Raw genomic sequence first — 104,729 nt, forward strand, 5'->3', positions numbered from 1 at the left:
TTGCTCCATCCGTGAGGATGCCCTTGATTCTTACCATGTTCCAGAGGGTATCTCGATGGTAACAAAAGCATATACAATCCAATGACTGCCTACAATCTATCCGGCTGTTTGGCGCTTCTCTTCTCCTTGTTATTATTGCTCAACAAGTATTTGTTCGCATTCTTTCCCTATTTGATATATTAAAACCACAACCGTTTGCCAGAAAAAAATTATAGTTAATGATTAATGAGCTGAAAGAATAACAAATTTATCTTCATTTGACCGATTCCAGTCTTGACGCAGTATCAGTGTTTCTCCATTAGGGTTATCTGATCAAGACGTGGGCGTTTTTGTGTTACTCATAAAGGCTGTGATTTGTGCAGTATGGATGTATGGATACAATGGCTACCAGTGTTCTGCTTATCACTAATCGGCATTTGAATTGAATTCATACAAATATAATAGTGATTTGGACGTTGGCTGCTGAAAACTTAACTTTGTAATCTATAATAACAACAAAAATCAAGGGATACATGCATCCTTTCATTAATTTAATACTTAAACGTTATTTCCGATGAGGCAAAAGAAATCTGGAGATCAACACTTATAAGGATGTGGAACACTTGCAGACGTATGGCAGGCCTGATCAATTATGGTATAGCGTACAACTGAGAGTAAACTTAGTACGTAACCTAAGTAAATTGTTATGAAATTAATTTTTGCATAACCCACAATATATCTGATGAATTGCTTGTCAGTATTCTGTAAAGATGAACCATAGATATTACGAGATATAGTCCGTAAACGGGAACGTCACTGATTTCACAAATGGCCAATGGCATTCTTAGAACCACATGACTGTTCTTAACATTTACGTTGTATACGTAACTCAAGTAGCCCGTAACTCTGTCTGATTATGTCTGAGTGGAGCTTATACTTAAGAGAGGAAAATTGAATCAATAATTTAGTGGTGAGTACAGCAATGGTTTAGATGCGGTCTGTATGCTGACAGATCTAGGATATGGTGTGCATGTGTAGGAATGAAACCATTATCTCATGTTTCAATGCCGGGTCACTGTGCATGGTTTGTTTTCCTCTTCTAAGAAGGCTCTTTTCTTATTTGACGGATTTGCTACTCAGTTTTCCGGCTGAAGAATTCAGCCATTGCTACTAGGTGCGTGCGTTGTTGGTTCTGCTTTGTTCTTAACATACATACCTTTATTATTCTGGTGAAAATCGATAATGGGTTCATGATGCATGGGTGGTGATTTCTCCAACCGCTGGAAATGTTCGAACAATTTTCACCACCAGAATACAGGTTAAGACTTCCAAAGAATACAAGGTAATGTTTTCTAGTTCGAGGAACAGAAGTTGATTTCACAAAACGTTTTTTTTTACTTAAGTCAATACAACTTAAAACCTCGATATAATACATATTTTCATACGTTTCTGTTAACATAATACCTACTTTGTGTGTTCACAATTTTGACGCAAACGATCTAAAAATAAGCTATTAATCACAAAAATCACCACAATTTTGTCTTGATGTTCTGAAAACGGCTTTTGAGTAACAGATTGTCAAACATTTATTATGTTTGTCCATGTGCAAAAAATACTGAAAGCCTATTACTGAGGTTTGATAAATATTTCTGATAAACAATTAAACTGTCACTATTTACTATTCAGGCTTGTGAAGAGATCATTGGAAACACATTGTCAAAGGTTTGTTAGAGTGCCCGATGCAATTTCGTCGCTAACAGGCTATACCACATGGTTGCTACTGTGAGTCAATGGGAGATTGCAAGCAGCCAATTCCTGAAGTGTTGTTTTTGTCATCCAATAATGGATGGAAAGAAATGAAATTCCAAGGAGTTGTTCTTGTTGAACCTTAAGAGCTACCAAGGCATTTGCAGACTGTCAAAGACACACCATCGAGGTTCGATAAGTGTCAATCGGTAACAACAGATTGCAGGGGACATGTGGTTATCATGATCTGATAAATCTTCGTGAGTAACTCATTCGCTATGGTTTGCCATTGTGCTATGATAAGGAAAGCCTCCAGCAATTGATTGCCAGATATTTGTCATTACGGCCCAGTAGGGAATCTTGAGGCAAACGCTGCCAAATGTTGATTTTTATGAGCTGAGTTGTGATGTTGTCAATTTCAATGGAAGGCCTTGAGCTGATTAGCACTGTCGTGTATGGAATGTGATGATTGTGTCTTAGCCGTCTCTGGGGAATAAACAGCATGCAAGCAGGAACACCGTCTTTAAATGACATCACCCACCCTTCTCTAGCACGGTTCTCTCTCACTTTCTCATTTAATTTTCGATTTTGTTAATTAAATCTCCACTACGGCTCGGTGGAATCTAAGCCACTTCGTGTTGTTGACATCCAGGCATGGTCCCTATCCACAAATAGCTTCACAGGGTTAGGGCTCAATTAGTCCGAGACCATTTATGTCAAGGCTTGGCCGGCGGATCCGACTGAGAGATAGTTAATCACGAGTCGGCACATCGACCCGATTCTTCATCGTAAGAGCGAGGCTGTCCATGTTTCTTACTTCTCACCGGAACTAGCCCCACTTCACCGCCTTCTCTAACACATTCATTGAAATGTCACTATGCTTTTAAGCCGTTCGCCTTCTATCTCCGACACGATTCACCCAGATTGTCTTCAGCATGTTGGAGGAAGTAACATGGCAAGGTCAAAATTTAGAATAATGGATGAGATCACCATTGAATTAAGCACAATTCATTCCAAATACCCTTTTCAGGATTTTTTGTTTACATTTTTTTATGACGAATATAATGCAAAAAAAAACAACAACAACAACATCACGGCACATCTGTGGACTTTCACTGTATAAATGTTATACATGTATTTTCACATCAAACATAGATATAGATGATGAAATACATGTATTTTCATGTTGAACGTAGAAATAAGGCGATCACCCATATAAATATTGTGTGTGGCTTTCTACAGTAACTTTGAAGTTGATTTAGTCTCATTAAAGCTCAAAGATGAAAAGAATTATCAAGTACCCCATGGAATATAAATTATTCTTTCTGCTGTATATTAATGACAAGTCTAGACCAAAAATGAAATTTAGAATCCTTTAAAGGCAAAGGAAACACTAGAATGAAGTACATGTCAGATGAAAGACTATTAAATATTGTCCGGGAAAATAGACTGATTTACTTTTTTAGAATATTTTTCCATCTGGTAAAATGCATTAAAAACTTTGAACTCTACTGTGGCCCTTTCTGATCATAAAGAGATCAGTAATGTCACTTCAGCTTTTTGCCACTTAACACACACAGACTGTTGTATTTCATCCTTCAAAATGCATCTTCATTTAGAGCTATGAATGCGTTCAACAAATGGATCTTGAAATGAACTACCAAAATCTTGCTGTAACGTCAATGATACCCCTCTGGGTCCAAACAGACCACCATGGAATCCCGTGTTTTAAATGCATTTTAGTCAGGTAGCAAAAAATCTAAACAAATAAATCAAACAATTTTCCTGGACAGTGCTTAATGGCCTTTCATCTGATAAATACTTTGTCTGAGTGTTTTCTTTACCTTTGTGCCGTCAATAAATACTGCTTCCAGATTATTGGGTTTATAAACAGATGGACGCGAAACTGTCTGCGAAATCAGGCATCAGGCATTGCAGAACAACCTTGTACTATAGCCGAAGTGTTTGATTCTTCGATTAATTTTTATTTTTTGTTTTGTTTACAACATGCTATGTGTGTTATCTTTCATTTTCAAAAAACAAGGACCTTCTGAACATCAAATTACCAAATTCACGTGAGTATATAAAAAGAAACAAAACATTTTTAATAAAACCATTGTGTTGAATCTCATTGTTCAGAATAGTCATGAAATGAATTAGCGCTATTATATATTAACGCTGTTCCTGTTCCCGTGGGCGATTCCAAATGCAGCAGCGTACATGCATCTGCAGAGGATTACAGATCGTTACGTCATTCATTCTCTACTATGGCTCACTTATCAGGCTACCCAGCCCCAAAAAAGACTCCTACTTCGACTTTTGTGAAGCTGGTTGAAAGAATCGATGAAGCGCCAGCACATTGTCATTTCTAAATAGGTGATTAATAATAATAATAATAATTAATAGTAACTTTCAGACGGGCGTCATCAAATTCCTTTCAAACACTCCAGTATTCATTTCTTTATGCGCACGTCACTGTTTCTGATAAATTTCAACAAGGGATTTAAGAACGAACAAAGAAACAAATATTCGCCCATGGTGCAGACGAATGTTTGAAATAGATAAAGCCGACTAAATCATTTTAACACTTAAAAATATGCTCTTTGGCTAATCAGACGTCCACTGTTACAGGTAGAGTCTCTCCATCATAAAGTTTGGGGTTGCAAAAAATGCAACAATTTTTCTGGGTTGAGAGAGGGGACGAGTTCTTGAGTAAAATGACTTGACCAATGCATTTTAACTTTATTCTTGCGATGTATTGCTGTTCATTGCCTACACAAATCTACACACATACCACATGTAGATTCACACAGTCAGTATATTATAGTCTATGGTAAATTTGTTCCTACCATTTATTTATTGTACATGCATGTCTTGGATATGTTGATGCATGGTGCTATTGCTATCGCTTCTCATCGTGTAATGGCTTTGTGGTTTGTTGGCATAGCTTTGTAACATTTGTTCGATCGCTTAATCGTGCGATTGCCCACTGACAAAAATTCTCACGTGGCCGAAGCCCTTTATTATTCACTTTTTTGTTCATTGTTTCCGAATACCGGAGACTGAATACTGTAATGCAAGCTACTCAGTAGCGTAGTTATGTGATAGCTTTTCTGTAACTCAGTTCATCGCGTCAATTTTAGCATGGAATGGTATAGGCTGCCTTGGTGAACGCTCCGTTTGCCTTTTCCATTGGTATTCAATAAGATATTAATAAAGATTCATGGAAGTTATTATTTCGTCAATAAATCAATGTACAGAAAACGTGAACGGGACTTTGTTTACCAACTCTATTTAAGGTATGTGCGCATATCGTCCAGGTCTGCTCAGTGGAAATGTACTGCACATTCCCCTCTTCATTTAGGCAATACATCATGCGAATTAATAGCTATGTGAATTCTTTTTGGACCAAAATTTTAATTCTGAATCACATGAAACGCAAACTTTGATCACGCCTTTCTAATCTTTTTGCCACTCCCCCTTATTTTCTGCAGCGATTTGTCTAAATAACTGAGAGCCAATATATGTGGGAGAACGTTGAAAGTTGATGAGCTAGACATGTGAACAGTAGGTCCCAGAAAACGTCGATAACAGAAGAATGTAGAACTTACGGAAATTCAGCACCTGGACTTTATTATCTAAGCTGCCAATTAGGGAATTGCAGATGGGTCGATATAGGCAGTTAATTCACACCATTTCGGCGTTAAATATTCCCTTGCCAGTGTATTTCATTTGTAACACAATACGTATAAAATACTCTGCACAGGGGCAAATTGCATGGGGCCGTATATATATGGTGTAGAAATGCGACATGGCCGGATTGTCTTAACCAGGAAGTTCTTCATGTGCTCTTAACAGCATTTACATGTCTAAACTTGAGGACGTGTGTTAAACTTTGTTCATTATACCAGAACATCAATATATATATATATATATATATATATATATATATATATATATATATATATATATATATATATATATATATATATATATATATATATGTTGGAAAGTCCTTCCGTATCCAATAAGGGAACATTAAACAGAGCAAAGCACCTGGTGTGCATATCCTTCAGTGCACTTATGTCATTTGCCCAACCGCATTTAGTTCATTATTCATTAATGTGGATCAAGACTAGTGCTTGTTGGGTTGTACAATTTATATAAAACCGTACGGAGTACAATATACACTATAGAAGTCTGTCTGTTTATGTGCATATATACTATAAACTGTGTGCATATGAAGCTGTTGCGGCGAAAGGAATTTTACACTGAACTAAAAAGGTTTCTTTGCTATGTCTCTGTAGAGAATTCACCCATAAATTTCCATCTTCTCTTATGAATTGCTAAGCGTAAAAATGTAAGTTGTCGCCACTGTTCACATTTATATACCTATTAACAGCACAATCGTATGCTAGCCCATTATACTCCACGGCACAAATTCTTCCGAAATACCGCTAGCTGTCGAGTTTAAAGGTCCTGCTTCGGAAAGAAGAGTTCTAACAAAATAGACAGGAAATATGATCCATCGCTTTCCACAGGGTAACTTGTATTTATATCGGGAAAAAATTGCCATACACGTGGACACAAATATAACATTAGCTATCACTCCACAATTACGCTGTTGTCTGTTCGCCTTGGTGATACTTGAATGTTCAGTCTAGACACAAAAGTCTCCTGATATAATTTTTATCACTTAGCCCTTGGTCGACAATTTTGAAAACCCAATGCTTTATGGAACAATGTGATAATTCTATGCAGTGGTAGTTCATAATTTTCAAACACTATCTGTAATTACATATGTTGTTGATCGGATGTAATCTCGGATATAAGAAACGCCCGATCAATGATCCCACTGGTAAAAAACAATTCCTGAAGGAATATAATCCACATTCCAAAATGCCATCTTAATTTAGAACGCTGCTCTGTACAACCCAAGTGTGTTGTCTGTTTGTGCAATGCGCAATGTACATTTACAGATATCACGTATCAGATTGGATTGTTTTCTCAAAAACTACACGTGGAGATATTCTCAAATCCCGTGGCTGACAGGTGAGCAGGGTTCCTGGTCAAAAACTAGAATTGATGATCCTGCTAAATCGACTTGTAGAACGCCATGCATTAAAATACACACATATAGCTTCTAGAATACAACAGAATAGTAGATCAAGTTTTGTTAAATCCAATGCATTCTTTTGTACTGTCGTTTCAAATTTCACTCACTCACTTAAATCTGGAATTAATAAACACAGTTTTGGTTGAAACGAGCCTATACAAAATGACTACATATAATCGGTATGTTCATCACCGAATCTTCACAAATCTTTCCCGTCCGTGCTACAAGCAATTGGTAAAACATGTCAAGCTTCTGGCAACAGCACATCTACGTGCACATAAAGAATGAAAACATTATTGATTGATTGACTGAGGCATCTTGATTTCCTGTCCATTTAAACCAGCAGAAAAAAAATGCTATATTGTTTCACTCACATGTCTGAATGTAAACATTAGCCCTTCTCTACCTGACGTCCCTTGTCTGGGACAACAACGTTCTTGAGTTATTGTCCGGACAACGTTATAACCAACTTGAAAACAAGATGGCCACTTCTGCATTGTAGTTTGTGCGCACACGCATCACTGAATACTAACACAGCAGTTTCGAGCTCGACCTCTTTTACCGCCATACAAAATCCTGCTGTAACATTGGCGTTTCACAAAAAGATTTTTAGAGTAAACAAACTCTTAGGGTGTCACTAATTTGCATCCGAAACATGGTGAAACAGGTGATCAGTAAATTAATGCCAACAAACGTTGCGTAACAATCTGACAAGTCATGATACAGGAGGGCTTTTTATCTCTAGAGACAGAAGAGTTCGGTTTCAAAACTCCCCTATTTGTCCTTTCACTGACGTCTTACAACTTTCCAAATTTGAAGGTAATCGGTCAAAGAGTTCTCGAGTTATTGTTCTGGCGTAGATGGCGATGGAGTGACGGGCTATGTAAATTCCCACTTCACGTCACCCTCCACTTCCCGTTGTGGACAAAAAGTCCATCAACATAGCCAGCATACAGATTTCAAGCATCAGGCCTATAACCCAACATGTATTTTTTGACTTTGTGTGTTGACCATTCCCCTACCATTCTCTTCCTGAGTAAATAAATCTTACAGAATATTTGTTTTAATTGTCGATTGCTTTAAAAAGCTGTAAGAGTAAAGTATAAACGGCAGTAAAAAACCAATATACTCATTTATAAATTTATTTGTCAAATACAGAGAATACATGTTTCTAAACTAACCATACTTTGATGACATGCCTGTATTATATACACCTATGGGTCTCCATTAAATTATAGGTTTTAAACCTGGAAAGTGTGCTCTAGGAAATTGTGTTCAGTAAATACTTATATAATTTGACTGAACATGCCATATATACGCAGTCAATAGTTTCAGCCATTAATGAAAACACTTTTCATTACCAGTACATACATGACAGTCGCAAGACTGAATTGCGACATGTGTCTTTAAGTCTTCCTGACACAACGGGTGTTCGCTCAGTCTCAGCCTCGGACCTTTCTACATACGGGACTCTAGCTCGATTTTCTATTATGTTTACAAATCTCGGGGACGTTAAAGCAATACAGCTCTGGACAGCGTATATCATGGTCTTACATGAAGTTTATGATAAAAAAACTTATTGCAGAGATGTGTCGACATAGATTGCAGCCGATATGAAGGATCGTCAGTGAACGATGCATCCACTTCGAATAGACATTGTGTTATGCACACTGCCAAAAACCAGGAAATGTGACATCACACAAATCATGTGACAGACTTGTCATAAAGTATACAACTGATGCAATGAATGGCGCTGTACATCACAATCTGCTAACACACCATTAAACAGAGAAAACATGTGCGTTACGTGAGGGAAAGATTGACAGTGATGGCTGCTTTTACTCGTGCTTCTGCCACGCATGACAAGACCGCCGGCGTGTGAGTGAAATATTCATCAGCACGCCGTTAAATACCAGTCAATTAAATCAAGTCAATCGACAGCTAGAAATCATGTCCAGCCATCCCACTTCCATCAACATCAGAAAACAAAACAACGGCAAAATCAATTTTACTTTATATGCATAATAGCCTAACCACATTAAGGTTAAAAAAAAACGAGTAACGGTTAATATATTTACGTTTCGACATTTCGTCGGAACGTAAACATATTAACCGTTACTCGTTTTTTTTTAAAACATTGAATATTAATTAAGTACAATGGAGGTAAAATTACAAAATACGTCAAGCAGGCAGTCGGTGACATATTTATTAAATGACAGCATTACGCTTATTTGAAATATTGCTTAAGCCAGTTATGCCTGACAACATGTTTGTGTTATTTACTTTCAGAGGAATATGCGTCTACAACCCTCGTGCGGTTTGATCCAACAACATTTGGGACCATAGTTTGCGCTTCTATCACTACTCCAAGGAGGTAATTCCTCATTTATCTGTTTGTAGATAGCCAGAAGGTCTGCATTTTACCTTGTTACCTTTTACCTTAGAGACGTGGGGTTTATCATGTAATGATCGTGGACAGGAATTTTTTAGATCCACCCACTATGCACTTCTCTCAGAGCCTTCGTCGCAATAAGCCGTCGATGGTGTCTCTTGTGTGGTCCTGTTTGGTTTTCGGTGGCGACAATACACAGTTTTGCTTCCGCCGGTATGGCATGCACAGGTTGGAGAGTACTCCGTTTTCGACCACCACTAAAACTAGCTGCCGTTAAACAATAAATAAATAATAAATAAATCGGTAAAAGTAAGTACAGTTCTTACATATTCTATTAGAAGCATGCAGCATCTAATATTAAATTATGAAGAATGGGAAAAGAATAATTAAGTAACGGTTCTTAGGTTACATCAGCACGGTTTACTCCTCACTTTGTTTCTCTTTCTATTCCATGCACAAACTGCTGCGCAGTAAAGCAGAAACAGAATTTTATATCATGCATTATCGGTCAGTCGATATGGTTTATTTATTATACATTTGCATTGTTTGACAGATGCTAAAAGAAAAAAAAAAGGTTTCTGCGAAGACTCTAGAAAACATTCCTCTGAATGTGTAGGCCTGTATACTATACGCATTACACTTGGTCTCTTACTTCTATAACTGTCTTTAGCCTTTTATTATATGTCGGTCGTTTTATGGATATTCTTTCCTGATGATGGATTCTGAATGTGATTATTTTCAAACTCCATCTGTGGACAGGCAGCTTAAGACTGGGGCATTTTGTACGCCATACCAGAATTGGAATTCTGCTTTGACAGCCGCATACATGCGTTTAACAAATCACTTCTTCTTCGTGGCGATCGATACTTACCCGCTACAGTTTAAGGTTGATGTCCAAGAAAAATTATGTTATGTGTGTGAATATGAGGTGTATATGGACGATGTGCATACATGACCTTTACAACGCAAAATATGCGAGCCCCTTTCCTCGGTGCGAATTCATTTATACTGACTTGGTACAGCAAAATCGTAAGGTGTAGTCCATAAAGCTTAAGTCCTTGCAACAAATCGTACCACATGTGCAACTTACCCAACTAGATCACGTATGACTTGGTGTCTGAATACTGAGTTCAAGTTGTGTGAATCTAAAGTCATTTTAAATGTGGATAGAATAAGTAGCAGGTCATGTTCAAACAGAAATCTCTTTGCGCACCTTAGCAACAACAAAAATGACTTCAGAAACAAAGAAAAAAGAGTTCAGTTTGCATACCAAACATGTTAACATTGTAATATTGTTAAAAAGATTAACACGTTAAGAATTCACACAGCTTGTGAGAGAAGTAAATATGACAAGAGTAAGGAAACAACTACATATAATACGCATTTTTATGTGCTTAAATATTTTGTTTGTACATTTCAGATTTTCAGTCATGCGCATTTACCCTCATGCGTATTCTGGATAGAGTGAAGAAAACGGTCAAACACTCAACCTGAAACGTAAATAGAATAAACAGAAAGATTTAGACATGTTTCAATAAAAAGGGAAATGGCTACAGCTATATGCATGTGGGTACGTAATTGAAGTTAGGTAATCACAAAGTCTTTATTGACGTTACCAAGTCATTGGAAAATGAGGTACATCAGATCCACAACATTTCTGCAATATGTCGTGTGCACCCTGATGTGCTTTCTAAAGCAGACAAGACACAAAAACTGCGATGTCAGATTTCATAAATTTTTGAAGGGAGACGCCACAGGCAAAATGAAGCCAGATTAGGATCACGGCAACACTATAGCGATGATCTGAGCAGAGGACACAATCTAACTAATAAAAACAGGAACAGAATCCTAAATAATGAACACCGGAATGTTGCAAAAGATGCAGAGTCTCAATGTATCAGCCGACCATTGTTGGCGTTCATTTATGTGTCTACATGTATATCAACAATTCCCGGAAAAAGCTGTGGATGGATTTGGTTGAAATTTAAGTCTTTAGGCTATAAGCCCAACCGGCATTTCAGATGTCTCGGGAGTTCACGTAGATTTAGGCGAGACAGGATGGGGAATCTCGCAAACTACAGCGGATTAAAGACGTGATTTTACCGTTGGTGTCATTTGATGGCATTCGAGATCACGCGCCTTTCTACGTGATCGAGACAAGGCTCGTGTATAGCTGGCCGCCATCAGCGCAGTGATTTCCCCCCAAATTTGGGGATAATTGTTGATAGAGGAATATTTTCGGATTCCTTGAGTCTAAATCAGTGTTAATGGTATAAAACCAAGCAGTTACCTGCATCTGAATAAATCAAAAACATTCAAAATAAAATTGAGCTAATGAATATTAACTTAATCAACATGGCGGCGCCAACGAAATACGGCATGAGAAGAGAGTTCGAAGAAGTAATCGCGTATTCCAAGGCAAGTGGTAGCGTTTCTGTACAGTTAGAGGCAAAGCAGATCACCACTCTTCATGCAGAATGTGAAAAAAGAGATGTCATTGCAGTTCAGTCGACTAGGTATTGTAAAAGTCTTGTATATCAGGTTATGCCTTGGGTCATCCAGCGACGAGAACACTGTGAAGAACTCAAGATAACTGTTGTTGTATCCCCTGTGAATTCTGTTGTGCAGAATCAAGTGGAAAGTGTGTAAATATATTTAAATTGCCATGGTGCAGCTTGAGCACGGACGGAGCTGATGATAATACCCAGGATGCCTGTAAATAGGCTTCGATTTCGACATCGCTGTTGTAAAAAGTATGGCGCCCAAGTAATCTCAACGGAGGCAGTAGGTACATCTCTATTTTAGAATGATTTTACGGCTCCGCTGAGTCGACGAACAAATATATATATATATATATATATATATATATATATATATATAATCAATCTAGCATCTATTGCAAAATCGGTCCGTTTACCTACGTTAGTTTGCGAGAGCCTCCACTTTAATAGTCTGGCTATAGGCCTATCTGCGTGAATTCGCGAAACCCCTGATACTCCTGTTTTGGTGGTGATCTGGATCAAGACCCGGGTCATTGATTTTTTAATATCTATTCATCGCCAATACGAGATAGTACAGTTCTACATGCTCCACGACCACAAAGCTATTTCATCCTAAAGTCGCTCTTAGTCTTAACTTCAAAAAAATTTTCTATGTTAAACTATGACACACCTTGGGACTTTTTACATTAATGATTTTAAATTCTATAGACTTTGATGACAAAGCTAAAAGTTGCTGTTGCTGACAGACAAAGAGGCAAGTAATCACCAGCAAAAGTAACACAGGGGTTTAGATGAAATTTTGTGGACATGTTGGCATTGGGCTAAGGACCAATTATATTTTGGTACTGATCCGGATCAGGATACTGGAATATTTTAATCGATTCGTCGTTGTTATGAGAAAGCGGGCTGTCCCTTTGTACTCATCGCGAGGATTTGTAAATTTTGCTGGAGCGGAGATTGGACGTGTGAAATTGCAGTATAAAGCGTCAAACGAAGAAGCTAGAGTAATTTGGTGTTATATAGCAGCTCAGTTCCACAATGGTGGTCAAAAGTAGAACATGAAACCCACTATGCTCCGGTACTGTTTAATCCTGTTTCATTTTATTTAGAGAAAACAATGGAGTTAACCAGCAAGCAGAAGGTACTGTCTTTTTATGGGAGGTACATGAGTAACAGAACATTGTCACTTTCCAACCTAGGTGTAGAAATCGAAAGCTCACCTGAGTGACTCCCAGGAGTAAATAACCCTGCAGGTTTCCAAAGGATTTGATAAAGCGTTTGGTCTGGTGTCCAGTATATAGTAGACATTAAAACTGTGTGATTTAGTGGGAGAAACTGCAAAAGCAGGGGACAACCTTTGAGTTACAGGGTGTAGTAAGTACCGGTACTATAATTTCACATCCACAAGAGCTTTATGATCTCATGCATGAGATGATGCTTATGACTGGTGTTTAGTCAGATGTTTAAGACTGTCCTCAGTGTCAACCAGAGTTCGGGGATCTTGGGTCTCCAAAAGCCCATAAAGTGATGCACAGGGCTGAAAACCCATTTCCGAGTTTGCAATGCAAAATTGCATTGAATACTGCATATGGAGTCTCTGAGAGCCAGTGATGCACGAAAAGGTTCCTGTGGTAAATGAGGAGAAAAACGGTATGCCTGTCCACTATGTGTCAAATAAAGGTTTATTTTCGCTGAAGATTCATGAAGTCTAGCACAAAACTAGAAATCCTTAATAACCTGTTTTCAGTGTAAAGCACACTTCAAAGACGTGGAATCTCTCAAGACTCATGTACACAAACCTGAGAGACTTCAGAGGCCTGTTCACTTTGTTCGGGACAGTTTAGACGGGAGAGAGAGTTGTTTGTCCACCAGGTTTTGGATAAAAAACCCCTTTACCTGTCCACATTGTGAGAAAGGGTTAATAGATCTCCACATTATTCCAGGTAATTTTGCATTGCAATAATGGAAAATGGAGGCTCCATGAAACTTGAATTTTAAGAAAGATAAACCACACATATTGGTCATTATAAAATACATTTGATTATACATGACGTAAAATGTTTGAAAGGGGACGAACAAGCTTGTGATCTACAATCCTTGAAGGACGGGCCGCGTGAATCAAGTGTATTACATGTGTGACAGCTCTGCGAGGATGCTTTTGTAAAGGGAACTAACTCCCTCGGTATTAATTTAGAGGGGGGTAACTCTTGTTAGACAGGAAGTCGGCAGGGGGCAAGAGCAGGTTTTGTGTTGTGAAAGGACCACTGTTAATTGTGTTTTCAATGCCGATTTGAACCTGCACGGCCTAAAGCTAGCTTCGTCGTTATCCAGTGTCCATATTTCATTCAGTTGGCAACCGTCCTAAAAAAATGAACTATATAACATCACCTGTTTAATTTCAAGCGGACAGTGTGATAATATTACTTAATATCAGCGCCTAGAAAAAAAGTAGCGGCGACAGTTAGCGGGCCATTCAAGAACGGCCCGCTAACACTGATGCAGCAAAGCAGGCCGCCTTGCTGGTGTATCAATTTATCCGCCTAAGCACTAATTCCACAACCTCACCGCCATCTGACAATTCTCCGTCAACTAAAGTTTGTCAGATTTTGACAGCATTGGAAGTCCAACTGGAGGCACAGGCAAATAAGTTCACAGACATGGACAAGAAGACGGCCGAGTTACAGTTACAGAATCAGGAAACTGTGCCTGCGGCAAATGTTCGAGCTGCTCAAACACTGCCAGCCCTGTCAACCCTGCCAAATTTGCGGTAAATCTAACCATACTGCCAAGCCCTCTTGCCTGTATACACGCGGCCCTCGTGACCAATGTTCCTCTCAACAGCCAACGAAGGTAACCGCAATTGCTTGCGCTTCAGCCAGCCTGATCACCAAGCCCGCAATTGTCCTGCGCCCGCTCCTTAAAACTGACTGCTTTTGGCCATTATGCTGCGTTTGTCGGAAATGGAAGTAATTTAGCCCCAGTTTCAAATGATACTGATAACAATGTTATCAACAGTGAAAACGTCTTACTGAAAAATTTCATACATCTTAGCATTGGTAAGAATACTGTTCATGCTTTTGTTGATAGTGGGGCGGACTTAGGCGTGGTCAGTACAAAAGTGTTGAATTCATGTGAACCACTCAGTGACAAGAATGTCATAAACCGGATCATCTCACATTTTTATAGCAAATTCTCAGAAAACGTCAAATGTGGGTATGATACATCTTCAATCTACAGTGTGGAACACGGCTGTACATATCAAGTTTTGTTTAGTAGATGGGCTAAGCCCTGATTACATATTTGGTTTTGTTTTTATGATAGCGTACAATGTTTTGATTGATTATGGTAAAGGTAAACTTTGCCTTTATCCACGTCGCTACAGTTCTGCGTCAGCTGACTTTGTTGTACCTACTAAATCAGAATGAGTTGTTGTTGCTAGAATCAGAGGCCCTGCATTATCATGTAGTGGGTACAACAGACCTTCAGCACTCACTCAGTGAAGGTTTGTTACCAGGGAAAGCTGCGTGTCCTGTAAATACCGATACTGTTAAACATACATCTATCTGAGGAGCCTGTCAAAATCAGAAAAGGTACTGTGTTAGGCAGATTTGTGTGTTCGTAACCAAATGATGTTTCTTGCTTTGAAAATGACTCTTATAAAAAAGGAAACATCAGTGCTGCTGTGAATCTAGTGAAACTTGAGAACTTGTAAATGAGGATGTTAGGAAACCAAATGTTGATAATTCTGTTAACGCTGTTTCACATGTTCCCAAGTCAGCATGGGTGTAGAAAATTCACCTGAATCTCTCTGTGGTTTACCCTCTGAGTTACTAGATTTCACAATTAGTGATATCAGTCCTGAGCAATAGGAGAATATCAAAAGCTTAGGTGATGAGTACAGAGATGTGTTTAGGACAGATTCTGAGTTAGGAAGGCGTGATATTATCCAGCATAAAGTTGAAATTTCTTCAGATACAAAGCCTATTCGTTTGAATGCTTATGGGATACCATCACAGCAAAAGAAAGTTATTCTAGAAAACAGGATCAATGAGCTTGAATTACATGGTGTGATTGAAAACTCTGTGAGCCCGTGGGCTGCGCCCTATTTACGTGAGAGAAAAAAAAGAAAGACAACAATTCTTTTTGCCTCGTTGTGGACCATTGTCGCTTAAATCAAGCTGGAATCCATGCATCCTTTACCTACGACAGAAGAGTCTTTTCAAGGGCTTGGCGCTCAGAAACCGCATTATTTTAGCTGTTTGGACTTACAAAGTGGTTTTCACCAGTTAGTTATTGATGAACAGTCTCGCCTATTAACTGCATTCCGTACCCGCCTCGGACTACATGAATACAAAAAACTGTCGATGAGCATGAAAAATAGTCCAGCCACCTTTCAGCGTGTGATGGAAGCTGTTATGAGAGGTTTAACATGGACTAATCTTTTGGTTTATATGGACGATTTGATCGTTTTTGGCCGGAACTTTGAAGATCAAATATTACACCTTGAGGAAGTGTTCGGTAGGCTCCCCTCAGCAAAACTGAAACTGAAACCACAGAAGTGCTTTTTCTTTGAACGGAAAATTCACTACTTAGGACATATTCTGACGGTATACTTCCACATACCGCGTAAGTGTTTCCAGTTAGAGACTGTCCTGTACCCACGTGTATTAAAGACGTGTGTGTGGCTTGGCCTCTCCGTGTATTACAGACGATTTATTGCTGATTACTCAAAGAATACCCACCCTCTGAACGGGTTCTTACAGAAAGGCACTCTATTTATTTGGATGCCGGAGCACCAGGCCGCCTTCGACCATCTTAAGGCACGCCTTACGTATGCTCCCATCACGGCATACCCTTATCAAAATTTGCCCTTCCGGTTATATACTGACACTAGTGGATTTGCTCTTGGGGCCGTTTTAACCCAGGTGCAAAATGGTACTGAACGTGTAACTGGCTACGGTGGAAGCTCGTTGAACGTCGCGGAACAAAACTATGGAATTACAGAAAAAGAGTGTCTGACACTTGTCTTTCGTGTTAAACATTTGGATTATCTGTTGCGCTGTTGCAAGTTTACGGCCACTGTTGATCACCAGACCATTGTTGAATACAGTGGTTTCTCTCTATAAAAGAACCTTCCGGTCGTTTAGCGCGTTGGGTTGTCTTCTTCGAAGGGCCACAACCTTGTTTTTTTCTTGGGCGATACCGTGCACTTGTACACAGCTTTGAACTGGTCCCTACTACATTGTGGAGGTGCTTTTTGACTGTTAAAGATTACAATATCAAAACTATGAAGCTGTATGCTATATAGAACTCTATTTCAAGCGTTCATATACATTTGTAGTATTGCACGGTAGCCGCACGAATGTGGCTCAACTGATCTAACGATGCACTGATGTGCCCAGTAGACAGAGCCAGAATGACTTTTGGTATCATACAAGATGTCCAACAGATCTGTGAGCATCGGCAGCAGGACATTAGGTTTTTTAACGATGTTATTTTGTCCTCATGTGCATAAAATTAGTTTCTGTGAAGACACAACACATAAAGGGATGCTTCAAAACAAACACACACGGTCCCCATTCCGGTATGTACGACAAAATCAAACGATTTCGGCGCACAAGTTGCCTCCACTTCAGTAGGTTGGTCGTCATTTTTGGCTGCCGTACTCGTCGTCATGTAACCCGAGATTCTGGTTGGAAACGTCATAATCTGTCAAGCTACAGGCCGATTCAGTACTCGGTCAATTGCCGACTGCACATGCGCGAAGTGCAGGTCGCGCAATGCATCATGGGTAGCGGTGGGGGGTAATCAGTTGGTGAAGGACTGTATTATGACATCTCCAAAACTGTCTTACCGTGAACTGCAGAAAAAACAGCCAAAGATTTAAGGGAGGAGTGTCGTGAAGGGAACATCGACGACAGTGGCAGGAAAGTCTATAGTTTGTCTCGACTAGTCGATTATTTTTGACGTATGGTACAATGTGGAGGATAATTTTACTGTCCTTGGACAATCTGTGAGCCGTGAACTGCTCGACTGTTACCGAAGCCTTCGCAAGTTTCAAAGGATTTTAAACGGATGGACGAAAGATATTCGCAAGGTTCCCGAATTCGACCTGTCTAGACTAAAGAGCTACCTCATTGAGTCGAACAATATAAGCTATGACAGCGACCCACTGACCGCAGATACGAGTCAGACTCGGGATTGTTCCACTTCTCCCCATTTACAAAAAGAGCAGCGCAGATTAGGCCTCCATCCCCACTCTCTTCCAATAAGCCTATTAAATTGCTTTCTTCGAGAAAGAGGAAATTTCGGGATTCTGTAATACGCGATGGGTACCTTTCCTCGGACATTACAACATCCAGGAAAACAACGCTTCCTCATGTATTTCTAGCCAAGTGCCATTTGCAAACATTCGCAATCACCCCAGTTAGAAGTGTTTGTAGTCTCGCGAGAGCGAGATTTGAACGCTATTTGATTAACTGAATCGGCCTATAAGCCTAAAACCACGGGGTTTCACGATGTCATTAACATGAAATTGATAATTGCGTGAAATTTAGTCCGAACATGGCTGAAGTATACCGAAGCGAAGACGTTTCGTCAAAACACCAAGGATTTACTCTACTGACCCGTTGACCGGATCATAAAACTGAAAACATTGTTAAATCTGATGTCAGCTTCACTCGTATAGCTATATTGCACGGGAATATTTTGTATCTGTAAGTCTCGGGATATTTTGTGAATTGAAATTACGAGAGTCAGTTGTTATTGCATATATGTGGATCCACAGTTAAATTGAGTGAACTAATATTTTGAAAAACTGTTTGGAGAGCAAAGTTGTTTTCGTCATAGGAAGTATGTCTCAACCTAAGTGTTTAGCTCAACCTTGTCAATAATATCACGATTTTCCCCCATTGTGTTTGCTTTTGTCCTTTATTAAGACATTTCTGCTATCTTCAAGTGTTTACTTGAAACTCCAGTACCCCAGTATAATGTGATGCAGCATTCATTCATTATTATTCATCGCGATCTCCTTCATCGTGAATAGGCTTGTGTCTTGGTTTAGTACGCCCTGTATCTGGATGTTTCAAAAGATAAAATTGTTTTCTTAGATAAATTTCACAGGATTTCAGGGATTGAGAGATTAGAGCAGCAAACCCGGGTGAATCCGTCCCAAGTCTACAGATTCGTATCATATCTTAGTAGTGTATTTTCTCGACTTGAGTGGCGATCAGCGTAAGACAGCGTTCCTCTCAGTGTTAAGGCAACTTACTCCATTCAACAAGCTGTATTTTAATTTTCCAAAGATACTTTTGCTATGACCACAGAGGTACATATGGACGGAGGAACAACTCAGTCTCTTTACAATCTTAAATGCATCATACCGACATAGCACGACTTTTTAACAGGGGATTAACATAACTTCACATATACTGCTATGCTATAACCAACGAATTAATGGAAATAAAAGGAGAGATGGGAAATTAACATTTTTATCATTTTAACTTTTAAAAAATTGGATTAGTCCAATTAATATATATAGGTCTATATAAAGTACAAATATTTTTTGTACTTCACAATAGCGCATTTACGAACTACATTCAGGTAGGCCACTTATGCTGCAGTCCCGCAATTTCATACTGCACTGAGTTGACATGAATGCCTTGATATTTCAAACATATATATAGTTGTGTCGGGGGCACCTCGCTGACGACCAATCGGTGTGTAACTGTAATTAAAGACTAAAAGTACTTGCCCACCAATATCACGTAACTGAATCCACCTTTTACAGGCCGTTTTGTTTACTTGTTTGATTGTTACTTAACGCAATATGCGAGGTTTTCGCTTAAAACGATGGCAGTTATGTTTATGTTTGTACAAATCTGTAGTGGTATGGGCAAACCAACACCATTTTGCAAGTTACTGACGAACTTTCCCACATCTGGCCATAGGCCCTCGAACCATTTCTTTTGCATCACTAGTGGAACGTTCAGATGAACTATCCGCTATGGTCGAAATGGTGTATGAAGCACATGGTTCCCGTTGGAAATGTATTTAAATGTGTATTATTTGTTACCAACAGATAACTTAAATATTAATGACCAAGGTTACGAAAGTATTAGTGAAGTCGTTTAGTTTTTTCATGAAGTATGCAAGAGACCGCTAAAGGTGAGAGTAACCGGCTTTCCCCTTCACAATTTCCTCGTGTACGCCTGCATGTATGGTGCACAACTCCTATATCAGAACTGAGAGGTTCGAACAAGGACGTCAACGGGACTGGTTGGCCCGGTGTCAGCAATAACCTGACTAAGTGCAATGCCGTGTCTGGTGTCTTCGGCATAATACTTCAGTGGGAGCAGCTTTTTAGCGGCATGGATTCGCCCTGCATGCCACAAGAAGGCATAGCTAGTATATATACACATAGCTGGTCTATAATGACTCCCCGTCGTCAAATGACTGAAATATTGTTAAGTACGACGTAAAACTCAAGCATACGTAGGCCTATAGGCCCCTACATATATGTAACCGGCCGTTCGCTATAAGCCATGATCCGAGCCACTGCGCGTGCATCTTACGTATACGGCCTACATAGGCCTACATACATGTAGATGCATACCTTACTGATGGATAATAAATGGTCCTCAATGAATGTTAGACTGCGCGAGCGGTCACATGAGAGTCATACGCCGCTAATTATTGTAACCAATTAAGGCCCCACAAACAGTAGGAGCGGGTGAATGTACAAAAACTCCCAGTCAAAGACCGGCCGGCTGTGAACCACGTACCTTAGTGTGTGTACGTGTGAATTGAAAGGTGCGAGCACCTCAACCTAGACCATCTATTATATGGCCGCATTCCTCCCCTGATTTTTGTGAATGGTAATTTGTCGGCCTATATGTGGAATTAGAAAAAAATCCCCTGGTGAGAAGAATTTACATAGGAAAAAAAATAATAAAATGCCTTAACTTTTACATTCTGCTATATTCCAACTGCAGTTTCAAACTTTATGTTATTTTCAAGGAATATGACAACTTCATGTTATTTTCAAGGAATATGACTTATTCCTTGAAAATAACGTGAAGTTTGGAACTGCAGTTGGAATATAACAGAATGTAGAAAGTTAAGAAGGCGTTTTATCAGATAATTCAAAACATAGGGGCCTACATTCAGGTAAAATTTCTCCAGGTCTTCTGTACATTGAGTGTAACTGCTCAAAGCGCCATCTACAGGCCATCCGACTCAAGAGAAATATGGCGACACCAAATTGCAGTTTTGGTTGTTAATCGTGGGAAGACGGAGGTCTTTGTCAGACCCTAGAATTGTCAGTAAGGGTAATTGTCTAAGTAACAGTTTTAGGCTTTCTTTGTTCCATTGATTTTGAAGTGAATATAAGCTCGGATATGCTTGTCCCGGGTGCTATGGGTCGGGAGAAAGTTGTTGATGTTGTTGTTGGACGGCGTAAAATTTAGGCCACACTTATGAATGTTGAATGTTTTTGTTTTATCGTTTGGGATAAAGATGGGGAATTGTAAAGTTTAGGTTGCACACGTGGTAGAGAATATGACGAATAATCTGCTTAGCATTTAAACAATGCTCAACCCTGAAGGGGTTAAACCACAAAGAAAAGTGCAGCCAAAACTTTACAACTCCCTGGTAGATAAACAGAGCAGCCTGTATGAGACCACCGCAGAGTGATTATGGAAAAATGTCATCAGATATATGCATTATTGTGAAGATCACTCCACCCCATTTCTGTGGGCCGCGCGGAAAAGTTCATCTGTGACATGCCCAAGGCATATATGGTTTACACTAGGGACTCCACTTTCCTCCATTCATAAAACTGCACCAGCATATCAGCCAACAATAAGTCCAGTTGTCTCTCGAGTTCATGCAAATATTGGCCAGACAAGTGGAAACTCTTGCAATGAAGCTAACATAGATGACTTGGATGAAAGACGTTATTTTACAGTAGTTGCTGTATTGAATAAACATCGACAGCGCCATTGGCACCTAACATAAAATCACATCTTTTAGCTGCTGTAGTTTGTGAGAGCTTTTACCTGTCCCCCCGATATCTGCGTGAGCTCGTGAGACCCCTGAAATGCCAATTGGGCTTATCCGTGAGAGTGACATTAAAACAACAGTCAAATCAAAAAGTAAGGGGCCTCTGTGGGTCAGTTGGTTAGAATGCTAGCGCAGCGTAATGACCCAGGAGCCTCTTACCAATGTGGTCACTGTAAGTCCAGCTCATGCTGACTTCCTATCTGACCATATGTGGGAAGGTCTGCCAGCAACCTACGGATGGTCATGGGTTTCCCCCAGGCTGTTCCCGGTTTCCTCCCACCATAATGCTGGTTGCCATCGTATAAATGAAATATTCTTGATAAAAACACCAATCAAATAAATAAATAAATCAATCAAAAAGTCAAATTTCAGGCTTCATTTATTTATTTATTTGATTGGTATTTTATGCCACTCAAGAAAATTTCACATATACGATGGTGGCCGGGATTAAGATGGGAGGAAACCGGGCATGGTTCGAGGGAAACCCAAGACCATCTGCAGGTTGCTGCAAGACCTTAATTCCCACGCACGGCCGGAGAGGAAGCTAGCATGAGCTGGACTTGAACTCACAGCGACTGCCTTGGTCAGAGGCACCTCAAACTTCATGTAATAGGCCTACATAAGTTCACTGTACTTTAAAAGAGGTAATGAGCTGACATATACTTTTAAACAAGACCTTGGCTTAGTGGTTAAGCTGCTTGCCTTTCAGTTACTAGGATATGTGAAGTATGGGTTCAAGTCTGACCTTGGACAGGGGATTTGTGAATCCCCAGTATTGCTGAGATCCTAGTGACAATAAAATAAAAATTCATCAATGCTTGTGTGGATTTTGGTTGAAGGCCACTTGTCTTCCTTAATTATGGTGTGCATGTGTGTAAGTCACATGTGGGAAATTTCATCAGTAAGTCACCAAAGGTTGGTCTTCACCTTTGGCACTTGTTGTACTCCACCAATAAAAATGACCTACGTTGTATCAGTTAAAATTGTTGAGTATCGCATCAATCAAGTAAATAAATATGTTCTATGTATGCTTTTTTTTAAATCTCAGATACCCAGCTAAGAAGATGGAGGCTAAGAAAGATGTGGGTCTTCTGGCATCAAATCAAAAGTTCATGCAAGCTCTGATATCCAGCTTGCAGCGGGTTTGTGTCGAGAGTCTGGATTTCAACATTTCTGTGCTGATAACAGGCAACATCATTGTTAACATTGATGGCAGTCACATTGATGTATTGGAAATCCGTGAAACTGTCCATAAACCTGAAACAAATAATCCACAGCACCGTCAGAATGGTGCAAGGTGGGAGGGGACGACTGCTCTCAAGCCGAGCCATTCTGATGTAATGTGTACCTACCCTCCGGACTACAATGTAAGACCACGCATAGATGCTGAAGTTCAAACAGTTATTTCTCATCATGAACTGGGTTTTCATGGGGAGACAAAACCATGCATATTTCTAAATGACCAGTCTACAGAGGAAGGTCCACCACACCCAACAGGTTATGTCATCCCACATGCTTATCCACAAAGTGCGACAGAAACTGAGAGGATGACACAGCTAACTGGCCTCCAGAAGTTGACAGGGGCTAACAGGAGAAAAAGGATAAAAAATCATCCTGTCAGGATTATTAAAGGTATATTATTAAATAAATAGTGGTGTTTTATAACTGAATTTCGTTTCAAACAACAGACTCAGTGAAACTGCTGCCTTGAAAGCAGCAGTGTGTGAATTGACTAAAGACAGCCACAATCACAGTCAGATATTGCTAATGGGGATAGATCACTGTGTGATTTTCATGCAGTTGAACACCCAGAAAGCTGACTGCCATTGAGTGTGGCTTTACACGAGTCTTGACATTTTTTTTTCAAGGTTGTTGGACTGCACCTCCATTACTTTATAAACACACTTATCTTTTTGCAGTTGTGCTTTCAAATGAGGAGTATTTTAGTGCATTGCACAATATTGTTTTTCTTTTGAAGTTAATATATCTTCATTCACTTTAAGATCTCTGGACCTTGATCTTAAGGCAGCATTTTGTGATTGCAGAGACAAACGTGTACTCAGAAGACACAAGCAAGGTTAAGGATGAACCAACATCCCTAGAAGCAGAGGAACTGTCAGAAGTTGAGCAAGGGGTGAGTGATGAAGAAGTGGAGCAGGAGGTGAGTGAGGAAGAAGAGGTGGATGATGTAGAAGATGAGTCTGAAGAGAAGTCTGACAAAGATGACCCAGATTTCAATCCCGAGGATGAGGTACCTCACATCAAAGACAAAGTACCAAAGAGAGGAAGAAATCCCAGGAGGCATGCAAAGTCCAGGTTTTCAGGAACTCAGAGTCCAGACATAGTTAAACACAAGGGAAAAACGAGTAATGTTAAGTCCAAGGCTAAAATTGCAAAAATAGAGGAACAAAAACTGAAGAAGTCACCCAAGAAATACTCTTGTACAGATTGCAGTCAAGTATTTACAGCCATTAAAAAACTTAGAGCTCATCAGAAAGACACTCATAATAATGGAGGTCTCAAATGCCCAGATTGTGACAAAGTATACAGTTGTGACATGACACTGCGCCGCCATCGAAGCTCTATCCATTTAGGTGAGAAACATCCCTGCGAAATATGCGGACGTACGTTTACTAGTCCAAATACGTTGTATCATCACAAACGTGGAGAGCACAGTGACAAGAAACCCTTCAACTGTGATCAGTGTCAGAGGCCATTCAAGTTTTATCACAGCTATAAGCTGCACATGTTACAGCACAAAGGGTTGAGACCTCACAAGTGTTCCCAGTGTGACAAAACTTACCTGACTGCTAACCACTTAAAGCAACATGTTCAGGTTGTTCATGCTAACACGCGGAACTATTCATGTTCTACCTGTGGTAAAAAGTTTGGTTATCTAAATAGTCTTAAGGTGCATGAGAAGTTGCACACATCAGACAGACCATACAAGTGTTCAGAATGTAACAAAGGCTTCATCAACCTGGGAGCACTAAAGTCTCATGCAGGGCGACATGTCGTTGGCAGACATTTCAAATGTGACGAATGTGGCAAGTTTTACAAGACAGAATTCTTATTAAACATTCACAAACGTCGCCACACTGCAGCAGTGTCACGTTTTATGTGTGACATTTGTGGGTTAACCTTTATGTTTAAGAGTAACCTAGAAATGCATGCCGCTGTCCATTCTGATGTTAAAAAGTTTCAGTGTTCGGAGTGTGGGAAGGCGTTTAAGACGTATCCCACACTGTATTCCCACCAGCAGTGTCACAATCCCGTGGACAGATTCAAGTGCTCTGTTTGTGATAAAATGTTTAAGACAAAGGGCAGGTGCTATGCTCATGAGAAGAGGCATACAGAACAGAAAAAGTATCAGTGTAACTATTGTCACAAGCTCTTCTCCTCTAAAGGTGACATGTCCAAACACAAGCGCACAGTTCACTCAGATGCCAAACGATTCTCTTGTCCAATGTGCGGGAAACCCAGTGCTAGATCAGATAATTTGCGTGTTCACCTAATCAGGGTCCATCGTAAAGATCCACAGGCAGCAAATGCATTGATTTCACACATGATCCAGAGTTCTGGTGCATCTGGTAGTGCTGCTGGAGAACTGTTTCCTCAGAATCAGGGGAACACAGAGTTTTCACAGGTACATCCTTTCTCTGTCACTGAGAGTGCTGTTCCCCCTGAACAGACTCGTGTAGCATGTGCTGACCCAGGCAGCATGGCCACCATGGTCCCCCTTCACTGTAACATGGACCCTAGTGTAACACCTCAGCTGCCTCCGCAACATGCCCCACACATGCAGACAGGGGCCTATCAGCCATATAGCATGAGTATGCAGTCAACTTCTATGACCGGTTACTGGTATCAAGATTCATAATTTTTGAAAATTATGCCACAAAATTTATGAAAAATCTTGCATCGGCTGTGTTATAATTATTATTTTTTTTTGTAAGCGTGCTTTTTTTCTGATGTCATACATGTACAAAATATGTAGGTTGTTTTGTATGGCAAAGGTGCTAAAATATATACTTTTACTCTTTATTATATTCATATTTATAATTTCCATTATATATTAAAATAGCTATAGTGCAAGTAGCATGATATGGACTTAAGTTTTATGTGTTGTCTTTTCATTGGTTAAATTCTGGCATGCTTTGTGTCAGTTTGAGATGTGAGATGCTTTGGCTATGACTTCGTTTGTGTCATGATTTTGTGAACATTTACATATTCATATTATATGTAACATTGAGCTAAACAAGGAGATAATGTGATGTGTTAAAGCCAAATTATTTATAACCAAAACACCAGTAGTTTACAGCTTTTGTTTACATTTATATATACACTGTAATTGCTTCTGTTTGTATCATTTTCTTTTTAAGACTGATTTTTTTTTATGATTCTCATTGTCATTACATTGTTTGTTGAAAAAATCCTGTTGACATGAGAATGAATCATGTGCATGTACGCAGAATGCATTAACCTTAACTGCTTAATGACGTCTATCTGTGTTGTTGGTCAAAAATGCTAGCTCACTGTGACTATACGGCTTTTGACCTGTGAGGTGGAGTGTTCAAATCCAGCTGTTGGAAATTTGGATGTGGTTTTAAGTCAGAGAGTTTGTGAGGTAGACAGGTACCCAGCTAAGGGCAGTGGTTTACTTCGGACGCTCTTGTGTCTCCACCCACGATAGCATTATACAAGTAGAGAATTTTTGAGTATGGCATTTCAACACCAATCAAATAAATAAATAAATCAATCTAGGTTGTAATGAAAATGCCTTATATGTTGTTTTTTTTTATCAGTTACATACATGAATATATACTCTAGTGGAGTCGACATATATGCCTGCCTTCTAAACAAACCTCAGAACCTGCAGATTGTGATGGGCTAAGGGCTGTGGGTGGGTGATGGCTGAACGGTGCTTACTTTTCTTTGGATACAGGTGTTGGTTCACTCCCAGCCTCCTGACTGGGAATTTCCAAGGGTAGCCTGCCTCCTCTAGTTTTCAGGTCCTGTGAGGCATCTGGCCATAACAGACTTGTCTTGTAATGCTCTTATTAGGCATATTGCCTTAACTAGGCTTGTGTTACCAATTGCGTACAGCAATTTCCCTAGATTTCTGTCACCTAGCCTAACAATCACGCTACAACAGCTCAGAAATGTTTCACATAACTGCAAATCTAGTTATAGACTAACTATTTGGTGTTTAAGCCAGATTATCTGTTAACAAGGCTGCAGACAATCCATAAACAACAGTGTAGAATGTCCTGCACACACACATGCATATACCTGTCATAATAGTACAAGAAGCAACAAAACGTGTAACTTCAGGGCAAATTTTATTGCATGGAATCAGTTTTAAAAGCCCTTTATAAACAATTTTTGATAAAAATCTGATTTAATATACTTTCGAAATAAGTCATCATAAGGTTGTAGACAATGCTGTTCAATAATCTGATATACAATCATAGGCCAACCATTGCGATGATGTGATGCTGCTTATAATGGTTGGACTGACTGACAGGAGGGTAGCATCTGACTGTACAAGTTTATCTTGCTTAAGCAATGTATCCTCACAAATATGAAGTACAAAACCATATGTAACAAGTGCATGTATTCAAAATTTAGGAATATGCATGTACCTCAAGTATTAGAAGAGTGTCTTGAGGAAACATGCAGAAAACAAATGTGGCTTGAGGTACAGGATTTTGCGAGTAAGGTAACAGTTTGTGGGAATGCCGTTGTGTTGCTCTGGATTTCTTTGTTTGAAACCAGTGTACTCACCTGTTTCGAACCGATGCCAGGAATATAAATCAACCGCTTTCGTTTTGTATGTTTATAAGATATTCCGTGCATGTTTAAACTTGCATGTGCTTAAACAATGTCCCTACCAGTTTGAGCCATCAGAATAATTTTACATACATGTCTATCTACATGTACATGTAAGTCAACAAAGATCAAACATAACAAAGCATAAATGAAATCCATAGATGTAGAGCTAAAACCACATTAAAAGTATAAGCAGATGTACATCATTACATGTTTACATAGATCTTCATAGTTCTTCCTTGAAACCAATGATAAAAGCAGCAATAGCTAAAGTCAAGTGTCATTCACTGTGTATGTACATGTGCATTCTGCCTATGCCTGAAGGACTTACAAATCACACATCAGTTCAGGAAGCTATCCTCATAACTCACCTCCATGTAGTTGTTGCCATATTGAATGAGCAGTATTATATATGGGAAATAATGGTCAATGAAGTGGAATTAATATTACTTGAACTTGAACACAAAGGAGTAAAAATATACACATATATGTATGACATGTATGCACCTGAAAAAACACAGTGCCTACTTGTTCAGTATGTTTAAAGAGGCAATAATGGACATATATGGCAAACAATGCATATTTACTAATGAAATCATATTTTCTATTTTCCCACAATTTTGTTTACGCCCTAATATTTTCTATTTTCCCACAATTTTGTTTACGCCCTAATAACAATATGCTTCTGTATGTACCTGTACTATTTACAGTGTTAAGTGATTCTAGAGTTTGAAAAAGGTGGTCGCTTTATAAATTTTCAGACAATCTATATTAAGCTCACTCCTTTTGTCATTAATTTCCAATAAAATTGAGCATGAACATATGCTTCAGAAGCAGTTTCATGGACAGAATCTGTACATGTGGAAAAGCCGCATTACACCATGTCCTGGATTGGCTATTAAACTTAAGCTTGCACAAGTTTAGATAACAGGCATGGTAAGTTTCTTCAAAATCCATGGTCAAGTGGTTTGGGAGGAGTTGCATGGGTGAAAGCGACAAAGAGATCGGTGGAGAGCCAGGGCAACTTTGTTGCCAGGGGTTGGTGCAAGTATTGTTATAAATACATATATTCTTAATGCGAAACAAAATGATTCTCTTTCTTACTTTAGAGTATGGTACTAAGACGCTGACCATGCTCTTAATAGTATACCATGTAGTGCATAAGGCAAACTGTGGAGGTATAAACAGCTTCATGAATGACCACACATGGATTAAGATTTTGGCATTAATTTAAGCTGATTAAAGTTAACTGAGCACTCATATCAGGTAGGTGGAAGGATTACGTTGTCCTAAGTCAGATTTGTTCTAAGGTCCTTGTTCATTCTCTGAGATTACTTCAATTTTCTGCAAAAATGATCTATGAGCAACACAACACTGATCCACGTTACAATATGTTTACGTGTAGCTAACGGGTATATTTGAGACACCATATCCTAATTAAATTAACAGGAGAGAATGTTAGCAAAGTGTTCACAAAATTTGGATTATACATTACATATGACAAGACTGAAGGTACTGCACTATACTTGCAACTCAAGGGTTTCTTTCTGGGGGGCATACTTCATTTGTAAAATCCAGCTCAAGGCCTGCAAAAGGCCAGGGAAGGGGGACTGAATATGATTTCTCCCCCGCCCTGAGCACTTCTAAAAATGTACATGCCATTACAATGAATAAATAGGTGTCATGTACAAATGCATCAAGTAGATAATAAGCATATTGATAAAAATCTGAAATAAAAAATGTCATAATGATGAGAAAGCCACAAGCCGATTAAAAACCCTGCTCTGAACAAAAACTTCTTCTTACCAAAGACGAGAGCTGTTCTATTCCTTACCATCAGAATACAATAAACACCTGACTATTACAAGAAAGCAGCCAACCCATGTACGAGAGACTCGCGTGTGATCACACCTTGCATATAGCCTGACTAAATTGACATGACGAAACGAAAAGTTAAAGGGATAAAAATATAGGTGAGATATTGCATGTCAGCCTGAATACTTTTGCAGATAATATGTACGATGTCTTTCAAGCACGAATGATGATGTGTAGATGTTCATATGGTGGTCACGGCGTACTTGTAAATCATGGAAAAAAGTAGGTGAAGTTTTCGGCAATTTCGTACCACAGTAATCAAAATTTACGTGTAATTCTGTCCTAAAAGTTAGAAAAACAAGCAAAAATGACAAATATGCAGTTATGCAATAAAATGAAGCCTTTGATCATCAAGAACATCATGTCCAACAACAACAACAACATCCCTCTCCTCACATAAAACTGCTTGCCACATGTAAAAATCCAAATGACATACCGTAAAAGCTTTAAATTCTTAGTGGCTAATTAAATGAAATTGAATGATTTAAGGAAAGGAATCAGGGCTAGAACCATCTATAAGTATTATCTTCACAGCCTCAATGTAACATTTTTGCATCAAATACATGATGTAAATTATCCGTTCGAAGTCTCCTTAGTTGTTCAGCAGTTAGACACCCACAAATCACAGTTGATAATGGGAGTATTATGGACAAAACATACATTGAACTGAGGTACTTATAACAGGCCTTCTGCATCAACAACATCTCCATTGCTATGCTTCTTGGTAACATGCCTGAAAAGAATATGGTATGGCCTTGGTAAGTACTTAGATGCCAACTAAACAACCTCCCCTGATTTTCACAAGGGCCATTTCTATCACATCTTTGGAAATCTATGTCTGGAGATCTACTCGGCAGAATTCGCCTGTGTCTAAATTCTTGGCCATCACTTGGGACGGGTCAGCATTGGGCACAATGTGGCGTACAAAGACGTATCCAATGCAGCAGTCCTACAAAAACAAAACACAGTCTGTCAGAACTCCACAAAGAATTTCTCTACATGCCACACTGTCTGATCTTCTTTCATTATGTTTCACTTGAACAGAATGATTTAATGTATAAGCAATTTTCACCACAGTAGTTTTTGAAAATATAATTTACACAAAATCTCTACAAAAGTTAACACTAGTTACCAGACAAAAATTTTAGGACTCAAAAAGTAATATGGTATAAAATGACCTAAAATGTCATCCATGACAAAACTGCTCAATTTGTATGATTCTGAGTGTTCTTATTGATATTAGAAAGATGTTTTGAAGTTTGAGGCAGAATGACATTGAATTGGAAAAATGTTTCACCACCAACAGTTTATTTACCACTAAAAATGCACTTTAAGGGGTGGAATATTAGGTAATTTGAAGTGGGTACATGCATAGAAGTAGGAGAGAAGAAAATCAGTCACTTTGTAACACATGGCTATTTACCAGTGTGTGACCCCTGAGTATATCTAACCTCCACTTAACAGACTGCCACAGGTGTGACTTTGTAACACTTGGCTATTTACCATGTCTGGCTGGAGTGTGTGCCCCCTGAGTATGTCTCACCTCCACATAACGGACTGCCACTGGTGTGACTTTGTAACACTTGGCTATTTACCATGTCTGGCTGGAGTGTGTGCCCCCTGAGTATGTCTCACCTCTGCATAACGGACTGCCACTGGTGTGACTTTGTAACACTTGGCTACTTACCATGTCTGGCTGGAGTGTGTGCCCCATGAGTATGTGTCACCTCCAGATAACAGACTGCCACAGGTGTGACTTTGTAACACTTGGCTATTTACCACGTCTGGCTGGAGTGTGTGCCCCCTGAGTATATCTCACCTCCAGATAACGGACTGCCACAGGTGTGACTTTGTAACACTTGGCTATTTACCATGTCTGGCTGGAGTGTGTGCCCCATGAGTATGTGTCACCTCTGCATAACGGACTGCCACAGGTGTGACTTTGTAACACTTGGCTATTTACCATGTCTGGCTGGAGTGTGTGCCCCGTGAGTATGTGTCACCTCCAGATAACAGACTGCCACAGGTGTGACTTTGTAACACTTGGCTATTTACCATGTCTGGCTGGAGTGTGTGCCCCCTGAGTATGTCTCACCTCCAGATAACGGACTGCCACAGGTGTGACTTTGTAACACTTGGCTATTTACCATGTCTGGCTGGAGTGTGTGCCCCGTGAGTATGTCTTACCTCTAGATACCGTACTGCGGCTGGTGTGACTTTGTAACAGCCATTCAGGTGAATCTCCTCCAAGTTGTAGCAACTGTTAGCCAGGGCAAAGATGCTCTTGTCTGTGACATTCCTCACACCAGATAGGATTATGCTCTCCAAGGAACAGCAGCGTGCAAGTTCACATATGCCAGCGTCACTCAGCTGAAATTGAGTACAGACAAGAGTTATACCCGTGTGAGACCACAGGTGTATACATTTATACCTCCATGTTGAGTCAAAACATGCATACAAGTACTAAATCATGCAGCTGCAACTACAACTACCTGTGACCCTGCACAATGAATATATAATGTACATACATATAAAACTGCTTTGTATGTGTGCATGGTGTACATTTTACAATTAATATGTTGAATATTAAAACATGATTTTCCAGTTTGAGCTATTTTTTACTTGAATGGTGTCTTATGCTGTACCCAAGAATATTTCACTTATACAACGTCGGTCAGCATTACTGTGGGAGGAAACCGCGCTCGAAAAAAAAAACCATGACCAGGTTACTGTACACCTTCCCAGGTATGGCCCTGAACTCAAAGACCACACTGGTGAGAGACTCTTTGGTCACTGTGTCTCGATGTCATGCCAACCACTCAGCCACGGAGACCCCTTTGTCAGTTTGAGATGGGTGACATAGAAATATACATTGCAACATCACTTTTTCAGAGTTTGCGAATTACAAATGCTGTTTTATTATATGCTATGAAACATAAGTTTAAATTTCACAGAATATTGATTTCTGCTGTGCTTTACACACCAGAACGTCCGTATACAGCAGACGATGATACATGCAACAGAATACAAGGGGGGACAACTCAGGTCTCAACCAAAATTGTATTAGTCACTAGGTGTAACCTGATAAACTGCTGATCTCCATGGTCTTATCCAATGAGAATAATAGAAATTTAAATGAAGTATGGCAATTACATTTGTACAACCTTAATTCAACACATACTTATTTTGTTATTTGATACGTATTAACACTGTGCTCAAGGAGTTTTCACATGTGACTGCTTGTCAGGATTATGGGTTGAGGAAACGGAAGTAAACCACCAAATAAACCAGCTGCCTGACAAACCTCCTAACTGGCCACAGCTAAACCAATGAAAGCTGAATATGAACATTGGTGAGGGGCCTGACAGCTGCAGTGCACCAGTGCTTTAACCATCTGAGCCGGTAAGAGTCCACATTGACTCAGAAGGTTGCGTACCATCCATATATCATACTATGTTTTGATACACCCTAGATCAGAAAACAAAGATGGCCACTGAGCATGAGTATATTCCTGTAAAACTTTAGTCTGCATACAAATCTGCTTAATGTACATCCAACTTAAGTACATAGTCTCATTATATACTGGTATTCTTTATATCTGTCACAACTATATCTCGGAAGAGCATATCTATCTTTGCAGTAATGTCTCAAAATCTAAGGGGGCAAAATGAATACCTTTATTACATGCAATATAAAAGAAGCAGTAGTTACTACAACACAATCCATACCTCGCGACATCCCTTCAGGCCAACATGGGTAAGACTTGTTGAATTTTCAGCTAACAGAAACAAGAGATCATCTTCCACACACAGCAGCCCTGACAGATCCAGGAGGGCGAGATTACAGCAGTTCAGGGCCACTTGCCTCAGGACATCAACATTCATCTGCACAGATAAACAACTCACACAATTCCACCGCACTAACTTACAGGCAATTCAAGGCAAAGACATTTATAACCATTGGTTTGGTAAAACAGCCTTGAAAAGATATATAGATGCTTTGATTTAGAACAATTTATTATTTATGTTCTATAAATGCATAGAACATGCATGTAAATATAAACCTGCCTAAATGGCCCAATTATCACCTTCTAAAAATCATAGAAAGAGACAGGAAGTTATGTTCTTTACCATCTTTACCGAATATTGAATATAATATAAGCTGGAAAGTATTCAACGTAAATGATCCAAATTTGACCTCAAAAGTTTTGGAGGCAGGTAAATATCATAAAATATGACTTCTGGTGAAGAATCTTCCTTTTTTTCAGTGAGGTATCATCAAACCTTTCAAACTAACCTCCAGACACATTTAAAAGATTAACAGCACTCAAAATCATACATGATTTTGAATGTTGAATCATACATGATTTTGAATGTTGAATCATACATGATTTTGAATGTTGAATCATACATGATTTTGCCGAATGTTAATCTAACAACATCAAGCAAAATGTGCAGTTTCATTTCTAGTCATGGGATACACTTTAGGCCATTTATCGTAGTAGCTTTATTTAAATCTCTTCCCAGGAAAGATGTTGTGTTTTCCCCACTGTTCTATTCAACTTCAACTGTTGGCATATGAACAGTAGTTTATACCACAAAGACCTCCACCAACCTTTCTACAGCTGAGAAGCAGTTTGCGGAGCTGTGGTGTCCTGGAGGTGTCCTGAAACAAAGGCAGTAGACTCTCCCCAGTGATATTCTCCAGGAGACTCAGTGAGAGCACCTCCAGTTTACCACAGCACTGACTCACAGCCTGCAGACCCTCGTCACTAATGTGCTGACGGACACTGCCACTGATGTCCAGCTCACGCAGCTGGCCACCCACCTTCTCCAGAATCTACAACACAATACAGGACTTATTACGTGACCATAGAGTAAGGCAAACACACATAAAGAAAACCAGGTACAAATTCTACAGACAGTTGCAGAGTTTAAACCAAAATTACAAAACTTAATTCTGCTATACAGTCTACCAGAGTGCAAAAAAACAACACACACACAAAATATCAATATACAAGATTTATAATGGAAAGATGCCAGGCAGGTGCTCAGATTGAAGAACTGTTTTTTCTGCTACTTTCACTGTTTTGCATATTTAGAAGTATGTGAATCATCCGACCGGAAACACAATCCAGGTATAAACGTCATACAGGGTGTTATTAGGCACAAACTTTGTCCACCTTTTCAAGGGTGCTTTCTTGGTGAGCGCAACATATGAGGAGAGCCTGAAAAGTTCTCAGCCAGAGGTAGGTAAAGAAGATTCATTAGACTGTATGAGCTTAATCTTAACGACCTGCAACTTCCTTTATGTATGATAAAGAGGTGCTCAATTCGTAGCCTATATAACTTTTCTGCCTCGCCTTGTAGTACTTCATCTTAATCACAGCATCCATGTCTTGTCTAATCTAGTAAACCATCATTTTGTGACAGTTAAAATAACTCACTGATAAACATAACCTCGAAAGTATATGACTAGTGAGAAGTATGCCACTTTACTCTACAGCTTAACACAACGATGTAATCACTCCGGGCAGAATGCCTGATGTCTCTGTTTGTTCTAAAAGTTGACGCTAAAAATGTGCAAAATTGTGAAATTTGTATGGCCCATCTTGGTGCAAAATTAAGACTAGACTAGACTTCCAGAAACATTCTGTCAGTGCATTTGCTGGCAAACTCATCCACGCAACTGAACACACAATACAAGTCAGAAAAACAAGTAAAGACATCTGAGAATTTCTCTCTATCAACACCAATTTATGAAATTTAAACTTCTACACAGAAACTTTCCAAAGTCATAACATTAACATTTTCTGTAAGTATATGCTTGAGTAAATGGGTCAAAAATTTTAAACAGGCTAACAATGCTGCTGAAAGATGGCTTCAGAAATGACCCCCTTTTCTGTATTGCTACACTTTTGATAATGCCTAAATGCCATCTGAAACTCAAAAACGTGATTGACACGGTTCATTTATGACACTAACCTTGGTCAGTGTGTCATCGCTGAGCGCAGACACGCCGGACAAGCGGATGGACATGAGGTGCTTCAGCCTGGTGACACACTCCACAAACAGGTCAGAATCTTCCAGCAGTATGCCACAGAGGGACAGCTCTGTCAGAGTAGTGGGCAGTGTCCAGAGGGCCTCAGAGTCAGGCCGGGCACTAAGCTTATTACAGTAGGACAGGTCCAGACTCTTCAGCTGAGTACAGCCTTGAGACAGCTGGAAACATAATAGACAGGGTTTATTTATTTCTCTGAGTGGTGTTTTACACAGTAGTACAGAATTCTTTGCTTATATGACAACAGTTTGGTTTATGGGTGGAATAAACAGAAATGACAGGAGTAAACCATTCCCCGTTTGCTAGGTTCTGGACAAATCTCCTGACTCAAAGCCGCAGCCAAGCCAGTGAGGGCTAGATGTGAACACATCAACTGCCTAAAGCCAATGCTTAAACTGTCTGAACAAGCGGGGCCTTTCAAGCAGAAATGACTGTTTTAATATGTTGATTCAGACAGGCATTAGATAAATGTAGGTTTAAACAGGTACACTGCGTAAGTTATTTGCAGTTACTTATAAGACTTGTACAAGGCCATGTTCAAGAAAATTTAACTCATATGACATTAGTTAGGCCACAGCTGAAGTAATCTCACTAAAGCGGTCACTTCAGATACTGCCTTTCAACTTTTCAATCCCAACTCATCCACTGCTCCTCCTATCAAATTCATACTTCTGTAGTTTGGGAATGAAGTCTGCTCATACGATGACTCGGCAGAGGTTCTAATGTCTCAATTCTCCAACACAAGATGACTGGGATTCTGGGAATAGGTTTTACTTCTGATAACGACAAATCAGTATAGAGAGTGGTTACTTAATCTGATTTTGGCGATATTGAGGCAGTCTAAAACACTCAGCCATTGAGCCACTCAGCAAGATCTATTAGTGCCAAATGTGCAAAAGTAAAAAACTAACATAGGTTTATTTTGTTCAGTTACTTAAAGTCACTGAACAAAATTATAATCACATTTACAACACTTTGAAGTATTGATCTCTGAACTGTTTAGTGGAATGATGTGTGCCAACCACAGATGATTAGGTACACGTATACTTGTATACATTTGATACTGAGGGGGCTTCTCATACACCTCACATGTTTGACATTAATTTAGATGAAAAAGTAGGTTTCATCTGTTTTTCCCTCGTGCGGAAGAAGATAAGCACTGTACTGCAAATGGATTTGGTGTCATTAGCATGGCACTCCAGTGAGGCAGCACTGTAAGTATGTTGGTACTGGGACCAACCATTGGGGAGATATTGTTGAATGTGAGGTTAAACCTGAAACAGATAGACAAGTAGGTTTCATCTGCTTTTCCCTTGTCTATCTGTTTCAGGTTTAACCTCACCCTCATCTTTGTCTCCCCATAGTAGTTCTAGTACCAACATATTTATTGTCCTGCATCACTGCAATATCATGTTATTAGCACCAAACCTATTCAAAGTACAGTGCTTAACTTATACCAAGTATGTAGATTACCGCTTTCTAACCACTCAATCATTGGATTGTGGTTCATTATTTTCTTTGACCCACCGAAGAATAAGCTGGAACATACATACAAACATACATGTACATGTGAAATACCAGACATATTGTAGACTGCACTTACGCTTATAAGTCCTTGACCAGATATTCTGTTGCAACCATGGGCATTTAACCTGCAGTACAAATAAAACAGATATTTATGAGGCTATGAAGTGGGACATGTGGGATGTGAAATATTCTTGTAAGTCTGTAACAATGTTTCCAAAGACAAAAAATTGCCGTTTCTTTCTGCATCAATCTGCATACTATCTTTGTTTCTGCCTTAAGTGATCATGAAAAAGTGCCTGATACACTTGTAGCTTTCTTAAGGAGTGTCCAGATGAATGGATATGAACGAATTATATCATTGCTTCAAACAGTTGCTGCCGTGCCTGAACATTTTTGAACTCTTTGCTTTGCAGCTTCTCAATTCAGATATCACATGTTTGTGATAAATTGTTATCTGCTCTCTGCCAAAACCTTCATTTCTGATACTTTTCCCGGAAATTCAATATCACTCACTTTTTTAAGTTGGGACAGCGCCTCCCCAGCTCTTCCAAACTCACATCGCTCATTGTCAGAAGGCCTACATCCAGTTCTTCCTAGAGTAATATACAGAGTTCTCATTATAGGATATACAGCCTACTTGTAGTTCATAATGATGAATACTGCATCCCAAATATCATCTGTCTGACGATAGGGCTGAAAGCCTCTAAGCAATGTCCTTCAAGATATAGCAGGCCTGCATTTCTCTCCATAAATCAAGATTAGATTCTACATTACACAGCAAGAGACATTGCTGAAAACTTGAGAACTTACAGAAATGACAAAATAAGAAATACAAAGTATTATCATAATGGTTTCCAGTGGCTAGAGAGAGTGTTTTGCTGTGATCAACATGTAACTGATCAATGTATTTTGCTATGAGAGATCAGCAATGATCTCATTTTAGAGGAAATATTCAACAGCATTTCTGTTGCATCATCTAGATGAAAAATACAATGTTATCTATAACTTACTAAACTTTGTCCAAGATGCTGAGCTATGGATGGGAAGATTGTGTCATCTAGCCGCGGAATGCCTTTAAGCTCAAGCACTCTGACCAAAGGGTTAGCACTGACGACTTTAACAATACCTACAAAAAAAAATCCATTATAACTTCAAGACACCATGTCCAAATGTACACAAAGCATGTTGGGATTTTTATTTAACCAAACATAAGTAAATATAGGATATTCATACATATTTAATATACATATAATGATAATTTCAAGCACAGGATTTGACTGAGAAAGAACAATAGCTTGAGAAAAAAAAGGACTAGCCTGAGAGAGTTCCTTCACTGGGTAAAGAAGCACCATTCATGCACCTTAATTCTGAAACGGATTGCTGCTTCTATCTCTCTTAATTGATCAGTTCATTGATAAAAAGTTGAATCCTTGGCAACATACTCAATGACGTGGTACTTGAAATTACCTTCCCCAGAGACTGATGTACAGCCCTTTCAGACTGAGCTTCTCCAGACATAGGGAGCAAATATTTACAAGTCCTTTAGAAGTGATATGGGACAGATGTTTCAGCTCAAGCGTTTTCAGTTCCTTTTGTCCCTCTGTAACCGCAAGGATGCCCTCGTCTGCAAGAACAAACAGTAAAATCAAAACGTGTTACATACATTGAGCAGAAGCGATTAATGAACGCAAATAATTTTGATAACTGAAAGCAGAACTACTTCAATAAAACTATAATTATCTTTCCATACATTACAGAATGTAGACTATGAGAAAACTTTCTGTGTGCTTTCTGTTGGAACGAGGTGCTGAGAATAGCTGTGTCAATCCAGCCACTGTTACAGCAGCCTTACATCTTTGTGACTCATATGAACCCTGGGGGGCATCACCTTTGTTCTTTTTTATATTTATTCTTGCAAGAACAGCACTTGACTTCTGAGTAATTGTTGACCAGCTGAACAGTCTCTGAGGACGTTTGTTTTCACTCAATGTCTGAACTCAAGTTTGCTCAACTGCAACACTTCTCACCAGTATCACTAACCAACATTGAAAAAAATTCAGGCTTAAGATCAGATATTGATCAAAATCTATATTGCAGATTTATATCATTGTTGACCTGTAACATTGCTCACTCATATCACTGCTCACCTGCAACTGGTATTATTATGACTTACCTGTAACATTATCACACCTTATTATCTGGAGTGTGTGAAGCTGGCAATTACAGGCTGCTAGCTGCTTCAGGACCAGGTCTGTATTCTGTTCACACCTATACAGCAACACATGGCGCAAACTAGACACAAACAAATTGTATGTAATGTGACACAAATAGTGCTCTGACAACTGTCTGTGCTTTATCAACCGTTCTATTAGTAATTCTTTGTATACTGTAGGTAGATATCGCTGTACTTGAGGGATTCTGTGGAGATTGTTCTGAATGCATCCCAAACAGATGTCTCGCAGGAGTTTCACCATGGCAACTGATGTGAAAAATGTTACACACCAGATTGCTCAACATCTGAAACCAAAAAGTTAGACCAGTAACTTACATGTATCATAAGTCAGTAAAATCACAAAATGTATTTTTTTATCTGCTTGGGGTTTTATGCCATGGTAGAGGAAAGGTAATCAGATTTATCAGTGAAAAAAGAGATCGATGCGGGACATCACCGCACATTGGCATGGCCCCCTAGCCTGAATTTCCTGAATAGAACTTGCAAAAGATATATTTATATTTGTGATAAGCCCGACAGCATGCTGCAGTTCTAGTCAGAAGTCACTCCTTTTAAAATGATTAAGAGTTTCAGTGTGTAACCTACACAATGGCAGGTACAACTGAAAGCGTGAACAGAGAAGGGGTGCTGAAGTCAAAATATTGTTCAAAATGAATTACCAGGTAAATAAGTAACTATGGATGAGGAAAGAATGACTATTCGTGAAACAAGAAGATAAGGTGGGTAACTTAGCGTTAGCAACGTTGTTTGGAAACTCTTAACTTCTTTAAATCGAGCTACTTCTGAATAGAACTGTAGCATGTCATCAAGCTTCTCGAGTTCTAGTCAGAAAATTCGGGTTGCATTCGACTCCTGAATTTTAAACCGCAGTGACGCCTGGATTCGAGTCTGCGACTTTAGTGGGCAGTAGCTGATCGGCAGGGGCGAGAACAAAGCTTTAGCCGAATGTTTAGCTGATCATAAGTTGCAAGAGCAGACGAAGTTCAATTCCCACTTTCAGTTCACAACAACAACAACGTAGCATTCTCAAAAGAAAATGAATCAGTAACAGCTGCCTTAAAGCATTAATGTCCGACAGTGGGAGTACCATGTTTAAATATAGATACACTGTAATTAACCATTTCAATACTCACTGAATAAGTCATGGGGTTTAGTCATGGCGTTCAGATTTCACAATTTTGTTTACTGTTACCTACCATCGACTACAACAACAACGGAGACGAAGGGGAGTAATTCTGTGTTGTTATTTAATTAATGGGATTGTCTCCCTTCCTCTTCCCGTGCATGATACGATGTCAGGTGAACTATAGACACAAGTAGAGCTCTCCTTTAACTAAAACAACCACAGTGACGAGTAAGGTCATATTTACTTATATATTTATTTGATTGTTGTTTAACGCCGTGGTCAATAAATACTCTTCACACGACTTTCACGACAAGACTTGTCAGTGCCATGACATACACTTTCACATTAGGGCCGGCTGGCGTGATCGTGTAACGTAGGGGTACAGAACATACTGCACTACTTTCACGTCCACGAATAGTGGGTATTTCGAAAGCATAATTAAGGATTTTATAACAACATTTTCAACGCTAGAGCTTCCTTGACCTGGCGGTTAGCGTGATAGGTCGTGGATCTTTGCTGGGCTATGCCCGGTTTCCTCCCATCATAATGATGGCCCTATAAGTGAAATATTCTTGAGTACGTCGTAAAACACCAATTGCTTAAATAAATAAATAAATAAAGTTTTCCACCTCAGTGAGTTTTACAGAGGGCACATTTTGGGGGTAATTTCATGCATCGAAATGTTCAATAGAGCTGATTAAAATGATAACAAGTGACTAATATCAAGTATGGCATGAATTAGTGCGTCAAGACGTCGCGACATTCTATTCACAAGGCTGTTTATGGTGTCATTAGACAAAGTGTCCCACTCATCAGTCAGAATCCATGCGTCGAAACAGACATTCGTATACCATGCAGTCGTCAATAAAAATGGACGTTCCGGGTCAATATTCGCAAGGATAATTCCAAAAACTACGTTTTGACACCAACCACAAAAGAACTAAGAAAGTACATAAAGTACGAAATTAGGACGGAATCGTGCAAAGAGAAGCAGTCAAAAGATTTCAATGATGAAAGTTCTAGGCGAATGAATGCAATCTATGTTCAAATCGTGGAGCATGTTAGTATATAAGTTGTCGATAATGAAAATATGAATCTCAATTGCGCTTCGACCGCAACTTTTCATATGTCCAACGTGGCGATTTAATTCAACACAGCGTGAATATACAGCACCCTGAGATAAAAACTCCTGTAGAGTTTAAAGATTGTTCCTGGTGATGACCTTTCAGAATATGGCATACCAGGCTTGCTCAAAAGGGTTCATATCTGGGAGCAAGAAGACCGTGGTAACTGCTCCACATCCTCTGCCTCAAGAAATTCTCTCGCTGCAAGGGCCCAGTGTGGCCTAGCGCTTTTGTGTTGGGGCCAACATTACACTGTTTCCAGAAACCCTACTTGCGTGTGGAACGACGTTGACGTTTTCATCCGGAACCACCGCTGAAGTTCTCCACCATAATGTATACCAGCCCATATCATCACTGAGTCGGCACTACTTTGATTCCCTTCCTCAATACATTCATGGAGGATCTAGACAAATAACCGTGAAACCTTTGCACTTTATGAAACTTTGACGTCTTTCTACATGTCAAGGGTATAGCCACTCTCAGCCTTAAAGATAGCATGTCACCAGTGTCCAAGCTGTAGCCTTTTGTACTCTGAGCCTAGTAAAGACGAGCAAGTCTGTGTTGAACGGTTAGGCCAGGACATTTGATCATTTATTTTGCTCGGTAACTATGTTGAAACAATCTCCGATTCACTGTTTGGCGGGAAACGCTGAGTCCGTACTATTGATTCCACAAATGATAAAGACCGTTCATTGATATTTTCATGTTCCTGTGGAACCAAATGAAGCCGTCGGAGATCGTCGGGTCCTCACATGACCCTCCTCTCGATGACCTTGGAGGAGCAACCGCACTCTGCGATCTTCCAACGGAACGAGCAACAGGGGGCTTGTCTGTACCCTTATCATCGGAGTACAAGCACACCTCGGTGTACACTGGAAAAAGCGTTGGACATGGGAAAGGGGCAAAACAGTAGAAAAAGGCCAACAGAAAGCCATATTACGTAACTAAAAAATATGCAGGAAAATCGTCATCCCTATAGTTTAGGTACTGGGCACCTAGACTTTGTAATCTTTCATCCGCTCTGATATGATTACTGGGTTACTCGAAGAGAAATATGTTTTATGATTGGGTGTGAAGAAATTTTATTCCAATTTTATGCAACAGCGTACGTATACCACAAACATTACAGTGAGCTTCACATCTCAACTGATCAGTGTTGTGACATATTCTATGCCTATACATATACCGGAAACATTCAGAGGGGTTTCAACGACTCGATTAGACAGAGAGCATTTTCGCCCATATTAGATATACATATTCCTTTCCAGTTGTTAGGAAGGTCTACTAGCAACTTGCGGATGGTCGTGTATTACCCCCCGGCTCTACCCGGTCTCCTACCACCATAATGCTAAATGTTAGAATATTTCCCCCATATATACTGAGCTCTGATGGAAGCCTGGTGATAATAGGAAAAGACAGCTCAAACCTGGAGTAAGAATAGCCCGATAGATTGCTGAAAATTCTCAGGTGAGTTTTAAGGAATATACATCTTCTGGGTGGGGTATGCTTGACTTGTTTTAAAATATTTTTCAAGTAATGTTTGACTGGTGGCCATAAAAGTTTATTCCATTTAAAGTCTCTAGCCTTCCCAAATCGCACACGGATTCGACCTCTTGTAGACGGGTAAAGTGCTGTCTCGCTAGCTCCAACTCCCTACCAGTAATTAACTATTAATTAAGGTCATGTGTTAATAATATATCTTTCGCTGGACTAGCTAGGGCTTATCACTGCATTTTTTTACCTAATTCCGCTTAAGCCATGGTGCTTGAGGGCGTGTAAATTGTTACTATTTATGCATTTACATGAACAGTTAGAATAAAACACTGACTCAGGTAAACTGACAAGAGGCCGTATGTCACCGTGTATGTGTGATCATTTGCCAGCTATCATACTGTCGTCGCTGCTTTGGTTTTACTCTCTATGCTGTACGTCTTTAATTACATTGTATTCCTGTAAAAACTAGGATTCTGCTCGTGGACTAAGTATTCCCGAGGCCTGGCCCGTTTGCATTGTTTTAATGTGATTGTATCTTAAATGTGATGACAATAAGGCATTCTGAGTAATTCAAGACCAGTGACGTCTAATAAATTGAAATTAATATCACTGCATTTTGTTTTTACCCAATATTGCTTAAGCCATGGTGCTGGGCGGCGTGTAAATTGCTACTATTTATGCATTTACATTAACAGTTAGAATAATAGCCTGACTCAGGTAAAGTAACAAGAGGCCGTATTTCACCACTTACTTGTAACCATTTGCTAGCTATCATACTGTCGTCGCAGCTTTGGTTTTACTCTCTATAGTGTGCGCCTTTAATTGTATTATATTTTGTTCAGACAACGAAGATTAAAAGTGCTTAACTCCGAGAGTAAAATGGTCCACGTCATCTAAGTGAAAAATTCGTTCGGGGGGAACACACAAATGAAATAGCTTTAGAGTTGCTGTGCTTGCTGAATTTTATGTGGTGAAGATATGTATGGACTCATTATCACTTTGGTCCGATATTCTTTTGGTGTTTAAACAATTTAAGCAAAGCTATATACACGAAAGTTGGTTTACCGACGAATTGGTGAAGTCCTTTACGTAGAAGCTTTACCCCGATTGTCATATATCACCAACTGGGGCCGAGGTGGCCCAGGTGGTTAGCCAGGGTATAGTTAGAAACAGTACACAATGTTGGTCTTCACAGATTTCGCGAAGGCATTTTGCGTTCAGAGAAGCCTAACTGTTCCAACGGTAAAAATGTATTGAGAAATGACGCCAATGTAACTACGGTATTTCAACCAAAGTTTAGTCTCTCGAAATGCACTTTCAGAAAACTACAAAGGCCTTAATGAGGACAGATTTTCTTAGAAATTAATTAAACTTAATAAAACGAACTAAGGTGACAATACAAGGTGGGTGAATCAGAATCAAGCAAAATGTGTTCTTTGAAGAAGAAAAAATTGAAGTGAAATACAGTAATAACACTAACTGGTTATACATACACTTCCTTTTTTTGGTTATGGTGGTTATTTTGCAATTTCAGTTGTTCAAAGATACTTCACTGAAGTTAAATATAATGTGACTCTCTCGACATTATGATTAAATATGTTACTTTTTAAATTAATTTTTACTGCAAGATATCTTTAAAAAATGTCAGGAAGAATTAAGAAAGTGAAACACCAATCAAATAAATAAATAAATACTCCACATGCTATAGTCATGTTATATATTGTAACTGTCGGTCTGTGGACTAGCTGTGATAATTGTTCGAACTGCTTCCAATATGTTTTCTTACGCCATAGGGAGCTGTCAGTTACAGGTTGGATCCATGGAACTCTCAAGCTGCTTTAATGTTTTCTTTTTCCAAAATTTTTTTCAAGCTTTCGAAAAAGCAATTTCGGATCCAGCTGTTGAATGTATAAAAAGTACTAAAACTTATAAACTGCAAAAAACTGAGTAAATAATGATTATAGATTAGACACTTGACAAAAAAGCTACGTCACGCCATATCACGTGAAAAGATTAAGCCGGAAGTTCGTTTTAACAAGCTGAAAACAAATCTGAGTTTCAAAGTCAAAGTCCTAAGATAGTTTTGCAATATTCAGATGTTTAGGTTTTCATTATAAGTTCAGTGGTGTTACAACTCCAGGATTGAAGCCATAAGATGATATATATCCGTGTCACTTGGAAAAATAATTTTACTCCTAACAATGTATACCACTAGAAACTCAGTACCTTTCAGCAGAAAACTGGTACGTGTGAGTACAGAGTGCGAGAGATGTGTACTTATGATTATAATGTGAAAGGGACAGAATTTCGATTGCTTTCTCGGTCAGTGTTTGCCCACTGTGCTTTCTGGGGTAACTCTATTCCGCGGGTGTTGTTCGCGCAGCACGCTGGCAGTTGTACGCCTCTCACCGCACCAAGCGCACGGCCGACGGGGCCCAGTTATAAATAGACATCCCGGCCTTCTTTTGCCTCTTTAAGCCGTGACACTTCTTCAGTGGAGCCGTGCACTTAACACAACTTGAGACGATGTAGAAATGGACTGGACATGTGTGCCGTTTAAACTCGTTTACATATGGTGCTGATGATTATAAAAATTATTACGGAGAAGGCGAGATGGAATGTAAGGGAAACTTTATATAACAAGTATGTCGATCATAGGCGCGGTGTAATTCGGATCAGTTTTTGAGGGCTTGGCTCTGGGAGGCTTGGCATGCCTGCTGATTTCATCTAACTGGACTAACTCCGTGGTACCAAACATGTCAAGAAAAAAAAGAATGTATTCAGTAATATGAGAAAGATGAAGAAATATGTGCTTTAGAGAGGAGCAGAAACTTACGAAGAACAAACTTGCAGGATCTGTAAGGATAGTGTGGGTAAGCCAGTGTTGAGCTGGGCCTGAACACATCGTGCATGGCTTTAGCCTAGCCTTCTCATCCCCGAACAATGAACGCTAGTAAAGTCCGGAATTTCCCTTGTTTGTGCTTCCTCTTTGCCTTGATTAGCTCTGTCAACTGTACTACCAGGTGTTCCAGGAAGAACCATGCCCGGGAGACAGGCCCTGTGCCCGTAACGGCTTCTGCCCTAACCCTGCCGGTCAGTTCTGTGAGGTGACAGGGGCAGAAGAGGCGGGTGATTGCGATGAGGAACTCGGGTTCGTCTGTGTGGAGACCTCTCCTGGCGAAGAAGGGGGGATCTGCAAGGGTAAGCATTAATATGCCTTAATTAACTTTCTTCTGAATCGCTCTGTTAAAGAAACTTGGTGACTTTACGGAGATTAAATCTTTTTCAGCTGTCTCCCGATCTGAAAACAAGATCAACATTCAGAGCGAGACTTTAATATTAAGGCATATTTTTGAGATGGCAATCATGCACTGACACCAACTCCCATAAAAAAACTAATATATACATGAAAATAGGGGTGATTTACCACAATAAAGAAGCTTGCAGCCATCAGACGAGTTTCAGTTATTATAGCGCACCTAAGCGTCAAGTCAGATGTTCATTGCTCACCCGTTCACCATAAACGGATGTGTTCCAAATTGATAGTCCCAAGACCAATTCCAAAACAACAATAGCACCTATAAGGCAATATGTAAGAAATAATATATAAATAGTAAATAAAGTTGGTAACGTGTTAGAGAGTATTCATCACTTTTCTGCGATATAGAAAGGCCGTCCACATATTCCAGGCATGACATTGCATGATTCTATTCACAATTCATGTTACTGTGGTATATAGTCCGTGAATAGTTTGGCTAGGTCGAATACGAACATAGCTATCTCGGTTACTCTTTGATTGCATCTGCTCATAACAGCACCATGTTGATATAAACCCGGGCCCAGTCCACGAAGACGTTTCTGGCTTAACTCAAAAATTAAATCGTTGACAGAATGCTTGGTTTTGGGTTATGGAAGTGGAGATCTTGACACAAAATATTAACACTGATTAGCTGGTAATATTCACAGGGCTCAATGATCATATTTCAAATTTTGGCTTAAGTCAAAACTGGATTTGTGGATCGTTTAACGATGCTCGAAAATACTCTTCATGCAGAGAACAAAATAAACGAATAAAGATAATTTGAGCTTGAATTACAACTGTTGGCATAAGTAGATTTTAGCATTGATGCTTTACTACTCCACCAAGCGTTGGGAGGAATTTGACCCAGCAATGACTGTCCCGTATATTGTCGACTAAGAATCGGTAATTTGGAATCTCAGAATTGAAATCATTCGTTTTGGGACGTGAGAGAATAGCATGTTTTGATCATTGAAGATTGAAATAAGATGTACCTTTTGAACCGTTTGCTGTTTCCTTTATTTCTTGTACCTGGTGCGCTGTGATTTCATGCGAACGTATCTTCATGCTAGGTTTTGTGTTGTGAATATGGAAAACATCAAATGTAAATATCCGTGGATTAATATTCTCCCGTTGCAGGTCTTGTGTGTAATCGTACTCAAGTTAAAATGTCGGCCGTAAGTAGAGTTGGTACCCATTCAGATTTGCCATTTATAATGGCACATTTTGTACACATTGGGATGTACCAAAATAGTATCAGCTTTTTACCCAATGGGTATGATAAATGGGACACATATTTTGTCCCCAATTTTATCTGCCAAAATAGAGGCACATTTTGTACCCATGCAAAAAGAACTGACAAACGACGCGTTGCACCCAATGAGATCCGATAAAAGAGAGGCACATCTTGTACCCAACTGGTAGTGTTAAAAAGACGTATAGCTTGTACACATATACACTGAAACAATAGATCGTGTACTTCTATTCAGTTCAACTGAAGAATGCGTTGCGACTTCTGATATCAAATGTACCTGGACATATAATGTAGTGAACAACAAAACAATTATTGAGAATATCGCACAATTGTAAGACCCAGCGTGCGAGACCTATTGTTACATGCGCGTGAACCAAATGCAAATAAATCACCGAAATCACCCACGTTATAATCTTCAGGGCATATATACCAGTTCAACTGCTGCCAGTCATACAGAAACACGGAAATTCGGCATTATCATGTAAATGACAATACAGTGAAACATGTCACTGAAATAGATCCGATGCATCCCCCACTTCTCGTGTGTTGAGGGAAACAATCACAGATCCGGATATAGCGGGACGGATGCGATTATTCGGCCAGGCTTGACTCTTTACCACGCTGTATATCCTTACGCTTCGGCTGATTCACTTTCCTACTCTACTTTGTCGAGATGACTCAAGGTCAAACTACGCTTATATTTTTCAACAAACCATAGCCATAAACCACGGGTTTTTAAATCTGGTTTATGGTCTCATTTCCGATGTATTATCATGTGAATATATAGGAATGCCACCAGAAATACCCGGATAGATGCTGTCAGGCTGATATCACGCCAGACCACATCCAACAACCCAAAGCACTTTTTAAAAAACGCCATTGGTTGTTCAATGTTTTTTTTTTCAGTTCTTTAATTTTTGGCTTGCCTTGAATTTCACATTATTATTTTAGCCTGCTCTTACTGCAGGCTTGGCGAGATTGCTGACTTCTTTATAGTGCTGCCTCACGTGAACACAAAGATCCGTACACTCCACATATCCATGCCAAGCACTCACTGTAATAAAAGGCTTACAGCATAGAGAGTTGAAACAGACTGAGAGCAGCGTCGCCAGTGTGAAAACTGGCAAATGGTCACACGTATTACCGGTGAAATGCAGCCTCTTGTCAGTTTACCTCAGTTAGAGTCATAGCATGGTAACAATTGATCAACCAATAGTTTGTATATCTCCTGAAGCCGAAGGCCAAAGCCAGACTTTTACCTTATAACGGGTGAAACACGGCTTCTTGTCAGTTTACCTCAGTTAGGTGCCCTCTAGCACCATGGCTTAAGCAAAATTAGGTAAACAAAAGTGCAGTGATGTTACCGGTGCTTGCACGAATGCTGTAACGTCTTATTTATTAAACGGATGCCATCATGTCTTATTTATAAGACGGATTCTATAACCTCCGTGTCTCGTTTACGGCGGATTGCGATTTTCCGACACACTTCGGCAAATTTGTATGCAGTAAACCCTGTCAGTAGTTCTTGCGAATCTTCGCTAAACTTGATGAGTCTGAAGATAGAGCCAACGATCTCGAGGCGGCCGGGGTACATAAATTCTGATCAATCTTAATCGGTTGGGCTTTGTCGTACGAGCTGCAAGTAGCGTCGCAGACTACCTTCATGTGCATTTTTGTCTCAGGGTGCCTTTGAAGTGTATACAAACCACGTGACTACGTGCTGATATTTTAACATCCTGCAAGAATCGTTGGATCAGTTTAGTCATACTGCAAAGCAGTTTTGAGGTTTCCATCGGGATGAATCGGTGGCAATTGAAACCCAGTGTGATGTGCGTGGGGAGTAAGTCACGCACCAACTTCTGACTACAGTACTCGACCATCCAATGTAACAATGTAACAATATTCATGCATGGGTAGAGCTATATGGCAGCTTTCTTTGACGGTATCTCTTTTATGAGATGGTCGCTGTGAGTTCAAGTCCAGCTCATGCTGGCTTCCTCTCCGGCCGCAGGTGGGAAGGTCTCTCAGCAACCTGGTCGTGGGTTTCCACAGGACTCTACCTGGTTTCCTCCCACCATAGTGCTGGCCGTCGTCGTATAAGTAAAATATTCTTGAGTACGGCGTCAAAACACCAGTCAAATACACAAATAAATAAATATTTTATAAGAGATACCTGGATGTGGAATCTAGGGACTGGGATCATTACGTAAATACGAGAAGATTTTTCCATACAACTCCGAACTTAACTGTCAGGTTGGGAAATCACTGGTTTGATACCTTTAAATTTTTACACTCAGGTTTCCTCCTTCTATAAAACTGACCCACGTCGTATAAGGGAAATTCTTTAGTATGTGATTAAACAAGTCATATAAATAATATAATATATGCCTTTTTGCAGTAGACCTTATTTCTTTATGAACATTCAACTTAAGGACTATTTTATCAACCTTAAGTTTAAGCGACAAACTCTAGGCAGACAGATCACAGCTAACACTGAGGAAGGTGAAGCACCTTTGGTGATCTCCACATATAAAGCGTTCAACGTGATCACTTGATCAGGTTGTGGCAGACTTGGTTGTGCGCTTATGTATGCTCATATGACCCACATTCTGTTATTTCACTATAGGACAGTATTGTAAGAAAAACTAGTTTGGGGTTACGTGTGCTGTACAGCTGATCTATGTAACAATCGTTCATTTTATAATAATAATCACCATCAGTTACGCATGTGCGTTCTCTCATCTGCGTGCGCCTCCAAACTCTGACATTTCTAACATGGGACTGTGCTCCTGAGATACAGGCTCGTATTGACTAAGAAGCTAACTTCAAGCATCATTTGACCCAATAACGCCTTTAATATTGAGTCTGTAATAATAGATGATGAAGCTTACAATAATAGCTTTAGCGATGAAGCAAGCATGCATACGGACACTCCTAGTCATGCTTTGCTTTAATGATTGATATAACTATTAATTACTCAAGAATTTTTCATTCCTGCGATCGTGATCAGTGTTGTGTGTGGAAGAAAATACCGGGATACCGGGATAGGCTACACCAGCGACCTTTGGCAATTTACTGGCACATTTTTCTCACTTGTAACGTAAAGACTTTTAGGATATACGTGACACGTATACTGGTGGAAGACAAGAAATCTTCAACGAAGATGAGAAAATTGGACAAATTGACCCAACAAGCGCCGTCGACCGCTTTTGGCCAAGAAAAATCCACAGATAGATAGCGTGGATAAACTATAATTTCGTCTACCCATGGCCCGGATTGAACCAACACTACTGGTGTGTCGTGATTGGTGTTGAACATCTTACCAATGAGCCAAGTCCTTTTCTTCTTGTTGTCATGAGACATATTGTTCATGACACTAAGCATAATGCCCTGAGGTCTATTCAGTTTAACCAAATAAATTCATTCAATAAAACGAGAAAATTCATTAAGCCCTAGTTGGATGGGCAGGAAAGTGTGTTGTCTTCTGCAACACGCCCGTTTCACGTTTCGGCGTATAGAAAGTTCCAGCTGCATGCTGTATTGGCGCGTTTCGCGCTGGCTCGCAAATAGAGGCTGAAAGAGTGGTGTTGACACGATAAAGATGAGAAAGAGTAAGGGCAGCGCGTGTCATTCACCTCAACACCGCGGATAATCAATAGTAACTCTAGTAAGTGAAAGATAACATAGGACATCAACGCGCGGTGTGTAGCCGGTGGCGGTCTCGGCCTAACTCGAGATGGTTAGGTCATTCCGTGGCACGCTACTGAACGAGAGTTCTCTTACACAAGAACAGGATTATGGCCGGCTGGGATAATGAAGCCTTGTTCCCCAACAGTTGGTAAGATTCATGTTTAGCTTGTGGCGTCACATTGCCATTAAATCCGTACCTGTCACCGACAGTCAGCCAATACAGCACTGAAATCTGCACCCTATGAATAGGTGTCAGTGGGAGGCTTTGTCACCATGGGCGTGGACAAACGGACCAGGGCCCAGATAACGGTACATATGGGATAGGATTCAATCGGCTTAACACCAAGGGACGTCTTCCAACGCGCCATATCAAATTTCACCGAGGCACGTTTCTGTATTTAATTTTCTTGCAAAAAATTCTCAGCTGCATATACAATCTGATGTCTGCGTGATTACTATGATGTGCAAATATAGTAAGTACAAATATAGCACGAGTATATTATAGCATGGAAATGAAGAACCTACAAATCCATCGGCTGCTTTGTTATAGTTTCAAAATTTGATCATTTTTATTATTTCATTTAAATGGCTTATAAAATTTAGAAATTCTGAATGTCATATTTGGCTATATAGCATAAAGCTATAGTTTGACAGATGTTCTCTATATAAAGTGCGTCTGATTTATTTTTTATAAAAAAAAATAGATAAAACAGATGTTCTATTCAATCGATCGTCACGAAAGCCTATAAACAATAATTAAGGCATGTATGCAGATGACAAGGGTGTCGTCCTAATACGCTTGAAGTTTAACAATGAAATGGCATTAAACTATGACCATGGGTCAAACGTGTATATATTGAGATTAAAGCCCGGAATTCACTTTTATTAGTTTTGACCCAGTTCCTTTCATATATAAGACTTTGTATAAGATGGTAACATTAACGCTCGAGACTGATTAATCTTTCATTATAAGACTAGACTATAGCGACTAAAACTTAAGGGGCGACGACATTGTGAGAGGTTGCAAATTGCTCAACGTAAGCGATAAAATTCTGCCCTATGTCAGTTTACCTCAGTTAGGTTTTTTTTATGATTGTTTAAGTGCTTAAATAGTAACAAATTCGTACAGTGGTCACCTCTCTGGAATTACTGTGTTGCCGCCACATTTATCAAACGCATACAACATGAGAAAAACGGTCCTCAAAGGATAAACATTGGAAAGATCGGCATGTGATATGATAGTACCGGTTACCATCTACAGGCCGTTGACTATTTCTCTTTATTAATGATAATTAGATGATTCCATTTAGTGATAAGATGGAAAATTACCGGAAAGCTTGCGTTCCCTGCAAACAATAAACACTGTACCACAATACATTGTTTCGAGCCCAGTTCAAGGAAGTGTTTGAAATTATTTTATCAGAAATACATATGATTGGCTCAGAGAAGCTAAAAATACTAACGAATAATCATATACTTGCACATACCGAAACTGCCAATAAATGGAATCTGCTGATAAACGTTTGAACTTTGAAACAGTTCCCGATGCACTCTGTGCTGGTATCTGTATAACTTGTTTGGGCACAATGAGGTACATTGATTTGTACAATGTATTTATTTGTTTGATTTGTGCTTTACGCCGTACTCAAGAATATTTCACTTATACGACGGCGGCCAGCATTATGGTGGGGGGAGACCAGGCAGAGCCCGGGGGAAACCCACGACCATCCGCAGGTTGTTGGCAGACCTTCCCACATATGGTCGGAGAGGAAGCCAGCATGAGCTGGACTGGAACTCAGAGCGACCGCATTGGTGAGAGACTCCTGGGTCATTACTTTGCGCTAGCGCGCTAATCAACTGAGCCACGGAAGCCCATGACTTGTACAAGTACTGTGCACTAGTTCAGTGTATCTGACGCGAAGGCGTTGCTTAGAAAATGATCAGACCTTATTTCCCACGATGTTGGTCATTTGTGGAGTGTTATTTGTTCTCTTAAAATATAACTTCTATCGAGTTTGCTGCTAGCTTGACCGATCCTGAAGCAGCTACGTGTTTTTATCCTTATATTCGACCATCTGCACTGTTTCCAAAATTGATATAGGGTAATTTAAGTAACAAAGTTACTTAGATTAGGCCTTACTGATTGGCTTGGCCTCAAACAGGGGACTAAATGATGGCAGCGTGTAAACACGCTTTTAGTTTTTTATTTTATAATATATCAGGTCTTAGAAATTTCCAGAGTTTCAGTGTCGCAGAGAGCATTTCGGCGGGGCGATGAATACACGAAAAACTGACCACATGAAAGAACGGTATAGGGAGTTTCCTTAGGGCAAGGATGTCCGATTGTGTCACAGACTGTATGGGGTTGTATCCTACTCGGTAAGGACAAAAGCGAAATGAACTTCTTGAAACCTAAACAATTGAATGGGGTAGAGATATTCTCCAAATATTGACTTGCCTCGCTTAAGAGACAGTGTGTCACGCAATTATAAAGATTAGCACCGAATTCAGGAGAGCCCTGGCAACCCGTTAAAAAAGATGCTAGGTTTGATACAGATAATACCTTTCTGTCACCTCCGGCGGAGAAAGGTCGGATCCGAACAAACTGAGAGCTTATGTTTGATTAAAGCCTGTGCGTCAGCAGACGAAAAAACGTGCTTCCTCGTCATTCGGCCAGTCTTGAGATTCAGGCAGGCACAACGCGCCATCGTTTTCTCGCGAGATTTTCTAGGTCACTACGTGAGCTGGACAGCCCTTGGGTTTCGATACAGGCTTGAGACATTTAGCAAACTGGGTTTCGCATAAAACGATGCCAAGATTAATCTGTCACAATATTTGGTTTTCTTAATATGTAGGAATAAAGTGAGATAGATCATTCTTATGTATGTTCAAATGTTTTCATCATTTAAGGTTTTCATCATTTAGAGTGTCTTATATATGTTCAAATGTTCATCGTTTAGATGAACTTAATCAAATTGAGAATCCATTGGCATGTTTTCTGTGGAATGAAACTATTCTTTTGCTTGCTCTGTAAGAAAAAGATTCTAATCACTTGTTGTTTTAAGAAATTGCGAGTAATTGTTTTAAAGTACATCACCCAGCATACGAATATCAGAGAATGGAAATTTAAAACATTTAATCCCAGTGATTATACGAATGGTTGCAGCGAGCAAGTTGCTATATGTTTTCGTTCAGTGTTGAATCATGGTGTGTTGTCTGGCTTTTCATTATTAGGTTAATGACTATCGTATCTGCTGTTTCCAAGTTGCCCTCTTAGTTCACATGTTATTGGCTTTTCAGTTTAGGTAGTCAATGTGCTAGTCCAGAAAAGTATTCACGGAACATTTCAGCCAAGTGTGGATGTTTTACCTGCATTCTAGATTTCTACATTGTGAGGATCGTTTTGAATGCACAAAAGCTAACTTATCTCAATGGACACATGTGTGCCAGGCCAAGTTCCAATCTAAACAACAGGGCGCCTACAAGGACCATACCAAATAAACTTTCCGATATAAACCATTGCCCACCTTAAATATGAAGGACTGGGCACCATCAAGTACCATATCCCAAAAAAACTTGACAACATAAACAACCGCTTCTCGCCATATTCCTGATTAATTTATCCTCGTGAAACAGCGTCCGATGAAGGCAGAGGCCCTGTAACAAACTTTGTATCAATGTTTGAAAAATCAGGAAAATGAGAAGGTCAAGATGGATTCGCCACATTTACTTGAATGCACCATGCTTATATATATATATGTATATACCGGGCAAAAGAAACGTATAACCTTGTTCAGCACCACAAGAAAGATTTTTTTTTTTTTTTTTTTTTGATTGGTGTTTTACGCCGTACTCAAGAATATTTCACTTATACGACGGCGGCCAGCATTATGGTGGGTGGAAACCGGGCAGAACCCGGGGGAAACCCACGACCATCCGCAGGTTTCTGGCAGACCTTCCCACTTACGGTCGGAGAGGTAGCCAGCATGAGCTGGACTTGAACTCAGAGCGACCGCATTGGTGAGAGGCTCCTGGGTCATTACGCTGCGCTAGCGCGCTAACCGACTGAGCCACGGAGGCCCCCCACAAGAAAGAGAAAGAAAGACAGACAGTATCAACATGATAAGCATTATATTGCAATAAACCATTTTCCAAGTTCTGTTCAAAAATTCAAAGCCATATGGATATTACACTTGCTGTCAGGCCGAGTAAATAAGGCATGGGGTAAATCTGAAAAATTACACAAGTGCAAGTAAAGGGACTCCCTTAAAAAGGTGTACCTAATGTCCTATCATGTCATAAGACAGATCGTTAGTAGCGTGTGTGAGCAACCATTGCATCAGTTAAAGCCAAAATACGTCTCCTCATGTAAGTCGTCAAACGCCGGATGACGTCATCAGGAATTCTGTCCCACTCCTCAAATAAAGCCTGTTCGAGCTGTTGCCTGTTTTGTGGGGGAGGGACGCGTTGTGTCAGACGTCGATCAAGATGATCCCACAGATGCTCTAAGGGATTCATGTCTGGCGATCGTGCTGGCCAAGGCAGTACGTTGACATCAACGGTGTCCAGATAATTTAGTACAACTCTGGCGGTATGAGGTCGTGCATTGTCCTGCTGCAAAAGGATACCCCTTTGCTGTTGATGCACGAATGGCACCACAACAGGTTCCAATATTTCATCTCGGTATCTTTGGCCAGTCAGATTTCCCTGGATGATGATCGTTCTCACCTGTCCACAAATTCCGCACCATACAATCACCCCACCAGCACCAAAAGGGTGGACATTCTGAATGCAGTTTTGTGCCAATCGCTTTCCCCTGCGCCGATACACACGAATTCGACCATCATTTCTGAAGAGGTTATATCGGCTTTCATCAGTGAACAGCACCCTTTCCCAGTCTCGTCGCTGCCATCGACGTACAACTCTTGCCCAACGCAGCCGGTTTTGACGGTGTAGAGGAGTCAATGCCATTCCACGGAAGGGGCGATAGGCTCTGATACCACTCACGCGGAGTCGTCGTAAGACTGTGCGTCTGCTGATGGGGTGTCCCAGTGCCGTTTCCGCTGTTTCCGCCGTTGACGTCGCCGTCACAAACGGGTTACGCAGGTGGATTGTGCGGATGTACCGGTCTTCGCCAGGCGTTGTAACACTTGGCCTGCCCGATCTTGGACGATCTTGTGTCCTGCCTGTTAGGCGGTAACGACCCAACAGTCTGCTGATGGTGGCTTGACTGCAATTGAATGTTCTGGCAACGTGGTGTTGGCCGGCCCCCATGTCGGCCATACCAGTGGCTCTATCACGTTCTGCTTGTGTGAGTCTCGGCATCTCTTAGATGTTTTTTATGGTATTGCACCCTTACCATGTGCTACATCGGTATTTATATGGCGGTCATTATCGAGAATTTTCAACAGGGCCCGAAACTCTGTTTGTCCCATTTTTCATGATGTCTTACACCAATTTCAATGAATCTCGTTAAAAAGTGACGTGTACACAGAGTTGTTATGTGCAAACGTATTCACACAACGTTCAAACGTATTCAACTTATTTTTCCATAGAAAAAACTGCATTTAAAAGTGATACGTTTCTTTTGCCCGGTAGTTTATATATATATATATATATATATATATATATATATATATATATATATATATATATATATATATATATATATATATATATTTACACTAAGTGGATTAAGTAGATTGTGGTAATAAAGAAGATGAAATGTAATGATGAAAATATCTTGGCTTCCTAAAACTTTTGCTGACAGTTGCCCCGCTTCATGGGGTGCACTGTACAAATAGTGACGGCATCCTGACTAGAAGGCATGGGTTCAGTACTATACGAGCTGAACTACACGAGAAAAAACATACGAGAATTGAGTTTAACCAGAACAGTGACAATTGGTATCTGGTTTCTTATAACCGGAAAAATGACAACGTGCATGGCAGTCAGCTTCACTCAATACTTTATGCGTAACTGTTGTTGACGATGGTTAAATTAAGCAGCTCAGAGCAGAGCTCATAACATCATCATTTTGTAAGAGGATGCATTGGTTTTGTTACCCATGTGGCTAAGATGAGTGTGTTTTGGGTTGGGGGAGGAATGAGGCATGGGTTCATTCCCAGTTTCGGACATGGATTTTTAGATTACCCTCTCCCTGCTGTTTTCGGGGCTTGGCGTAAATAAGCTCTCGACACTGTCCTTAGTGCCGTCTGAGTGATCTTGTGTGAAGTTCGTGGGAGATCACGTGATTTTTCGTCAGTGTGAAGTACACACTGCGCTCGTTCGGTGGGTTGATAAAGGACCAGTCAAATAAATAACTCGTTCTGTGGTGAAAATCTACACGTTGCATGGGAATTAGTTACTTGCCCACGGCCATTGGTTTGTTCCCCATGTGCACTTCTGTTTCTTGCACTCGAAAACCCTCCACCATGCATTGTACCAATACACTGTTCTTCACTAAAACTTCAAATATCAAAACGTAAATAAATCAATCAGTCAAATTCCTAAACACTAAAACGAAACGAGATAAAAAAAACATATTTCATTTCGGGCAAGTGTTTTAACAGTCACTTTTGCAGAAGTATATGAACCAGACACAAGCTAAATTCTTCCATCCTCCCAATAATTATTATCAGCCGAAATCTGCCATCAGCCTAAAATATATCATCAACCTAATATACATCATCAGCCTAAAAATATATTATTGGCCTAAAACATATCATCAGCTTGAAATGTATCACCAGCCTATGATATATCACCAGTGAAATCTATCAAAAAGAAGGTGTGCCAGCCGCGCTCTCCCACATTAATGCTGTCCGCTATCGTATAAGTGAAATATTCTTGTGTACGGATTAAAATACCAATCAAATAAATAAATAATTTCTGTTTATCGTGTCAGGTTCCTTCGGGCTTACGGCAGGGGAAGTGACATACACCAGTATTCATATAACATGGACAGACTTCGCGCCCAGGAACTATGAGTACGAGTACATTGTCTTCTGGACAAAATACTTCCAGGGGAACCTCACGGAATGGGAGGATGAACAGGTCTGTGTATAATGTATGTCATCTAAAACAATGGGGAAAACTACAACAGATGTGTGAATATTGTGTTATTTAAAACAATGGGGAAAGCTATAACAGATCTGTGCATATTGTGTGTCATCTAAAACAATGGGGAAAGCCATAACAGATCTGTGCATATTGTGTGTCATCTAAAACAAAGGGGAAAGCTATAACAGATCTGTGAATATTGTGTGTCATCTAAAACAATGGGGAAAGCTATAACAGATCTGTGAATATTGTGTGTCATCTAAAACAATGGGGAAAGCTATAACAGATATGTGAATATTGTGTGTCTTCTAAAACAATGGGGAAAGCCATAACAGATCTGTGAATATTGTGTGTCATCTAAAACAATGGGGAAAGCTATAACAGATCTGTGAATATTGTGTGTCATCTAAAACAATGGGGAAAGCTATAACAGATCTGTGAATATTGTGTGTCATCTAAAACAATGGGGAAAGCTATAACAGATCTGTGAATATTGTGTGTCATCTAAAACAATGGGGAAAGCGATAACAGATATGTGAATATTGTGTGTCATCTAAAACAATGGGGAAAGCTATAACAGATGTGTGAATATTGTGTGTCATCTAAAACAATGGGGAAAGCGATAACAGATATGTGAATATTGTGTGTCATCTAAAACAATGGGGAAAGCGATAACAGATCTGTGAATATTGTGTGTCATCTAAAACAATGGGGAAAGCTATAACAGATCTGTGAATATTGTGTGTCATCTAAAACAATGGGGAAAGCTATAACAGATCTGTGATTATTGTGTGTCATCTAAAACAATGGGGAAAGCTATAACAGATGTGTGAATATTGTGTGTCATCTAAAACAATGGGGAAAGCGATAACAGGTCTGTGAATATTGTGTGTCATCTAAAACAATGGGGAAAGCTATAACAGATGTGTGAATATTGTGTGTCATCTAAAACAATGGGGAAAGCGATAACAGATATGTAAATATTGTGTGTCATCTAAAACAATGGGGAAAGCGATAACAGATCTGTGAATATTGTGTGTTATTTTAAACATTGAGGGAAACTAATAGAGGTTTCTAGATATTGCATGTCGCCTTAAACTTTGAGAAAATAACGATATAGATGTGTACATTAGATGCTATATTATCTTCCTAGGATACAGTGCCTTATTATAAATCCGTTCATTTGTTATGGGAAACTAGGGCCATATTTCTGATTGTTAACTCGAATTTGTTTTGTGTCTTGAAAGTCGTGTTACAGGACACACATATGGACTGTATGCCTTATATACAACGTTCTTGTTTTGTTTTCATTTCCTCTAATGAGATGATGAATTTTCACTCTGTAACAAGTTTTTGCCGCCATATCTCAAAATGAGCACCATTACAAGAACTCCAGACTCCGTTAGAAAAGAAAATGTGGTATTTCCATTGAATGACTTGTGATGTGTTTGTTGGAGGGTAGGTTGGCCAAGTGCCATCGGCCACGCTTGACAAGCTGGAGCAGAACACCCTGTACTTTATCAGAGTGGGCACATGGGACAACCAGAAGTAAAACCGCTTCAAAAACCTCTCCGAGGTTATCATGGTCACAACAATGGGTAAGCTATACAGCCGAATTACATTATTAAACGATCTTCTATGAACAGCGGTATGACTGTCGCCACATAGAACACTTTGTGCTGCAGGAAAGGGTAAACATCACTGGACCACAGCTTAGAATCAGTTTTTTGTTTCCTGAGGAGGGTACCAATCACTCACAGACATTTTTATTCTATGCCTTCCCGATGTCCTCGTCAATCTCTCTTAAAGTTATCTGCTTTCTATGCACCGTTTTATGTGACACTATACCACTATGTCTATATAAGCCGTTTTGTGTTGGGAGTTGTTGTTGACATTAGTGTCCATTAACGAACGATTACTGCACTGCGTGAATTTTATGTGGAGAGTCAAAATCAAAATTCAACCCGATACATTCATTTGTCTGCCTGTCACCAGCTATAGTTATGCAGGGATTCGGATGTGAATACGTTAGCCTTGGGCGAAGGGCCCGTCTGTCATATTTTGGTGGGATCCGTATACAGGAATGTTGTAAACAATTCCATCACCAGTAACTATTTATTGGGCAGGAATACATCTTTTTCTTTACCTTGTAGAGTAGTAGGGGAACTCTGTGGCACGGTAGTTAGTGCAGTTCAATGACCCAGTAAAAACTCTCGTTAAATAAATGAATAAAGAAATTGCATTGCCCACTTCGTTCGAACTAATCATGTGGTTTGTACATATTTACTGTGACAGAAGTTTAAGGCTCTCTGAGTAAGTACCATAGCAGAGTTATTGTACCACAGTTATTTATCATGCTTATTGTACTGTAATTGTTATAATTAGTATCGATCAGTTTTGCTGTTTTTCTCATTTGGTGACCTGAATAATGATTTTGATACTTTGCTTCATGTCCACTTCTCTCTGAATTAACAAAAAGAACGTAAGCATTTTGATAAGTTGTTCTGTATTGATATAAAACCTCACCATGCCTTATGCTCTGTTCGTATGTTCTGGCGGTTGTCACTTGGAAGGCAATACCTGATTGGAATATGGAGACCAGCGCATCACAGAGTGCGAAAGTATCTGTATCTGCTTACCAAACGGAACGCTGAACTGTGAAGAGCTGTGCCCGGGGAGAATCAGTGTGAACCCGGGGGGACCATCCTAACTGCTCCGGGGTCCCCGCTGGCGAGGAGTATCACGAATGCTGTACTAACCTTGTCTGTACTGACGGTGAGTCCTTCCTAGCCAGGCTCCTCTTGACTGTTCATGTACATCTTCAAAAGCCTTTCGTGGCCACAACAGTGTATAAAATACGGCCAGTGTGGCGTTGACACCGTCACTCATTGATCAGAAATGTTACCACATTATGCACTCAAAAATGGATTGAGTGCTACGCACGTGTTAATCTAATTTTATACTGTATGTTATCATGCGATCTTCTTTCTGCAGGTTCTTGTGTTTCCGATAATGGCACACGTTACATCAACAACACAAGGTATATCACACGCTGTTCTACGTGCGAGTGTTTAAATGGACTAATTACCTGCAGTGATCTGTACGAGTGCGAGGATACTAACCAGCTAATTAGCTGTCAACGCCGAGTTGAGGGAGAGTCCGACAGTTGTTGCCCTGAACATGAATGCTGTAAGTCTCAACTACTGTACACCAGATATTTTGTTAACATTTGGGCAACAGCGTCCACTGTAAACGAACTAGCCCCAGGTCATTGCATATCTTCTGGTCCGGTACACATATCGCAGTCACCATTGATGTATTACATAAGCTGAAAACGGTATGTTATGCACAGCTTGGGATAGAATTGCCACGGCATCGCATATTTTCCTTTCCCCATTTGTGTGATGCTTTGGCTGTGAATAATATAAACGAACTTTGTATTTGTGTGGGACGCGTGGAGGCTTTGACACCGAAATATCAAAAACACTTGATTTAATTCGAGTGCTTATGCTCTCTGCCTAAGACAGTGTATTAAATACGGCCAATGTGGCGTTGACCAGTCATTCATTGATCAGAATGACTGGTCCAACATCATGCACTCAAGAATGAATTCTATATATATATATATATATATATATATATATATATATATATACTGCCCTCTGTCGACAAGACACCTGTGAAATTTACCACATATGAAATATAGATATGAAAACCAGATTGGGAAGACATGTGTTCATCGACACTTCACGCTGCGCAAGCGGACGCACAGGCGTTGTCGATGTCCCTAACGTTCCACCAACTGCGAGAGCCCAAAATCTTATAAAGTCTAGACTAAAAAAACAATATGCAAAATGAAAATTGACATGATGCTTAGATATGTGTTAATTATTCCAAATGCACAATTTATGGCAAAACTCGAATAAAGCATATCTTATACGTTCCTAGAACTAGGCTGCAACTTGCCTTTCCTGTCTTCGTGAGTTTAACACTTCACTCTGTGTTTTGATCCCAACAGTATCGGAGTGTGTGGAGGGCAACGTTACGTACGAACATGGTGACACAGTCATGCGGGGTTGTAACGAACGGTGCTCCTGTCAGAATGGTTGGATCAGCTGTGAGAAGATCTGCCCCGAGGTCGACCTATCACCTCCGACCACTGCCTAAACCCTATCATGGCCTTTCCTCCTGGGGAAAGATGTGCCGTCGTACACTGCGCCGGGTCAAATACTGGTTAGTACATGGTTATGCAAATTTGGCAGCGTATCGTTCTCTAATGACAATATTGGATTTGTTTATTTATTTATCTATTTATTCATTTGCTTGATGTTTTACTCGGCTATTTTTCGCTTTTACAACGGCGGCCGCCAGCACTATGGTTGGAGGAAACCAATATTGCATTGCTATTACTATGAATTGGTGTTCTCAGTATTTTGGAAATGAGTCTCTTGACTGTACCGGTAGCGATCAGTGGGCATCCTTTGGTGGTTTTCTATACTTAGCTCTCAGATTTCCCAACCTCATTTTAATGGGACACAGTTACATTCAGTGTTATTTTTCAGAGATAGATTATTGCTTTGTATTCAACGCATAAGCACAGTTTGTCAGTTCCCATGTTTTTAGCAGAACACAAATTCAATACAGATGGCCAAAGCACGGAGTAAAGTAAATTTGTTATGCACTCTGTTAGAGTGAAATGTATAGCAGAGAAGGTACACGTGTACTAACAGGCCAGGCATACAACCGAACAGTTTAATGGATGCTACGTATATCATATCAGCCATCATGTAATGATTTCAACCAACGTCGTTGTTAACACAAACGCCTTCATAAACTCGTAAATTCTGCCCGGTTTCCGCTCACCATAAAGCTGGTTGCCATCAAATAAGTGAAATATTCTTGAGTATGGCATGAACCACCAAATGAAATAAATAAATAAATTAATTAAATGCCAAAAATTCTATCAATTAAGTCATTGTGAGGAGTAGTCGTATAGTCTAACAGAGAGGAGAGAAATCCTAAGTGTAGATGTCCCTATACGGTACACAAACTCTCTGAGCGTATGTAAATGAACCTCCAATTTCTCTGTTTCTGTTGTTTACAGTGAGCTGCGTCATAGATGGTGTGTCTCAGGTCGTACAGGAGCCCCGGGTAACAGAGCGCTGCCATCGCTGTACCTGCCTGGACCAGTACTCGTATCGGTGTGACCGTGGCTGTTACACAGACATAGCGGGAATCCAGCCCAGTAGTGCCTGTCCCAGTCCACAGCTAGTGCATATTGAAGGGGAATGCTGTCCACAAATCTGGTGCAACCCTGCCAGTAATTTTACAGGTATTCAATGCTACTCATTTTGCAAATCCCTTTAATGGTTGAAACATGGCATTTCTGCATGTTATTCATTTCCATTTTCGTCAACTATCTCACTGTCTTCATGCTCTGGTTTTACTTTGTGTACTGTTGTATTTTATATTGTTACGTTTCTACTTTTACAAAGTTTCCTTTCACTTTTTTGAATACATGCCATGCCTTAATTCCTTGGACCAAGTGACCTTTTAACTGAACAACCATTGGAACTAGTTTTTTTTCATTATCGAATAAATATGAGAAACCCACTGTACAAAGTTCTCGCAAAGTTGCGTTAATTTTAAGCCTATATACTCTGGTAATTTAACTACGTCTTTATCATCATCTGTCATGAACGGTACCGCCGTCATAGATTGTGACTGTTAGGTAAAATGTGTCCCAGTTTCCTCGGTAAACACAATTTACATGCATGATTATATTTATTTACTTATTTATTTGATTGGTGTTTTACGCCGTACTCAAGAATATTTCCCTTATACGACGGCGGCCATCATGACGCTGTTTTACTAAAACGTTATAATGAATTTATCTTTTTTCAAAATTAGAATCAACACCTAACACTGTCAAGCTGTTGAAAGTTTCCTGGGCGACAGCACAGAACCTTAACCTTGAGTTTAGCAGTCCAGTCACTGGCGACCTGAACGGTAGTCTTCTCGGATATCACATCTTCTACTGGGAGAGTGATGCCGTTCCACCCACCAGCATAGATGAATGGGCTCACAGATTCCTGCCTCTAAACCAAACTCAGGAACAATCTTCTTCGAACTCTAGTAATGAAGCGTTTGAAGAGAGTTTTGCCTCAGGCAGCACTGTGCGGACAGCACTGAATGGTCTGAATCCAGGGCAAACTTATCTCGTCCGTATTCAGATTGGATTGCTCCAGGACAACAGTCACGGGCTATCTAGTCTTAACTCCCCAAAAGAATCAGATGCTCCATTGTCTGTGATAGCTGTAGCCCCTCCCATTAGTAAGTATTTTACATTTTACTGACGAAATCAATTTGCTGGAACCCAATCAGTCGTCACTATTGTTGGCTCTTTTGGTAAGGCCTGTCGTTTACTCCTAGCTAATTGAAACGTGCCACACAATGCATATCGCGATGGCGCTGGCTAATTAATGAAATGGCCCGAGCAAATGGCAGCAATTTTATAAAAGTTGTAATATAGATTTGATGCTTAGAGTTATTTCCCCTTGTTATGATTGGCGACAACACTGCCAATATCATGAGCCATAATTCGGCACATTTGTATGTTATACTCCGGAGCATAATACTATAATATTTTTATTAGTGGGAGATATTTCTTTTTACAAACTATTATGTTTCTAAAGAAGCTATGAACAACACGTAAAATATTGCGAGAATATTCCTTTTGTTTTTAGAAAGAAAAATACACAAGAGTCAAGCTTACGTTGAAAAAAAACTCCATTTATGTTATTTATTTTATAATTTTTCTTCAGAGTGACGTACGCAAACTTACATATACACGATGAAAATAACATATGTCCGAGAATAAGACATTATTTTGGACAAAATTAATGGATTTATTCTTGTGCTGTTAACAATGAATTCAGATCTGTAAGACTCCAATTATTTCCAGCGGGTTACAAATGCTGGGTAAAAGATCGGTATATAAGTCATGGGAAGCAGTACCAGGATGGATGTGACGTCGTTTGTACCTGTAGTTTTGGGGAGCTATCATGCGAACCTGTCTGCCCTGTAGACCCGCCCACCTGTCCACGCCCTGTCGAAAGATCGACAGCCGGAGAGTGCTGCGGACGAACGAAATGTTACGGGAAACGTGAGTAGTGAAGTTGATCTGGTAGCTTCAGAAATAAAATTGTCAAATAAATTTTCCGCTGTAACGTGAAAAAACTTATTGGGTTTAATTATACATATAAAGCAGAAATATCAAACAGAAATAAAACAAACAAACCCTTAAACCATACTTATAGTCCGGTCTAAGTCAGTTGACTGTTTTTCACCTGTGAACTAGACTCTACGTCCCCGCAAAAGCCTGTATGAACAATACACTACACAGCTTTGGCCCAAATCAGATTAGGTGGAATGGTTCCTCATAAAACTAACAGTTTAAAAAATCTTAGAGCTAGTTGTCATACATCGCATTGTTCATCACACTAGGACATACCACCAGTTATATGTGGCCATTTTCCAGCTATCACAATATCATCGATTCTCTAGTTTTACTCTCTATGCTCTACGTGTTTAATTATACTGTTCAGTGCGCCTATGTATCCTTTTTCTCCAGCGGGATGTTGCCCTTACGGGAACACCACCCTTGAGGATGGCGACACAGTCCGGGAGAGTTGTGAACGCTACTGTCGTTGTGATAACGGTACCGTCAGCTGCTGGCAAGCTTGCTCTCATCTCAAACCTCCAAGGCCGGAATGTACCAAAGTCTACCATAAGGACCGCTGCTGCCCCACCTGGCGATGTCCTTCAGGTATAAATTGAAGACGGAATGTTCACTCTGGTTAACGATGAATACCATTAAGATGTAACTGGGAGAGATAAACTCTTGTTTATTGACTGTGACTATGGTTATTTTGCACCCCCCCCCCCATTATTGGGTATATAGCGATTACTTTTTCCTTGGGTCCGTTATCTTGGAAAATGTCTAGAGGAGAACTAGAAAACTCGCAGGTTACGTTTAAAATGTGAGTCTCCATACCAAGTACAAAACTAGACTGATCCATGTATAAGTTATGCATAATTAATGAATGTAATCCGTGGTTCTCATTGGTTCTCGGATTTTCTGTGCAATAATTGCTTATACAAACAAAAACACCGACAATCCCCTCTCCTGAAGGTCACACATTGTTTGATGATGAACATTATGAAAATGTCTATTATGAGTAACATTTTAATTCGAGAGAAGAACAAATATTCCCAATTCTCTGCGAGAATTGAGCTTAAATTTTGGTTCCATAAACCTGTTTCTGAGATCTTCTTACTGTATTCTTACAGAAAAGCATCCCCCGTTTGGTATCGAAGCCAGGGTTACGCTGAAGGTGACAGGTGTTTGTGATGGTCAAAATAAACAGTTTCTGCAAGAGATGTCGCGCAGTATTACGGATTTGTTCCGGAGTGAAGATTTATGTGCAGCGAAATCAGAAAATAACAGTTTGGTCACTTGTTCGGATTCACAGTTTACGACTATTTGCCCTGAGGATCAACATGGAGGTGCTTCGTCTGGCACCATTTTGATTATTGTCACTGTAAAAGTTTTTAACGAGTAAGTTAAGCGTCTTTTTGGCGGCTAGTTACAGCAAATTTACGTTTCAACAGTTGATTAGATTAAGAGTACAGCAAACTTCTTACTCATTATGATAACTGGGCTGTTTCGAATTCTTTTTATCCTTAGAGGTAAAAATACAAAGACAGTTCCACTGTATTACGTGACATGTCAGAAAAGGAAAGCAATTATATTTGATTACGTTTACTACAAAATGGGTGTCTGATAAGAGTCACAAAGAATTCTTTAGAGTAGACGAACATTGGTGAAAAGTTAGGACCTGAAAAGTTTTGAACTAAAAAAGTTCCTGAAAGAAGGGATATCATTAGAGCACCCGGAACAGGAGACAGGTGATCGTTAGATCAATGTCAACAAAACTTGTCTAACATTCTTGACAAGTCACATTATATAGTAGGACTTTTTAACTTTCAGTGACAAAAAGGGCTGCACCTCAACATTCCCCTCTTACACAAATTACTACTGTTTTAACAAAAGATGATAAAGAATTAATCTATAACATGAACTTGCTACTAAAACTGGTCATCTGCAAAACTGTGGGACTTTTCTTTCAGCAGAACTGCGTAATTTTTTTGGAGACGCAACATTTCCACGTTGTCTTTGGAAACGTGACACTGTATCGTTACCTACCAAAAGCATTTCTGAGGTAAAAACCGTCTCTAACTGTTTAAGTAGGAAGAAGAATAGTGTGGGACGTTACTGCCACGTGGCTTTATTTTACACGTTATTTCTGACTATTTTGTGGCTGACAAAAGTTATTTTACTGGAGGCTTCTTCTGTGTCAAACGTAAATCAGAATCATTTCTGTTTTGACATGTGTCGGTCTGATTCGAACCTTGCTTTTGCAATGTTTCAGAGCTCTGGATCCAGATTTTACAGGTGGCCCTCAGTTACGAGAAACTGTAGACCGTATTCGTAATCTGACGTCGTCTGGAATTGAGGTTACAATTGGAGACGTCACTTACCCCGTCATGACGATGATTTACGTCAGCGACAGCACTGTCATATGTAGACCAGGGTACCTCAAACATGATCACGGTTGCAGTAAGTATTGTAACTGAAGTTTCTCACTTTTACGACAGTGGTCAGCTTTATGGACAGAGAATATGTCGGTAGTTGTATTCCACCCTTCGACATCATTATGGCTGACCATTGGTATACGAATATACCAATAAATATACCAAATATTAAGACGTCTTAAACCAGTGGTCAGCCAGTATCCTGAGGGTCATTTTGTCATTTCAGTCATACGGTCTGACAGATATGGGCCACGTGACACTGTCTTTTTGAATAAATAACGACGAAAATTAACCTCTTTCGAGAAAAATGACATCTTTTCTCTTGAAATAACTTAAGTTATCAGCCAGTCAGATTTACTCGCTGGTACAAATTGGAATGATAACTAAGCACGATGTCGCTGTCGCTGTCGCTGTCGCTGTGACGATACAGCGAATAAACATGTGGGCTGGAGAGCTTGTGTCCTAAATGTGGTCGGATATTTCAGGCCGTAATTCTACCTTAAGAATTAGTCTGAAGAAACGGTTTGATACTTCGGCTGCTCAGATAGGGGCTATCTGCGGCGAAAGTAAGGCTACAGACGCATGAATGAAAGAGCTTTTCATGCCGTGTTACCTCCATGAGATTAAACATGTAAGTACAATTACTGTCAATGTTAATGAATACCTTCTCATCGTGATTTTCGCTTATCTTTCCCAGTGGCAGGGCATGTCATCAGCTCAAATCGGTCCGTGTCCTACCACGTAGCGATGAACGTCTTGAATGTAACGGAGTCCACGGCTAGTCTTCGCTGGACAGGTCTGCCTCATGATCACCTCCAGTACCTGGATGCCTTGAGGTTGGAGTATCGGGACATTGTCGCCAATGGTACTTGGTTGACCACGGAGAAACTGCACGTCTCTAGAACGGGATACGTCCTACGGGCTCTCGCTCCTACTAGGTTTTATCTAGTCAGATTACTCTTACTGACTTCAAGTCCAGGGCTGGGGCGCTATACAGCCGCATCATCCGTCTTCAAAACGCTCTACATAAAAGGTATCTAATGAGAAACATTATTTAATACAAAACAGACATACCGACAGCAAACCGTAGATTACACCTTTCGCTAATTGCAATTTGTGACACGATATTGCTTCTTAAATTCCTAATATAAGAAAGCAGCAATCAGTGTTCAACCGTATTGGGATAAAAGGATGAAACCTACATCTGCTTAGGCGGTAATTTTTATATGACTGCTGGGAAAAAGACAATCCACCTCAAAATGCGATGCCTTATCCTTTTATAAAACTGGTTCCATTGAGTTCTAGTATTTCCTTTCCAATGACAAACGAACTGATCATAAATGCAGTTGACATGCATGCCAAGCGAAAGTACTGGCTTGGGTTAGCTACATATTTAGAATAAGCGAAAATCCTTAACCATGTTCTTTGATTTTTTTTGATTTTTTTTTTCTTTGATTTTTTTTATTGAAAATATATTTTGCCCTCAGCCATTTCCCGGCCAGAGATAACCGGAATGGATGTGTCGTCTTCCGCCGTAACTGTCCGTTGGAGTGAATTACCAGATGAGCACAGGCGCTACGCAGAAGAATATTTCATAGCTTTCAGCAATATTTCCAAAGGAGGGCAAGCTTTTCCATATAATAGAACCCCTTCACTGGCTCCCACCGTCACAGAGTACACGCTCCAGGCGTTAGCACCAGACACTATATACAAAGTCAAAGTAGCATTAGTTTTATCCAATGGGACAACAGTATTCTCTCTGTCAGCGGATGTAAGAACGAAAGAAGCTGAAGGTAAGGAATTTATGGGTACACAATTAAGGAATTTTCCAGTATATTTCTCCAGTTAGCCTGAATCCTGTTCAGCGTACAAAGTATATCAGCTGTAAATTCATAACTTAATTCAGCATGTAAGCCTAACAACTGTGCTTGTCAACAAGGGAATTTACAACTGAGCATGTTTTGTTAGAAGTTTTCCAATAAGTGTGAATGACATAATTAAATGTTAATTTGGCGATTGTGTTGCTCACTCATTCTTTACATCGGCATTGCCCAATTTAATATATTACGACACGTTTGCATTTTAGTTTCAGGATTTATTTCCCATCGCGCAGTGATAATTGGCGTGAGTTCCGTGGCCTTCTTGGCAGTGGCAGCTCTCATCACCCTCTTAGTCTGTATCTTTAAAATGCGTCGATCATCTTCAAGATTGAGTGTCTCCAGCAGTGAAAATAATTTTGAAAACAAAATGTTCGATGTAAGTAGGAAATAAGAATGATGTTTTTGAAAATGAAGCGAAATTGTAGCAAAGTATACATATATTTGATTTTAAATCCAGATGCATTGTTTGTATCATAATGCTGTACATGTATGTTAAAGATAAGATCATTGTCAAAACATTCAGTTCGGGGTCTGAATTTATACACGCTATTTTCAAGAAATGACGGGGGCCTCCGTGGCTCAGTTGGTTAGCGCGCGCAGCGTAATGACCCAGGAGCCTCTCACCAATGCGGTCGCTGTGTGTTCAAGTCCAGCTCATGCTGGCTTCCCTCCAGGCTCTGCCCAGTTTCCTCCCACCATAATGCTGGCCGCCGTCGTATAAGTGAAATATTCTTGAGTACAGCGTAAAACACCAATCAAATAAATCAAGAAATGATAATACATGACTAGTGGCGAACATCAAACTAGCACTGCAGTCACACTTTGGGGCTTGACAGATTGGCAGGAGTGCAGATTTCAACAAAAGCAACGAAACATTAGTGGTTTTATCCATTCACTGCAAGCTCTAAACTTTGGTAAAAGTCGGTTAACCCTGATATGTAACTTACGTTTATGATGTTCAGTACCGATATTATCACATCACACAATTCATTTAACAGCAGAAGTCTACCTACCTCATCAGGTGCGCATCAAATCAACTACATTCAACGCACCGGAGATTTTTGGAAAGAAATCTATATTTTCTATTCACATCAAATTTCCTCTATTTATCAAGAATGGCTCTAATTATTGCCTTTCAGTTAAATGTCGTATACGTGAGCTACTAGTTTTTATAGTGTTTAAAGTCATTCTGACGTTCGAAAAATTTATAAAGCGACCCGTTTTATAGATTACGAGAACCTTATGACCGATTTGAAAGATTACACCTGCACAGACGAGACTGATACTTTGCTAAATGTACTTATTTGAGCTATTCTAAAATTATGGCAAAAATTCTATTATATATATTATATGAGCTGATCGATTTTTTGTTTTTTGTCAAAAATCTCTCTTGACCAGTGGTTAAACCTAAATAATAGCGCTGGGGGTAAAGTACAAGAATAGTATTACTATTTTTCTTTTCTAAACATTTTAACCATCACATGCATCATCCCCTAACTGAACTGACAGTTTTCTGAAAGACAGTATCAGCAAAGCTTAATAACTTTAACTGCGTTTTCTTCGATTTTAAAATTATCACTATCCTGATACTCTGCACTCAGTCTACCTCTTCTACCCAAAATCAAAACGTGGTGTAATATATAAGCTTTTCAACTCAGTGATCACTCTACATTTCCTTTAGTATTAATTGTGATTAAAGAAATATATGTTTTTCCTTTCAGATGGAAACAACTCCAGAAAAGGCTTCATGGGACAAGACCACTAATTAATTAATATTTTGATAGTAATTGTCATCACCCGCCTGTACAGATTTGAAGCTATATGTTAAAGTCATAACTGTGTGTTATGGGGTATACACTAGGCTGTATGGGAATACGACCCTGACATTAAATTACTTTGTATTTTAGAAGTAATGACATGTGTCAAAGGCATAATTTTAACTTGTGTTATTGAATCTTAATTCATAATGAACATAAAGACGTATCATGTTGACTGAGGATGAAATCAGGAAACGTTATATATCCAGATAGCTGCTCATATGATTTGCTCTGAATGAATTCTGCGAAAATGTATTGTTTGTATGCGGTTTCTAATGTTATATTTTACATGATGTGAGTGGTATGGTGTAGCATATACCTGTATATTTTTGTCTTTCATTGTATGTCCATTTTATGAAGCGCTTGTTTAAGCCTTGTCTGTAGGAAAATCAACTTTGTAAGGTTTGCCGCATGTGAATACTGCACCATTATAGCCAGTTCATTCATAAAACATAACAGATATTTTTCTTATCATTTGTAGATAACTGATGGCAACTGATGCCAGTTGTCTAAAAAGTTACTTTAAACATAGTGGCGATAGAAAAAGATTCCAAAAGTCATGAATATCTACACAGCTCCGTTATTTACGGAGAATAATAAGTTTACATTCTACAGGAAATATTCGGTTAAAATTAACCGTTTTCACATGATTATATTTAAACCAAACATTTTTATTTCTTATCCAGTGCATGACAGAATCTCAGAATCGACACAAGAAGATGAATAGTGTATTACATTGCCATACCGGTGTTTTAGAGAACAACACTAATTCAAATGATACTCTCGTTACAGTAATCGTGGTCTCCTATAAAAATGAATTGCACATATCTAAAGTCATCATTCACATCATTATACATTTTTCACCTGTGTTATTAGCTGGTATGTTTAAATTGGTCACAAGTTTGTGATTCAGTGTTATTAATTCACAAGTATGTTTGATGAATTTTGGTGGTAATAGTACTGGTAACTTTGTGTATAGGCCTGTACATGTAGAAAAACACAGATGCACTCCATGCATGATTATGCATCAAAACTTTGGACATTGCCAAATTCATTTCAGCTATGCGCCAATATTAATCAACGAAGTCACTTTTTATCACTATTAATTGGAGTTGTCAAAAATAATAAAAATCTCTCTTTTGTACTAAAACAGTATAGGTTAACGAAGTCGCTTTTTTATCATTATTTAACTGGAACGATCGCAAAGAATAGGAATCCCTCTTTTATACTAAAAGATGTAGTCCAAATAAATATGCATTGCTTTTCAGTATTAGATGTGTTGGCAAAGCCTTTAGAATGTTGTAAGGAGCTGTATGTATAGAGATTGAGGTAACCAAGCTCTACCTACCCCGCGTGAAGTGCTCCTTACAATTGCTTAATTCGTTTATTTGTTACTCAACACCATCCCATACAGTTGATGTTTTATGATTCAAGCTCATAATGTCACCTCAATGTGTAATTAATTAAAGCTTATATAATTTTAAGAGAATAAATGTTATATTTTGATAGAACGTAAACGTGTCTGTATGTTTTATGGAGGGGCACCATGAACCAACTAATAATTCTCAGGTATGATATCGGGATACCAGTGGTTTATGTTTTCTGTCTGTTAACACCTCGAAAGATTAGGATTAGATGATTAATGCGAATAAGAAGTATCGTACCGTATATATCCATAATGTTTTATGCTTACTGTAATTGTTAGCATTAATTTGATTGGAATTCAATCGGAAAACTTCATTTCTCTGTAATGTAATACCAGTAGAACCTGCTCTAGTGAGAATTATACGTGACACAACCAAATCATCATAAGCTGACAGTGAGTCTTAATTGTCTCAGAATAAAACAAATAGAAAATTGTTTTGTAAGTAATAAAGAAAGGTATATTGTTAGTTTTATAAATGATATGACAATAGATGAGAAGAAGAGATCACAATAGTTCCCTACTGATACCCCGTTCGTCAATCCGTCAGTCCGTCACACTAGTTTTCCGGACTGAAATGTTCATCATATGGAACTGAAATTTTTTACATGGCTTCGGCATAACTTACAGATCAAGTTCGAGTTTCGGACCCGTACGTTTGGACAAAGTTTTTAAGATGGTTTATTGTGTTGACTTGAAACATGATACATAGTCAAAATGATGTCCATTTTTGGTCTGTTGTGGACTCTGACATTATTCCGATTGCCCCAACCGGACATATGAAGGGGACACATGAATTCTTAATAAAACCCACGTACTGTTTGGTCGTTGGCGAACCTTGTTAGAAACAAAACCGAAGATAAACATCAAAACTCCGGCTCGGCGTTCTCCTCCGCCATTTCTGACTTCTACTCTAGGAAAACGTCGACCGAATTCTATGTCTACGCCTGGAACAAAAGTTTCAAATAATCAGCACAACTTCTCTGCTCATCATGATCTTCCATATAATTCCGATCGCGACAGGGCATAGCAGAGTTTGGAAGAGTAGCAGTTAATAGTGGAAAAGTGCCATGTGTGTCATCGGGGCCGGAGGGTACGTACGGGAGAGGTACGATTAGAGGTTTTCCTTTTAGTAGATGTCTACGCTAGTATTAGTCTACCTACGTCAAAAGTAAGCCAAATATGGTGGTGGAGGAGAACGTCGAGCCGCAGTTTTAATGTTTATTCTGCTTTTTTTTAACAAGGTAGGCCAACGACCAAACAATATGTGGGTTATACTAAGAATACAAGTAGGTACAATCAGAGCCTAAGTTTGATGGAGCGCTCCATGCCCTTCAGCGCGATCTCGTCTACCGCTAGGTTAAAGCATAGCGATGTGGTAGGCCTAAACTGTAAAGGCTTCCCCTAGAATTGTACTACGAATCACCCTGAACACTTAGCCATAAGGCTTGTTACAAATCTGTCCTGTTTACCCGAACAGTTCGTAGTCACTCTCCCAAAGCTTACCTGGTGTTTACACCTGTAGACAATACATCCATTCATATTGTCCTCGGACTCGGCAGGATGTTGCTAGTGCCGTTCAATAACAACTAAGGACCGCAGAGTGAAGGAGACAAGAGAATTAATGACTGTCACCGGTAGAATCAAAATGGCTTACCGCATTTCACCTAAACCCCGCCACTTTCTTAGACCCCACAGGCGGGGTCAAAGCAGTTCGTTCATACTTTCTGAGATAGCACATATCCAGGTTAATACAAGTGTTTATGTGTGTCTCAATATCCTTTTGACAAACCGTGCACTTTCAAAGATATGGCTGTGTTCACACTGATATACCAACGAGCTGTTTTCGTTGATATGAAACACCAGGCAACCAGTGCTAAATAATGAACAATTTTCCTTTATTAGTTGCTGGCAGTGTTAATGTAAGCCTCAATTCCTACATTTGTATATACCATACCACACAAACCACGATCTTACGGTTTCGATTATTGAGCAAATAAATGTACAAAACACAGCAGGTAACTGTAAATCTTTAACCTTTTCAACCACTGGAATTTATTTAAACATTTATGAAAAAAATGATAAAAAGGATTTGTGTCATTAAAGATGCAAGCTCCACAAAACTGCAAATTATTTCTCTACACCCCATAATTCTCTCAGAATGTTTCAAAATATTGTTTATAATGTTTCAACAACAACTTAAGCATCGTCATCAACCGTCAGTCACACTGATATTGCGTCTTAATAGCTTGGCAAGCTACAATTTTGAGACAATTTTTGCACGCAGTTTACTCTGTCATCGGATGTGAACATGAAGTTAATGTAACTCTGCTGGTTCTAAATACACTCTGAATGAATCGTTGTGTGTATTTCTTTTCTACTTAGAGTAATGGCATACATGTATCTGTATTTATTAGGCTAGACGCAGGTTGTTTATATGTAGGTCACTGGGATTGTTATGAGGTATTAAATTTAGAGGGTCAAGAGACAGCCGTGAACACGAAATAAACAGCTGTCAAATATCAAAGTCGGACTCAATGACACTGCAGACAACACAAGTCACTGTAACTAATTGTTTTTCTTTGCACTTACACACACTGTTGTTTTTCTTTGCACTTAAAAACACTGTTAATTTTCTTCGCAACTAAGGAGCTGTTGAGTGAGTGAGTGCTTTAGGTTTAACGTCGGACATAACAATTTTTCAGTTATAGGAAGACGAAAGAGTCCTTAGAGTGCATGTAATGTGCCTCCTTGTTGCAGAACTGATTTCCAGCGCTCGTTTATCTAGTGCAGCTTTACTGAGACGACTTACCGAAGGCAAGTGAGCCGCCCCGCCCGAGTCATTATACTGTTACGAATCAACCAGTCATTGCACTCTCCCCTTAACGCTGGACGTCAAGCGAAGACACTGTCGAACCCCCACTAGACAACAACGTGTAACATAGGTTAATATAAGCAACAAAACACGCTTATTCAGCTTGATGACATTGGCCCAATACACCATATAAACAAGCGCATTAGCTTCATTTAAGACGCGTGACTACGGTTCTTAACATTGTTTTGGAATCTTGTGCAAGCCTTACTGAGATAAATTGAGCACCACAGCGTTGAATAATCGGGGTATATTCCACTGTCACCACACCAAGGGTTCACTGTCACTCATGGATCACTTCCAGCGGACAATATACACTCACCCACTGAAAGACTAAGTGCACGGACAGAAGTCAGCAGCATGGACAAGGAAACTCTTTGACAGGCATGATCTCTATTCATGAATGGGATAATATTATAACACTGGAAGTGAGGATCTTCACAAATGGAACTGATGGTATCCACATTTGGGAGTGAGGATCTTCACAAATGGAACTGATGGTATCCACATTTAGGAGTGAGGATCTTCACAAATGGAAGTGATGGTATCCGCATTCGGAAGAGAGGATCTTCTCAAATGAAAGTGAGGATCTTCACACATCAAAATGAGGATCTCCACATACGGAAGTGATAATCTCCCTTAATGGAAATGAATAGCTCCACACGTGCGACTGAGGATCTCCACATACGGAAGTGATAATCTCCCTGTTTGGAAGTGAATAGCTCCACACGTGCAACTGAGGATCTCCACCTGGAAAACTGATGATCTCTGCTCAAACATATGTCTCCTATAGACATAATCACTGATTTATACACGTAGAAATTACGTATATCAATGTTTTATTTGTCACCCTATAATACACTAAATATGGTAGTTAATTTTGTCAAAATACCATTTCATAGCCTCCTCTTGATTTGTTGCAATATCTTTTGAAACTACATGAAAGATAAAGGCTCAAATCTAAAGCGACATCATCTGTAACCGCGAAGTCACAACATCAGTGGTCAGTAGCATGGTATATAACACAGGAAAACTACTTGACGTTATCAAATATGGTGGACGCGTGAGTATTAATGGGCTACCTTATCTTACCATCTTTTGAGCTAATGGGAAGCTTAGCGTACATTATTCCACCAACATTCCCAAATGTCCTCTGGAACTCCTATACCCATCCTGTCCGAATTTCACCCAAATGCTTGACTCTACTCCTTCAAGTCAACCCAATCATCCTGTTGTAATTTAGACAGAGGTATTACTTTGTGATTTGTAAGGTTTCTACTGTAACTAAAATTCACTTAGGGAGTTAGCTAAATTGAAGTAGCCATAATGAATGACGGGGTATAGTAACAAGCTGAAGGTCGTCCAGCGTCCTTGATGTTACGTACATGTTTTGCCAGTGAGCACGGAAAACTTTGCTGTGAATAACAAGTCGCTTCTAATTATCCTTAAGCCATTAAACACGGCGTTACCTAAAGTTTAGATATCTCAATTACGGGTTGGAATTTCATGGTGTTTAGAAAATTGCTGTTTTGTTTGGATGTATTGTGCTGATTAGCATGGTCAGTCTCGTCAAAGGATTTTTGTTCTAAGCAGTCACTTGAAGACTGTAATAACTGACAAGTAATAGCTTCAGATTTACAAAGAATATCCAGGTAAAATCTCAGAGAGTGATTAGTTTAACAAAAGATCTAGATTTTTCTGCCTTGTACGCTTATCGCTATGCACTATTTAGCACAACGGAGGTGAGTATTTTAATAATGCTGAAATGGATTAAAACTGTTCCAAATTTGGAAATACCACAGTCCCTGAAAACTCAGGAAAACAAATTACAAAAAAGATGATTGTATTACAGGAAAAGTCCAGCAATCCAATCTCATCACACAAGTTTTATCAATAAGATTCAAACACTAACATGAGTATTATTTACTCGAGGTCCTCTACAGGAGCACGTTCTAGAAGATGACATGGTATGAAAACAGTATAGGAAATGGGCCACTTAAGTGTCTGTGACCAGGGGTTTGTTTTCATTGTAGCAGCTTCGCGTCAATTTCAGTATTACTTCACTTCTATCAGAACAGCGTGTCCTTCTGATTGTGGAAATTCTCACTGAGATCAATAAATCTGTACTAAGAAAAGTCCTCATGGCACTCTAGCCCAAGTTCTATGCTCTTAAGTATATTAGTCCTCAAAATGCTTCTTTTTAACCTTCAAAGAGAATTAGCCCAAACTACGATTTTGTCTCTTATTTTTTTCCGACTCAATAATGGGTCTAAACTCAGGCACATGGTACAAAAGCGACTATCTGGTTTATAAGATTAGGAATAACATATAACCTACAACCCAATTTGGTGAGGGCACATTCCATAGATGAGTTTTCACTTTTCCCCTTTTACTTGCGCGAGTTTCCTGTATGCCTTCTTGTGTATGCCGGAAGTCATCAATATGTGCCTGTAATGTTTGATTAGCCCCCGCTGGACTGGGTTGTTTTGCCGGAGACAGAGAGCTGTGGTCCGTTTCTGCCGATCTGACCAATAACCAATCAACACGCCTTGACAAATCCGGCTACATGAGATTCTTTCTTGTCGATTCTTCAGTAGTGCTCTCTCAGACTGATATGTGTTCACTCTCAACACCTTGAAGGTCAATCGGGCTGAGATATAAGCTGAACAAAAGACTTATTGGAGGTGACACAGTACAGGAGAGAATTTGTAAGAGTCTTCTGCACCTGATTTTGGAATATTAAGCGTTTTTTGGTATTTACCAAAACGCGTCTTGTACGGATACAAGTTTCGGAGTGGACATCCAATATGCTACGTCAGCTACCCACATTCATCATCCTCGCCTGTCTTCTACCTGGAGTTAACGGTAAGCTGGACATCACTTCTAAACTATCATGATCATAAAACGGTAAGCTGGACATCAGTTCTAAACTATCATGATTATAAAACGGTAAGCTGGACATCACTTCTAAACTACCATGATCAGAAAAAAGGTAAGCTGGACATTACTTCCAACCTACCATTATCATAAAACGGTAATCTGGACATCACTTCTAACCTACCATTATCATAAAACGGTAAGCTGGACATCAGCTCTAACCTACCATGATCAGAAAACGGTAAACTGGACATCAGTTCTAACCTACCATTATCAGAAAACGGTAAGCTGGACATCACTTCTAACCTACCATGATCATATAACGGTAAGCTGGACATTTCTTTTTATTTACCATGATCAGAAAACGACAATCTGAACATCACGTTTCACCTATCATGATCTGAAAGTTTCAAGCTTTATTATCTGCTAATACTGTTTTTCTTAAAGTATATGAAGTTTTCTTTAAAATACTACCGTAAATAGTTTGGCTGTTCCTTTAATTTCTGTTAGAATATCTTTAAGCGACCACAACAGAAACAGAATATATCTCTTGACCTTGACCTATTATGCTTGATCATTGCTTATACTTACTCTGTGATACGATACATCAAAACCTCCGAACATATATCTCTAATATAAACCAATGTAACTAATTGCTCGAGTTGCAGATGTGATTTAATCTCTTCTGATGTATAGTCATGGTTATACTGACATGTTTTGGTCAGGGAGGAATTCAGATGCTGAGTATTTGGAAGAGGGTGGATTTGACGCCGGCCGTGATGACATTGTGGAGGCGGGCGACTTTATTCTCGAAGATCCTGACGATATGAATGATATTGACGCAGAGCTGGAGATTTTGCCTGCCGATATCAGCCATCCTGACATTATCAGCACAGTTATCTCTGAGATTGAGAGTTTTCGCGATCAAACAAATAGCCAGTCCGATGTCGATAGGGAGAACGCACTGGCCGAAGTTGATCTGGCGGCAAAGCTGCTGGAAATGGAAGAAGCAGACCGCGACTCGCGTGCCCACGTGTTCAGCTTGGAAAATGGCATCATAAGAGAAGAGGTAACAGTTAATGTCTTATTGAAAGGAAGCTTCTAAACCATGTGGGAGCCAGAATCAAAAAGGGGTTTTCTGTATTTAGGCTGTATGATTAAGGGTGTAGCCATAGAAGTGAATTACCCTTTTTCGTGATAAGGTAAATTTTCCGATGTATTGTTTTAATAATACAATACAACCAGCCAGACACTCATGTGGCTTCCCTGAAGCATGGTTCTAAACATTTGAATTTTTGCAATTCACATCCAATGGCTGCTAGACAAAAATCGACCTCTATAACAGGTTTGCTTTATTACCAGTACTCGTAGAAATGACTCAGATAAACATCAGGAGATTGTATTACATATGATATTTTACATATGATATTTTAGCAGAAGGGTCCATGTAAACTTAAAGGGGCATAGGCATTTTTTTCATTACGTGGTTGGTAACTCTATGAATCACCTTTTAATCTGGAACTCTTATAAAGCCATGGGATACGTCCTTTTACAGAAACCGGAAAGACAATGTCGCGTCATTCGTAATCTACGTTCTTCAGTATTAGAGACGAGACACCATTGTTGTGCGTATTGATACAGATTATAAGTACTGTCCCCCTTATTATTACACCCGAAGGCAACGCGGTATGGCTAGCTAATTTAGACCTTGGGGAATAACCTTAGGCGTATTCCACTACCACTTTCTCGCGGAAAATGTCTATAAAGTATATCGGAATTGTCTTGCAATCAGACGGAAAACCGCTGAAATAACACTACTTCTACAGGGCAAAATGGTAAACTAGAAACGATGACGTCACAGAGAAACAGGCGCCCTCTCGGGTGGTAGAAACATCTCGCCCTAGATTGGTTAAAACTGAGAGCATGGCGGTCCTTTCGATTTTCCCTACGTTAGCGTGTTTGCTTACTTGAACTGCGATATCTCGGTTATCCTACATCACAAAAATGAAAAGTGACCTTTTATTGAATTTTAAATGTGACTCTTTACACATTTGGTCTAGTGTTGTCCTTTCTTTTAAACAGAATAGGTATCACTTGATACAAAATCAGTTTTTAGTTGATGTCACTCCATTTTAGTTACAGAGGCGGTATAAGCAACCTGACTGGCCCACGTGGTAAATATACAGCTCCATATACATGTATTCTGCGAAAAGGTTCTCAAAGTGTTACACTTTTAGTACAAAGGGAGTTAATCGATATACTAATCACCACAGTCGCGGACAAGAATCGATATGCTTCATAGCTATGGCCAAATAAATTGGTTTGATTTCGAGAAGCTTCTAACAGGCCTGCAAAGCCATCATTTTTAATGTTAGTTGATGGTGTTTGTTCTTCACTCCATTTCTGAACTTCGTTTCAAAACCGATCACTTCCTCCTGGGAAATAAAAAAGAGTGGACTAACATCCGACATGTTTCTGTGACATAACACCGCCATTTGTCTAGAAAGTGCGACGCGGCTGTCAACATAACAGTGTAAAGTGCAACAGAAACCCAATTATTTTCCGTTTGAAGTATGATTTCTTGTACTCCTAGTAAGAGGATTGGGCATAATTTCACCCGATTGCCCGAATTTCTCGTGTTTAATACACATCTTTATAAATCAATTTAGGAGGACATTTTTCCATGATAATATCCTTGGGAGAATTTGAATGTGGACGGCAGTAAAAAAAACCACCGAATAATGTACGATGTATTTTATTGCACTTATAATTACATACCAGTGTTTCATTAATTTGAGCATCTGGCATGAGAGCGATTTTAACCCCATCATCATCCTCTATAAAATGATATCGTGTACCCACAACATTCCTTGTGATTGCATTTTGGACAACTATAAACCAAAGGCGACAACGACGTTGATAGTAATATTATTAAACCTGATTTAAAAATTAATAACAAAAACAGATTTGTTTACCTAATTAAACAAAGAGATATATTTTCCTTGTTCCTTGCCTCTGACATATCCCATGCTTGTCTGTGTACCCAGTGTATTTAAGTGCCGCGTCGGCCTAGTAATCTTTATAGTGAGAAAAATATTAACCATTTACAAGTAATGTTCAAGGTGATGAGGAACAAAAAACAAACAAAAAACAAGAAAGAAGCTGTCAACAGTTTCCATTAATTAAACGTGTTTCATGTTGATATCACCATTTGCTGTTATAGCAGACCACAATTTCTCTGTGTGACAATTCCATCACCATAATCTGTTGTAACATAATTTACAATGTTTCTTAGGAATCGGGGCCTCCGTGACTCAGTCGGTTAGCGCGCTAGCGCAGCGTAATGACCCAGGAGCCTCTGCTGCGGTCGCTCTGAGTTCAAGTCCAGCTCATGCTGGCTTCCTCTCTGGCCCTAAGTTGGAAGGTCTGACAGCAAACTGCGGATGGTCGTGAGTTTCCCCCGGGCTGTGCCCGGTTTCCACCCACCATAATGCTGGCCGCCGTCGTATAAGTGAAATATTCTTGAGTACGGCGTAAAACAACAATCAAAAAAAAAAAAAAAAAAATCTTAGGAATCGCTCGTTTCAATAATTAATCGGAGTCCATTGTCTTTTAAACGTCTATATTGCATACACCTGTCTGATTCTATATTTTCATATTTACACGAGAATAAACTTCAGTGAACTGTAATACAAACACAAAATCTACTTTCGTCATTGTTATATGAAAAGAAGTGGACTATTATAATGTGAACAAAACAAATGACCACTAATTCACATCATTGAAAGATGCTGCCCGAGTTATCAGAAGAAGACGACGACGGTGAGCTGAGTGGGGAATTTAACAATATCAATGATGACCTTGAACTGGAAGACGATAACGATGATTACGACCTTGCTGATGAAGACCTAAACAGTGGAGAGAATTCCGGCATAGAGGCTTTACTGACGTCTCCTTCACATTTTATCGAACCTGGTAATTTCAACGATACGGTATTAGCTTGGATGTTTTAATTCTTTTAAGACATTGACTTACTGAAAAGCCTTGTCAGTGCCATATTATTGGTAGATTTTATTTCAAAATAACCTTTGTTGCAGAAAAGGAAAACAGGCATTAAAAATGGTTTCTAAATGTTTCGAATGCCCAAATTCTAATTTTTAGAAATAGTTTGCTGCCAGAAATAAACATAGTCCAGAAGTAATGTGAGCAAGGCTAAACTTGCATCAAACTCAAGGAAGAGTCACCTAATAAATGAGATATATATATTTCTGCTGACCTGGTTTTACAAGATTATGACATCGTCGTAAACAAACGGTACGGCCGCGGTTTACCGGCCATTGTGGACATCCTGGCGGTTCTCGACTACTCCCTCTACCGGAAGTTCCTGGAACGACATGGCAATAACAAGATGAAGACGATGAGGGGGATTCGGAAGTACTACACCATCATGGTTGCCATGGTGAGATGTATTATATTAAATTAGAATAGTTAAATGATGACAGTCGTATGATAGATAATTATTTTATTAATTTCGATTCCTTTCTTGACGACAAAATTTCGATTACATCGACCATCAAAGTTGGAATAAATTAAATATTAATTTTTTATTTATTTATTTATTTATTTATTTTGTTTATCTGTGTCTTACGCCGTACCCAAGAGCATTGACGGCCAGCATTATGATGGAGTGAGTGAGTGCTTGGGCTTTAATGTTGTACTTAACAATTTTTCAGTCATATGACGACTAAAGAGCCCTTAGAGGGCATGTAATGTGCTTCCATATTGCAGAATGGAAATCCACCGCTCTTTTATCTAGTGCTGCTTCACTGAGACGACTTACTGACGGCAAGTAAGCAGCCCAGCCCGAGCCATTATACTGATACAAATCAACCAGTCGTTGCACTATGCCCTTAATGCTGAACGCCAAGCGAGGAAGCTACAGCTTCCTCCTTTAAGGTCTTAGGTGTAATCCGACCCAGGATTGACCCTGGATCTATCGCCTCCAGCGCTATATTATCTGAGCCATCGGGGCCGGTTACATTTTGATGGTAGGAAATATCGAGTAAAAAAGTCGGAAGTGGAAAACTGCTGACCGGTGTTCTTTCTTGTGTAAGTACTAGCTCAAATTTTTGTAAAGATGTTTCTAAACCACAAAGGACTCAAAAACTGGATTCTCCAATATCTTTTACCGTTCTTATCTTCAGGCAAATGAGAGATATTCAACCATACGTGTGCCTGGCATGGCGATTCAGCTGGTGTTGACTAACATTGTTGTATCTAACGTAGGTACATTTCCTGTTTATTTCAATAGCTCGAATTACTTATGTTCAAATCAATGGGAGCATTCGAAGATAAGGTGGTTCATTCATTTACTTATTTGATTGGTGTTATACGCCGCAATCAAGACTATTTCACTTATACGCATTACAGTGAGAGGAAACCAGGCAGAGCATTCCTGAGCACGGCGTAAAACAACACCAATCATATAAATAAATAAATAAATATATGAATCATCTCATTCGCGAATGCTCCTATGGATTTGATTTAATTGCGATGTTTTAATGTTAAACATTATGCCATTGCTGAAGGAAAAAAGCATTCTTGTCTTGCGTAACAAAAAAAATCGGTTAAGCCGCGCTCACAAAGAGGAGTCGATGCGGCAAATCGCATCGTGTGAACGCGGCTTTATGGTGATTGGGGCGATGCTTAAGAGAAATACATCGTAGATAATAAAATCTGGGCTGTTTACAGGATCCCTCCGACTCTTCGTGGGTTGAGAGTATTGTTCAGTTTAAGAACAAGAAACCAGTCGTCAGTGGTGTCACTGCACTCAAGAAATTTCAGAAGTGGTTGGTGAAGAACAAGGATTTACCGTCGTACGATCATGCTATTGCCTTCACCGGGTAATGGAATTCAATCTTTAAACTCCGTGTAGAGTTATTCCAAAGAAATATGTCAGTATTCTAGTGGCTTACAAATCGATATTTTTAACTGTAGCTTTCTTGAAAAACTCGCCCACTGTAAATGAGTACCTCTGACGACAGCAAACTGGATAGCAAGACGACTCAACATCAGTCTTATCTGCAGAACGTAAAGATTAGCTTCCAGAAAGCAAAAACAGCTTAAGTTTTCAAAAATGACGTCTGAATTTATCAAAATAGTTTATAGCGATAGACCGTACCTTAAGTGTTTGCTTCGATTTCCCCACCTTTTTCTTTGTCATCTTTTTAAGCAAAGAAATCACCCCATTAGTGAATACAGTCAAAGTAATGTGTCTTGTTCTACTTTTCAGCTACGATATGCTTGTCCACAGGGCTTCACCGGCTTCAGGTACTGATGTCATGTTAAACATTTGAATGTAAAAAGAAGATGTTTATAACTATGTGAAACTTTGGGTTGTTTTAAACAAAACCTTAGTATTGTACAGAGGTCGGGTTCGTATTTATAATTATGTATCAATTTAAAAGCTTGTTGTGACTTCACGCTATACAGAAACCATAATGTCTTCCTCCGGAAAGTACTGCAGCCGTACGTTCCTAAATTCGCCTGTATACATGTCGCCATACATAAATAATCAGAACTAAAACATTGCACCTCGTGACATCTGGGCATTCCATATCCCCACACCCTCCCACCGCTAAACACAGATATCGTTTATTATGTAACACTAATCCAACCGTTTAAGGGGGGGGGGGAGTTAAAGGGACTTTATTCTCTGATTTTATTTAACCAACTCAGAGTATGAAATACACTTGAAGGAAAGGTGTATTCATCAACAAGTCTATTTTCTGGTGTGGAGAAAGACCTCATAAATGTACATTCCTGGATGCTTCACACCTCGTACTTTCTTATCTTGTTCAGTTACTCGGCCTTTCTCCAGAAAATTGACTTATTTTGGAATGCACTATGAAAATTGTAAGTCGTGTGGAATACCATATTATCATCTCAGTGGGAATGCAAAATGTCTCTTAACATATTTGACATCATGTACATGTTCACTTTTAAATATTTAGACCACTTTTCCATCCACTTCCGTTAAACAGTGTTCCCAGGCAGAGAAAAAAATCTTATTAGAGTTACCTCCCTTACACCGGCTCCTACAGCGTCGAGTTTTGGATTTGAATTTCAACCTGGCAACATGATGAATACACCTTTCCTTCAAGTGTATTTTATATTACCTAAAATCAGAGAACAAAGTTCTTTTCACTGTTAAATTTCTCATAATTAGAGAAATTACATACTCGCCTTGTGGTCTGTTCTCCGCGTCTGACGGGCGTTGCCCGTACCATCTTATGTATGTACGCTTGAGCATGATAGACAAGAACTGCAAATTTAGATTGGGCATAGCATCGAAACATTTGAATTATCACAGAACTTACCTGTCGCAGAGCTAATGAAATATTTGTTGTGTTTATGTTACAGGTCTTGCTCACCTGGCGGGAATGTGTAATACAGCTTTAGGGCTGTCCTCATCTATCATCGTGGATCACGCCGATTACCGCTCTGCTTACGTCATCGCGCATGAGCTGGGTCACAGGTAAACCCTCACTCGTGCTATTAAACATTGTGTTTCTTACCAAATTCCATTCCAGTGACAAGTGTTTTTATGCTTGCATGATTATTCGTGATCTGCGTCTTTTCTTGTAATGCTGTAATGCAATATATCATCCAATCATATTGTTTGCGACTTTCAACTAATGCCTCGCTATAAGAGTTGTCGTTACATCACTGGTTATGTGTAATCCGATGCCAATACTGGAACTGCAGTCGCTGCTTTTGTCTGTACACTGTAAATAAGATCATGGCTTTATTTAACATCTTATATCGATTTACAGTCTTGTAAAGTTGTGCTGCTATTTGTGCTACATGCTAGAGCAAATGGAATAATATCTGCCAATAAGTAATTTTTAATCAGTTAAGACATTTTGATTACTGTAAGAAATTTCAGCTTTAGGTTCAAAAGACAGTCAAATTGTTTTGCATACATTTTTAGCCTCTTCCATTCGTCAACATTTTGAAGTTAGTATTTCTGCAATACAAAATAACGTGCACTTACCAGAGTCGGTCAGAGAGATGTTTTGAGGCAGGTTTCAGAAATGTTTTCTGGCAATATGTTATGTTCAGAAAAAGTGCTGATTAGGTGGGAAATCGTCAGGCGTCTTACACATAGCGGGGATAATTACATGGATTCACTGGCGTTGACCTGTTACGATGAATAACTTTCGTCATATGGCTGAAATAATGTTTGAAAGCAACCTGACACCACAGGCAAAGTTTGCACGCCTGTTTACTGAGACAGTACGGACATTCAAAGAGCGTTGGTACAGGACATTTTCCGTCTTCATAGTTCCATATTATATGTGTACACGGCCTTGGTCCGTCCAGTGTGTTGCGAACTCATTGTCATTATAATGATGGGAATTTTTTAACTATACCATCTTTAACATTCAGGGCTCTAATTCCTTTATAGCCTTGGCGCTTCTCATGATGGGCAAGGGAAGAACCATAGATGTCCGGTCTCTCACAACTACGTCATGTCTCCAAAAGCTGTATATGCTAAAAGTACCTTCAAAAACATCTACACCTTCTCCACGTGCTCTCTCACCCAAATGAGGACATTCCTGAGGTAATGTGACATCATTTAATGCGATCAGTACTTTAAGGAGACGAAAACACTTTGTGATCTGCACATTTACAAAAGGTAGCCATGGAGATTGGGTTGCTTTTGGGTTCAGTTATCGGTTCACTCAACTCATATTTGATATTGACAAGTCATTGCCAAAGAGAATGTGAGTGACATACATGTAGTGAAATCTGATAGATAATGAAAATCATTGCCAGGAAGTATATATCAGTAAAGTGAAAACTGTGTAATATTATCGTGCTATATTTCATCTCAGGTCACCAGCCGCCACATGCCTGTACAACAAGGCCACGCCCCTTAGTAACTACGACATAAGTAAAACTCCACCCGGCCAGCTATTCAGTGGTGACGCTCAGTGTAAGATGGTCTTTGGAAAACGGTCTGGCCTATGCGGAGTAAGTCAGATATTATGATAAATATTATGCCAGTTTGCCATTCATGATCTAAGCGAGTTTTGTTCGTGTAGGATTGTTAGTTCATAAGATCTATCGTGTAAAGTTCATGCTGAATGCGTGAATAACCTAAATGAACATTGTTGGTTGCTTGGTGTTTGAGATTAAAATCTTCCGGAGAACACAACAAATTCTGAAACTGCCTGGAGAATTCTGGTCCTTGTCTGGAAGAAGCAAAAAGTTCACTTTAAGGTGCTACATGTACATGTAGTTATTCATTGATATTTGTCACCTTGATTAGTATGGATATTATTTGTCGTTATAATGTATTAAATCTCCTTCATAAGTATAACATCTGAAGACGTACTAGACAGCACCTATGACGGAAGCTTACTCAAGGCGGCATTGGGACCAAAACCTCTTACTGACATATGGATCTCTTAAGAAGAAAGTATCTCAATAAGATATATGACCTGTTTTCTCCAGGAGCCAAGTCTGCAGAAGACTATGTGTGAGAGGTTATGGTGTGCAGTCCCGGAGGACCGGACGCGCTGCCGCACAAACGACCTGCTTTATGCCCTACCCGGAACCGCTTGTGGCCTTAATAAGGTCAGAATACTTTTTGTTTGCCTTCAAAGGCTACATCGTTGGCATAACCATAACCCGTCTGAAAATAGGCGGTTGTGGTTAAAGTTGTCATAACTGTTTTACCCGGGCCAGATTCTTCCAAAGTGTATAAAAATGGCCTATAAGCTTGATATAAACTCAACCCTGGACTGAAGTTCCATTTGCATGATGGAGAGAAATGAGACTTGTTTAAATCTTTTGATACTTTCATAGCAGTTTTATAAAACCTTATCTTTTTCTACATTTTTGAACAACCGGCCCATAAACATTTCTGTAATGGTAACCAATTCCGAGTTCCATTGTACAAAACCAGACTCACTTCATCTTACAAATGGCCTGTCTTCACCCAAGATCTTATTTCTCTATTTTAAGACTGATGCGTTATATGTGAATATCTCAGATTCTCACATTAACTGTAATCATGATTTGGATGTACATGAAAGAGAAAATTTTGGCCACAGGTTTGGTAATTATCAAGTGTGCAGAATAATAATAATAATAATAATAATAATAATAATAATAATAATAATAATAATAATGGTGTGCTTACAGTACACATGGAACGCCAAAAGAACAAAAGACGGTATGGTAACTTTGTGGTGATATATAAGCGGTAAAGTTTTATTTTTTACTGTCCATAGCATGAATCTGGACACCAAACATGGGCATGATGCAATGAGCCAAATATCAACTGTGATATAGAATTTAATATAAACGTTTACATTTGGAGATACGATCGAGAATCGACGATCCAGGTGTAGACTTGTCTAAATCAAAAAAGCAATTGAACAAATATTGTTATCATAGTGGTCACGAAACAATAATTCAACGGAAAGCAAGTCTTCTGAAAACAATGGGTGTTTGGTTGGAGGGAAAGATTGAGTTTTTGCAACATTTTGAAAATTGCTAAACGAGTGTTGTAGGTATGTTGATGAGCATGAATTGTACCCACAGCACTGTGATCGCCTGGCATGCGTGACATCACAGTCGGTGATACTTCGGCCGGTCGCGTCCTCGAAGTGGTCATCAAGTAAACCATCTTCGCCTTCTGGAGTAAAAAACTCCAGTCCGTTTAAAGGACGACAGCAAGCCAGACACCGGCCTCGTTATAGGAGCCTGAAGGGTAATTTTATCTTTATTTCATCAAAACCCTAAACAGCGGCAACTGTCATTAAATGTTTCGTTAGATATCTAGCAACTACAAAGTGCACCCCGTGAAAATGGAATGAAGCACTGTAAGCTGATGACAATGTTGTTATCCTAAGGGTCATAATGTTCGTTAGAATTTATCAAATCATCTGAAAACTGAGGATAGTCCATCGAATTATTGAATTTCCACTGGTAAGATGGATCAGCATACAGTGTTCTGTTCCATTGTTGTATTAAAAATCGCTTAAAATGGGTACCATGCATATCTCTGCCTTGAAGCGCTGGCTCGTTGCAGTTGTCAGGCCTGTTACAAATAGAGTGGCTGACTGCGGTATTAAGTCAGGAGTCTGTCAGGCACTAGGCAAAGGGCGGTGATTTGATAAGAAACTTCGGTTTCTTCCACTCATAAACCTGATTACATATCTCTTAAACAGTTTTAATTACAACGCAGAATACCAATCATATAAAGAAAGAAATATTTAATGTATGCGTGTCAGAGGTATGTAAGCGTTAAGGTGTTTAAAGAAAGTTACTGTCATCAGTCTGGGACTGGGTTATTGAATTAAGGAAAGGGCTGATTAAGACTATTAGGGCAGATGGTGATATGATAGATACCAGGTTAATTCAGATTCGTTTGCCACAAGTGACTTCATTTGCATCTTTCATACGCTACGTACTTAAAATTCAGTTAAGCCTGGGCACATCTACGCCATACAGCAAACGATGATTCTGTTCCTGTTATAAAACCTGGAATTTTTTTGTTACGCTTTCTTTGCTGACATGCTATTTATGTGTTTTTCTAGACCATTCCCGGTAAAGAATCATGGTCACCAAATCGATTTCACTTTCATGTAAGTGCCTGATTTCAGGTCGGTGTCGTGATAGGAAGATTCGCCAGTGTGACGCGGTAATCCGAGCCAAGCCGAGTCTTTGCCGCCGAAGACGTGTGCAGAGGTCATGCTGCCAGGCGTGTCGGCGTTACTACACACCTTCCTGAACATTCACAGCACATCATGAATTGTTGACGTCATCATAAAATTCGTTGCACCGAGTCTGCAAATCTGCTAGAACTCACATGCTTATAGCTATGATTCTAGTCACGGCGTTCATTTAACCGTCTCGTGAAATTTGAACCGCAGCATCTCATTTAATTGTATTGTACGAGAGTGTTTTGGGATCTTTTTAAGTCAACACTGTAAAGTATGGCAGTGTCTGTGGGTCTTTGAGTAGCAACAGTGTTTTAGGGACTTTTTATTTCAGTATTGTCAATTGGGCCATGTTAATATTATATTGTTGTTTGTCCATATACATTGATATTTCCTGTTAGATACACTATTGTATTAAATCATATACCTATAATATTTGGATGCGAATGCTTACACAGATGGAAAATAATGTTCAATGTAGAAATGTGACCGGTGGCTAGGCTAACAAATATAGAAAAAATGGGAATTAATTTTCGGGGATTTAATCAAAGCAATTCTGAAAAAAGTTCTTACTACTATTTTGTTGTGTTATGCCCAGAATCACCATGTAAGATTGCTTTTGCACCTACCCTGAACAGTATTCAAAGAGATGTCACTTTTTTTCGCATCTTTGATGAGCAAGTTTAATAAACAACCAGAATTTCAGTCCCAGTCATTAATTCTTGATTTACACAGTCAAGCAACACGGTCAGTTTTGGATTATTTTCAATTTTATTCGCCCTCTGTATCCGGTCAGAAACCGCTAGCATTGCCGTAATTGTCAGACGGCCATTGCGTTGTTGTACAGTTCACAAATTGCCAGAAGCTCACTCATTGGTCAACAGGAGGGACACAGCCAGTGGGATAGCGTGTATAAAAGCGACATTCATTGGAGGCTATCACGTGGCTGTTTTACTTTTCTTTCACTTTACTGCCATCCCAAAGATTGATCAAACTAATGACAAATGAACTCCCGCTTTGTTTTACCTCCACCAAACCCTATTACAAAAGTTTATGTACATATATTTTTTTCTCCATGCTGTTAAAATTTAGATGCCCTCCAGGATTTATCCTAACTCCTGTCAGTCCGGCAAAGATTTGGCTGTGTTTGGTATAAAACCCTTCCGCCTTGCGCCATGAATCAACGCTTTTCCTGAGGCCCAAATCATCTGGAAACTTGAATAAAACTAACCCCAGGGTTCTTCAGTGACCTATTTTTATAACCCTATGCAGAACAGCAAACCATTTCGTGAAGAAATTCGACATGGGTTGTTGTTACTTGTGTGACTTTTTAACACTAAATTAAAAGGCAAGCTCTGACAGCTCGTAAAGGGTGGACTTGTATGACGTCATTCGGCGGTGACTACCGAGTATTGGCGGAAAAAATGCATAAACCCAGCCTCATTATCCAGTGATTTTATTCTCATATTACTCAGATTACTGTGCTTTATTCCAATATTTTTTTACACTCAATTTAACAATATATACTGGGGTAGCTAATTATGAATAAATAACCAGTCTGGACACTAATCCTTTAACAGTTAAGCAGCTCTATTTTGCTTTCTCGTGGGATACGGATATCGAGCACCAGGAAGACTATCTAAGATAGGACACTTAAACAAGAAAGCTAGAAATTAAAGATACATTCTTTCTTTGTTTTGTTTTTCTCATCAGCATGATTTAAGTTAATTCATATCTACTTCTTTTGTGGGTACAGCTCGTTAACTGCCAACTTTTTTTTACACTTTCAAAAATAACAGATGAGATTGGTACAAGAATCACTGTTCTCAGTTACGCATTTAATCAATTTATTGTTTGTATTTTGTTCTTGACTGTATGTTAGTACTGAAATGATTAGTCATAGCTTCTGATCGTTTCTGCATGTACATGTATACATATACAAAGGTTTTGAACGGTTTTTGTTTATTCATTGTATTATTACTGAGAATAGTGTATCAGTATTGTTTTCCTACATGTACTGTATATATGTGAAGTTGTTATTTGGTTGTCGTTGACAATGGTATTACTCTGGAAATAGTGTATCAGTATTGCTTTCCTACATGTACTGTACATATGTGAAGTTATTTGGTTGTTGTTGACAATGGTATTACTCTGAAAATGTGTATCAGTATTGCTTTCCTACATGTACTGTATATATGTGAAGTTGTTATTTGGTTGTCGTTGACAATAATATTACTCTGAAAATGTGTATCAGTATAGTCATACTGAGTCATTTGGAACTATGAATGACTAATTCTTTACAACACCAATGTATTACATCAGCTTGATTAAAGTGTATCAATTATTGGATCATCTCAAGTAACCTTTCTCTTTTGTTCCTCATCAAAATTGTGAAATATGTATATTTGAAAACCTAGTTATCTGTTAGTCACACATTGTGGAGGTGGTGTACATGTGTCTGGACAGACCAGTATTTGGACTAGTCCGTGCGAACGTTCTACAAGTGTCCATTTTAGTCAAATGGATTTAAATGAGAGTTAAATTACTTTTAAAACAGATATACCACTTGCACTGGAAGATATGTACGCATTGTCCAGTTTCTGTTGCGTTCTCTTCTGTTATGCATTTTTCAGCTTCTGTTGTGGTCTCTTCTGTTATGCATTGTTCGGCCTCTGTTCTGGTCTCTTCTGTTATGCATCATTCAGCTTCTGTTGTTCTCTCTTCTCTTAGGCATTCTTTAGCTTCTGTTGTGTTCTCTTCTGTTACGCATTGTTCAGCTTCAGTGTTTTTTTCTCTTTTATATTCTGACGCCGTTTACCCCAATAATATTCACCTCTATAGCATCGTTGGTTTGTTTTTTATATCGTTTTGACTTTTATTAAAATTCTTACATAACGGTATTTAATTGCTCTCTGATATTTCCCCACATTCACGAATATGTCACACATTTGTCAAGCTATAGGTCTGTTTGCGGATGAAACTTTGCAAAGCCATGAGGGAAACCAGTGCTCACTGTCAAGTACCTGCCAACCTAATTAACGTGTAAAAGTCATTGCCAAATCAGAAAGAACTGGATTCCAACTGCACTGACAATACGGACTGGTAAGCTATAGCTTTATCCTGTGTTACACTGTAGATCTACATTTCGTGTGTATATCAGATTTCCAAACATGCTCGGATTCACAGACATAGTAAGTGAAAGTAATTTTAACGTGGCTAGCTTAGGGTCGGATGTTTTTATAATGCTGTTTTTGGTCCTTAACTCAGTCTGTGGGCAGTCATGATGAACTATCTACCTGTAGCCTTAAATGAAATGAGCACGCCATCCATGTTAGCCAAGGAGAGAAGTTGTCGTCGTTATTTCTTATCTGACGAGGACATAATCATAGGACACCGTAAGAATGTTACAATTTAAAGTTGTAATCTTTCACCAAAAAAAAATGTACAAAATAAAATGCTTTGTTATACTCGCTACAGTCGACCGGGGATTGTTTACCTTATGCAGAAGCGTTACTGTTTTCTCACATTATTCCAAATATTCAAATCATAAAAGTTCACATACACATATATACAACACATTCAGAGATATTTACAATGGTCATTCGATTGTGAAATGACTTCACCATAGCATTTTATGAATGCAGATTTTATATACAACATACTGTGTACACTATGTGACAAGTAAGTCTCGATCAGTTCCTGGAATACGAGACTGTGACGTCAGAGTATCACGTGAGCGGTGTGCGTCGTCTGCGCCGAAAGAGCTGACACATGAGGAAAAGAGTCACTAACATGAGAACCCCTACAAGAATGATCAAGATCCAGATGACGTGATGCACCATGGTTCTGTTCAGGCCAAGAATAGGGGTCCAAGAACAGTCCGATGACGTGTCGTTCCCTGCGTCACTAATCTGAGGCAAAAATCGAAGTTTGGATACAGCCGACGCCAAGTTAGCTACGTTTGGTAAAATGTTCACCCAAAAGTCTAACTGTTTTCCTTCTGTGCAAGGCTCAATGTTAATGCGATTCCCAATCTGCAGGTAAAACGGATCTTGAACGTCATAGGCCGGCCATTCCGTAGTCACCTGGCGACCGTGATTTGGATTCCTGTTGAAAAGAAATAAATCATTTATAACGTATAAAAGTGTAACATTCTAATTGGGCATGTCAAAGAAATTTTTAGCTATTTGTGCTATCACAGCCACACAAGACAGATAGATCAAAACTTATGAATAGACATCCTGTAAGGGAATACTGAAATTATCAAAATCATTTAAGTGATCTTTGGATGAGATCATATCATATTTTTAAGTATTCTAAATAACAATAAATCTATATTTATTTGATTTTACTAAAGAAGAAGAAGAAATTCCCAGATTATAGTTGAGTTTGAGTACCCTATCTGGTCAATAAATCTATAAAATACAAAGCATTCAAACTGTTTGGTCTGGTAGTGTTAGGAACCTGACTTACCCTGACGTGGCAAAATTACTAATGTACGTCATTAGCTGCACGCTGAGATAATGGTCCTGATCCGTATAAGTGTTGTTGTAGAGGTGGTTGTTAAAGGCCAAACCTAAAAAAACCGGTATGTAGCTGTTCCGATAGACGGTGCTGCCCTTAGTTACCGTGTCATCATTCTGGAATGGACGTTTATACAGATAAGACACGGCGCCTGATTGGCTGTGTAGCTTGGCGGAAAGCTCCATGGGGACAGACAGCAAGAAGTCGGTGACGATGCCCTTGTAGGTTTGGAAGTTGGCTAAATGTCTCGAGGAGTAAGTCTTTAGGAGGTAATGGTTTGTAATCATGTCTGTGAGGAGGGCTGCCCCGCGGTATATGGGCAGATGATGGACGATAAGGGACTCTAGAGAGTCTTTGAGTTCCTCGTCCGTCATCAGCCCATCCGGGTAACTCCGGGCCAACAGTTCCGTCATGTAGTCTTCGTCGTAGCCAAACAAAGCGTCCACATGATGGAACCTTTGTCCTCGGCTAACTTCGTCATGTCGTCAGTGATGAACACTCTATCTATGACGGGACCAAAGTTAACGTCTGGCATGTGAGTTAGGTTTTGAGTGGCAAAAACGTGAGCCGGTTTGGAATAGAGACATGTCATCATGGCTTGATAAGGTAGGGTTGGACAGCCCACATCTTCAATGAAAGTCTTTACTTTTTCCAGCCGTCCTTCAATATAGTCAACAGCTGACGGTTGTAAGGCTGACCCTCCAAAAGACAGCATCTGGTGGAAGAGACCTTCGGACTGGGGCACGAAGAGCAAGATATGAGCGCTGATTGCCCCTGATTCCTGACCACCTAACGTCACCCTCTCAGGGTCGCCGCCGAAGTTTGCGATATTTTTCTGCACCCATGTGAGTGCGGATATAATGTCCCCAAGCCCGTAGTTACCGGTCACATCAGTATTGAGACCTGTGCTGAAGAAGCCCAGAGATCCTAACCTGTAATTTAGCGTAACAACGACCATTTTCCCGAAAGCGGCCAAGTTAGAGAGGTCTAAGTGTACACCATCAGCGTGACGGAAGTCTTTCCCGTCTATGAACACCAAGACGGGCAGCAGGTCAGTTTTGTTTTCTTCTCTGGGAGCGTGAATTCTCAAATACAGACAGTCCTCACTCACATCAGTGAGATCTTGTAACAAGGATACCTCTGGGGAAATTGGCTGGATACAAGCCGGAGGAGTGACGGTTCCATCACGTATTCCCTGCCAAGGCTCCGGCAACTCCGGATGCTGAAATCGGAGTTCGCCCACCGGAGGTTTGGCGTACGGGATATTGGTATAGACATCAACAAGTCCTTCACCTACTTTTACGTGAGCCTTTTGGTGAATCCTCTGATGAGACCATACTCAGTCTTCACCACAGGAGATGAAAACGGTGGTTGTGACGTGTCGGCAGAGAGTAAATCTATTGGCTGGTTTTCGCGCATGCGCAGAAATGCTGCAGAAGGCTGTACTCTCCACTTCCAGCATTCTGCTAATGATGTCATTCCACAGAGATATTCGGTCCATCCTAAGATTGTTCTTGGCAACAATTTGACGGCCAATGTCGAGCAAATGACGTCCTGATTCCACCGAATATTTAGGCCATTGAGTCGGAATGTCCATGGCGTTAGGATCCCTATAAAATGAAATAGTTATGGTCTGATGATCATTTCATTACACAAAAAAAAACATTTTGCGGAGTGAATTAACCAGCGTCGACAGTGAGTAAATATAAGATTCACACAGCTGTTGTTATGTCAGATCAGTGGACATTTTACGTAGTTAAAGTAACGTTCCATAGCAATGCTTGATTTGCAACATTAACTTTTTATGACGTGTTAATACGTATGATCAAAAGTAACGTACAGAAACTCGAAAAGTAAGAAATTCGAGATGACAACCATGCTTAGAGTTTATGCTTAGAGTTATATGAGCTAAAATGACAGTTTCAACATATGCGTAAAAAAACTATATATAGCTGGGGAACAAGTGAAGGAGTGAAGGTATTTCAATGGAAAGTAGGACAAACTTATAAATAGTATCATGTTTCATGATTTAATTAGACAAGATCATAAGAAGCCACAGGAGAGCCTACTAGACTGCGCATCTGCTCCTTCCAGTTCTGGGCCCCCTTGCACGATACCATCTCTATGCTACAAGCACGTAACTGCAATGAAGGAGACAACGTCTACGACACTCTTTGCCATGGTGATAACGTACACGCAATACTAATTTTGCTTCCTGCAACGTCCCACCGATACTATTCAGGTGGAAGATAAATGCCCCTATATCAGGAGTAGGGTATTTAGTGTAACTGATCACCTAAGCATCACTCACATTGATGTAAGAAACACTAATACCTAGAATTTCCTTAGCCCTGGGTTAACCGCATTATATAGAGAACTATAATGTCGTTTTGCAGAGATGTTGCTTCATAAAATACAACAAAAAACGCCTTGACCAGACTTGAAAGTGCAAGAACATTGACATTTACTCCTCGATGAGTCAAATTTCCAAGAAGCGCCAAAGCTCTGTTACTGTCTTAGTCCAAGACAACACCTTGAGAAAAAGTTTCTGACCTTGAGTATCTAACTGGATATCAGAGTAAAGTCAGTCGTAAAAAATCTAACAGCTTTTCGTTAGTTCCTGATCGAAAATGTCTGGCATCCATGCTGGGCGTTTGATTTGGCAAGCTAGAGGTCAAATTTGCATTGGCTTCAGAACTATTGACCATTTTTATTGCGCAGATCCCTTACAAACAGGGATCTTGTCAGTTTTGCTATCAGCAGAGTGGACACTAGGGTTAAGTTGGGGCATTTCCTCGATGCTCGCCATCAGCAGATTTCCGATGTGAATGAACGAAATGCCGAATTTCCCAATTCAAGGTGACTGTGTGAATAGAGAAGACGCGCCATATACAGTACACTGACCGGTCCTAACTCGGTCGATGGATGTCTAGGTCGGGAAAGCGGAGTTAATCCCTTGTCAATACTTCTTTTCATGTTTGAAGTACTTCGTCGCTGGGTCACTTTTCAACTCACCTCTCCTTAGCCCCTCCCAGAAAAAACAGCCCGAAACGGAATAGTTTTCTTTTTATAAAGAAGAATGCATTTCTTGGATGGCCCAATCAGACATTACTGTTGCAATATTCGCTTTAAAGGTCGCATGGGAATTTGACAGAAAGACCTCCGCGCTACAAAAATCATCCTCTGTCATGCTGAGGATATGACAGTCTTATACTTCGTTGAATGTTGAATTGTAGGCAAGGCTCATTGCAACGATACATCAACTTAATGCATTTTTAATGTGTTCTAAACGAAATAGTAAGTTTCGATTGAGGATTTGAAAACTGCTTTGGAATTCGTGCTTTGGATAGAAAATTGCTCTCCCAGAAATCATCAAAACATAATGAGCAATTACCTTTCTTTTGTAAAAAGCTTTTGTTTTTGATTGGAAATTTGTGTTAATGTTTGTTAGAAATATATTTTGCCAAATCATATATTTTCGGTAGATGGGCAGTATGCCCATGGGCAGTATGCGAATGTCACGTTTGACTGTAGTTTTGATTATTTATTTGATTACAGTTTTACGCCCTACTCAAGAATATTTCCCCTATTCAACAGTGGCCAGCATTTTGGTGGGATGCAGCCGCGCCGAGCCCGAGAATTGCTATGCGGGTAGACCTAAATGGTTTTAGCATTTCAGAATGCGAAATGATTATGGTGATGGGGTTTTATATTCCTTCCAGATTTTACTGCAGGTATTGGTCTTTGTGTAAATGAATGCAGACAGATAATCATTACTTGTAATCAATACTTACCCAAAGCGTGCAAAGTTTGTCCAATAGCGGATCATGTCATAGGAAAGTTCTTTGTCCACTTGGCTGGCGTCTGGTGTGAGTCCTTCCTCTAGGAGCGGGTAGCCGAAGACGAAAGGAAGCTCATCTCCGTGGTCAGCACCGACTTTGCCCGGGTACTCAGGGGGGTCGTACACCAGGCTCCGCAGGGAGGGGTTCAGTGTGAAACGGTACATGTAAGTATTGCTGTTTGACTTGGCGTGATGGTCAGCGAAGAAAATGGAGGGAGCTGTAAAATAGAAGTCTCCCAAGATGTCTATGAACGATTTTAGGTTCTTACCGAGATTACCTGGATCGTTCCAGTCGAGGTAATTCTGGAGCAGAGTTTTAGCCATTAGGTCTCCCTGACTGGAAATAACGTTTGTGAAACCTCGTTCTAAGGTATCCACGAGTTCATCATGAGACATACCCTTCTGAAAATAGTCCAAAGCGTTTCTGGAGGCTAGCACAGCTGTGGCAACAAGAATGCCGTCTTCGTCGTTCGTGCCAATCAGCAGGTCTATGTTGGAAAAGTTAGCGCTGGAGATGCTGTAGCGAGGGTCATGTGGGAAAAAATCCCCGTCAAAAACTGGCGGGAAAGCAAAGCTACCGTTGCCCGGAAGCACTACTTCCATAATTTCCACGGGATCTTTCGTGCGTAAGCATTCTACAATGTAATACATGAAGGACGACTCGCATCCCATGCGTTCAGCGAGAGCACGTGCTTGTTGCCTAGGGAACGGTCCTGGTGGTCTCCACGCAGGAATTGCACCGCTCTGAGCAATAACTCTACGAATTATTTTCTGACTTTGGGGTGAGAGCGCATGCGCAAGAGCACTCATGGAACCAGCCGATTGTCCGAATATCGTTATTCTGTCTGGATCGCCTCCAAAACGATCGATGTTTTTCTTAACCCACTGAAAAGCCATCTGCTGGTCAAATAGTCCATAGTTTCCGGGACTACTTCCTTCTTCGGTGCTAAGAAAACCCAGGGCTCCCAACCGATAGTTAAAAGTTACAACAATTACTTTACCATTCCAGCTTAATGCCCTGCCATCAAAATAGGAGGCAGTGCCTTCCTTGAAGCTACCGCCATGGATGAAAATCATCACCGCAAAATTTTCCATTTTGGCAACAGTGACATCATATGGTACATAAATGTTTAGATAAAGGCAATCTTCGCTCATGGAGTGTTGCACCGGTAGGCTATTGAAGGAAAGATAGCGTCGAATGTCATTACGCCGCTGGATGCAGCTAGGGCGATGTGACGTAGCATTCAATGTACCCTTCCAGGGGCGAGACACTCTCGGTTTGTGAAACCTGAGTGGGCCGATAGGAGGCGCTGCGTAAGGAATCCCCAGGAACATGTCCCACTCCATGCCCAGTTGGCTGTCATGATAACCTTGAATGATTCCCTGGGCTGTCTCTACAATGGGCTCCATCTCTTCATCCTTGGACTCCTCCGGTAGTTCTATACACGGTCTCTTCTGAGAAAATGTTTGCAGCAAATTAGGTAAGAGGTCAAGCCAAAAACGCATGCGTACAGGATAGAGATTCTGAGAAACCGACTGATCTGAGAAATCACCGGAAAACTCCATATACCTCTCGTCTTGAATGGTGAATTCCGGCCAAACAGCTTTCTGAGAGGGATGACGTGGAATATTGGGGTTCCTATAAGCGAAAAATAGCAATATCCATTTAAAAGTGTGAAAGATACAAATTCTATATGTTGCCCCAAAAAACAAATTACAACGTCTTTTTTTCTCTTGAAGACAAATGAAAAATACTGATAGAACTATAAACAATATGTACTTTAACACGGCGTTAAAGAATTGACAAAATATCACAAAACATGACAAACATTGCATCTATTCGGGATAGACTAATAACAAGCCAAAAAGCACTTTAAAAAGCGTGTGAATGCAACAGAATTTAAACATAATTCCTTCCCGAACGGCTGGCAGACAATTAGCTCCCATGACATTTCCGAAAATGTTAAAATGTGTGGCTTTTCCGACTGCATTTCCCTAGATAATCGATACGATGGGTGAAATTCCATCGCCGACTCCAATATGTACCCACTTCAAGGTCTGTTTGTGGTCATTGATTATATCAGCAATTACATCATGAGCGAGCCAGATTAGATCACATACTCATCTGTGACAACAAACAGTGTGGCCGTTCACGTGCCACAGCTGACCAAGCAACTGGCATGCACAAAATTCGCAACATCAGCAAATCTCTAGAGAAAACCACAATGCCGGATCTTTTTAATGTTTGTCTTTCTGAAATAGTGATTTATACTGTGTAGTTTCACAAAGTCTCATTTTATTAAGAATAAGATTGTAGTGACAGTAAAATAATTCTTTTATTTGCCTTGGTATGATATCACTTCTGGCATAGTTTGGTAAAATTTGCGTCAGTGAAACCCACTGTTTTATTAATACACATTTTGAAAATCTGTGTAATCAGTGTTTTCTTTTTTGGTTCGTACTTTGTATTTCATGAAGATACTCTATATTGTTCACATTCAGCTGACATCTTGTATGCCTACATACATTTATTTATTTGACTGTTTTCATGCCATCCTAAGGAATGACTTCAGCATTATGCAGCCATCATTATGGTGGGAGGAAATCAGACAGAGATCTAGGTAATCCAGCGACCAGCGGCAGGTAGCTGGTAGACCTACCCACGAAAGACAGGAGAGAAAAGCAGCATGATAGCAATATGCAGTGCTGTTCAACATTTGAATTCCGTTTTTGGAGGTTTTTTTTTAACTCTCGAACTGGTTCAGGGTGAAAACTTTGAAGTGACCTCGATAATCTTCGGCATATCACTCAGATAACATGGTCAACCGCATTCATCTTTACGCCACCGGTTTGTCTTCCTTGTCTTCAGGGGATTTAATCTTTGGGCTATTCAATGAAGGTATAATCAGCATTTATTGTCTTATCGCACAAAAATGAAGAAATTAAACAATGACAAAAACGTTGTAAATACTCAATCTTCTATTTAATGAGACGGAATGCAGTCTCGGCGCTTTCCCTTTTCTGCCAGGTGATTAAACATTAAACAGGCCGAGAACTGGACGGAAGTGAAGAGGACAGGACAATACAAGGCACATATATCCTGCTTGTTGTGATTATCTGTCGTTGTTAAGAAGCTACCACAAGAATCCTAGATGGACAACGGTTAAGCCAAGAAACAACAGATTACAGACGCTTAAATCCCCTGATCCCATGGACAGCGTGTTGATCTGAGAAACCATTTGCTTTGCAATAAATACGGTAATGGTCAGCGTTTGCCAGTTAACGTATTCAGCAAAAAGTTCTTTCCACAACTTTTGACCATTGTCTCAACGTGAAAACACACAGACTAAAGAGATGTTGTGCTGTGGAATTGTTTTGTTTGAAAGGATCAGTTCATAACTGGTTGAGTAAGGTCAGTAAAATAATAACAGTTACATAAAGCTTTTATAATTGGAAGGAATTTTAATTTTTGGGATCAGTCACGGGCCAAATACGTGGCTACACGGTGGTTATAACCTCTTGATTGTTGGATTCCTGATTTATACATTGACTACATTATTTGGATATCTGTTTAAATAGCTTGTGAAGTAACTAAGCGGAGAGTTTTATTGGTGGTTTACGTCACCTCTCGTACCCTTTTGAAACGCTTGGTGACAACGCTCTGTTGGTAAAATTAAGTGAATGACTAATGGAATGAGAGAATCCCTATAGCTCGTCTTCGGCGAGAATAACGTTTAGGCCTTCACTGGTGTGTTAACAAGTCCGTAAAATTCGGAACATTCTCTTCACTAAAGCGACTGAGTTTATAAATAAATTCTTTGCTCCTGAGACGGGAGATGGAGGGAAAAAAGTCACGATATCAATGAAATCTCTGGAATTGCCTCGTTTCTTATTTTATTGCAATTTAATGATTCTCCACGCTGTTCCTGTTGTCAGTTGTTAATGAAAGTATTGTGGTCATTAGTTAACCGCCGTCAGCTCGACGGAGGTACACGGCTGATTCGCGAGATAACAAGTTGTGTTAGTCATTCAATCATGGCAGTTATCTCGGGGATAATATGGCTGTTGTCACCAACCGGCCGATAAAGGAGCTTAATATGGACGCCACCATGTATCGAGGGCTTATGGTAGATCCCTTGTTTCTCAGGAGATCCGAAGGTATGGATGGTGGTGTGAAGAAGATACAATCTGCATTCCGTGGAGGAACAGATGACATTCTGATGTCAGCTGCGACGAGAACCCCTTCATCTCCAATTAAGACCCACTGTCTCACAGCCCAACACCGCTTTAACTTCACTGTTGACAGTAAGGTATCTACATTTACCGACCATGGCAGGTCAAAGCGCTTGGTCTTAAAAGAGTTATGTCTTAATGGCGGTAACTAATAAAGTGTTGGGTAAAATCTAGGAGCTTAACCCAACAACTGTTGTATATCCAAACATATCGCACAAGCCAAGACTTCATCAAAAATATCTTTTAGAATTTTAAATAATATACATTCATTTGCAGGATCACGTTGTTACTCAGTAATTATGACATAACTTCAAGTCCCATTTTTGTTGTTTGATATGAAATTCTAACTGAACAAATGAGCTTATTCCAATTTATATGACTTATTTTTCCCGACATTCAACGAAAATTTACGCGCTTCCGCCTGAACACAATAAGTTTTCTTAAAGACGTCTATTGGTATTTCAATACCTTAAACATTTACTGACATATTATTAATGTGACTGGAGTAATAACAAATGGACGAGCTGGGTTCAAAGTCATAACATACCTAACTGTAATATCGGGAATATTGTAACTTCTTCTCCTGATGCTAAGCTTAAGAAGACAGACCAAATGATAACGGACATAATATCAGTATACTGTTACTTGGAATGCGTAATGGATTCTCTCGTCTCATGTGTGATGTTTCACTGAAGCAGCACTATAAATACGCCATTGATCATGTTGCAAAGATTACATGTAACCAGAACAATGTGCCGAACAACGAAAGGGAAATAAAGCTCAGTTAATTAATCTACCTTGCCTGTCTACACAGCGCTCGTTTTTAGAAAAAATAATAGATCAACGGGTTATGCCAGCCTGATCCCACAAGACTCCTCTGTGTTGATAATTTGTCCTTGATCATTTCATATCCGAATGTTAACCACAAATCCTTGTAAATTTGATTTTCGGATATTATAGAATTATCTCACAGTTCCCCATATATAAAGTATTCCAGATTCCTAAGTGAAATGATGAACAACGTATTGATGTATTGTAAATATAAGCGTCAAGTCCGACATTCATATACCATTCGTAAAAGGCGTTCCAAGTCGATAATCGCAAGATCCATTTCCAAAACAAAGTTTAACACTAACTCCCAAAGACAAAGGCATGTAAGAAATTATACAAATAAGAAATAAAGCCGGTAACACTCAAGAGAGAAGCGGTCATCAGTTTTCAATGATGCCTTGCAGACAATGAATATTCCAGGCATAAATTCCATACCAAAGTTCAAATTCGTAGTCCGTGAATGAGTTCCATGTCAAATAACAATTAAACAAGTATTTAAGTCGCGCTTTAATTGCAACTGTTCATAAAGGCATCATGCTGATGTAATGAGCATGGCTACCTTTACGGCCCCTAGCCAAAGGTTAAGCGGTATTAGTTTGAAAATGACGAGCGTTACAGGCCCTAACCGATCAGATTGTGATTCAAAAATAACGGACGATTACGTCTT

General features: G+C 39.6%; 5 protein-coding genes and 1 long non-coding RNA gene across 6 annotated transcripts; 4 read left to right on the forward strand and 2 right to left on the reverse strand.

Moving 5' to 3' along the window:
• Positions 1–21,023: 21,023 nt before the first annotated feature.
• Positions 21,024–26,547, forward strand: LOC135468493 (zinc finger protein 3-like). Its single transcript, XM_064746776.1, has 3 exons — positions 21,024–21,063; positions 22,845–23,428; positions 23,842–26,547. The coding sequence occupies exons 2-3, from the start codon at positions 22,861–22,863 to the stop codon at positions 25,674–25,676; spliced, it is 2,403 nt and encodes an 800-aa protein (XP_064602846.1). The 5' UTR covers positions 21,024–21,063; positions 22,845–22,860; the 3' UTR covers positions 25,677–26,547.
• Positions 26,548–28,268: 1,721 nt separating this feature from the next.
• Positions 28,269–40,515, reverse strand: LOC135467345 (F-box/LRR-repeat protein 2-like). Its single transcript, XM_064745115.1, has 11 exons — positions 40,457–40,515; positions 39,264–39,607; positions 38,558–38,714; positions 38,101–38,239; positions 37,604–37,683; positions 37,167–37,215; positions 35,488–35,724; positions 34,118–34,342; positions 33,232–33,387; positions 31,691–31,873; positions 28,269–30,452 (listed from the first exon to the last, which is right to left on the reverse strand). The coding sequence occupies exons 2-11, from the start codon at positions 39,562–39,564 to the stop codon at positions 30,336–30,338; spliced, it is 1,644 nt and encodes a 547-aa protein (XP_064601185.1). The 5' UTR covers positions 39,565–39,607; positions 40,457–40,515; the 3' UTR covers positions 28,269–30,335.
• A 5,002-nt stretch (positions 40,516–45,517) lies between these two features.
• Positions 45,518–59,968, forward strand: LOC135468307 (uncharacterized). The gene is made up of 3 exons (XR_010444217.1): positions 45,518–46,268; positions 58,215–58,363; positions 59,832–59,968. It is a non-coding gene; the product is annotated as an uncharacterized LOC135468307 (long non-coding RNA).
• Positions 59,969–60,929: 961 nt separating this feature from the next.
• On the forward strand, positions 60,930–73,234 carry LOC135468306 (uncharacterized). The gene is made up of 13 exons (XM_064746487.1): positions 60,930–61,144; positions 61,364–61,558; positions 62,388–62,602; positions 63,474–63,701; positions 64,280–64,702; positions 65,334–65,534; positions 66,003–66,197; positions 66,722–66,989; positions 67,864–68,051; positions 68,724–69,059; positions 69,514–69,819; positions 70,113–70,282; positions 71,628–73,234. Exons 3-13 carry the CDS (start codon positions 62,545–62,547, stop codon positions 71,673–71,675), a joined length of 2,421 nt encoding a protein of 806 aa, XP_064602557.1. The 5' UTR covers positions 60,930–61,144; positions 61,364–61,558; positions 62,388–62,544; the 3' UTR covers positions 71,676–73,234.
• A 5,435-nt stretch (positions 73,235–78,669) lies between these two features.
• Positions 78,670–92,613, forward strand: LOC135467346 (A disintegrin and metalloproteinase with thrombospondin motifs 18-like). The gene is made up of 13 exons (XM_064745116.1): positions 78,670–78,883; positions 79,621–79,964; positions 82,684–82,870; positions 83,185–83,354; positions 84,100–84,177; positions 84,647–84,798; positions 85,188–85,225; positions 86,318–86,432; positions 87,366–87,521; positions 87,796–87,934; positions 88,418–88,540; positions 89,513–89,681; positions 90,577–92,613. The coding sequence occupies exons 1-13, from the start codon at positions 78,826–78,828 to the stop codon at positions 90,702–90,704; spliced, it is 1,857 nt and encodes a 618-aa protein (XP_064601186.1). The 5' UTR covers positions 78,670–78,825; the 3' UTR covers positions 90,705–92,613.
• A 2,953-nt stretch (positions 92,614–95,566) lies between these two features.
• LOC135467347 (pyrethroid hydrolase Ces2e-like) lies at positions 95,567–99,322 on the reverse strand. Its single transcript, XM_064745118.1, has 3 exons — positions 98,952–99,322; positions 97,227–97,284; positions 95,567–96,481 (listed from the first exon to the last, which is right to left on the reverse strand). Exons 1-3 carry the CDS (start codon positions 99,320–99,322, stop codon positions 95,567–95,569), a joined length of 1,344 nt encoding a protein of 447 aa, XP_064601188.1.
• Positions 99,323–104,729: the final 5,407 nt, after the last annotated feature.

Source organism: Liolophura sinensis, chromosome 6, assembly GCF_032854445.1.
Source record: "Liolophura sinensis isolate JHLJ2023 chromosome 6, CUHK_Ljap_v2, whole genome shotgun sequence".
Classification (NCBI taxonomy): Eukaryota; Metazoa; Mollusca; class Polyplacophora; order Chitonida; family Chitonidae; genus Liolophura; species Liolophura sinensis.

Excerpts from the sequence above, each read along its gene's own strand:
- LOC135468493 (XM_064746776.1), top strand. The coding sequence starts at position 22,861 with ATGGAGGCTAAGAAAGATGTGGGTCTTCTGGCATCAAATCAAAAGTTC. Across the intron at positions 23,429-23,841 it reads TCCTGTCAGGATTATTAAAG|AGACAAACGTGTACTCAGAA; the intron begins GTATATTATTAA and ends TTGTGATTGCAG.
- LOC135467345 (XM_064745115.1), bottom strand. The coding sequence starts at position 39,564 with ATGGTGAAACTCCTGCGAGACATCTGTTTGGGATGCATTCAGAACAAT. Across the intron at positions 37,216-37,603 it reads CGCTGTCCCAACTTAAAAAA|GTTAAATGCCCATGGTTGCA; the intron begins GTGAGTGATATT and ends TTTGTACTGCAG. Across the intron at positions 30,453-31,690 it reads CCGCAGTACGGTATCTAGAG|GACTGCTGCATTGGATACGT; the intron begins GTAAGACATACT and ends TTGTTTTTGTAG.
- LOC135468306 (XM_064746487.1), top strand. The coding sequence starts at position 62,545 with ATGGCCTTTCCTCCTGGGGAAAGATGTGCCGTCGTACACTGCGCCGGG. Across the intron at positions 64,703-65,333 it reads AGCTGTAGCCCCTCCCATTA|CGGGTTACAAATGCTGGGTA; the intron begins GTAAGTATTTTA and ends AATTATTTCCAG. Across the intron at positions 70,283-71,627 it reads TTGAAAACAAAATGTTCGAT|ATGGAAACAACTCCAGAAAA; the intron begins GTAAGTAGGAAA and ends TTTTCCTTTCAG.
- LOC135467346 (XM_064745116.1), top strand. The coding sequence starts at position 78,826 with ATGCTACGTCAGCTACCCACATTCATCATCCTCGCCTGTCTTCTACCT. Across the intron at positions 84,799-85,187 it reads CATGCTATTGCCTTCACCGG|CTACGATATGCTTGTCCACA; the intron begins GTAATGGAATTC and ends TCTACTTTTCAG. Across the intron at positions 89,682-90,576 it reads TCGTTATAGGAGCCTGAAGG|GTCGGTGTCGTGATAGGAAG; the intron begins GTAATTTTATCT and ends GCCTGATTTCAG.
- LOC135467347 (XM_064745118.1), bottom strand. The coding sequence starts at position 99,322 with ATGGCTAAAACTCTGCTCCAGAATTACCTCGACTGGAACGATCCAGGT. Across the intron at positions 97,285-98,951 it reads ACAAACTTTGCACGCTTTGG|CATAGAGATGGTATCGTGCA; the intron begins GTAAGTATTGAT and ends ACGTGCTTGTAG. Across the intron at positions 96,482-97,226 it reads AGGAGCAGATGCGCAGTCTA|AGGATTCACCAAAAGGCTCA; the intron begins GTAGGCTCTCCT and ends TGGTCTCATCAG.